Source organism: Rhinolophus sinicus, linkage group LG03, assembly GCF_036562045.2.
Source record: "Rhinolophus sinicus isolate RSC01 linkage group LG03, ASM3656204v1, whole genome shotgun sequence".
Classification (NCBI taxonomy): Eukaryota; Metazoa; Chordata; class Mammalia; order Chiroptera; family Rhinolophidae; genus Rhinolophus; species Rhinolophus sinicus.
The window spans coordinates 110,299,515-110,433,913 of record NC_133753.1 but is presented as its reverse complement, the minus strand read 5'-3'; the positions used below and the strand labels follow the sequence as shown (position 1 = coordinate 110,433,913).

At 47.3% G+C, this 134,399-nt stretch overlaps 7 protein-coding genes across 17 annotated transcripts; 4 read left to right on the top strand and 3 right to left on the bottom strand.

Moving 5' to 3' along the window:
• The first annotated feature begins 6,217 nt into the window (after positions 1-6,217).
• Positions 6,218-37,438, top strand: ARPC1A (actin related protein 2/3 complex subunit 1A). 2 transcript variants are annotated; one of them, XM_019718318.2, is made up of 11 exons: positions 6,240-6,376; positions 6,981-7,105; positions 11,139-11,231; positions 19,566-19,670; positions 25,380-25,602; positions 27,750-27,857; positions 29,939-30,151; positions 32,451-32,526; positions 32,752-32,945; positions 35,066-35,156; positions 37,004-37,438. In XM_019718318.2, the coding sequence occupies exons 3-11, from the start codon at positions 11,168-11,170 to the stop codon at positions 37,040-37,042; spliced, it is 1,113 nt and encodes a 370-aa protein (XP_019573877.1). In that variant the 5' UTR covers positions 6,240-6,376; positions 6,981-7,105; positions 11,139-11,167; the 3' UTR covers positions 37,043-37,438. The 2 variants fall into 2 exon arrangements, with proteins under 2 accessions (XP_019573878.1, XP_019573877.1); XM_019718319.2 differs by lacking the exon at positions 6,981-7,105 and having other exon boundaries at positions 6,218-6,376.
• A 5,948-nt stretch (positions 37,439-43,386) lies between these two features.
• ARPC1B (actin related protein 2/3 complex subunit 1B) lies at positions 43,387-55,746 on the top strand. Of its 2 annotated transcripts, none has more exons than XM_019718321.2 (10): positions 43,387-43,515; positions 49,265-49,348; positions 50,115-50,219; positions 50,663-50,885; positions 51,611-51,718; positions 52,736-52,942; positions 53,024-53,099; positions 54,019-54,212; positions 55,060-55,150; positions 55,449-55,746. In XM_019718321.2, exons 2-10 carry the CDS (start codon positions 49,285-49,287, stop codon positions 55,485-55,487), a joined length of 1,107 nt encoding a protein of 368 aa, XP_019573880.1. In that variant the 5' UTR covers positions 43,387-43,515; positions 49,265-49,284; the 3' UTR covers positions 55,488-55,746. The 2 variants fall into 2 exon arrangements, with proteins under 2 accessions (XP_019573880.1, XP_019573881.1); XM_019718322.2 differs by lacking the exon at positions 43,387-43,515 and adding an exon at positions 44,032-44,317.
• Positions 55,747-56,841: 1,095 nt separating this feature from the next.
• On the bottom strand, positions 56,842-66,854 carry PDAP1 (PDGFA associated protein 1). The gene is made up of 6 exons (XM_019718327.2): positions 66,712-66,854; positions 63,690-63,781; positions 62,302-62,409; positions 60,784-60,905; positions 58,665-58,816; positions 56,842-57,572 (listed from the first exon to the last, which is right to left on the bottom strand). The coding sequence occupies exons 1-6, from the start codon at positions 66,722-66,724 to the stop codon at positions 57,514-57,516; spliced, it is 546 nt and encodes a 181-aa protein (XP_019573886.1). The 5' UTR covers positions 66,725-66,854; the 3' UTR covers positions 56,842-57,513.
• Positions 66,855-67,036: 182 nt separating this feature from the next.
• Positions 67,037-77,113, top strand: BUD31 (BUD31 homolog). Of its 3 annotated transcripts, none has more exons than XM_019718328.2 (6): positions 67,037-67,175; positions 68,191-68,331; positions 68,766-68,890; positions 74,773-74,895; positions 75,123-75,289; positions 76,867-77,113. In XM_019718328.2, exons 3-6 carry the CDS (start codon positions 68,797-68,799, stop codon positions 76,915-76,917), a joined length of 435 nt encoding a protein of 144 aa, XP_019573887.1. In that variant the 5' UTR covers positions 67,037-67,175; positions 68,191-68,331; positions 68,766-68,796; the 3' UTR covers positions 76,918-77,113. The 3 variants fall into 3 exon arrangements, with proteins under 3 accessions (XP_019573887.1, XP_019573890.1, XP_019573889.1); XM_019718330.2 differs by having other exon boundaries at positions 67,169-67,303; XM_019718331.2 differs by lacking the exon at positions 68,191-68,331 and having other exon boundaries at positions 67,051-67,175.
• On the bottom strand, positions 76,587-95,721 carry PTCD1 (pentatricopeptide repeat domain 1). Of its 4 annotated transcripts, none has more exons than XM_074328535.1 (10): positions 95,570-95,696; positions 93,010-93,511; positions 90,811-90,951; positions 86,483-86,701; positions 84,542-84,643; positions 81,950-82,633; positions 81,099-81,281; positions 80,717-80,833; positions 79,839-80,021; positions 77,392-77,715 (listed from the first exon to the last, which is right to left on the bottom strand). In XM_074328535.1, the coding sequence occupies exons 2-10, from the start codon at positions 93,487-93,489 to the stop codon at positions 77,533-77,535; spliced, it is 2,292 nt and encodes a 763-aa protein (XP_074184636.1). In that variant the 5' UTR covers positions 93,490-93,511; positions 95,570-95,696; the 3' UTR covers positions 77,392-77,532. The 4 variants fall into 4 exon arrangements, with proteins under 4 accessions (XP_019573876.2, XP_019573875.2, XP_074184636.1 ...); XM_074328534.1 differs by lacking the exon at positions 95,570-95,696 and adding an exon at positions 95,430-95,560; XM_019718317.2 differs by lacking the exon at positions 81,099-81,281 and having other exon boundaries at positions 76,587-77,715; positions 95,570-95,721.
• Positions 95,722-95,781: 60 nt separating this feature from the next.
• CPSF4 (cleavage and polyadenylation specific factor 4) lies at positions 95,782-110,084 on the top strand. 4 transcript variants are annotated; one of them, XM_019718325.2, is made up of 8 exons: positions 95,783-96,015; positions 97,829-97,879; positions 99,652-99,804; positions 102,103-102,198; positions 102,592-102,685; positions 104,427-104,499; positions 106,134-106,229; positions 109,126-110,084. In XM_019718325.2, exons 1-8 carry the CDS (start codon positions 95,913-95,915, stop codon positions 109,192-109,194), a joined length of 735 nt encoding a protein of 244 aa, XP_019573884.1. In that variant the 5' UTR covers positions 95,783-95,912; the 3' UTR covers positions 109,195-110,084. The 4 variants fall into 4 exon arrangements, with proteins under 4 accessions (XP_074184637.1, XP_019573884.1, XP_019573885.1 ...); XM_019718326.2 differs by having other exon boundaries at positions 106,137-106,229; positions 109,126-109,334; XM_019718324.2 differs by having other exon boundaries at positions 106,059-106,229; positions 109,126-109,334.
• An 810-nt stretch (positions 110,085-110,894) lies between these two features.
• Positions 110,895-118,108, bottom strand: ATP5MF (ATP synthase membrane subunit f). Its single transcript, XM_019718332.2, has 4 exons — positions 117,969-118,108; positions 113,098-113,205; positions 111,803-111,919; positions 110,895-111,030 (listed from the first exon to the last, which is right to left on the bottom strand). Exons 1-4 carry the CDS (start codon positions 117,979-117,981, stop codon positions 111,002-111,004), a joined length of 267 nt encoding a protein of 88 aa, XP_019573891.2. The 5' UTR covers positions 117,982-118,108; the 3' UTR covers positions 110,895-111,001.
• Positions 118,109-134,399: the final 16,291 nt, after the last annotated feature.

Here is a 134,399-nt window from a genome sequence, read left to right as displayed (position 1 = left end):
ACATATGCTGGTTTCACCTAAGGACATGTAATTTCAGAATAGTGTCAAGGCCTTAAATGATATAAGCTACAGCCTTGCAAAAAAAACATTAGTTTGTAGCCACAATAATTGAAATCAGGGTACTGGGACTGTGTTCTACAGTGTAAATGGAGCAAAGGCAGTTTAAATGGTTTTGCTAAATGTTTGGGCTAGCTTCAAGGCTGCTAAACTTTGTATCTCTGATGGTATTACTGTATTTTCTTATTTTCTATATTCTTGATGTCCGGAATCTGGGGCCTCCCTGACTGAGGAGACACACTGCCTCCCCCCGGGGTAGCCAATTCTCCGAGACAGCAAACAGCTTTCAGATACAGACTAACCAATCCGGAGCCCATACTCTAAACCACCTCCTCTCTCTAGCTCTTATACTCCAGGAGGCAACATTCCCCTGCCTTTTCACCCAGAGCCAGGTACCAGACAACGAGGGACAGCCCCTATGCCCCAGAACCCACTGAAATTATTCAAACTAGCCAATCCTAACCTGCTTACCTTGCCTCGCCCATTCCTTCCCACAAAAATCACGCCCATGCTTCCCCACTCCTTCAGCCTCTTAACCAACCCTGTGCTTCCCCACATGGCTCTCATGGCATGCCATGCTGGGCCTCCTGCTTTGAGGGGTGTGTCTGTGAGTATAACAACTTCTTTCTTTGTGACAATAATTTCCAGGTCTTACCACACTCAATTAAAACAAATCCCAAGTATATTTAAAAACACCAATTATCTTCCTCCTCCTTTCATATATGAACCAATCCTGGGGGTCCTTGTAGGGAACCCAGCAGGTTCTGGGTCTTCCCCATAGAGCACACCTTTAAGTGTTTCCAGAAATCACGAAATCATCACAAAGACCCCTGACCCTTCTACCCACAAGCTACCAGGAATTAGGGCTGCAGATATGTCGTGAAAAGGCCAATCTTGAGTTATGGTAGAATCACAAGACTGCAGGGGAACCTACTGGCTATTATAAGGGGCTATTCTTTCCTCTGCTTACTAAACCCTGGCCAGGGTAATGAAAAATGTATCCTGTGGCTTTAGAGCAGTAATTCCATAAAACTTTTCTCTACAGTCACTTAAAAAAGCAATTTTTAAATGTAGGCACAAAATAGTAACCAGACATGTAGACCAAGGGGAAAATTGTCGTGTGGGATGGCCTGCCGGGTCTCTGCTCCTGCTCCCCACATAAGAATGCAGGATGTGGTGAGGCCAAAAAGGAACACCCACGGAGCCATAAGTAGGGGAGTCATATCACTATGGTCTCACTGGAGGCTGGGTTCACACGCCGTGCGACCTGCTGTCCGCTTTGCTGCCAACCTGCCAACCAACCAACTCTCCTCAACTCTCCTCGACTCCCCAACGTAGCTGTGGCAGTTATATTAGTGGCCAATGGCTCAATGGTTACAACTGACGGCCAACTAGCCACAGCTGACGGCCATCTACTACCCGAGCCAGCACCTTTCCACGTGAGGCCGAGAGCCTGGAAACTGCTCTCTGGGGCTCTGTCCCCACAATTGTATTATTAGGTTTAGGGATTAGGAAGGCTACAGTGCAGGGGTGGGGGGGGTGGGGAGGGTAGATACAGGATGCTACAGGAGAGTCACTCAACCCAGTCTTGGGAGATAAAGGAAGGTGTTCCAGAGGAAAACATGTCTTGCTGAAGGCTAAGGATGAGTAGGAGTTAGGCATAAAGGGGAGGGGGAGGGAGAGCATACTGGAACAGAAGATGGGAGTAAGAAGACCAGCTAAGAGCGTGCTTAGTGGCAAGTAGCAGCACATGAGCCAACAGTGGCACAAGCAATACAGATATTTAATGACTTTACACACCAACCCCTTCAGTCACAGATGGTTTCAGAATTAATGCAATGGGAAGGACCCAGGTCTTCACTTTTCCACACTGCTTTACCCTTGGGTCTAGACGTCAAGATAGTTGCCACAGCTGTAACCATATCCTCCCACAATCACGTTCAAGACAGGAAAAAAATAAAGACTTCCTCACCATCCTTTATATCAGGGAGCATGTTTTTTCCCAGAAGCTCCCTAAGAGACTTCTTCTTGAGTCCTGATGGCAGGAATGAGTCACATACCCATCTGTAAACCAATTAGCAGCAAGTGGCAATGGGATTGCCACATAAAACATGGACCAATTGTGGCTCATTTCCTGAACCAGGGAAGGACCTGCTTCCCCAAGGGCCACCTGAACAAAAGTGGAGAAGCCAAGGTGGGAAAGGCAATACATGGATAGCCAGAGTGCATGCAGAGGACACGGTGAGAGACGAAGGTGGCAGAATATGAGACCCTGTTGACTTGTTATGGAGCATGAACTTCATTCAGAGGGTAAGGGAGGTTTGTCATGATTCAATTCAGGTTACGCATTTTGCACTCACTGCATAACACCAGAAGACACATGATGCCAGTCTGTGCCTTTATTTGTGATGTTAACTTTAATCACTCAATTAAGGTGGTGTCCATCCAGTTGAAGACCATTCTATAAAATAATTTGGTGTGAGCTCTTTAAGACTGTCAATATGAAAGGCAAAGAAAAAAAAGACTGAGAAACTATTTCAGATTAGACGAAAGAAACATGACAACTAAATGCAACAAATGGTCTTGGACTGGCTCTGGGATCAAGAAAAAAAGTTGCTATAAAGGACATTATTGGAACAACTGGTGAAATTTGAACACGAACTTATAATAAATGTGTAATTATGTATTCTATAATTAAGTTTTGAAATCCATTATTATAATAGTAAATGATAACATTGACTTAATGTTAAATGTCCTGAATTTGATCATTGTGCTATGGGTATGTAAGAGAAGATCCTTGTTCATCCGAGATACATAGTGAAGTATTTAGGGGTGAAGAGGCATGATGTCTATGACTGTCAAATGGTTCACCAAATAATAATAACCATTGCTATCATTACTTATATATATATATACACATATATGTTACATAACTTATATATATACATATATGTTACATATATGTATATATACATATACATTACGTGTATGTATGCACGTATACGTGTATGTATATATATATATATGAAAGATAAATCAAATGTGACAAAACGTTAACTGGTGAATCTACGTAAATAGGTATATTGATATTCTTTATACTATTCTTGCAACTTTCCTGTAGGTTTGAAAGCTTTTCTGGGTAAAAACAATAAATAGGTGATAGACATGATATGACATGGTTTTTGAACTTCTATTCTTTAAAAGATTAACAGAATGAATGAAGAGAAGCCACAGACTGGGCAAAAAACAACTGGGGAGTACAGGCATACCTCAGAGATATTGCAGGCTTGGTTCTAGACCACCACAATAAAGTGAATATTGCAATAAAGCAATTCACACGATTTTTTTTGGTTTTCCAAGGGCATATAAAAGTTATACTTACACTATACTGTAGTCTATTAAGTATGCAATAGCATTGTCTAAAATATGTGTATACCTTCATTAAAAAATACTTTATTGTTAAAAAAAAAATGCTAACCATTATCTGAGTCTTCAGCATGTCATAATCTTTTTGCTGGTGTTGGGCCTTGCCTCAATGATGATAAAAACGCAGTATCTGGAAAGTGAAATAAAACAAAGTGCAGTAAAATGAGGTATGCCTGTGATAAAGCATAACAATCAACTTGGTACATTTATGTTCAAATAACAATTGCCACAATTTATAGAGTGCTTTTACTGTGCCAAGAACTGTCAAGCACTGTATTTACATTGTCTATTTTAATCTTCAGAACAACCCTAAGAGGCAGGAACTATTATCTTCATTTGACAGATAAACTTAGAGAAGTTAACTGACTTTGCCCAAAATCAGTAAGCTACAGAGTCAGAATTTGAACCCAGTTCTGTTTGTTTCCAAAGTCAATGAACTCTCTTAAGTTCTCTATCACACTACCTTTTTATTAAAATAATCTAAGATTGCATAACAGCACAGAAAAATGTTAGAAACGAAACGTGTAAGAAGTGGCCCTAGCCCCCAGATTTACAGGCTAGTGGACTACAGATTTCACTTATCAAATTAGGAAAACAATACCTGGTACTCATAAGTATGCTTGTGTGCTTGTCTTGTTAGTATGGTGTTTGTGATAATATGCTACTGATACACCATCTAAGACTATCTTATGTCCCTAGATACCCCTAAACTGGTCTCATCCCTGTGTGATGGAAATGAACTGGGTGAGAGGCCTAGAGTGGAAAAATCTGTGTGCATTTTTCAGTCCCTCTGGCACTAAGTACAAGACCTCTCCTACAGGAAACTCCCTCCTTGAAACCATACCACAGCAATTAGGGCAACATCTAAAGCATAATAATTACTAAATATTAATACAGTATGCATTTATGCTTTTGTCTTTTTATTTAATTATAGTTTTTAGGGGCATTGATTCAATATTTCCAACAATTTTTGTGGTGAGTAGGTGGCAGGCATTAACCCATGAAAGAGACAAAAATGAGGACAGATTGGCCGTAAATGTTCACTGTTATTCAGCTGGTGGCACGAACAAGAAATAATCATCTTACTCTTCACATTCCAGATACTAAATCAAAGCTCTTCTAAGCAGAAGGAATTTCTTGGGCTTTTGCAAACGTGTAATCTTTCCAACCTATGATTGGTTATATTCTGATGTGTCTATACAAGACCCCGCCTCCATTTACAACTGGTGGTAACTTCTGTGTTCTTTGAAAGCCCAGACTATTTCTTTCATTCACTCAGTTTCATTCCACAAACATTAACTACGTCCTTCCTGGTTCAAGGCATTGTGCATTCCCTTGTATATAAAATTATTTGTGAACTGATCTTATCCTAGTCTCTAAGTATCTCGAAGACAGAGGGGTTTTACCCAACTCTTTTGTGCACTGCATGAAATGCTTAACACAATACTTGGCACTTGGTGAGTACTAAGTATCTGAGGACTTGAAGCTTGACCAAATTTCAATTCAATCCTATTCCAATTTTAATCAAATCAATAAAACCAACATAATCATTAAATCGTAGTATCCAATGCTTCTCTTCCTCCAATTTCCCATTTCTAAGTACCACCTTCCCTGGAACTAATTTTTTAAAAGGCAGAGTCTTCATTTTGGATACTAGATCAGTGTCATTACACAAGTCTAAAAACAAACACCAAAAATAACTCACCCTCCTTGGGACTCCAATGGCTCTTATACAAGGGCATGATGGGAAAATGGGAAATGCTCTGCCTTAGGCATGAAGAGGCCAGCCCTGCCACTGACTGATATCAAAACCTTTAAGTCTCAAAATCCTCTGGGCCTGTTTCCTCAGTTACAGACTAAGGTGGTTTCACTTAAAGAGCCCCTCTAGAACTAAGGTTCTACCATTGGGATTGACAAGGTAACAATGAAGACAGTTCCGTGGTCTAGAGCTCTGGTCTAGCTCTGTGTGCTTGAGGTTGTGCTTTCTGGGGGTCTGAAAAAGGAAACTAACTCTGACATTTCAAAGGTATGTTATCCCAGATGCATAAGAACAATGGACACGGCTCACTTAAGATAAAGATTGACCTTTGCTAAGGAAGCTATAGGCCTGGAACAACCTACGATCATGTTATGAATTTATGATCAGACTTTCTGTCACTGAGCTGAGGAGGCCTGCCAAGCAGCCTCCTAAGCGTGTCCTGTTTCCTACGTCGCCCCTTTTCATTCATACGTAGAAAATGCATTACACAGCAAGAACTGTCTTCATGTGTGTTTGGAAGGGGGGAGGTATTTGCTTCATTCCCCCAACTCTTCCGTCCCGTGGCACCATTTTGGTAGCAAGGAACAACTGATTCTGACCCGAAGAAGTGTCCAGAAGTTTCCTCAGAGAGGGCCTCAGAGACTTTCCACAGAGGAGACTGGCTATGCGGCGTCTCTCTGAAGGGAGAGAAACAGCCGTTCCCGGGCCCCTGTAGCTGGGAAGGTCCCAATTCTCGAAACGCATTTCCTGACAAAAGCACTTGAGAAACCGCCAAGGCTCCACACTTCGGTCCATAAGTCAGAGGGAATATTCGAGGAAAGGAGTGCGTCGTCAACGCTGCTTCGCCACCACCTTCTAGCCGGTTTATAAAACCGCTTCCGAGGCGCCGCCCCAGCCGCTCGGCAAGACCCCTCCCCCGCCGCGCCCAGCCCGGCCCCGCCGCGCGCCGGAGCTGTGCGCCTGCGCGGACTGCCTGCTCGGCCGCACTGTGCAGGCGCCGCAAGCGTTTCCGGTATCTCAGCCACTCCCTCTGCGCTTTGGTCCGCCTCCCGCGCCCTCGGAGCCTGTTCGCGTCGACTGACCAGAGTCCGCGAATTCTCCGCTCCAAGCCCGTCGGAACTGCCCCGACCCCAGGTAAGGGGCCGCAGGAGCGAGCTTCTGGCCCTGTGGGAGCCTCGCACCGGACTGGAACCCGCGGGGGCAATGAGACGGGGGCTTAGGCCGCGGGGCCCGGAGTCTGAGGGCTGGCGGGTCTCCCTGCCCGGCCTCCGGGAGGGGGCGGGGGATCCCCGTTCTCCGTAGGACCCGCCGAGCTCCTGGATCCCCATACAGATCTTTTCTCTCAAAATTTTCGAGCTCCAAGCCTCTTCCAATGCCAGAATTAACAGCTCCTTCTCCTGCGCTTCCATAGCCCTATTTGCACCTCTATTGTGGCCATTTATCACAGTCTGTAAAACTGGTAAATGGAATAATCTCTCCCTAATCGGGCGTCGTGAGAGACCATTTCTTTCTTTAGCTTCTAGAATAGGTCCCTGCATACGGTGAGCGCTCGTAGAACATTTGGTTTCTGTCTAGGGCAGCCTTCAATCCTTCAGTGATTGGGGCTCTTATGTCCTAGAGGAAAACCTTCCCCCAAGTTCCTTAGGAGTCCGCCTCTCGAGTGCCCCCGTCCCCTAAGTCAAAATTGCACATATTGTGGAACCTTTGATGTAGCACCTTTCACATTTCAACTCTGCAGTGGGACCACCAAAATTCTAATCCCGGCAGCTCCACGTCGTTGGATGCCTGTGGCAAGATTGATTGATTGAGTCTCGCTTTCCTCATCTACAGTAAGAAGATTCTTAGGGCTTTTTAGAGACGCAAGTGAGTTTGTTTGCATAAATTGCTTAGAATAGTTCCTGGCCCAGCGTAGGTGCTCAATAAATATTAGCTATTTTTACTGCTTCTGGACGTTATGTGCATTATCTATCTTCCCTTCCTCTCGGAAGCGCCTCCATTTCTCTCTTGAGGACCAGAAGAGTGTCAGATTGATTTGTTTCTGGCCCCAACCTGGTACTTACTACACTGCTGGAGACATAGTAGGCACTTATTAAATTGTAACTTGGACTCATCTGCTATAGTGCAGCTTTAGAACCTGCTTTTATCTACCTCAACTCATTGCCTGAATTACCTAAATTATCCTGGTTCTGTCCTCTTAATCAATTTCACCTAACCCTTTTGGTTTTATGTAGGCTCTGTATGTTCAGGTATATAAAAACAAAGGAGAGGATATCAGGAGGGTGTTTTTGCTGTTAGAGTGTCAGTGTGACTGGCTGTTTCCTATCAAAGCATTAAGAGAATTTCTGAGTTTAATTCATCTACTTACCACAATTTAAGGAGTGGATCATCTTGGAAAAATTAAAACTATTGCATGGAGGGAGAGTGGCAGTATTTCAATCTAGTTCATTAATCCTATGCTGAAACAAATTCTGCATAAAGAAGTTTAAAATGGTCTATTGATGAGGCTGGTACCTGGAATTGGAACCTGTCTCTGAACATTGTGGAGGGTGTGGTGACTTTGTTGGAGTACCTGGTATCGCTGGGTTGGGTAATGAGAGCAATTAGAAGCTGGATGAATCACAGTCTTGAAAACTGACCCTGAACAGGGAACTGAAATTCTCACTGTAGAAATACTTTCAGGCTCTAGGGCCAAGAATTTAAAGTATATGTAGATGTTTCCAAGTTCAGGGGATGCTAACTGGTATGTACTTTTTGCGATAGTTCAAAAGCCTTGGGTCAAAGGAAAAAAAGGAACTAACTTAACCTCTATTTTGGGCTGTGCTTTGTACTACAACACTTTGATGTTATCTCATTTAATCCTCATACCAACAGCTTTGGGATGGGATGTCAGTAATATATCCATTTTGCAGATGAAAAAAATGAGATTTAGAGATATTGAATGACCTGCCAAGGGTCTCATAGCTAGTATGTGTCAAAGCCAGGTTCCCTTGGGCCCAGAGCCCATAGCTAACCAAACATCAGAATGACTGTACTCAGAGTGATAGGTAAAGAAAGGAGTTTGGGGTAATGGGAGTTCCTGGAATCATGCTCTACTATAAATTATCTCTCTTTCTCAATGCTGGACAATGAAAGGTCATCAGTAGAAACTTGTTAAATTTAATGACACCACCTTTTTTTTGTCCCTTTTTCTCCTCTCTACCTTCATTAAGACAAAAGTTTTCAGATTTCACTTAAATACTAATCACAGTTTAGAAATTATAATTATCACCCTATGACAGAAGGTATCTTTTTCTTGGTACAAAATTCAAGCTTTCACTGATATGTGGCATATAAACCAAAAACAACAAAAGAACAAGACAAACAAATGAGAAACAAAAACTCATAGACACAGACAATAGTTTAGTGGTTACCAGAGGGTAAGGGGGGTGGGGGGTGGGAGATGAGGGTAAGGGGGATCAAATATATGGCGATGGAAAGAGAACTGACTCTGGGTGGTGAACACGCAATGGGATTTATAGATGATGTAATACAGAATTGTACACCTGAAATCTATGTAATTTTACTAACAATTGTCACCCCAATAAATAAAAATTTAAAAAAAGACAAAAGAAAAAAAAATTCAAGCTATTCTTCATTCACTGAGTTTGATGAATACAGGTTGTGTTTACTGGGTGGCTTATAAATTTGACAAATACGAGTCCTCTCTTGGCCTACACACTTAAAATACCCACATGATTGTAAAAGAATTACAGGTCTGAGTGCATATCCAAATATGGAGTTGAATGATAACGAAATTAGAAATGCAATTTTAGAATTATACCATTGTGTAAATGTTTACCTCTTTTGAAGGCTTTGCTACAGTGCTTATAAAACAATTGAAGAATGAGAAAGCCTTTGTCTGCACCTGTTTTTGTTAACTGTGAAATATGTGCTTTTACTGAATATAGATTTCACATTAAATTGTTAATTTGCAGACCAATTTTGTTTCAGTTAACACATGAGCTTATAAAGTGTGGCTTTGAACTAAATTGCTTTTAATTAAGGAGATATTTGTGACACCACATGTTATTTTGAGTAACTGAGTAAAACCTGTTGTGATGGGTAAGCATCTGATATCAGAGATAAAGAGAGAATCATGCATTGAGTGTCTGAAAGTTTATTTAAAAAACAAATTAAGCAGTCTCATTTGAATTTATTTTTAAAATTTTTTAAATTTCCAATTTTTCTTTATTTGTGAGTTGCCATTTGCTTTCTAGAACATGCAAAAGTAAAAAATTTAAGTGACCTAAATGTCTTCACCCTTAGAATAAAATGTGAAACACTGACATTTCACTTCCAGTTCAAGATATCAGGTGTTAAATTAAGGGTGCACTTATCTCTTTTTGACCTTTGGGTTCCTTTACAACAATTAGCAGAGACATTTCTTCTGCTTTCTACTGAGATTGACTTCTGCTTTGTCTGCTGAACTTTCATTGTTCACTTTACAACCTTCTGGTGACCCTTCCATTCATTTCCTACTTACATCAGGATTCCTGTCTCACATGTTAGTCTCAACCTTGTATGTAAGTGTATTGAAATTTCAGAGTGTTGTGAGAGTCCCTCTTAGAAATGATTAAATGGAGTGCTTGTTTGAAAAAATGTCTTATTTCAGGTAATGGTTGCTTCTTTAGTGGATCTAGATTTGGGTGCCTATAAAATAGAGAATTGTATTTGATTTTTAATTTAATGATGTTTCACGGATTCCTGCTTTTCAGTTAATTACAATAAAGAGCTTAAAGAGTAAGAAAACAAACATTTGCATACTCTTTGCCTACATTCACCAGTTGTTAACATTTTGCCACATTTGCTCTTTATCTACTTGTTATACTAAAAGATTGAAAATAAGTTGCAGAAGACATCACATTTCACTCCTTAACACTTCATCATCTTTATCTCCTAAGACTTAGGACATTCTCTTACCTATGGGCAAACTATTATCATAGTTAAAAAATTAAAAATAATTCTGTATTGTTATGTAATATGTAGCCCAAATTCAAATTTTCCCTATTGTATGAAATACACCTTTTATGAATATTTTTAAAATATAGATACAATCAAGTTTCTGTATCAAATTTGATTTTCATAGCTCTTTTAATCTAGAACACTGCCCCCCTCCCATTGCCTTCTTCTAATAGTCCAGGCCAGTTGTTTTGTAGGATAGTACACATTCTGGTTTTAACTGTTATTTTTCCCTTTCATGTTCTTTAATTCCATGCCCCTTTATTCCCTCTACACTGTAAAATTAGTTCTGGATCATGATTGGATTTAGAGTAAAGATGTTTGACATTAATACTTCACAGCTATGTTGGCCATATTACGAGGTTTCTCCAGGATAGTCCTGTGACCTGTTGTCACAGCATAATTATTAATAGTGCCCCTTTTTGTTCTCTTAAAAGCATTCTGGTCTGAATGATAAATTAAGTGGTCACTATTTATAAGTGATGATGTACACCTCATGTTGCCTCCCGTCAGGAGGCCCATCAGATTACATTGTCCCACTATTTATGATACTAAGTTTTACCATTCGGTTAAGGTGGTTACTGCCAGATGTTTTTACTGTAAAGGCATGTTTTTCCCTTTGTAATTAGTAATCTACGGGATGGTCACTTGAGACTGTGTGAATATCCTGTACCCCAGCAATCTTTAACCCATGGTGTTAGAGTCTTTTGATGATCCTTGACAATACATTCATGGTTACTGTACTAGCTGTACTTAAATGATTAAGTTTTAACATTGAGATTGCTTCTTTTTTAGTAGAAGAGTGTTTTATTTATCCCCAAACATTTCAAGATCCCCAGACAACTTAAATATTGGTTTCCTGCCATTTTAAATGCTTTTTTCTGTTTGCTCATTACAGCTTTCTATCCTTTGAAAACACTAAGAATAATGTCCCTGCATCAATTTTTACTAGAGCCAATCACCTGTCATGCCTGGAACAGGGATCGTACCCGTAAGTATGCTGTTAACTTTGCACCTTTATTTTGGTACCTTTGATCCTTTTATTTTTTCTTTTTTTATATAAGATTTTATTGGGAAAGGGGAACAGGACTTTATTGGGGAACAGTGTGTATTACCAGGACTTTATTTTTTTCTAAGTCCAGTTGTTGTCCTTTCAATCTTAGTTGTGGAGGGTGCTGTTCAGCTTCAAGTTGTTGTCCTTTCAGTCTTAGTTGTGGAGGGCGCAGCTCAGCTCCAGGTCCAGTTGCTGTTGCTAGTTGCAGGGGGCGCAGCCCACCATCCCTTGCAGGAGTCGAACCGGCAACCTTGTGGTTGAGAGGGCATGCTCCAACCAACTGAGCCATCCGGGAGGCAGCTCAGCTCAAGGTGCCGTGTTCAATCTTAGTTGCAGGGGGCGCTGCCCACCATCCCTTGCGGGACTCGAGGAATTAAACTGGCAACCTTGTGGTTGAGAGCCCACTGGCCCATGTGGGAATCGAACCGGCAGGCTTCAGAGTTAGGAGCATGGAGCTCTAACCGCCTGATCCACCAGGCCGGCCCAGTCCTTTTAGATTTAAGCACTTTTAGGGGTCACATATTTCACATTGTCACATGTGAAAAGGACAGCCATAGGTTCAGAAGGGAACTGGGTCAGTCCTTTGGTTTACAGATGCAGAAACTGCAGCCTAGTGGTCGCACATCAAGTGTACCTCAGAGCCATTGCTAGCACCCAAGCATTCTGGTTCCTTGTCCACTTCTTTTTCTGCAGTACCACTTGGAAGACAGTTCAAATCAGAGACATCTTTCATTGGCCCTAGGGACCCAGTGTCTGGAATGGTTATGCTGTAACACCACACTTATCCAGCATTTAGTCAGAATTCTAGAACCTACAGATAAGCTGTTTCAGAAAGTTTTTTTCCTGAGGTACTGAGCAGTACTAACGAGTATTCACTATGTTATTCATAACAAGTTTGAGTTTCTGGTTTTCTAGCTCCAACAAACTAGAAAGAAATGGAGAAGACTCTTAGAAGTAGACACAGTACCGCAAACAACGTGGCAGATAATAGGACAGGAGGAAGCAAAAAAAAAATCTAGAAACAGAAGTGTAGTGTTATGTCCATGAGTTACTTTAAAAAGTTGAATTATATTCACTATTTTTTTAAATAAGGTATAATTATATAGAACTAAGATAGTTCACATGACATAAAATTCATCCTTTTAAAGAATACAATTCTTTAGTAGTTTTTAATATATTTACAGAGTTATGCAATAATTATCTACTTTCGCAATATTTTCATCACTCCAAAAGAGAAACTATATCTGTTAGCAGTCACTTCCACTTTTCCTCAAAACTTCCAGCCCTAGGCAACTATCCAGTTTCACAATATTTTCATCACTCCAAAAGAGAAAGTCTATACCTATTAGCAGTCACTTTCAGTTTTCCTCAAAACTTCCAGCCCTAGGCAACTACTATCTACTATCTGTCTCAGTGGGTTTGCCTATTCTGGACATTTTGTATAAATGGAATCATACAATATGTGGCTTCTTGCATCTAGCTTCTTTCACTGAGCATAGTGGTTTCATGGGTCACCCGTGTTGTAACATGTATCAGTGCTTCGTCCCTTTTTGTGACTGAACAACATTGTGTAGAGATACATCGTTTTGTGTATTCCTTAGTTGGTAATCTGTGGCGAGCCAGCCGCCACGAGTCGAACAGTTCCTGACAAGGGGAGTGGGAATGAAAAAAGGCACTCACACATATGCTAATGCGGCCGGTCTTCAGTGGTCCTGAAGCACCAGGTTTATTTTCTCTGCTGAATTTATACCTTTTGAGTACGTGCAAGCTCACAATCACAAAAATGCATTACATCATTAACAGTTGATTTTTTAACTTTTTCACAGAAACTTTACTTAATCACTGAAACTCCCCAAAACGATTGTCCCATGACAGAATCCATCAATTACCCTGATTAGCATCACTATGTCTTGAAACTGGTTGTTCCCACTTCATACCTTAGCAGTTCGTAAGCACCCTCCAGGTGCAGGCAAAGACAATGCCTCAGGAGCACAAACCGGTTATGCATTAGCAGAGCCATTAAGGCTTGCAATTAGCTTTAACCATGGCTCCCCACATCTCCCCCTTTTTTATTTTATATTTTTGAGATCGTGTCTGGCTTAGGTGGTCAGTACAGACATTTTCACTTACCCGTCATTGGATATCAATCATCAAAGCGATCGACTCCTGTCTTAGGTTGTAAAAGCTTACTGATCATTACCCGTCATTGGCTACCGATCTCCTTTGAGGAAAGCCAGAGACAGCAGAGGCTTTTCCCAGGCAGGGGAAGGGAGGCAAGGCCTCTTCCCATATTTTTCTAAGGCAGCTCATTGGGGTCCCCACTCGGTTTTGCCTGGCTTAGGTTGTATCTCCCTTGAGATATCTTACCCGTCTTTGGCTGCAAACCATCTTTTGGGGACCAGACAGAGAGACATAAGGTGTAAAACATAAAGATAAGCAAAGTCCTAAAAAGGCACAGTCTTACTGATTCTTCTTTCCTTAAGGAAAGACATGGGGGGACAGTCGGCTAGGCTGTTGTGTGACTACATCTCCCCCTTTTTTGTTTTTGAAGCATGAGAAACACAGAACATGTAGTTATTTCATTTACAGCCTGTCGGAGGGCTATTTGTCCACATCTGAGGACTATGTAAAACAAACAGAACAATAAACAGAATAGCAATATCCCCAGCAAACCCTCTACCCAAAGTCTTTATCCATTTAACAGGGTCTGAAGTGGAAAGTCCTTCTGCAGCTGTGGAATGTGAGAGCTTTTTCACACCCTAGGGGCGTGGATGGGTATCTATAGATGTCTTCTCTTCTGTGGGCTGTCGTTTATGGTATGGTTTAACACCGACCAGGAATTTACAAAGGTTTTTCTTCCGGACCTGGAGAAATACAAGCAGAGCCTCTTCCCCGTGTTATCTCGCGGGGAGAAGTAGGATCAGTTTCCCCACATAATATTTTAAACAAAGGTTGTAATTCACCAGTTGTCAACCGCAACTGAGGTCTAATCCAATTAATGTCTCCCAGTAGCTTTTGGAAATAATTTAATGTTTTTAAACAATCTGGATTTGTATTTTTGAGGCACAATGGCCTGAGGCATTAAACAATATCCCAGATAAGAGTAAGGAGGCACTTGTTGAATTTTTTCTGGGGCTAGAACTAGCCCATAATTGTGGAGCTTTTTTTGTAAATGAGCAAAAGCAGCAAGCAACTTTGGTTCACAAGAGTGGGCAGAAGTATGTCATCCATGTAGTGGATGATGTGAATATCTGAAAATGCCCTTTGGGTAGGTTTTATTGCAGCTGATACAAATTTTTGACATAATGTAGGGCTACTAGCCATTCTCTGAGGTAGCACTAGCCAATGATATCTCTTAAAAGGTTTTGTAAATTAACAGAAGGAACACTGAAAGCAAATCTAGGGCAGTCATCAGGATTTAAAGGTATAGTATAAAAACAATCTTTTAAGTCCAAAACAATTTTATATGTGTTTTTGGTATAGCTGCAAGACAGGGCAAGCCTGTCTGTAAGGCTCCCATTAATTTTATGGTTTTATTAACCTTTTGTAAATCTTGTAATAATCTCCACTTACCAGATTTTTATTAATAACAAAAATGGGAGAATTCCAGTGGAATTAGAGGAAGCAATGTGTCCCTTTTAAAGTTGCTCCTGTACTAGCATCTTGTAAAATCTTTTGTAGGGGGGACCTTTGATCTTTTACGCCTGATAATTGTCTGATAGTCACAGGGGCTACAACAGGGGCCTCAGGCTGTGGATCCAGCCCTGCTTGTGAGCTTCTTCACAAGCCATTTGAAGAGGGGATCGTACAACAGAGTCCGATCCTGGCTTAACATAACCTGGCGAAGGCTCAGCAGGCATTTCCCAAACCGAAGACTGCAGCGGAGGTCCCCACCTACAGGGCTCCTCAGGAGGAGGTGCAGAGAGATTAACTGTAGGGGGATCTTTACCCCGAGGATTTCATTGATCTCTAAAAGGAATCTGGGGACTCCGAGGACAATTTCCTCCATCCACAGCAACCTTAAGCTCAATCAGCTGTCCCTGAATCTTTTTTAGCTGATCTGCAAAAGAAAGTGCAGTGCCTGCAGGCTGCTTGTCTCCTTGAGCCATAGCCACTAAAGGAGGTTTTGTCCCTATCATAATTGGCTACTTCATCTTCTAATTTTTCTGATCCTGAGGGCTCAAATCTTTCCATATGTCGTCTGGAAACTCTTGAGCAACCGGCTCTTTGTTAACTAAGAACTCCTTCTAAAAACTTTGCGCCTCCTCCTCCGCCGGCTTGTTTTACTTTCTCTAATTTACATTCCTCATTTTAAGGTTCATACAGTCCCGGATTAAAGTCCACAGTCCAAATGTTTCAATCGGAACCTGCTGAGGCCCGTGGACAGTGTAAAAATCCTTTAATTGTTCTCCCACTTTCTGCCAGATTTCCAAGCTGACTGTTTCTTCCTCAGGAAACCACGGACAGACTTCTTTTATAAAGTCTATGAATTTATCTAACTGCTCTCGGCTACGACTACCAAGCAACTTCCTAAGTCCTCTAACATACAGGTCCTTGCTGGTTGCGAGACCCATCCCTTTTCCCTGACTCGGTCCTTCTTTCACACAGAAATCACCCAGGTGCCCGTCTGGCCGTGTCCCTTGCGGGCTAAATCTGTCTTAGCTAGAGGCGCTCGGTATAATTCCCGGAGGTGGGTTGTAAAGCCCAGTCGCCGTTATGCCGTATGACAGAACCGGAACCGCAGATTGGGGCCCAATCAAGCTCCGTAACACAAAGTCGTGGAGCTATCACTCACTCACACACTCATTCGACCGAGGGACAGTGCCGTACTCACCACGCATCTACTGATAAGCTCCAATGAGCCGGGCCCTTCCCGGTGTTCCTCACTATTACCCCTATATTCAGGTCCCTGTTGGCGCCACTTGTGGCGAGCCAGCCGCCACGAGTCGAACAGTTCCTGACAAGGGAGTGGGAATGAAAAAGGCACTCACACATATGCTAATGCGGCCGGTCTTCAGTGGTCCTGAAGCACCAGGTTTATTTTCTCTGCTGAATTTATACCTTTTGAGTACGTGCAAGCTCACAATCACAAAAATGCATTACATCATTAACAGTTGATTTTTTAACTTTTTCACAGAAACTTACTTAATCACTGAAACTCCCCAAAACGATTGTCCCATGACAGAATCCATCAATTACCCTGATTAGCATCACTATGTCTTGAAACTGGTTGTTCCCACTTCATACCTTAGCAGTTCGTAAGCACCCTCCAGGTGCAGGCAAAGACAATGCCTCAGGAGCACAAACCGGTTATGCATTAGCAGAGCCATTAAGGCTTGCAATTAGCTTTAACCATGGCTCCCCACAGTAATCATTTGAGTTGTTTCCACTTTTGGGCTATGTGAAAGCTGTTGCTATGAACATTCACATACAAGTTTTTGTGTGGACATGTTTTCCCTTCTTTTGAGTGTATACCTAGGAGTTGAATTGCTGGGTCATATGGTAACTATGTTGAACATTTTGAGGAACCACCAGACTATTTTCCAAAGTGATCACACTGTTTTACATTCTCACTAGCAATACATGAGTGTTCAGAACTCTCAGCATCCCCATCAACACTTCTTATCTGTGTTTTTGGTTATAGCCGTATATATCCCCACCATTATCCTAGTGGGTATAAAATAGTGTCTCATTATAGTTTTGATTTGCATTTTCCTGATGACTAATGATGCTGAAGATCTTTTTACATGCTTATTGGCTTTTTGTATGCCTTCTTTGGAAAAATGTCTATTCAGATCCTTTGCCCATTTTAAAAAATGGGTTATTTGTCTTTTTATTATTGAGCTGTAAGAGTTCTTTATATATTCTGGATATAAGTCCCGTATCAGATAAATGATTTAGAAAATCTTCTCACATTCTGAGGGATGTCTTTTCACTTTCTTGATAGTGTCCTTTGAAGCACAAAAGTCTTTAATTTTGACCTGAAACTAATAAAATTAAAAACAAAAAAACTAATATTTCTTAGGGGGAAAAAATGTCTTTAATTTTGAAAATGTCCGTTCTATTTATTTTTTCTTTTGTTGCTTATGCATCTGCTGTTGTATCTATGAAACCATTGCCTAATTTGAGGTTACAAAGATGTATACCTATGTTTCTTTCTAAGAGACTTATAGTTTTAGCTCTTATATTTAGGTCTTAGATCCATTTTGGGTTAATTTTTGTATATGGTGTGAGGTAGGGGCCCTACTTCATCTTTTTGCATGTGGATATCCAGTTGTCCCAGCACCATTTGTTGAAGACTCTTCTTTTCCCATTGATTTATCTTGGCACCTGTGTCAATAGTCAATTGAATGTAAATGTGAAGGTTTATTAGACTTTCAATTCTATTCCATTGATCTTTATGTTTCTCTTAGTGCTGGGACCACATGGTCTTGCTAACTGTGGCTTTGTAGTAAGTTTTGAAATTGGGAACTGTAAGTTCCAACTTTACACTTCTTTCTCAAGATTGTTTTGGCTCTTCTGAGTCTCTTCCATTTCCATATGAATTTCAGAATCAGCTTATTAATTTCTTCAAAGAAGCCAGCTGGGATTTTGATAGGGATTTGTTTGAATCTCTAGTCTCACTATTTTTTAAAAGGCAGTTCAGACATGGTTCACTCCTATTTTTAAATAAATACTTGGTACACAAACAGTACCAAGAATTTATTTAAAATTTTTGTTGAATGAAGTGAAAACCTAGATATGAGCCTCTGTATTGGGTATTTGAAAGTATGTGACATGCAAGGTGGTGAATCGAGCTTCATAGTTGAGTTTTCTATATCTTTTGTCTTTACTTTATCCGATCTAAAAATAGGTTTTTGGATTATTTCCAATTACTTTTAATAGAAATGCAAATTATCATTGTCCTCATTTAAACTACTTAAAAACTCAGTGTATTAAGTCAAATTTTTTGTTATGCCACGTTATAATTTAAAATTTATAACGTTTTCCAGGTTTAACTTTGGACTTGGCTTTTGAAATTCCCATATGCATCTTAGAAATTTAGAGAAACAAGTAACTTTTCCAGAAAGCACTGAAAGTCTTAGGATTTTAGAGTTAAATGTTTATCTAGCTCTACAGTTCATCTGTAAAACAGTTGTAGCTCTCTTAAGGAGGGGAGGAAAGGTGATATGATTAGTAGATGGGGAAACTATTAAATGATTGACCAAAAGTTTGAGTCATAGATCCTAATTTTAATTTTAAGAAATCAATTTTTTAAAAAATAGGTGAACCAGAAAGGGAAAAAATATATAAGTTCAAAAAATTCCATCATATATAGATATGTATATTCTTAATATTTTGGATTGGTTCGAGAGATTTCTATTGAATTTTATTTTGTGATTTATATGGGCTTTATTGTAAAGGACACCTTGGACATAGTTTATCAGCAGAATCAAATTTTTTTGATAAACTGTGGTAGTTCCAACCCGGGTCCAGGATAGCAGTAATGAGAGCCTATGAGGTATTTTCAGCATTTCAGAAAGTCTAACTGAAATTAAATATTTATCACTAATGTACAGATGAGCTAAAATGTCAAGTATCTTTACTATGGGTTAAAATTACAGTTGACCCTTGAACAACACAAGGGTTAGGGGTACTGACTCCCTGTGCAGTTGAAAATTCATGTATATCTCTTGACTCCCCAAAAACTTAGCCATAGTCAACCTTCAGTATACAAGGGGGAGTGGTTCCAGAGCCCCCCTCGGGTACCAAAATTCAAGGATGTTCAAGTGCCTTATAGCAAATGGCATAGAACAGTGCATATAGTCAGCCCTCTACATCTGCAGATTGAAAATATTGTTTTCAAGCCACAGTTGGTTGAATCCATGGATGTGAAACCCGTGGATATGGAGGTCGGACTATTTATTGAAAAAAAATCCTCATGTAAGTGGACCTGCGCAGTTCAAACTTGTGTTGTTCAAGGGTCAACTATATATCAGTTAAGTATAGTAATATTGTTTATTTCTTACTGGTTAGAATCTTTCATTGACAGTTGTATGTGTCTCTGAAAATAAATTTTTAAACTTAGTTTTTCTACAAAACATTTTAAAATATGAGGTCCAAGTAGAGGTAAAAATAATAAAAGAAATTCTTCAGGGATGAATATTGAGAACCATTTTTTGAAACAGCTTTTCTATTCTTTCGATCTATTTTAAAACGCCAACTGTAACAGATCCTTTTTTTCAGAGATTGTTTCAAGTTCAACTATTAACTATTGACTTTTTTCTCCAGAGATTGCCCTGAGCCCTAATAATCACGAAGTCCACATCTATAAGAAGAACGGGAGCCAGTGGGTGAAAGTTCATGAACTCAAGGAGCACAATGGACACATCACAGGTAAAGGAAGATACTGAACTGAGTAGTGTTTCCACACTTAGCACCCTTCCATTGAAATAGCCTGATAAAGTAAGTCTGCCATATATTTAAAGTTGTACAGCATTTACTGAGTTTTCTTTAGAAAATAGCCTGATAGAGATCTCAGTTTTTAAGTGCTTCTTTTAGCTCAGTTGGTACACACCACTCTACAAATATTTTGGAAAACACTGAACCTACGAGGACTAAAGAGCTGAGATTAGGAGATGAGATGTGAAAGAGAAAACTGGACAGCATGTTAGCCAAGCTATGTTCCCAATTGCTGAGGGAGCTCAGTGTCTTCTAAAAGCTTTCTGTATGATGTTTTTTGGGGCAAGGAAGACATTTCAAACTACTGAAAAGGACAAAGAGTAATGTAACAAACACCCATATTCCTGCCACCCAGAATTAACAACTACTTATCTTTTTTCCTGTGCCAGAAAACTTAGGACATAAAGAATATTTTAGATAATGATGGTCAAGTCCCCTCTCACCACCAGTCCTGTTCCTCTCCCCCAGATGGCAGTCTATAATTTAGTGTGACACTATCCCCGTCCATTTTTAATAATTTTACAGACGTGTATATATTCATAAGCAATCTTTAATACTATCGGCTAGTATTTTTAAGTGCTTCATAAATGGTATCATATCATACATCTTTTGTGTCTTGCTTTTGCATTCCACATTGTTTCTGGTCTCTACTTATGTTGGTGTATCTAGATCAAGTTTATTCCTTTTAACTGCTGTTGGGCATTTCATACCTCATTCTTTCCTCCATTGAAGGCCATTTATGTTTTTTCCAGTTATTCCATTGAAGTACTAAATCCAGCATTCCTGTGCAGATCTCTTTGTACATGTGTGAATGTTCATATCTGGGAGCATGCTCATTTTCAACTTTGTTAGGAATCATCAGATGGCCTTCATCCCACTAGCCTTATACATGTCTTAACACAGAATTGATATGGTCAGACTGTCTGATGAGTGAAAGGTGGTATCTCTATATGGTGCATTTTCCTGATGAATAGAAAGGTTGAGCATATTTTCAGATGTTTATTAGCCATCTGGGTGGGTGGGTGTGTGACTTTACTATTTATAATTCCTGTCCTTTTTTGAATTTTTATCTTTTTCTTACTGATTTGTAGAAGACTGGATCTTAAAGCATTGGCTCTGAGACAGATTCCTACATGTACATTAACTTTTGTCTTTGGCAAAGACTATCAATGTCTAGATGGATAGAGATGGCAAGCAGAGCAGTGCTGAGTCTTATTAAGTGAGTGTCAAATTATGGAGGAGGAGAAGTGGGAAAAACAGAATTTTTACAATGATTTTCAGAATTTAGTGAACCAAATCGTGATACTAAATTTCAGGAGAATATATTGTTTTGTTAAGTCATATCTTGCTGTTCTTTAAAAAAAACAGTCACTTATTGCTCTGTTTGGAAAGAGCTCTTGTTCTTTTATCCTTACTACTATAGTTTCTTTTTTATCCTATTTTCTAGCAGAGTTGATTCAACCTCTTGCTTTAAATAATTTGGCCAAGCACATAAAAACTTATTCTCCATAACTTTTTTTTTTTATTGGGGTGACAATTGTTAGTAAAATTACATAGATTTCAGGTGTACAATTCTGTCTTACATCATCTATAAATCCCATTGTGTGTTCACCATCCAGAGTCAGTTCTCCTTCCATCACCATATATTTGACATAACTTTTCAATTACAAACTTCTCACTCACTGCAGTCTTGGGTTTCCATTCCCTGCTCCTCACAATGACGTTTGCATTTAGAGGGGCAGCAAAGGGACTAATCCTGATTTTTTTTTCAGTTGAGACCCTGGAATTTTGCTTCTAATCCCCTAACATACTGATTAGCTTAAAGATAGCCTTCCCCCAAATCAGAGAAAAACAGCATGTTTTGACCTTCTGCACCCTTTACATTCTATTCCCCAGCAAAATTTGTGACCATCCCTTCTCACTTTTACCAGGATTTCTGTGTGATGCTAGTGAGTACCCAGAGTCTACTGACTATGTATTACCGAACCAGCACCAGAGATATCATTTCTATTTTTGTTGCTGTTGCTTTCCCACAACCTTATTTCTATTAGATTTGGCCTATTTTAAGTCCACTGCCAGTGGCCTTATGGACTAAAAATAAGAACACTCATATTTTAAATTGGAATTTTAGCATTAGGAAATACTTTTGAATGAGAAAGGGCTAAGTTGGAAGACCAAAGAAATAGTCAAAAGAGTGAAATATTTAGTTGTGTGTTTTTTTCTCCCCTGCTTCTTTTTTGGAATTTTTTGAACTTGGGCCTATTTTCTGTCCAAATGCCCAAAGACTTTTTCTTTTTAGTTCTGAAAAAAAAACAAACTGTTGTTGGAAAAATCTAAATATAACTCTGTGGCAGAAGAACAAGTATCAAACGTATTTTCTCAGAAAGATAGTAAATACGGGGGAAAAAATTATCTTCTGAAGCTTTTCTAGAAGACTAGTCAGTACTGCAGAGAAAAAGAGCATGACAAACATCAAAAGGATATCAGTCAGTCCTGGTGTTTTTTCTGAGTTTATTGTGTTAAATGTTTAATCACTGTCTCTTTTTTAAAGAATATTTTACTATGGACAGTTTTAAACAATAATGAAAATAGACAATAATGTAATGAGCCCCTGTATAGCCATCACCCAGATTCAACAATTTTCAACTCATAGCCAATCTTGTTCTCAACTCACTTCCTTCCTATACTATTTTGAAGCACATCCTAGCAATTGTCTCATTTCATATTTCAGTTAGTATCTCTTAAAAAATAAGGGCTCTTCAATAATAACCAATACAATAGTCTTTCTTAACTGGGATCCTAATAAGGTACACATGTGGTTGTGATTAGTTGATGTATCTCTAAAGTCTTTCATTTATAGGTTCTGTTTCTTCTCTTTCTTTTTCTTTGCAATTTATTTATTAAGAAAATTGAGAAATCGGGTTGTTTGTCCTATAATGTTTTCTGGATTTTACTGATTGCAAGCCCATATTTCTCTGTCCTCTGTATTTCCTGTAAATTGCTAGTTGAAGTTAGGTGATGGTAGGTCCTTTCATTGACGAGGCACATAATGTCTAGTTCTCTCTTTCTGTGATGTTAGCATCTGTTGAAGATCAGTGCCCATATCCATTAACTTAGCAATGGCTACAACATGGTGATATTTTAAATCTATCATTTCTTCTCTATTAGTTGAATATATTTATAAAGATGCTTACCTTCACCTACTGCTTGGTTACACTGAGATATAGTTAGTACAGGAAAGACAAGATAGATTCTTGATTCTCTTCCTTTCCTTTCAAGTCTTCTGATGTCAGGAAAACAGGAAAAAATATGCAAAGCTAAATTAGAAAGAGATGAAAATTTGCCTTTTACTGAATATTTACTCTTCCCATTTCTCTTTTTAAGAAGTATGTGTCTAAAGAGCTAAAAGCTAATGTCATCTGAAATAGTTTGAGGTTATGACTATGGTTTTACAGCTTCATATTCAAATAAAAGATGTAGCTACCAAAGTAGGCTTAGAACTATAAAACCAAGCAGAAGGCAGCTCCTTGTATTTTTCTTGAAGGCTAATGATCTATTGATTTTTTTTTTTTAAGCACCTCATTTAAGCACCTCAAGGATTCTTAAAAAACACATGTATTTGGAGTGGTGATCATATGGAATAAGGGATGAAATTTGAGATTGTCAAAATCATACAAAATCACTGAGCTTTCTCGTTACAAGGCAACATTCTGATGTTAGAGGATATAATAGTTCTCTATTGCAACAAATCCTGTAAACGTAGCAGCTTAAACCAAAACACATGTATCATCTCACAGTTTTTGTGGGTCCAGAGTCTGGGCCTGGCTTATCTGGGACTCTGCTTAGGGTCTCACAAGCTATAAACAATGTGTCATTCAGGGGTGAGTTCTCATCAGAGGCTTGACCAGGGAAGGATCCACGTCCAAGCTCCTTCAGGTTATTGGCAGAAGAATTCATTTCCTTGCAACTGTAAGATTCATGGCAGCTTGCTTTCTCAAAGCTAGCAATGGAGAAAGCATGTGAGTGTCTTTAGGAAGAGAGGTACCATACTCTTATGTAATCTTGTCCAGTAATCATGTACATCTCATCACCTTTCCAGCATTCTATTAGTTCAAATCGAGTCACAGGTCCTGCCCACACCCATAGGGAGGAGACCACACAGAGGCATGAACACCAGCAGGCGGGGTCGCAGGGACTGCCCAGCACAATAATTTCAAAAACTTGCTTCCTATTATTAGTAAGCTTGTAGTCAAGTTAGGAAAACAAGACATTCATAAAAATAACAATATTTTGCATCACAGTTCTGAGAATTTATCAGAGATAATTTTAGCCATAGCAAAAAGATACATCCCTGAATATTTACTCCAATTTTATCTAACAAAATGTTCAACAATAGGATATTTGGGGAAATTATAAGATCAGTATTCTGAAATAATGTATAACCACTACTAACATATAAAAAGCAGGAGAAAACGTTTGCCATAATAATAACTGGGGGGAGCAATGTGTGTGGACATAAAGAACAGAGGCATGACTTTATTGACTTTCTGCGTGTCCCATTGTGATGTTTGTCTCATAACAATGTGTGTATTGCTTTTGTAGTGAAAAATCAAATTTTAAATCTAAATAAAGAGGGCTGCAAAACACACATCACTTAGAATACACTCCCCCATATATTTTTCCCTTCGGTGGTACAAATAATTGAGCTGACATTTCCTGTAGGTGAATGAATGAACTCTTCATACTGCTAAGGCACTGATTTATGACTAATGGAGACTTTCATTTACTCGTATATTCATCTTACTTTTTTTCCATATAAATGTTAAGAATGTTAATTATTAATTTTTAGGGAGATATCTACAATAAAAATTTATTAGTAATATTTCTATATGAAATTGTATTTCTATATGAAAATACCTCATCAATAGCTATAAAATGGTTTGAGTCATAGCAGCTTTTACTCTTGGTATATAACAAACTGACCTTGACTTTGGGGTCCTTCACAGAAGCACCAAATAAGTAAAAGTCTGGTAAAATAGAAAAATAAACCTTACATTTAGATACATATTTAGGTCTCTTCCTAGTTTAGGTACAAAGATACTCAAGGACTCTTTCATAGAACCTGTATCATACCGAAAAGGTATTTAAGTTAGTTTATATGGTAGTGACCTTCAGAAGAATATATAATGAATTACAATTTATATTTTCCCATCTATACACTGAAGATTATTTTTATTTACCCTATATGTTTCATTTGGATGTCATGTAACAGACTTTCAGTTAATATCATTGAATGAGATGTGTTAATAAATGAAGAATACAGGTACTTTCAGACCCCCCAAAAAAAAATCTAAGAGGGAAGAAAAAGGTCTTCAGACCTGGTATCTTTAGAAACCTGTGAACAGGTGGAAAGAATGTCCCCACTTAGTTTTGTAACCTCCACAATTATAAAATAGCTCTGTTCTGCCTGGCCTCACAGAGGATCCTGAGTTACAGAACTTTGTAGAGAAAATCCTTGCCTTTGTGTGTGTGAGGTGGTGATCAGGACCATATCTGTGCCCGCCATGCCAGTACCCACCTGCCTATGCCATGTCAGTTGTCACTGGCCCAGGCAAAGCAGATGATGCCATGTCTCACTTGCAGGTATCGACTGGGCTCCCAAGAGCGACCGCATCGTCACTTGCGGGGCAGACCGCAATGCCTATGTCTGGAGTCAGAAAGATGGTGTCTGGAAGCCAACCCTGGTAATCCTGAGAATTAACCGTGCAGCCACTTTTGTCAAGTGGTCCCCACTAGAGAATAAATTTGCTGTGGGAAGTGGAGCGCGACTCATTTCCGTTTGTTACTTCGAGTCCGAAAATGACTGGTGAGCAACATCTGAGTGATTTATTTCTCTCTATAGACTCATACATTCTGATCACGGTGATCTTGGTGATTTCTTGAGGCACTGGGTGAAGGCTTACCTGTAACTTCAGTTTTTCCTCATCTGGAGATTTTTTCGTTCCCTCTGAGCATTTTTCCTTCTTATGTGTACATTGAGTGAAACCTCACATCTTTCTCACATTACTATAGAGCAGTGGTTTCCGTGTTCTGATCTGCTAACTTGTTTATTCTGTTAGGTGTTAATACTCTTCTGACTCTGCACTGTCCAAATTGCTGTTATTATGATACATATATAAATTATAAACTTGAAAGATTCCCAGTGTCCTGAGGAATAATTTTTTTCCTCACCATCTCTATCCATTTAAAATATGTAGGATTCATACAGATTAACAATGTTCTCCTTTCTTTAGAGTTTGCTAACCAAATATGTGCCTTGATACAATGTTTTACTTGTTTAAACCATTGAAATAAAAATTGACGAGGATCTTGGAAATATAATCAGCCTATTAACTACTCTTTTCATAAATCACTTGTAGCTGAGCCAAACAGAGGTTTATTTTATAGCTAAGTAACTTACTTTAACTACTCCTTCCTGCTTACTTTGATAAGAAAATGACTTTGCTCTATCTGGTACGCATTCAGAAAGGGTGGGAAATACAATTCAACGTGGAAATGTCATTTAGTACAAAACTGGCAGTGTATTTGCACTAAAAAGAAAGTACACATTACTCTTTGTGTTAGTGTACTGTTTGCTTTCTGTTGAAACAGTGAAAGGAAGGGATTGTCATTACATTTTGTAATTTAGTGAAACCTCAAATTTTGATTCTTTGAAGAGAAAGTGAATTTGCAGCAAGATTGAATTATGAATTTAAGATGTACATTTTTCTTTGAAGCATGTGTAAAATTAAAACTAACAAAATGTTGCCAGTTAAAAATCATTTAGAAGGCTTGCTGGAATGGAAAGGTAAGAAACAACCTAGGTAACCCTCAATGTCAGTAATTGTTTACATTTTTGTTCATTAAAATATAGTCTCAAATGTAGGTAAATTGTACTTGACTTTAATACAAAGAATTGTCATTTGAACAAGCTGTGTGTTCAGAGGAATTTCTCAGCTCTGGCTCAATATTTCAATAGTATTTTAAAACAACCTCTAAAAGCCTTTAAATTAGCTACCTTATTAAACAAGGCAGAATATTGTCTATTGAATAGTTTCAAAATATTCAGTATTTTTTCAAAATATTCAAATACATTTTTTAAATACTGAATATTTTCAGAATGAAATTTTTCAGATAGGTTTCTAAGAAAAAGATTCTATAGAAAAAGAATTTAGCATTCGAGGAAGGATATTTGACACAATATTAAGTCTCTCATCATGATTGGTTTTTAAGTAGCAGTTTAGGGGCAGATACTGGTTTAGTTAAGCCAGAATCATGACTGATCTTAGGATAAATACTCTCTAAGTGGAGTTAGGGAATGAGTTAAAGGCGAATCTCCAACAAGAGGTTCTGCTAATTTCTTGGTTGTGATTTCTCTGTGAAAAAAGTTAAAAAGAATTTGCAACTTCTGGAAACTTAGCATTGAAAACTTAGAAAGGAAATTAAGCTATCTTACAACCCAACCTAACCCAAAATGAAATAAATCACTGCATATTTATTAATAAAAATTCAAGTTATTTCAAACCTCAATTTGTATTTCAAAGATTAAAGTCACACGTAATCTGAAATTCCATGGGACAGTACCAGAATTAATCCATAAATACACTTACTAATGAAGGTCCCTGGTAGCCAGGCAAGTTCAGAACCAGTTGCCCTGATGAGAATGTCAAACCCTAAAAGACAGGAAAACAGAAGGGACTGGGTATGATTCTTCCTCTCTTCCTTTAGAAATGTACTTTCTCTCTGGCAGGAGACCTGGTAACCACACAAGAAACATGCATTGGTGTTTTTACCTGACACATTTATAGGTTATTTGGGGGGCTGTTGTGTGGATAAACTAAAATCATGATTGGTTTTTAAGTAGCAGTTTAGGGGCAGATACTGGTTTAGTTAAGCCAGAATCATGACTTATCTTAGGTTTAGTTAAGCCAGAATCATGACTGATAAACTAAAATGGATTTTCTCCTTTTGTAGGTGGGTAAGCAAGCACATTAAAAAGCCAATTCGTTCCACGGTCCTCAGCTTGGATTGGCATCCCAACAATGTTTTGCTGGCAGCAGGATCATGTGATTTCAAATGCAGGTGGGAACAAATGAGAATTTGTGGATAGACTTGAGCTTTTTGTTGTTCGTGTTACAACAAATATTTTTAAGGTTCCTTTTCTTTGCAAGATACTATTCTAGGCACCGTGAGGGACTCAGAGATGAAAGGAGCTTGTGATCTAGAAAAGGAGCTAAGTAAGTACATACTGAGTACATACTTAGGTAGACAGAAGTGGACTTGGAGGTATGGTAGGAGGGAAATGCAGGGGTGGGGACAGAGAGGGTTTCCTTTGGCAGAACATCCGTGGTTTCGAGTGGGGCTATAGTGTTCTCCCCCAAACCCACTACAGTATTATTTCATTACCCAGGCAGCAGACTCAGCAAATTCCAGAGTGAAACTCAGGTTAACAAAGCGTAATTAGCTGAACAGTACACACTGTTGAGTTACTCCTTTTCAGTTAAAGCTTTTTCCTTGTCGTGATCATGAGGCTAGAAGAACACAGCCACGTAGCTAAGAGCTTTAAGGATCATACAGTGTAATTGCTTTTTAAAGTTGTTCTTTATCAGCAGTTGTTCTTTTTTCTCTTAGACGAAAGAAAAGCAAATAAATGTTGCTTCATGCTGACTGTATGGTGGGTTGGGAGATAGCATTCATCTTTCTTTAGTAGGCTACTTGGAAAATTACCAGAAAACCTGCCTATGGTGTTTTTGTTTTTTGAGCCTTGTTTTTTTTGTGTGTATTTTTTTTTAATATACGTGTGGGAATTTGGCAATGGACGGGGATACAGTAGTGTCAAGGCACTTTTTGGGAAAATATTGGTTCTTAAGAACCAATGTAACAGTACAGATAAATAGACATTTTCTAGAGTTTTTCGTATTCAGGAGTTCCGCTGTTTGTGATTTATTACGCGAGTCATTCTGGCTCTCTTAGGAGATGGAAATAGTGGTACTGATCCATACCACCTGGGTCATTAGGCTGTTTCTAAGAATCTGGTTGTGGAAATGGGTTACAATTCTTCTGCTAATAATAATTTCCAGAAATAAACTTTGCTTTGACTGGTAGTCCTGTGGGTATGAGTCTGTTCCGTTTGTACTCTCCAGTTGGCAGCAGAGAATCACCTGTCTTTCCAGGACTCTGAGGACTAAAGCAGTGGCCATTGTGATGCTGATTTAAAGCACAGCTATTCTAAGGTCACATCATCTGCCTTACGGATAACTGCGCTCCATCGGCTAGTGCCCTGCCTCTTCCAGAGCTGCTGCTGCCAGTGTCATTTACCATATCACTTAGGGAGTCTTTAGGTTCAGATGTTTTAGAAGAGAAACTTTACAAAGTAGAAATAACATTGGCGGGCAAAAGCAAATAAAAGGATGGATTCCCAGCTGTTCTTTATCCCTTTTGCGTCCCAACTCTGGTTCAAGGAATTAGAGGAAGAGACAGCAGGCTGGAAAGGACCCACCTTCATCGCAGACTATACCTGCCACAAAGACTGGACAGTGGGCCTGAGGGTAGAGTGAGCCCAGCCCTCTACCTGACTGTGCTAGGGAAAGCCTGCCTGCTTTCCCTCCCCGTGGGAGGGCCACGGCTTCCCTTGGCTTTCTCTTTGGATGTCCTTTCTTTAATTGGGTGCATACCATTGGTTTATTGCAGAGTAGCAAATAATTTTCTTTCAGCCTACCCTACTGTGGGCTTGGAATACTGTGTCGAGAATGATGGTGAAGTAGACAGGAAAGAATGCTGTGCTCATTTAGCCAGATCTTCCATGGGCAAGGGAGGGCAGGGCAGCACGATTCTCCCCTAGAATGTGCACTCCAGAAGGGAAGGGCTTTTGTGTCCATTACTTCTAGAACTGCGCCCCTAGAGCAGTGCCTAACAAATCATAAGTGCTCTATGAATATCCTTTGATTGAGGATTGATTTGCCAAACTTGGATTGGCCTCTAGGGCAGCCTAGAACCATTCTGTGTCTTAAGAGATTCATGTATCTGAACTTGTCTGTCATTTTCTCTTCACGAGTCGCTCTGTTTGCATTCTAGGACACTTGACGGCAGCTGCCTGTGACCTATTTCTATATACATCTATTTTCATTTCCCTTTTCCTTCTCTCCCTGCCCCTTAAACTGCAGAGTGTTTTCTGCATACATTAAAGAAGTGGATGAAAAGCCAGCCAGTACGCCCTGGGGCAGCAAGATGCCTTTTGGTCAGCTGATGTCAGAATTTGGTGGCAGTGGCACTGGTGGCTGGGTGCATGGCGTCAGCTTCTCCGCCAGTGGGAGCCGCCTGGCCTGGGTCAGCCACGACAGCACCGTGTCCGTTGCTGATGCCTCAAAAAGCATGCAGTGAGTGTTTGCCTTTTGTATAGTTAAGGAGTGGGGCGGGATCGCTCGTCAGCTGGGCTAAGGCTGCCCTTCCCTGGGTACAAGTGCAGGAATCAAGCATAAGAATCTGACCCAGACTGAGGACAGCCTTTAAAGTCAGAGACACATGTTGAGATTGTCCATTTGGGGACATTTTAAAGAGTTAGGTCTCACTTCCAGAAGCTCTCCTTAATGGAAGTGCTGATAGTGATTTCTTTGAAGGACCCTCCTGATTTGCTACTGATAAGAGTTCCTTCAAATAGCCAGTTTAGTGACAGCACTCTTGAATTCCTTACAACATGTAAATGTCACCCACCAGCCTTAAATAGGTGGTATGTTCCTGCTCTGTGTCGTCAGGGAACAATGACTCCATTACTTTGGAACTTTGTTCAGTAATACTTGAAACCTAGAAGCCAGTTCCTCTGGTGTATGCTGGAAGAACTCGAATTGCGGTGACTCGTTAGTGTGTGGGGTGCCTGCTCAGCCTTAAGGGAGCATTAGGCATCTTGTCAGATGTCACAGTTCATATTTGTTCATCATCCGTTGGAGGAAGAGAGGTGATTGGAATCCTGTCCTCTTATGAGTCTTCTTTCCTGGTGCAGCTAAAGGTAACCCACCTTTAAAGGTTTCCTGGCTTGTCAATCTGTGTGCCAAGAACCAGTCATTTCAGGTGACTTTGACTCCTCCCGCACGGTGACAACAGAGTGACACTTCAGAGAGGATAGTTGATTCCTAGCGGATTGAATTGCTTTTTTTTTTTTAATTTTGTTTCTTTATAACATCCCCAATGTAAATGATACAGTCTTGTAGATTTCTATACATATGTAGGTACTTATATAGCTTTTAATTTTTAACACAAATGGTATTATGCTGTACATTTTGTACAGTAATTTGCCTTTTGTCATTCAATAATGTTTTGATGTTATAGTTACTTGATTTGTGTACAATTGTAATGCATAATGACCTCCTACCGTGTTTGCCTGAAAAAAAGACCTAGCCGGACCTCAGCGCTAATGCTTTTGGAACAAAAATTAATATGAGACCCAGTCTTATTTTAATATAATGTAAGACCGGGTCTTATATAATAATAATATAATATGATGTGATGTAATTTAATATAATATAATTAATATAATATGTAATACCAGGTCTTATATTAATTTTTGCTCCAAAAGACGCATTAGAGCTGATGGTCCGGCTAGGTCTTATTTTCGGGGAAACACGGTAGCATATGCTTATTACAAGCCCCCGTCTACCCTTGTATTGATTTATGTTTGGCTTCTATGGTCCTTCAAGTCACATTATGTCCTCCATCCTTCCCCTTCTCAAATATAAATATTTCATGTAGTAAAAGCCAGGTAGGCCACAGTAAGTCTTTAAGATGAGGTATTAGGACTTCAGTCCAATACCACTGGTATTGATGGAGGAAGGGGGGGGGGGTGTCTCTTAAGACATAATTTTCAAAATTCATCGTCTTTTACACGAAGTTATTCATCAACCAATGTGTTTGCCTACCTTATCTGTGTAACTGCTTGGCCAGGGGCTGAGGCAGGTAACTACTAAGCTATATACTCAGTATACATGGTGCATCTACATATGTGTGCATACACACACCTACTACGTGTGAGCTCCTGGCTGGCTAAGACTGTGCCTTGTTCATCAGCGGCCCTAGCTCCTAACCCAGTGCCTGGCAGAGGAAAGAGACCAGGCTCTGGTGACTGTCGGTAGCCCCAGCCCTCTAGGAGCCCACAGTGAGCACAGGCGAGGAAAGGATAGCAGAATAAGGGGTTCAGTCGTGATTGATAGTGAAAACTCTAGGAGGTCAGAGAAAGGAGAAGCCACTTTAGGCTGACATGGTCTAAGAAAACGTCACAGAGGTGATCTGATCAGAGCTGAGCTTCAAAGACGGGTGAACTCTGGACAAGCAAGAGGAGCAGAGACAACATGTAGGCAAAGGGGCATGGGAGCAAAGGCAGTGATGGGAAAGGACAAGAGCCTGCTGGGGACCAAGCTGTAGGCCAGTTTGTCATGAGTTGGGGGGCCTCAGAAGGGAGCAGAGTGCAGGCAGAAGAGAGCTGAAGGACTCAGAGTCTGCAGGTTACCTCAGGACTGTCTCCTGCTTGAGATTCCTGAAAGCCTAGGTCGTGGGAATCCTTTTAAACATAAGTAGTCATTTATACTGGTGAAGCCCCTAACAGAATGGTCCTTTGTCATCTTCTGTGTCTGTAAATAAGCTGAGTAGTCCGCTTTATCTCCGTTTGACAAGTATTCTTGTGTTCAGGGTCTCAACTCTGAAAACAGAGTTCCTGCCCCTCCTGAGTGTATCGTTTGTCTCGGAGAACAGCGTTGTCGCTGCTGTAAGTATTTCTCTCCATCTTTACTTGTCATACACTGTCTGTAATTCGCTGGGACAGGGACAGTGTGTGCTCTGCCTTTGTGCGCTAGCACAGAGGAGAACGGCCTTTTAGAAGAAGCAGGACTAGCCTTTGAGAGTAGGAGAGGCCTGTAACGGTGCACGTTCTGCTGAGGGGGCCAGTGGGGAGGCGGCATACCCTACAGGCCTGACTGATCCCTCGTTTCAGGGCCATGACTGCTGCCCAATGCTGTTTAACTACGACGACCGTGGCTACTTGACTTTCGTCTCCAAGCTAGACATTCCAAAGCAGAGCATCCAGCGCAACATGTCTGCCATGGAACGCTTCCGCAACATGGACAAGAGGGCCACGACTGAGGACCGCAACACAGCCTTGGAGACCCTGCACCAGAATAGCATCACGTAGGTGCCCCCCAGCCACCGGGGGCCCTGCACGCCACCTGTAGCCAGGGCCCTGACCATCTGTAGAAAAGTGTTTAGGTGACCAGGATTCCCTTCCTCCCCTCTCTGTTTCCTGACTGTGTCTCTGAGTTCTGTGTACTACAGGTGCAGACATCCTTTTAGGGATGGGCGCACAAAGTTGGTAGTTTCTCAACTGCAGGCTCCTGTTTTCAGCTCATGATAGACAGTGAACCACCCCCATCTAGTCAATCTGTTCATCAAGCTGGAGATGGTGGTATGAGGCATCGCACGTGAGGAGGCCGATCATATCGCTTTCGCAAAACCTTGATTGAGAATGAATGGAGACCTTCCTGAATATCATGTTCCTCTGGTAGTGAACACATGACAGGAAGATTAGTCATATTCTGTTTGGAAAGGTACTTCTAGCTATCATTTCAACCATGGATAGCAAGTAATATATACAAGTAAGATCATTTAATTAGGGAAAAAATTCCTTAGCATTGTGCTGACAAGCTAACGAGTTTCTTTCCTTATTTTTCATCAGGCATGTGTGATTATATAAGAACTGTGTTGTCCAGAAAGCTTGATTTTTTTTTTTAACTATTATTTATTTAAGTGTGTTTTTCCAGGACCCATCAGCTCCAAGTCAAGTTGTTGTTCAATCTAGTTGTGGAGGGTGCAGCTCACAGTGGCCCATGTGGGGATCAAACCGGCAACCTTGTTGTTAAGAGCACCGCGCTCTAACCAACTGAACTAACCAGCCGCCCCTGGAAAGCTTGATTTTTTAAAACCTAGAAGAGAAATGCAATATGTTTTTGATACTTTAAATTACTGTATTCAAAGTTAGATATCATAGGATTTTCTCTTTTTTACTACACCTTGGTGATGATGGCAGGAAGAAGAATAGAAACCTCTTGACTTTCTCTTTGAGAAAATTACTAAATTCAGGTTGTGCTTTTCATCATGTTCAGTGGAAAGGGCCACTGGACTTAAAATAGGCTGAAAATGTGCTCTGTTGAAAAGCAATAACTTGAAGGTATAGCAAGACTTTCCCCACCCTTCTCAAGTTTCTCTGTCTTCAATGACTTTCAGAATTATTTCCTGTGAATTTTTCTTAAGCTCCTCTGCAGAGTATGAACAGCAGACCCTTGCAGGTTGACTTTTATTTGCAGGTGTTAGGTCCTCTTTGCCCAAGAGCAGGGTCAGCAAACTCTCTCTAAGGCAACAGATGGTCAATATTTTAGGCTCTGAGGGGCTGTACTGTCTCCATCGCAAGCTTTGCCGTTGTGGTACAAAGGCTGCCATGGACAGTATGTAAATAAAGGAGCGTGGATATGTTTTATAAAACTTTATGGACACTGAAATTTGAATTTCACATAATTTTCACATGTTATAAAGTAATTTTTTTTCCAACCATTTAAAATTGTAAAAGCCGTTCTGAGCTTACAGGCTATATACAGATACAGGTGGTGCCATGGTTTGCCATCCCCTACCCCAGAGGGAATGTCCTAGACATTTCAGAGGAGAACGGAAAACACTATCTAAGCTACAGAATTGATTTTCTTGAAAGTTTCTCAGATAATTAGGTTGAGACAAGTTGTTTCATTCATCTGTTCCTCTGCTTCGCCTGGTTGGAATCCTGTGGCATGTCTGACTGTTGCTAACATTTATGATGTTAATCTCAGATGCAAGAGATCTCTTGGCTTATATGCCCCGGCTGTTGGAGAGTGATTTGGGAGTTTTCTTTGGAGCCAGTTGGATTCGGCCATGCTTTATCATGCCTGTAGTAAAAAAAGAGTTTCCATTTCAGTTGTGGCTGCGGTCCAGCCCACACCCTGCTCTGGGCGATTGCATGCTGTGTGTCCTGCATTGTCCTGTTTCTCCATGTCACTAATTAATGCAGAGTCTTAACCTTTCTCTCTTTTAAGTCTTGTCTTTTCTGAACATCTGGTAATAAAATGCATCTGCATATTTTCTGAGTCAGATTGCTACAGCCTAATATTGATAAACAGTATTCAGAACTTAATAAACAATTTCCTTAAAATGCCCTTAAACTATGAGGAAGGCAGGGCTCACTTCTACCACATACCTTACAATCTCTCGTTTTTGCTTTTTTTCAGTCAAGTATCTATTTATGAGGTGGACAAGCAAGATTGTCGCAAATTTTGCACTACTGGCATCGATGGAGCCATGACAATTTGGGATTTCAAGGTATTGTCTACCTTTAAGAACAAATCTTGTTTATGTTAAAACATTTCCTGTGAGAAAAATGTTTTCCATTTCTTGGAACAAAATATTGAAGCCAATGCAAATCAGAAATGTGGGACATTAGACTGTAGTTGTCTTTAAAACCTAAAAGTCATTAGCGGGAGGAAACCACACTTTCCCAGTGGGAATATGTACTTCTTTCTAGATGTCCGTCTAGTCACTGAGGAAAAGTTGAGTGCTGTTTCTGTAGTAGGCCCTGTGTTGAGGCTCCAGTCTAAGTTTATAGAGATACATTTTTATGGTTTATGCTAATTAATAAACGTTCACCAAGTGCCTACTGGGTGCCAAGCATGCTGCCAGGCACTGCAGATATTGACATATATTTACGTGAAGGAGCCTTTTAGGGGCTTGTCCAGCAGAAGAGAGGAGGGTGAGGGGATTAAGTGGGGTTCCAGAAGAGAAGCCAGTGCCTCTGTTTTTACATTGAGGAGTTGGGGGGAGGGGAGCAGGGGTGAAAACTGCCAGCACTGCAGGGAAGAGATTAGACCTGAGCTCTATCTCCAGATGCAGGGGGATTTGGGGACACATGGTTGGGGGTGAGGGGTGGGTTGCAAGCATTCAGAGCCAGAGCAGGGAGCCAGAGCAGCACGGAGCTCAGAGAGCACATACTGCATTCAAGGCACTGCTGGTGACTGGGGCTATTGTGTGGGGCCTATAGCAACATAAGGGAACTAGAGAAAAGCTGTGCGTGGTCAGGGAGCGCAAGCTGGGCTTTGTCTGCAGACCACTAGGAGCTGTTCCAGAACCGAGTCGGAAAGCACCAGCTGTAATATGTGGTGGCCTGGGCCACCCAGGGCTCCGGGCAGAGGCTTCTGAGTCCAGTGAACAAGTGAGGATGTGAACCCCAGCTGTGGCGGGGGCTGTGGCCAGGAGATTCTGGAGTGCAGAGAGAGTTAGGAGGCCTGACGGGAGGCAGGGTGTGACAGTGAGGGACAAATCCAGGAGGATGCCAGCTTGAGGATTGGGCAGGTGAGAGGCGAGATACAGAACCAGGGAGGAGGAGCAGGGGTACCTCCTGTGTGTAGCTCTGTGAGTTTGCTTCTGGTTGTTAACCTACAAAGCAGGTAAACATGTACAGAATTTTCCTCTGTGCATGTCCGTGATGTTTGATTTTTTTTTTCCCCTTTCCTTGGGTCAAATACATAGTATAGAAAAGCCTCCAGAATATTCTGGAGAAACAAACTGTCTTCCTCTAAAAGTCTCCCCCCTTTTTACCTTCACATACTTTAAGTCCTGGGTATCGGGGCTCCTGTGTAAGCAGTTACAGCTCTGCCCTTCATTCTTTGATCCCTCGGGCCACCTCCTTTTCTCTCTCTGTACTTGTGTAAGCTAGGAGGTCCCAGTGCAGTTTTCTCTTCAGTCCATTCGCCTTTGAGCACCTGCTGCGTGTTGTGCAGCAGGCTGGCTGCATGGCCTAAAGAAACATGGGAGTGCCTGCCATTAGGGTGTCTAGAGTGTGAAGAGGCAAGGGACGTGTGCATATATGGCCCTCATCTGTCAGGGCCACTGACAGACAGGAGGTATGTGCCCCAGGAACACAGGAGTGTGCCCGGAGCCTGCAGGCGGGTGTGGGGGACAGGGGAGCACAGCCTGAAGGGCCAGCAGTCCTAGAAGGTCTGTGCCAGGCAGAGCCCTGGGAGTGCGTGACTCAGAGATGGTGTAGGGTCAGATTTGGGGGTGCGAGGGCCTCCACCTCAGCTAGGGAAAGGCGGGGTAGTGTAGTGCTGTAGAGGTAACGGCAGGATGGACAGTCTTCAGTAACCACCAGTGTTCTTCCTGCCATTTTCAAGACCTTAGAGTCTTCCATCCAGGGCCTTCGGATAATGTGAAGCTGCGTGAGCCTCCCAGACCCAGCATGACTGACTGACAAACTGCCCCGTCGGCAGCTCCACCATTTGCATGATGGTGCGGAGAGCCAGCCGCAAGGAAACACTGAAGACACGTATCTCGCAAATGTTGTTTGTGTGTTTTTGTTTGAATATAATTGGTGAAAGTGTTGGTTTTTAAAAGCAGCAGTGATTGGATTTTGTTTGTTCTTTTGGTTTTTGTTTTTCTGTTCGTTTTGTTTTTTTGGTTTGGGTTTTGGTTTTTGCTATTTCATTCCATTCTCGACCAAAGCTTCTGTTTTAGTAGTTTATTATGGAAAATTGTCACACTAACTTAAAAGAAAGGGTGGGGAGATATGTAAATTGCTAAAAACAATTAAATAAAAATACTGAAATGTGTTTTTGGTTGTTTCCTTATTTTTTATTTCCAATTTTAGTAGAAAAACTGGGTCAGTTCTTTAGACTAGTTTCTAGGGTAAAATCTTAGATTTTTAGTTTCTTAAATTGAATACAAATGGTTATTCTTCAACCAAAAGAACCATTTATTTAATGCTAAGCCTTTAGCATTGCGGTCCTTCTGCAAAGTAGGTACTCACGCTGTTTCCATATTGCACACAAGGCAGCGGAGACACAGCACCACCGCCACGCAGCCCAGCCCGATGGGAGCCTGCGCCGAGACCCCGAGGTCTGGGCCCTGTGCCCACGCAGGGGCAGCTGCTGCGAGGTGCACCCCCAGAGGCGCACTGCGAGGGAGTGTGCGGTGCGAAGAGGAAAGGGACGTGTTAACATTTTGGTTTATAGATTATTGTCCCCAAAGTGTTATTTTCATCATAATTAAACATGAAGTTTGACATTCCAAGGCTGAGAATCTTGAGAGGGGCAAATATAAATGAACAGCAAAGTAAGTAAACAGAGGAGCCTCGAGCGTGGCAGTATGTTGGTCTCGCTGGCCCAGGAGGAGAGCAGTTATTTGAACACACCTCCAGCGACGACACTGGTAACACTGCTGCTCGGAGGACAGCGTGATACTCGAGAGGAGTCATTTTGCCCTTTGGGCCACATGGAAGCATCACATCCCTCCAGGCAAGAATCCAGCTCCTGCGGCGCCAGCTCGGTGGCCCGGCCTTTTCCTTGTTTGTGGCGTGTCCACTCACCTGATGGCAGGAGGTCCTGTGCATTCTCGTGTTCACACCAGCACATCAGCAAGGCTGTTGTCACAGAGAAAAGGCAAAAGCCTTTAGGCTGAAAACTAGGAATTAGCTAAAAATGTCTTTTAGTTTCATTAAATCACATGGCTTGGCCAGCAAGCCCAGAGATTTTTAGAGAAACAGTGTTTTCCATGAAAAAAAACAACAGCAACAAAAAACAAAATTTACCAACTTTGCCTCCAGGAACTTAATAGCCACAGAGTTGTCTTTTTTCTTTTGTTAACTTGGGCCATTTCTCAGCCATGGAAGAACGCCCCTCCCGGCCCTGGCAGTGCTCTCCTGCAGTGCTGGGGTCTGCGAGATTGTGGAAGCTCCCTCTTCCTCTGGCCCTGCCTTTGAGACTCAGGCCAAGCCTGGGTCCACAATGACCAGCCATCCGGAGGGGTGACCGCCAAAGCCCTTTGATTCAAAGCTTTGGGCTTTGTTTGGTGTCAGATTGTAGTTCCACCAAGTTGTTTGACCTTGAGCAATATAGTGAACATCTCAGCCTCAGTGTCCTCACCTGTAAAATGGGGGTAATACAGGATTAGTAATTCCTGTTAGATATTCAGTAAAACCAGGGTTTGTTTTCAGGCTTGGCACGGGCCCTATAGTAAGCCTGGAGACCCTTAGTAACAGAGCGGGGTAGGGCGGGAAGCAGTGTGGGAAGGATTTTGCTAACCAAGAAAAATTCAGTAGTTCTTTCCAGAATATTATGCTGAGAAAACGGGGGTCAGTCTCAGAACCCAGATTAATTGGATGACTCTAGTTTGCCCAACAATCATCACGCAAGTGTTTTAGTTCCCATGTTCCTCCAAGTCTGGAGGCAATGATGTGAAGGCCCAGAGTTCCCCCAGGTACGTGCAGTAGCTGTGGCAATAAAGCTACCCCTGTGGAATAATCAGTACAGATCCGTATATGAGTTACAAGGTTATGCTGTTTAAGTTGTATGTGTGTAATTTAAATACTGTGTTTCCCCGCAAATAAGACCTAGCCGGACAATCAGCTCTAATGAGTCTTTTGGAGCAAAAAATTAGTACAAGACCCAGTTTTATAAGACCAGGTATAATGTAATATAATATAATGTAAGACTGGGTCTTATATTAATTTTTGCTCCAAAAGACACATTAGAGCTGATGGTCCGGCTAGGTCTTGTTTTCAGGGAAACAGTACTAGGAGTGGTAGGTGGAATAATGCCCCCCACCCCAAAGGTGTCTGTGTCCTAATTCCCAGACCTGTGAACTCTGCAGATAAAATTAAATCAAAGATTCTGAGATCAGAGTATCCTGGGTGAGCCCGGTGGGCCCCTGGGTTGGAGTGTCACAAGGCCATGGAGCCCAGGAACCTGGTAGCCTCTAAAAACTGGGAACGACAAGGAAATGCGTTCTCTCCTGTTGTCCGCCCACTGAGGCTGGTTGTGGACTCCCACCTCCAGACCTGTACGAGAATCCATTTGTGGTGTTTGCAGCCACCCTGTTTGCAGAAATGGCTACAGCAGCACTAGGAAACAATCTGAGGTCAGTTCAGAGATGGGAAGGAAACACGGTCTAGAGCAGTGTTTTGCACTGACAGAGCCCATTAGTGGTTGTAAAAATCAATTTAGGAGGTCATGACTAGCATTTAAAAAGTGAAACAAAATAACAGATTTTGCATTGCATGTAGTAAGAATATTGGGGGTTGTACCAGGTCACAATATATACCATGTTTCCCCAAAAATAAGACCGGGTCTTATATTAATTTTTGCTCCAAAAGACGCGTTCGGGCTTATTTTATATTACGAGCATCCTGAAAAATCATGCTAGTGCTTATTTTCCAGTTAGGACTTATTTTCGGGGAAACACAGTATCACTGGGTCGGAAGCAAAAAGGTGTGAGAAACACTGGGTTCCTGAAGGAAGGGTGCTTTCGCCTTACCTGATACATTACCATAAGAAAAGCTAAGTGCCAGGCATCATAGTAAGCACTCTGCTAGGCCATAACTGCCTGCAGCAACCCTATAGTGTGGGAACTGTTACTGTCACATTTGATGACAAAACGAGTCCAGAGGGGGGTGACAGCGCACGTTGAAACCATGACAATCTCCAGAGCCCAGCAGTTCCTGCTAAGCGTGCTCGTACTGGGCAAGGGCAGGGAGTGGAGATGCTGTAGTGACCGAGCCCAGTTCATTTCGCCCAAGCTCAGGATGTCATTGGAACTGATGGGAGGGGACTCTGTACCTTGTGAGGTTTCATTGTACACCTGAGTTTCTCAATTGAACTGACTCATAAAGCCATGTGGCTTGGAAGGGGATATGCCACAGGTGCCCCCCCAATCAGGAGGCCTGCCCCTGGAGCAGGGCCGGAGTGTGGAATGCTGAGTGTTCTGGGCCTCAGCCACGGTGGACATCTGCCCTCACGGGCTTTGGCTACCTCACATGTATGTGTGGCCTGGAGAAGGAGGTACAAGGTTTCTCCTCTACCTTCCTGCTCCCAGGGATGGGGGTGGGGGCAGTCCCTTGATCTCAGGGAAAAAGCTCTATGGTCCCCATTGCGGGTGGGCCTCCATGCTGAGACAGAAGGAGATCATGCTGAGCTCATTATCAACCCTGGTGTCCACTGCCTTGGCTAGCCCACGGCGTCCTGAGTCCAGATGTCTGGAACTAGGCTGCCCTCTTGTGACCAGGAGACAGTAAGGCCAGTGTGGTGAAGAGAAAGCGGCAGAAAGCCCAAGAACCCTGATGACCTGGAGACATTGCACCAGCCCCCACTGACTGCCCTCCAAGGCGGCCAACTCTGAAGCCTGGGTGTGTGGCTGCATTTCTCGGGTACCTGAGAAGGCGGAAAAGAAAGGAGTGCAGCATCTCCATCCCATGGCACTGCAAGGGGAAGCAGATTCCAGGAAGAAACAGAAAACTCTCAAGTTCTCAGAACTCCAAATGAAATTCTTCCACCCCCAGTCTCCCCTTGCCCAAGGAGTGATTTCACTTAGGCTTAGAAAACTTTGTCCCCCAACAGAACCATTTCAGATAACAGCCCTGTCGGTTCGCAGTTTGAGCTGTGCTTTCCCATCCATTAGGGCTTCCTTCCCATAGTGGACCGCAGGCCTGTGAGGGGACAGCAATGCTTGTCATGAGTCAGCCTCACTTGACAGATGCAGAAACCATCTGTAAAGCACCAAAGGAGAGTGACTTGCCTGAAGCTACACAAGTGAAGCTTGGGTTCAGTTTTCTAATTTGTACACTTATACATTCATCATTCAACAGATGCGCATTCAGTGGCTCCTATGTGCCAGGCGCCGTCCGGACAGGGGAGAGCAGAGTGAGCGATACAAACACGGTTTCTGCTCGCACTAAGCTTATGAGTCATCTTTTCATCAAAGCAGGCTGCTTTAGTGCAGTTTTCACAGTGAGGAAAAGGGAGTCCTCTGGTGTGCGCATTTGTTAGGATGCTTTCAGTGATGAGTATCAGAAAAACTCAAACCAGCTTAAAAGGAGTCTCCTTGGCTCACGTATCGGAAACCTCTAGAGGCAGGTTAAGTGCAGGCTGACCAGTCAGAGATCGACCAGGACTCTGGTTGTTTCTCTGGGATTCTCTCCATCTGAGCTCTAACCGAGTCATCTGGGTTCCCTTGTGGCTGGGCTGTTCAACTTTAGTGTTCAGATTCATGCAACTCGCTCAAGAGGGGCTTCTTTCCCCTCATTGTCATCCAAAGTCCTGGGCTTTGCTTTGACTTGGCCATCTGAGGTCACAAGCCTAGGACAGCACACCAGGAACTGAGTGGGTAGAGCACTCAGGGCCCACACCAGAGGTGGGTTTTTGTCCCACCTGTGCATGTACAAGTAGCTGTGGAGGGATGGAACAGAAGCCATGGACACACAGAAGTCCCCCCACAACTTCAGCTGTCCCCACAGGAAGGGGGTTGCCAGTACAGACCATCTGAAACTTTTCTAGTTAGACTAAAGCCATCACTGAGAGTGTCAAGGCTAGATGGGGGGGGGGACCCCGGTAACAGCCCCTCACTGTCTCCTGAGAGCCAGGAAGGCTCAGGATCATACAAATCTTAGCTAAAGTATACTGAGCACTAAATCAGTGCTCGCTACTGGAGGTGCTCCCTATGTTTGGACACAATCCTCCCAACCACGCTGTAGGGGTGAAATGCAGTGCAATAGGAGCTGGGACCGGGAGCAAAGGATCTTGTGGGGAGTCCAGTGGACACATCTAATGGGAAGGGGGTCAAGGACCAAGTGATCTGAGATACTCAGCTGCGTCCTGCAGGATCAACTGAAGTGGGTGAGGTGAGGACAGGGTGGGAAAAGTGTTCTAGGCAGAAAGAACAGCACCTGTCACCGCCCCTACACCCGATAGGCTGTGAATCTAGCCAGGGACCTCCTGAGCCCCTGAAGCCCTCTCCTTCCCCCCTCCCTGCTGCCTGCTGCTGCCTGGCTGACTTTGGGTGAGATGAGTCAGTCCTAGGAAGAGGGGCCTGACGAATTGAGATGGTGCAGGGTGTTCACCAAGGTCTCTTTTGTGTGCCAGGCCACCTGGCCACGTCTTCATCGATGAGGCAGAGGGTAGAGATGGAAAGACCCCAGGGGACACCTGGGCCAAGACCCAAATTCAGGTGGCGGCATGGCTGACAGATACCAAAGAAGTGAAGCAGTCTACAGTGGAACCAACGGTCATAAAGTCAGCACTGAGAGAACCTGCTGGAACAGCCAGTCAGCTGAGGCGCTGGTGTGCACTCCTGACCAGGGCCAGCACCCCTGTTTTGTAGTGAGGACGGTAAGGGTTGGGAGGGCCGGACTGGCTGCCTTGTCGACACCGTACTGCACTTTTGTCGCCCAGCAGGCATCAGTTCGTGAAGTACCCGTGATGGTACCCGTGAGCTGGGGACCGAGGCCTGCAGAGGTTCCCTAAGTTGCTGGGTCACCAGCACCAGTGTGTGAACGTAGAGCCCATCCTGCTCTCGGTGGGGTGGGGTGGGGTGGGGTGGGGGACATGCACACTGCCAGACTCCGGGTACCCGCCGGCTGTGCTCAGGCTGCGCACCCCTTTCTAAGCCTCAGTTTCCTCGTCCATAAAGCAGTGAGGGGCGGTCGTGGACGATTTCTGGGCGCCCTGGGTCGGTGCAGACCCGAAACCCGGAGGGTTGGGCGGGGCCTGGGGTTTCCGGACGGTCCCTGGTCCCCGCCCCCATCCCCTTGGGGCTGAGGCTGCGAAGCGCCGCCCCACGCCCACGAGGAAGTGGCTGCGAGTCCCAGAGCCGGTTCGGCGCGTCGACTGCCCAGAGTCCGCTGCCGGGGCGCCCCGAGGTGAGGAGGCGCGGGGTTTTGTGGCTCAGAGGTGGAGGGCCGGGGGTCTGCCTAGATGTGAGGGGAGTTTGGGTGGACACGGGGATGAGAGGGGCGCGGGGAGGGGAACCTGAAGGTGAGGGGCGGGGGGGAACCTGCCAGGAGATCTGGGGGCGTCCGGAGGTGAAGGGTTACCCAGTAGTGAGGGGGTACGCGGGACGGAAGCTCTCCAGGAGGTGAGTGGGGTGCGGACGGCAGGCCGGCCCAAGAGTGGGCAGCTCAGGGCTCCCCGCACCCAGCGCCCCCGGGGCGGCGAGATCCCTGGCCCACGATTCCCCCCATCCCCTCCCCTGCTTCCCCACTTCCCTGACTTTTCCCCACGGTCGGTGTCCCCGTTATTTCAGGCAGCGAGGGCCCCACGCCCAGTCACTTCCCCCAGTCCTCCAGCCTTCCGGGTTGCTCCAGCGGGAAATGAGCTGGCGCCCCCGCCCCGCCCCTCTCTCCTCCCGGCCGCCCCCTCCTGGCCCCGGGAGCCAGGTCGGAGGCGTCCTGTACCGGCTGAGCTGGACCCGAGCGGATCCGATCCGAGTGGCCCTCCCCCGCCGGCGGCAGCTGGGAAAACAGCCAGGACACCCAGGCGAGGCAGGGCCGGGACCGCGGGCGGTAACTGTAATACAGTAATGACTAGCGTGAAGCAGCAGGAGAGCTGGAGGCTCTCCCCAGGTTATTCCAGGCTGTCCCCAGGCTCCTCCCGCCGGGCACCCGGCGCGGTGCTGCCCGATGTTTAAGAGCACCCATCACCTGGGAGGCCTCGGGGCCCTAGGTAAGAGTGCCAGCTTCTGCTTTCACTGGCTGATGACCTTAGCAAACCACCTCATCTCTCTGGGCCCCAACTTGCCTTATCTGAAAAATCGGGAACTTTCAAGTTGTGAGACATAAATATGATAATGTGTATAAGGAACTTGGCAATATGCCAGGCACGCACAGTATAAATGTGTGCTGCTATTGTCACTGTCATTATAAGGCTTGCCTGTATTTATCAAAGTGGCTTTCCAGGTGAACCTATCCTCTAAGATTTGGGGTCAGAATCTGCTGTGCTTTTTAAGAGCTGTGTGACTGAGCAAATCTTGGCTTTTGTGTGAGTCTTAGTTTCCTTCTGTACAAAACAAAGGTTAAAAAAGACAAACACCGAAAAACTTCTTAGGCTTGTTTTAGGGGTTAAAGAATGTACGTCGACGTCCTGGGTAAATCCTGGGCATTTAGAGATGCCAAGTAAAGTTAATTACATATGTGTTTGTATGTAATCCACATAGGATTTTTTCTAATAAATAGTATCCCAATGTGTTAATATCACATGTACTCTTTCCATATCTCTAGTCATCTGGATTTTTCTATTCTGTCACCATTATAAAGAGGCTTATTATGGACATGTTTGCTTTTTTAAAAGTCAGTGGCTATTTTCTTAGCACAAAAATGAATTTATGTCCCCATTGTTGACAATCTTAAATTCCTGTTTGTGTTATTCTGTTCTGTTTGTTCCTACCCAGTTGTTGAGCGTTATCACATTGCTCTTCAGAAAGGCTGAACAAATTATTAATAGCAACAAATGAGAATTTCTCTACAGTCCTGCCAGCATTGAGTTTTATGTGGCTTTGGTTTTTGTTTTATTTGGATTACTTTAACTGGAGCTTTATGGTGCCTTGTGATCGTTTTCATTTGTGTTTCTTGACTTTGACTGCTTTTTAAGACCTTAAGAGCAGATTTGGGGAGAAGGGATTGATTGGCTGGTTTTTTGGGGGTGGCAAGGGCTGTTCTACACATAACAGGAAATTGAGTAACTGCTTAGCATGCTGCAAAATGGCTCACTGGCAGCTCCCGCTAGCCAAACTCTGAGCTGGGTGGGGACTTCCCTATATGCCTGTGGAGCTGAAATCCTTGCCTCCAGGCAGAATCTGCCTGGATTAACCTCAAATACAGCCAAACCTCTGGATTCAGGGAAGGCTAGCAAAGCTTGTCTGAAAGTATGAAAAAACCTACAGCCCGTGCCTCATCCAGCCCCAGCCTTTTTTGAACGGAGATGTGAAGAAGCATTGTATGAGGGCACGAGCCAGTACAATGAACGCAGCACTGTAAGGAAGGAGTGCTGAGGCATGAGACCCTCGGCCCGGCAGCCTGAGGCTTCGCCTAGCTTGCTTTGCTTTGGAGAGGAGCTATATTCTTCCTGAATCCTCAGAGGACCCTCTAGATTGCAGGTTTCCAGGATTTTCTAATCATTGACCCTATCAGGAAAATAATTTGAGCACATGCTCCCCAGCAAATATTTACAAATTTCATCCATATGCCACTGAAGTAATATGGCATATCCGTTATAGAACATCCCCTAAGACAGATATGAAAGAAAGGATGTGATTCATTCATTCAACTACATTCAAGAAATATTTATTGAGCATTTACTATGTGCCAGGTACTATAATTGGTGGTGGGGATACATCAGTGAACAAATACCCCTGTCCCCATGGGGCTTACGTTACGTACATACCCCAGGGTGTGGTTTTTGGCACCCCTTGATGGAGACTCACACCCCACTATGGAGAGCTACACCCCCTCCCAACCCTCATGCCACTCTTCTCTGCCCTCAAACCCCCAGCTGTGGATGCTTCCCCGGTCTGGAAAGTGCTGCTGGGACCACAGAGAGATGCTGGCTCCAGTCTAGGGGGATAGGGAATCTGTCAGAGTTTAGCCGATGCTCCCCAGCCTCACTCAGTTTCAGGAGTGATGGGAGGCACTGAGCACTTGATGTGAACCCCAAGTCCCAACGCCATCCTCAGGTCCCCCTCCTGTCGGTCTTCAACGGTCACATGGGCCCACAGGGTGCTGGCTCACAGGGCCACAGTGACAAGTGCATGGGTGCCCCAGAGGCCAGAACCTCAGCCTGCCTTTGTCTCACTACGAACCTTCTCTGACACATTGTATTGTCAACACACTTGGGCACAAAAGCCCTGCCAGCATTTTCCTATGCGGGAGGGTGGCTGGTAGTGAGCACCCCTCCCCCTCTTGGTAGGGTAGAGGTTTTCCTGGGAATGATTAAGTCAGAGTTCCTGAGGCAGGTGGCCCTATGTGAAGGCTGCTTCCCTGGATCTGACCACAGGGACAATCCAAAGATTCCTGAACTAAGGGATTACGCACAGCCCTGAGGCTACCATGGCTGGAAAAGCCCCTCCCCTCTCTGGGCTCCAGCTTCCTCATTTGTAGCATGTGGGGGTTGGGAATCATTGCTGGGGCCCTGCTGGTTTCAGTTGCTTTGCAGAACTTAAAGAAAAAAAGGGAAGTGCATCCTCCACTCTCCCACTCCCTTCGCCCAGACCCCTGCTCCCTTGAAGGTGTTGCTTCAGCGGAGTAAGTAGTCCTGAATTCACGCTAAAATGTGATTGGCTGATAGATGTAGTCTGAACTTCCCCTGTCTGTCCTCCTGTGCCTGTGGCCATCTTTCCCAGCCCCTCCTCCTCCCACTTGAAAACCTTTGGATCCCAGGAAATAGTGGTCAGGGTTCCCCAAGTCCTCTCAGCTGCATCTTTTGCTAGCATGGGGGCTGTCCTCGGCCATCCCAGCCTTTCCATCTTCACAGCCTGGAATTCTGGAACATTATGCTGGACAGGCTTTTACAGCCTGGCCCAAGTGTCTGGATGCTGTTCCTGAGACCTTGCAAGAGGCAGAGATGTTGGCCCCACCGCGAATCTGTGACAGTTGGAGCTGGGAAGTTGGTTCTTCCTGCTGACCAGCTCTGAGCCTGAGCCTGGGGGCCAAGAACCCCGCTGCCCTTGGCTGCGGCCACAGGGTTTCTTCCTTCTGGATCTCCTCGGACTGAAGGAGTCAGGAGTGGTTGGCCTCAGCTGGAGTCCAGGGCTTTGGAAGTAGGCTCTGGCCTTAACGCTGCCATTGCCCTATTGGTGACCTTTGAAAATGGGGCTGAGCAGAGTAGCATAGCTTAGCAGTCAGACGGGCCTGGTGCTACCACTCCTGAGTCTTGTCTTCTGTGGTGTAGACCCTGCTTCAGCAGAACGGATGCAGCACTGGCCCAGGCACTGGCCCAGCCCACATGCACCGGAAGCTTGGGGGAAATCCCCATCAGGCCTGCTAACCTGAGTCCACAGCTCGGGGGCCACTTCCTGGGCCTTTGCCCTACACAGAGAGGCCTTATAAGGAAAGAGGCTGGGGAGGCAGCGGTGGTGGGAGCAGTGTGCTTGTGTGCCTGCAAGGCTGAACACGTACCATTGTGTGCATATGGGAGCAGTGTACACACGTGCATGTGCACGTGCAAGGCTGACCACGTACCATTGTGTGCATATGGGAGCAGTGTGCACACATGTGCTTGTGCGCGTGCAAGGCTGACCGTGTACCATTGTGTGCATATGGGAGCAGTGTGCACACATGTGCACGTGTGCGTGCAAGGCTAAACGCGTACCATTGTGTGCATATGGGAGCAGTGTGCACACATGTGCACGTGCGCCTGCAAGGCTGAACACGTACCATTGTGTGCATATGGGAGCAGTGTGCACACATGTGCACATGCGCGTGCAAAGCTGAAGACACATGAGCATGTGTGGCCTAAGCCTGGGCTGCTGAGGAAGTGATGTCACTTTGGTCTTTATGGATGAGTAGGACTTTGCTGAATAGAACGGGTGGGTACTAGGTGGCGTGGACAGAATAGCACACAGGTGTGAAATGTGGGCAGAAATGGCCTTGAAGACACATCCACAAGGAAGCAGCCTTCCCTGCAGAGGGAATAGCATGCACAAAGGCCAGGAGTTCCGCGTTCTCCAGGCACAGAGATGGCTGAGGGCAGCAAGCTCAGCTTGAAGAACAGCCTGGAGGGAGGGGGTGGCCTGAGAGGGTAGTTGCTGGGAGAAGTCAGCCAGTCCAGGGCAGAAATGAGCAGAGCTGTGTGGGGAGGGGTGAGGGCAAAGGGAGGCTGTGTGTGGACCCACCTAGGTGTGGACCCCACCCCTCCTCAGGCCCAGCAGGCTCCCCTGCAGCTCTGCCAGCACTGCTGGGCTGGAGGAGGGGGATGGGGACGTGCCAGCCCCTCTCCAGGGGGGAGACCTGCCACTGCCAGGGCTGTACCTTCTGTGCTGGGCCCAGTCTCCCTCCTCCAGGCACCGGCTACCCTCTGGATCCTCATTCACCCCAAAGCCAGGCCACCTTGGGGCCCCAAAGACCCCACTACCCACTCCAGGCGCAGTCTTGCCCATTCTCTAAGCCGCAGGAGCAGCAAATGAGTTTCTTTGATGAGCACGAGTTCTGTCTGTCTGTCCGCCTGTGCCCTGGCCCACAGGCGCCTGCAGACCCACCCAAGAAGAGGGGGGAAGACCAGGGCTCTGGGTGTGGAGGGCACTGCTCTGGGTTCATGACATTGTTTCATTTCATCCTCACCCTGTCCTTCTGGCGGGGGCATCCCACCTATGAGAAAACGAAGGTACATATGATGAGTGATGGCCGATGTGGCTCAGGGTCCCAGCACACCTCACTCACGGCAGGGCCTTCACCCCGCCCCCCACACCCCTCACCCACTGCCCCACCCTTTGTTCCCTGGAGCCTCAGAGATATCCCATGACAGTTGTCATTTTATGAGGAGGGAACCTGAGGCCCCAGGAGGGAAGCAGGGCACCAAGCCAGAGTCAGGAGGCAAAGTGGCCCCCACTTCCTTCTCATGCAGTGGGCTGAGGCCTGATTCTGGGACAGGGGCAGCACTGACTTGGGTTCTCCCCTCTAGGCCACAGAAGCTGAGAAGCCATGGCCTACCACAGCTTCCTGGTGGAGCCCATCAGCTGCCACGCCTGGAACAAGGACCGCACGCGTGAGTACCGCTGGCCCCCAGAGCACGCGCACATGGGCGTTAAAGCCGCCAAGCACCCTGGGCTTGGACTCTGAGGGCCGCTGTCCCCCTCCTGCAGCCTTGGTCCTGAGTACTTAGGAGGGAAGGGATGCACAGCTCAGAGATAAGCAGGGGCAGCAGGGAGAATGGGCGTTGAGGGGTGGAGGTGAGAGCAGAGCCTGGCGCAGGCTGGGCCTTAGGTACAGGGGCTCCCAGGCTGGGGATGACAACCAAAGATATACCCTGCAATGGCTGGTAGTGAGATGAGCTGTGCAGACCAACACACAGGGTAAGAGAAAGCAGTGGAGGCAGAGGCGCTGATTTTGAAAAGATGGCCAGAGAAGGCCTTTTGGAGGAAGTGATATTTGTACAGAGACTCAACGGCGGGGAGGCAGGCAGGGGCAGGTGCAGAGACCCTGAGTTGGGCAGCAGGCGGACTAGCTGGAGTTGGGAGCAGAGGGCAGTAGTGAGGGACAGGGAGAAGCTCCCAGAGGTCATGAGACTGCTTTGGAGACATCCAGGTACAGGTGGTACAGGTGAGGGGTGGCCAGTCCCTGGGGAGGTATCACAAGGGGGGCCCGAGGGCCTTCAGGGAGTCCTTACGAAGCAGAGGAGAGTCCAAGTATCGAAGGACAAGGCATTGCGCAGGTGGCCTGTGAAGGGCGTTCCAGGCAGAGAGGGATCGTGAGGGCAAGGGGGAACCTGGGCATGCTTGCATCCTCCCACTTCCCACCCGTCTCTCCTGCAGAGATTGCCATCTGCCCCAACAACCACGAGGTGCACATCTATGAGAAGAGCGGGGCCAAATGGGTCAAGGTACACGAGCTCAAGGAGCACAACGGGCAGGTGACAGGTGGGTCAGGCTGGCTCGGATCACCCTCCTGACAGGAGGCAGGGGGAGGGCAGGCCCAGCCAGGGCATCCACCCACTCACTTGTTGGTAGGATAGTTTGGGTTGTAAGTAACACAGCCCTCATTCGAAGTGGCTTATGTTATAAAGGGATTATATAGGTTTGCGTTACTGTAAAACTCAGAGATTTGGGGGGCTTCAGGAAAGGCTTGATCCAGCAGCTCAGCATTACCAAGGACCTATTTCTTTTCTGTCTCTTGGCTTGGCCTTCCAGCATGTTTGGTGATAGCTGGGGGAGCTATAACCTCCCCAGTAAGCTCTAGGAGCACTGCCTGGAGCAGCTTTCCTCCAGATCATGGCTTCTGAGCCCCTCCTACACAGACGCTTCTAGAACTAGCCATTTCTGCTTGGGTGGCTTCAACCTAGTGTCCCATCCCCACACCATAGGCATTGACTGGGCCCCTGAGAGTAACCGCATCGTGACGTGCGGCACAGACCGGAATGCCTACGTGTGGACGCTGAAGGGCCGCACGTGGAAGCCCACGCTCGTCATCCTGCGGATCAACAGAGCCGCTCGCTGTGTGCGCTGGGCCCCCAATGAGAACAAGTTTGCAGTGGGCAGTGGCTCCCGTGTCATCTCCATCTGCTATTTTGAGCAGGAAAATGACTGGTGGGTGCCTGGGCAGGGCCCGAGTGGGTTGGGAGGGCCCCGGGCTGCAGACCAACAGGCGGTGGGCCTAGAGTGCCCCCGAAAGCATCAGATGGGGTGTTGGAACCCCTGTTCACATGACACTGAGGAAGTGAGTCCTCTGGATCTTGTGGGTGAGGTAAGGGGCTCCCTGCACAGTACTTGGTGCTCCCACAGCCCTGTCTCAGTAACAAGGTTACAGACCACACCAGGGGCACCTCTGTGGTCACTGCATCAAGCCCTGCACACAATACTGGCATTGACCCCCACAGCCCGCTGGACTGGGCGCCTGTTTTGCCCACTTCACAGATGAGCAAATTAAGGCCCTGAGGCAAAGTCACTTGCCCAAGGCACCCAGCCTGTCACATTCCAGGACCAACTCAAGCTCCCAGTCACATTATAATCTCCCCTGGGTCCCTGAGGACAGAGGCCAGGCAGAAACTCAGGTTGGAGTCTGGGAGACCCAAGTTCAAATCCCGACAGGGTTGTGAGGTTTAAAGGAAATCGGGGGTAGAGTTCCCACACATTATTGGCCTGAGTGGTGGCCCTGACAGGCCTGTGGGCTGGCAATGCCCAGGCCCCTCCTTCCTGGGATCTCGGTGGTCTGCAGGGCCCAGCTGGAGCCTGGGGCACTAAGACCCCAGGTGAAGTAGGGGGTTTGCTCACCTGTCTGTCTCTCTCTGCCCCTACCTGACTGCTGTGTCCAGGTGGGTGTGCAAGCACATCAAGAAGCCCATTCGTTCCACCGTCCTCAGCCTGGACTGGCACCCCAACAACGTGCTTCTGGCCGCGGGCTCCTGTGACTTCAAGTGCCGGTGAGAGGGTGGGGCCCTGACATAAACACAGGAACAGGGATTAGAGAGTTGAGGGGAGCCCCATCCTGGGAGTCCCACACTTTGCCTTCCAGACCAGCTCTGCTGCCAGCAGGGTGACCTGGGCCTCAGTCGAGCATCTGAGGTTTTGCTCTTTGAAGGCTCATCATTGGGTCCTGTGTTCAGCCCATGGACGTCTTAGCAGGATGTGCCCCTTCCCACGACTAACGTCAGCAAGGTTTCCTAGGCCTCTCCCACTTCCTAGGACCCCCCACCCCTTCAGTTTCTTGGCTTCTGTCTGAAGGAAAATGAGTGGGTGTACTTTTCAAACTGAGGTATGAATGACTGGGTCAAGCCCTGCCTCATTATCCTAAGGCCTGGAATGTAGAGTCTCTAGTAGCCATTGGCTGTTTTTTGCTTCTGGGCTTAGCACCCCAGAGTCTCCTAAGGCCTCTTGCTCCCAGCCCCAGGCAGACAGCCTGGGTGTCTGAATGTATGGGAGGCCCAGGAGGCCCCTTTGGAGGCCCTGGGCACAGGGAAGGTGACGTCCGGATGAGGCTCTGTTGGTGGGTGGGGAGCTGGTTGGTTGCATTCTGATCTGTCAGCTGAGCTTTTGCTGGCCCTGGATGGAGAGAAGCAGGTAACTGAGTGTGAAAGCAGCAGTGTGCAGTAGCGCTGGCGGGCTGAGGGCAGGGTTAGTTCAAGGTGCAGAGCAGAGGAAGGAGGGGCGTGCTCAGGGCTGGCTGTGGGGTGTAGTGGTCGGCACGATGAGGACCAGAACGCCCCTGGGGTCTCTCACCTGTGGATGGTCAGTCTGCAGGTGAGGGTGCCAAGTACCCGGGAGTGCACAGGACTCTGAGCTGGGGGACCTCCTGGTCCCACTCCACTGCACAAAGAGGGCTCTGAGGCCCAGACTTTTCTGAGCGAGAAGATGCAGGTCATGAAAAGCTGGCTGTGGTACCATGAGCCTGGCGCTCTGACCCTCAGTGACTTTCTTTTTTTTTTTGCGTCCATGGACAGGATCTTCTCAGCCTACATCAAGGAGGTGGAAGAACGACCGGCACCCACCCCGTGGGGCTCCAAGATGCCCTTTGGGGAGCTGATGTTTGAGTCCAGCAGTAGCTGTGGCTGGGTACATGGCGTCTGCTTTTCAGCCAGCGGTAGCCGCGTGGCCTGGGTCAGCCACGACAGTACTGTGTGCCTGGCCGACGCCGACAAGAAGATGGCGTGAGTACAGGCCACCTGAAGGGGGGCAACCACGGCACAGCAGGAGGGGGCCAGTGTGGCTGACATCTCTGTCTCTCGCAGCGTTGCGACTCTGGCCTCTGAAACGCTGCCGCTGCTGGCCCTGACCTTCATCACAGAAAACAGTCTGGTGGCTGCGGTAAGGAGGGAGGGAAGGTGGGGAGCAGTGGCCCGTTAGAGCAGGTCTCCCAGCGAGCCCAGAGTTGCCCAGGGAGCTCCCCACTTGGTCCCCCACCACCCCCTTTCCCTCTATATTGATCAGAAAAAGTTGGATTATGCTGCAACAACAACAAAACTCCCCAACTGCAGCGGCTTAACACAGTACAGATTTTTTTCTCGCTCATTTTACATGTCCAGCACGGGTGCTGTGAAGGGACTCTGCTCAGTGCAGGTGGAGGCTTTGTCATCAACATGCTCCCCAGCTGCCCTGGAGGGAGAAGGGGGACGTGGAAAATCAGGCCCTGGATCCTGACATCCCTGCTTGTTACTGGCCAGTGGAGATGACAGGGCCACAGCTACCTCAGAGTGGGTGTGTGGGGGGCGTGCAGTTCTACCAAGTGTCCAGAAGGCACTCCTGCTCTCTGTCCCTCCCTCCTGCCCTCCTGTCTGTCAAGTCTCTTTTCACCCCTCAACAAACATAACGGGGAGCCCAGAGAAAGATCAGGCCTGCTTGGCCTAGAGAAGCTACAGCTGTGGGCTGTCTCCCAGGGCAGGTGTAACCGCTGAGCAGGACAGAAGGCCCCGGGCTCCCGGAGGAGTCCCAGACAAGCTTTCCCATCTAGCAGCTGACCATGCTGGGGTCGGGGCCGCCCTGTGTGCTCACTTCCAGCATCTGGTCCCCATACCTGGGGTCGGGCCTGGATGTGTCTGCAAGCTGGTACCAGCTTCCTGATAGCTCCACCCGAATCCTGCATCCAGCCTCCCGGGAACCAGACTCGTGGCCGAATGCCCCTCTGCCTCACAACTTGCCTCCAACCTCAGTTTCCCCCTGTGCAAAATAGGGGCACTGCGCCTGCCCTCAGCCAGTGCACTTAAATAGCACCCCCTTCTCATCTCAGGGCCATGACTGCTTCCCAGTGCTTTTCATCTACGATGGTGCCGCGGGGACGCTGAGCTTCGGTGGGCGGCTGGATGTGCCCAAGCAAAGCTCGCAGCGTGGCCTGACGGCCCGTGAGCGCTTCCAAAACCTCGACAAGAAGGCGAGCTCCGAGACTGGGACAGGCCTAGACTCGCTGCACAAGAACAGCGTCAGGTGAGGGGGGCCTGGGGCGGGGCCTGGGCTCCGCAAGAAAGACAGGTGAGGGTGTGGCCAGAGGGGCCGGCCTGGGCCTGGCAGCTGGGCGGATCTGGACTCATCCCAGCAGCCTCAGGAGGTGCGAGCCCTGATTTAGGGAACCAGGTAGATCACTGTAGGTTGCACAAAAATAGTATCAGGTGGGGGCAGAGCAGTCAGCCACGCTCGGTCGGCATTTTTAGGACAGAGCTGTGTGGCCCTGTCGTAGGGGTGGGGCCTGCAGTTGTCTGGAGTGGCTAGGCCGTGACTGCTGGCTTCTCATGGGCAGAGCCATAGCTGAAGCAGGTCTAGTGCTAGAAACTAGTGAGGTGGTGGCAGAACTACGGGTCCCGCTGCAGCCTCCTTGAGAAACTAGGGTGGGACTAGGGGGAGACCCTTCAAAACTCCCAAATCCTACCAGCCCCAGGTGTCTGCTCCACAGCAAATAGAAGAAATGTGGCAAGACTTTCTGACCCAGCCAGCTAAACCTTCTTGTCGTTTAGGGACCAAAGACCTTTGTCCATCTTTCAACGTTCTTCAGAAGCAGCCATGCACCCTCCCAGCCCGATCTTTTCTTTCCCATCCTGCCATCTACTGTCACTACACACCTTCCCCAGACACACGTGTCCTTAATGCCCTGCCCAGGCCGTTGTGTGTCCTGTTCCAGTTGCCTGGGCCGCCCTTGGCACCTCGCACACTACTGCTGTCCCTAAAGCAGACCCGTGAGCCCGGTCCTGTACTCCTGCCTTCTGGAGCGCACAGTGGGCTGGAGTCCAGCACAGGAACAGGCTGGGATCCATCCGTAAAGCCTTCCTCCTCTTTGCAGCCAGATCTCGGTGCTCAGCGGGGGCAAGGCCAAGTGCTCGCAGTTCTGCACTACCGGCATGGACGGCGGCATGAGCATCTGGGATGTGAAGGTGAGCTCGCCCCCACCCCGGCTTCCCCCCAGACTCCTTGGCCCCATACTTCATTCCTGCAGGAAAAAGTACTTGGAATGAGGGGAGAGATGAGAGGCAGCCCCTTGACATCTGGGCCTCAACACACTTTGCGGGCACCTCCTTTTTAGGGCTGGGATTCAAACTCAGGTCCACTCGACCCCAAAGACCAAGTTCTCTGTCCTCTGCCCCGCGGGGGCTGAGGTGGGTGTGGGCCAGGTCCTTGCAGATGGGATGTTTGCAGGACCCCTGAGAACCAGCCGTTCTGCTCATCTTCCAGAGCTTGGAGTCAGCCTTGAAGGACCTCAAGATCAAATGACCTGTGAGGAGAACGGTGGCCTCATCCCAGCTGCTGGGGAAGGAAGGGGTCAAGGAGGCTAAGGCTTGCTTTGCTGAATGTTTCTAGGGCACCCATTTGGGTCCCCACAGTGGGGAAAAAGGGGTGGGGGTAGGAAGCTTTTCTTAATCTATTTGAAGGAACACGTGCCTTTTTCTTAAATATTTAAAAAAAAAAAAATTCCCCAAGCACTCTGCTGGTCATGAACTGCTTTGAAATTTGGAATAAAAATACAACTGTAGACACGCTCACCTGTTTGGAAGAAGAGGTTAGGTTTTGCACGGGCATAGGTAGCTTTAGTTTGCCAGCCAAATGATCCATCAATCCAAGGGCCTTCCCCCCACATGGTTCCTTCCCCACTGCAGTCCTGCCTAGGGGCTGCCAGGACCAGGCGCCTTTCCTGTCATTCATTTAGTAGTTAGGTTCCTGGACAAGTGGTTGTACATCCCAGGCTGGTTCTGGGCTTTAACTGAAATTTAGTATTTCTCTATTTGATGTTTGCAGTTGGTTTCTGATAAATGCTCATTTTTAAAGACAATTTCCCCCCATTTCTTTTACTCAGAGGGTTATTTTTGTTTGTTTAATCATATACTTTTTAGTTATCTACTTAAGGGCTTTTAGTCTAGGAATGAGGGGTTCTCTGCAGGCCAGGGTGCGCTAGATGCTGGCAGCTGTGGTATCCCTCTCTGGGGCGCCCAGAGCTGTTGACCTTCAGCACAGTCAAGCCCAGGGGTGGGAGCAGTCACTGGAGTCAGGGGCCTGAGTCCATCTCTGCCACTAAATCCGTCTGACCTCAGGCCCAATCTCTTACGTGGCACCCCGTCACTGACCTCTCAGGACTGTGTGCAAAGGATGCTACTGTTCACGAGGCAGAGCCCCACAGTGGGGGTGAGGGGCGTGAGGTGCCGTGGCCAAGCCTGCAGGCAGCCCTTGCAATTGTGCTGAGCCCCAGCGTCCCAGCTGCGAGCCCCACCACACTGGATGGTAAGGTCTAAACCAGGCAATGCGTGGCAGTCATGGTGGGTATCCATTTTGGGGATACTTCCTTCTAGCACTGAAATCCTGAAGCTGTTAACACCAGGGGGCACCTGGAGGGCAGGACAGGGAGGCCTGGTGCTGCTGCCAGCTTGCTTGGACGTGGGAGGGTCCCTGGCTATTCCAGCCTAAAATCCCTACTTGTTGAAAGGGGAGTGGAGGGGGCCGGCTCTCGTATCCCGCACTCTCGTTTGGATGTGCCCCTGGACCTTGTGGGGTAGGCCTGCTCTGAGGGACACAACGCCCTGCTGGGTGGAAACAGCCCGGGCAGAGGGACCCAAGATGGATCACAGAACAAGGATTACGATAATGTCAAGTTTAATCTGCCAAATATACAAGTTGGAATTGTGGAGCGCGTTTTGCCTGGGTGCTGAACAGTAAACAGGTTCCTTGAAATGACTGATGGGAAGGGTTAAGAACGGGCCCTGGCCAGACGGGTAGGAATGGGGCAGGGAAGGGCAGAGGAGAGGCCTCAGTCGGAGGGAACTGGCCAGGGATGAGCCATGACCCTTCAGGGACCCAGGGGCAGGGGCTCCCAGATGACAGCCTCTCTGTGTAAGCACCCAGGCAACAGACAGGCTGGTTGTTGCAAACTCGCCAGCAGCTGCCCCCAGCACACCGCCCCCCACCGTGCAATCTACTGGACAAACCGAAGCTCTTCTTACCCCACCTCCCAGGCACCCCCAACAAGGGTTCTGAATTCTAAAAACAGGAAAAACATTCAAATGGTTACATGTGAAATGCTATCCTGCATCTTTCTGTCAGCAAAGATAGCAGCTGCCCCTCCCCCTAGCCCCCCTCCCACCATCCCCCCAACAATTTCTGTGCCAAGATGAAGAGGAGGCCCCAGGCTGTGGGGGGCTCCTTGTCTTGAGGGGCTGCTGCAGTGGTGCCAGGGCACAGGGTGGGCGAGCCATGGCAGCAGTGCTGGACGCATGGCCCAGTCCCCTGGTATCTCCTCCCTCCAGCCACGCTACTTATTCAGGGAGAGCGACTGCATACGTCTTCCTGACAAAGTCGCGTCATCTTTTGCTGAAGGTAGAAAGGGAAGGAAAAGGTAGAGTTAGAACAACCCCTCCACACACACAGCCGCATCCCCAGAATCGCAGACCTGTAGGTCTGAAAGGCCTCAGAAAACATTGTGTGCAACTGGCTCAGCGGGCAGGTGAAGAGAAAGAGCCAAGGAGAAGGGCCCACCTCACGCCGTCCCAAGGGAGGTTCCTGCTGAAGCCACTGGACCCAGGTATCCAACATTCTTGCCGAGTCTGGGGCCCACTCCATAAAGGCCACCAACACACACTCCATGGGGAAACAGAAACTCTTCTTACCTGCCCTCCACCCCCAGGAAAAACCCCTTAATTCCAACCGCTTCCCCGTGAAGTCTACAATCAGCAACAATGTTCCAACAGTCACACAGGAAGTCCTTTCCTGCTTGGGGTCTGTGAAGCAGGAGCTGCAGCAGGGAGTTGGGCTAACCAGGTATCTCCAGTGGTGAGAATGCCCCTAGGCAATTGGTTTCCCATTTCTAGGCCTCAGTTTCCTTGCTATTTGGTGAGGAGGCAGGATCCCTAAGGGCTCTTGTCCCACAAGGGACCGTGCATGAGACCAGGACACAGAAGGACATGAGTCAGAACACTCTTGTAAAGCAGGCCAACTCCCCACAGCCAACCTGGCCTAGAGGAGCCCGTGCCACCTTTGGTCCCACTGGAGACGTGGGGGAAGAGACACGTGGGCCACACCTCCTCTAAGTCTGCCCCTTGTCCCCCTTCCCAAGCTGCTAGGACACAATGGTGACCCCAGGCAGCTGTCTCAGCCACACAAGGCAACTGAGACCCTGGTGGGACCTGCCAGACGCGAAGATCACACCTAAACACCCCTGAGGCCTCCCTGACCCGGTGGACAGTGCTCTGCCAGGGCTGAAACCCATACTGACTCCGTGCTGCTGCTAGGGCCTCACAACACCTGGGGCAGGGGGGGCACAGGAAGAGCCACCTGCAAGTGCCACCGACACACACACACACATACACACTCAGGGCCTCCAATCTCACCGCTCCCCATTTCACAAGGCCAGTGAAGTGTAGGGTCGGTGCCCAGAATCAAGCGCTCCAGAGGCTCAGCACTTACCTTTCCGCTCTTCCTCTTTCTTCCTGGCAGCCTCCTCCCGCTGTTTCCGGATGATCGCCAGCCGGGCAAGGTCGGCCTTGGCTTGCTCTGTCTTCCCAGCTAAATGCATTTTCATGTAACGCTCTTTTGCTTTCTGCTTCTCAATTTCTTCTCTGTTTGGATAAAATGGTGTCACAAGGGACATCTTCCCCACTGTTATCAGCTGAGCTGGATGTGGGAGCCAGAATTAAGGCCAAGTACTCAGGCTGGGGCCCAAGCGGAAGGGGGCACCCTGGCTGAGGGAGGGGCCCTGGCTCTGTGTGCCCCCTCCCTGATGGACACTCACCCAACAAGCACGCAGAGGACAGGCCTGGACCTCTGCACGACAGGCTCAAGGGGCTGGGGAAAGTTCAAGTGGTCCACTCAGCTTCCTCAGATGGAAAACACAGGATGGGGGTGAGCTCAGCATCTGTGACCTTTGGAAAGCCTTAGCACAGAGTGGACCATACCTGGCTGGGGCGGTGGGGGTGGGGGGTGCAGGATGTGGCTGACTAGGGGCTGGTGTCCACATGAGAAAGAGGGACCAAAACCAAGTGAACTGTGTGTCCAGAGAAGACGACCAAGAGGAGGAAGGCACTACAAACCACACTTTGTAAGGAGTGGAGAAAGGAGTGGACCAAGTGGCCTTGAATGGGAACAGACCCAATCTCAGATCGACACAATAGCACTTTCTCAGTTAGAGAAGCTCATGTGTGTGTGAGGCTGCTCCCAAGGGGGAGCCCCCATGGATAGGGGTGTGGGAATAAGAGCTGGACTCCCATGGGACAAAGGTGACAGCCACCAACTTTCTAAGTAGAGAGAGGTGAGGGCAATTTGTTTCCCATTGAGGATCTCCTTCCCAAGCCTGAGATTCTGAACTGGGGGGTCCCATTTATACCAGGTTCTTGGAAGAGCCAGGTTTTGGAGGGAACAGGGTAGCCCTGCATGGCAGGAGGCTGGGGGAGGGACTTGGCATCTCAGAGGCCTCACAGCACACAGGGCTGAGGAATAATGAGGAGGCATGGAGCCTGACCGGGGGTGGGTTGGGGGAGAGGGGTGAAACCCAGCAAGCAAGTCAGATGAGCAGATATCTTGCCCAGAAGACTCTGGACAAGACACTTGCTAGAGATGAGATGGGAACACCTGCCAGCCCAGCAGATCCTACCCTGGGAGGGAGGAGGGGGCACGGAGGCATCTAGAATAAGCAAGGCTGCATGAAGGCTCTGCAGGGCCTCCTCAGTGAAAGCTAAGTGCAGGCAGGGTGCGGGCCTTTATGGCTTTCACTCCTCAACCCCAAAAGGCGGGAGTAGCAACAGGATGCACTTTTCACTGTGAGAAGGAAGCTACTGGAGGGAAGAGTCTTCTACAGCCTCCATTCATGGGCCTTTCCAATGGGTTCTTCCTAGACCCCTTAGCTGTCATGGGGCCAACACAGGAAGCCCACAACCTCTTGTAAGGCCCTTGATGTCACCTGGTGGCCATCAAAAGTCAGGGCACTACTTGTGGAAAACGGGCCATGTGCAGGGCACTTTGGTACTCGATTGTGATCCTCGCACAACCTCTGAGGAAGCTATTACCTGCAGCAACATTTTCACCTGGGACTTGGTGAGGGCTGGGGAGAGCCAGGGGCCCTCCCTGCACTGTGCTGCCTTCTGGATACCACAGTCCCTAAGTCCCCTCCCAAGCTCCACGGCCATGACATTACAGGTGGATGAGGGCCAGAATGGTGAGATCAGGCTGGGTAAGGTGGCGGCCCTGGAGGGGGGGTGCTCTACAGGAAGGGAATGTAGCGGAACCCTCTGCATTCCGGGATTACTTCAAGTGCAACACTCAGGTCTGAATCGATTCTATGTATTTTCCCTGCTACATTTCTATTGGTGAATAAAATATTCTTTTGTTCTGTTTTTTGGAGAAGCTCCTACAGTGGCTTTTGGGGAATGAGAAAAAACAGAAATCAACACCATAGCTGGAGCCCCCACACAGTCACTGGGGACCTGAGCCGGAAAAGCGAGGGCCTCAGAGGAGGTGGGTGCCTCAGCCCCCCACAGGTCAGCCCCCGGCCCATGTGCCCAGGTCACCAGGCCCAGAAGCAGAAAGTTACCGTTCTCTCCTTGAGAGCTCCTTGGGCCCGTCCAGGTCCAGTTGTGTGACCTTTTTGGTTGTCTGTGCCACCCGGTTGGGGTTCTCGATGTCGATAAGCCCTTCCACACCTTTGCGCTTTTGCTAAGATAGAACGAGAAGCTGGCCATTGGAGTTTCGGTCCTGCAGAGCCCCTGAAGGCACTCCCACCATCTCCCAACAGCCCATCTGGATACAGGACACCACAAACATAATGTGTCTAACACAGAACTCGAGCTTCACCCTCACCCACCCAGCTCCTCCCCACAATCCTAAGCATGGCCTTATTCCTCTCTCCCCCGGCCCCCTCCTAACCCTCAGCAAACCCCAATAAATCTACCTAGAAAATATGGCTTAAATCTACCCACTGTTCTGCACTGCCACTATCCCAATATAAGCCACAATTTCTTATCTGAGTACTAGCCACCATCTCCCTGCTTCTACCCTGAACACCCTACAATTCACTCTTTGCAGAGAAGCCAAAACAATCTTTTTTTTAACTTTTATTAGTTGTACTATTCAATTTCTCTCCTTTTTTTAGTTTCTACGTCTGTCGCCTCTTCTTTATATCCTAAGTTACAGAGGTCCTGCTCAGTTAGTCTTCAGCTGATTCTCAAGGTTGATTGTTCTAATTTAGCTATAATTTTAATGTGCTCTGGGAGGCAGCAGGCATAGCGTTTCTCTCTTCTGCCACGTTGGACCTTCGCCCAAAACAATCTTTTAAAGCAAGTCTGGTCATGTCTCCCTCCAACTCAAGACCTCCACCAACTGCCCTCTACAGTGAAACCCAAACCCCTTCAACACGCATGCCCTGCTCCTTACAGCCTTTCCTCCCTCATCCCTAAGCTCTCCACCCCGTACCCGCCAAGTCACAGCCCAACCCCTCCTGTTCCCTGAACATGCTCAGGCCGTGCCCACTCCAGGGTCTTTGCACTGGTTAATCTGGCTGCCGGGACACCTCCTCACCACACACTACTCTAAGTACCTTCAATCACCGTCTATTTTATCTGTAATACTTCTCACTACTTGAAATTATACTGTTCATTTACTTCCTTATTGTCTATCCAATCACAGGCCCCTCAGCGAAGGGGAGATGTTCTAAGCTATGCCTCATTAGGCACGTGTGTTGTTGTTCGAACATCAGAGTGCACTTACAAAGCTAGAGGGCGTAGCCCACTGCTGTGACTGGATGCGCTACACCCTTACAGGACTGGCATTTACACCAGCATCACCGCGAACATTGCAGAGTAACGTGTTGCCCCACCACAGTATACAGCTACAGCGTCACTAGGTGATAGGAATTTTTCAGCTTCGTTATAACCTTATGGGACCACCGTCATATATGTGGTCCATCGTTAACTGAAACATCGTTATACAACACGTAACTATCTCCCTATTAGAATGTAAACTCCTACAAGCTGGGAGTTTGTGATAATCAATATGCACGCGATAAATGCTGAGTGAGTGAGTCTGCGTCCCAGGCCCCCACCAAACTCAGTACCTGGTAATCATCTTCTTCATCCTCACTTTCATCTGAGTCTAGTGATTTCTTCTCCTTTTTGGGGTCACCTGCAGCCCCATCTCCACCTTCTTCTTGTTCCTCTTCTTCCTGTTTCAGAAATGGACAACCTGCAGAATCAAAAACGCAAAACAAACCCCCAACACTGTGACCCCGGCCCCCACGTCCCCCATACGGTGGACCTTGAGAAATTCAGCCCGCAGAAGGCTGGGACCAAGATGACAAGGGTCTCACTCTGAGACCCTGGCTCCCAGTGGGAGACCTGTCAGAGGAAGCCTATCCACTTGACTCTGCAGCCTGGAAGCCATTCCCACAATCCAGCAAGCCCATCACACAGCCATAAATGCCGTTCCCCTTCTCAGCCCAGGTACCTCATCTCCCAGGATCAGACTCAGCCATGGGGCTAGAAACCACAGTCCTGCTCAGCTGCCCTCCTGCTCCCCCAGCTGCCAAACTGTGCTCGCATTCCCAGGCGAGTCCTCCCCTGCTTTCCACTCCAGGGTCAGTGGCAGGCCAGCCACTCTAACCTGCCCATGCAGATGTCCTGCTACACTGGCTTCCCACGACAACACCCCAGCACGCCCCTTCCCTCCACCTTTCTTACCTCCCCACCAAAGAGATCCTTTACAAAAACTGTACGTCCTTCCCCGCTTAGTACTTGCCTACACATTCTCCGAGGTCCTGCTCAACTGCCAGCCCCTCCACTAGGCAGGCCCTCCTCCACCCTCCCTTCTCGGGGCTCCAAGGTACTATACAACTGTGTCCCTCCTCTGGCCTGACTGTGCCCCCTCCGGCCCTTACGCAGGTGAGGATCTAATTCTGACACCACCAGTGACAGAAACACATTTTGTTCCTGACAGTGGGCTGGAAAAAGCACTGCAGAAACAGAGTAGAGGGAACTACTAAGCTTGGACTGGAGTCAGAGAAGAGGTGAAGTGAAGCAAGGTCTGGGGGAATGAACGGCTATGCCTGCTGGGGGTGTGGAAGGCAGGCCATCAGGTTACGATGGGTTTGGCAAGCAGTCCTCAGGGCTGGAGCCAACAAGCACTGGTGCTGGGAGCTCACCCTGGGGATGGGCAGAGCCTGGCAGAGGGAGAACCCCGAGAAGGCAGGAACACAGGACCAAGAACAGATACCCACTAAGGCAATCGTTGCTGAGTGAACAAAGCTCTAGTTGATCCAGAGGATGGCTCCCCTCTTGAGTGCCATCAGTTGTTCTGAGACTCCCACCTGCTTCTTGCTGCCCCCCCCAAACCTCAGGTGTAGGCCTTTCCCTGAGAATGGGTGGTCCTTGCCTGGCCTCTCTGGGTACCAAAGAGGCAGGGCACCACCCTGGGACACTGGCGTGGCCTGGACAGGCATGTACTCACCCTGGCCTTCTGCTTTTCAGCCTGGAGCTGTGCATCGATCTCCTCGGGGCTCGTGTACTGCCGGGCCCGGCCTTTGTGGCCTCCCTTTCTCCCTGCATGAGGAGGTGAAGTTGAGGAGGGCGGAAGGGAAGCAGTTCCTTGACTACCCAGCCCGAGGGCTGTCATGCTTGCGGCGTTCTCATTGGAGGCTGCAGACCTCACCTATCCCTCACCAAGCACCCTCCAAACCCATACTCCCCTCCTCGTGTTCAAAAGACAAAAGAGGCAGCACATGACCACTTGATGGGGCACTGAACTGTGTGCTGGATGTAGGTTCCCACAAACAGGACCTGAGGGGAGGATATGGGGGAGGGCATACCGCATACAGTGACTGGCAAAATCCCCTGGTCCCTTAGAATCCAAACATAGCAGACTCAGACGCAATCATGAGAACGTGTAACACTTACACCTCTGCTGTCACTACCGTTCTTTTTACTTGCAATGTTCTGTCACAGCCATGGGCTCTTTTGATCCTCAGAACAAACCTACGGTGTAAGAATTACAGCTGGTCCCATTTTATAGACAAGGAGACTTAAGATCAAAGAAGAGTGAAGAGCACAAATGCTAGAGTCCAACTCTGGGGTTCAGATCTCAGCTCTACCACTTACTCGCTTTGTGACTTTGAGCAGGTACTTAACCTCTCAGAGTCTCAGCTTCTTCATCTATGTCCCTACTTCATAGGGTTGCCACGAAGATGGAGTTGTTAACACATGTAAAGCTGTTGGGACAGTGCGTGGCACAGGGATAAGCACCACAAAAATGTTTGTTATGATTCTTCCTTTTCTCTCTAATAATAGTATTTGGTGTAGGGGGAAAGCCACTGGCCACATCCGTGATTTACTACAAATGTGAGCGAATGTAAAACACTCATGTTCACCTAAATGGTATGGAAGAAAGAGAAAATTTAATACCTATAGATAGGAGAAAACTTTATTTTGCTTAGAGTAAGAAACATAGCTGGCAAACAAAGTGAAGACTGAAAATAAACCTAACTACCATCTAAGAGTTAAAAATATGACTAGCAATTTTAAGTTCATCTAAGTGTATCAGTTTTATAGTCTGACCCTGTTGAGCCAGGACACTATAGAGACCCCTGCTGAAGCCATCAGCCAGTTTCATAGCAGGGTGGCATCCCCTCCGCTTGTCCTAGAAGAAACTGGGTGGCTGTGGCCTCGACCCATCCCCAACCTTTCCTGAAAGCTGTGGCCCACCTAATTTCAAGTGAGTCTCTCACTGAGGGCAGAGAATCTGTGAGACAGCCAGAGTTAGTCTGGACTCCAGAGACACTAAGAGCTACTGGCCTCCCCTGAGTTCCTAGACAGCAGCTGGAGAGCCATAATTGGGCTGCTACAAAATACACCACCCATTTTTAATGACTACCTCGGTTCCCAGGAGTGTCTCAGTCTATGCTCATGAAAAACCTATTATGAGATCAAGCTTGCCATTATAACCAACACCCTTTCTTGCACTCTTAAAAGTCCACGCAATAGTAACAACTCAAAATTGGCTACTACAGGCTCCCACCCTGCACACTTGGCTATGAGATACTGACCTTAACTTGGTCTACAGTAACTTTCATCTGCTCTTCGTGTCTTCAAAAACGCTTCCCAGTTACGTAACGCAAGCAAGAGTTGGTCCTTTGTTCATGGGGAATTTGATATTTTAACATACCCGTGTTTTGTTTGGCTTTTGAAGCAAATTAATGCAAGCAAGAAATATAAAACTTGTCTACACATAAAGCTTTTCACAAGCCAAAAGGCCAAATCATTTAACCAAGAATTGATATTTAGGACTTTCTAATTGTAACATCCAACCTTGGCTCAAAGTACCTTTGAAGTCGGACTCCTAGAGCCAGAATTCTGGAGTTGGAAAGGCTCCTTTTGCCAAACAGGAGACTTAGGAACAGAGGTAACATGGCCCTTCTTACCACAGAATAAATTAGTAGATAGCAAAGTATAAATGAATTCTGCTCTGTAAAACCCAGTATCTCTGGGAGCAGAGTCAGGAAGTCATTTAGGTTTGAAAAAGCTCCAAGTAGATTTTCCTGTGGGCTGATGCATCTCAACCAGCACGACACATGAGCTACCAATATTACCAGAACCACCATCTGTTCTGTGCCAGAGGCTAGGCAGGCACTTCCAGCGCTCTCTCATTTTATGACCCCCAACTCTCCAGGCTAAGGATTAGCAGCCAGGTGTTCCAGATGAGGAAAACAGGCTGGAAGTTAAATAACTTCTTCAAAGTCACGTGTTGGGCTTCAAACTGAGAACTACCGAAGCTTAGGGAAAGCGGCTGGAGGACGACAACGCACTGGGAAGCCGTGGATCCTTTACCTTCTTGGCCAAGGAACTGACAAAGTCTTACAAATAACAGCAGTTAATCCTTACTGGGCACTTAAGGGCCGCCCGGCACTGTATTGTGCACTCCACCTAGTGTAAGGCTCTCGTCAGTACTATGAGGTAGGGACAATCGTAACCCCGTTTCCAAATGAGAAAACCGACACACAGGGAGCTTAAGCGACGGGCTCAAAGGCACACATCGAGCCGCTGCTGAATGGGGCAGTCAAAGCTAGGTCGGCCAGGCTCAAGAGCATTAAACTATGTCTCACTACGCAGGCCTGGCTCGACCAGAGCCCAAGGCCCACATTTCACACGCGAGCCAGGCAGGCCCTGCACAAGGCGCGGGACAAAGTGACTCAGTCACCGGCGAACCTAGAAGGGCAGAAGCTTCAGACCCTCCAGGCCAGGAGAAGCGCACCCTAAAACTGGCCTTCTGTGTCCGATCCGAGGGAGTGGCTCGAGGCCACTGTGGTCCTCAGTTTCCCCATCTGGACAATTGGGCGTCGAGGCCCAGGCTTGGACCTCAGCCGGCGCGGACGTCCCCCCTTTGCGCCTCTCTCCGAGGCTCCCACGGGTTGAGTGGACAGCGGGAACCGGACTCGAACGGCCCCTCGAGGCCCGCGGGCCACGCGCCCGGCCCTCACCTCCTTTAGGCATCGCGGCTCCGGCGGCTGCGGCGGCGGCGCCTCGAACTGACACCGGAACCGGAAATACTTCTGGCTCGACTTCTTCCGCCCAGCCCAGTACCCTCAGCGCGGCGCCGCCGCCGCTGTCGTCGCAAGAACCGGGGACCTCAGGGAAGCCGGCGCACGAAGCCGGACTGTCCCGCGCGCTGCCTGAGTCCAGGCTCTCACGTGCGCAGCCGGGCAACAGCACCCTCAGTCTTCCCCACCCCGGGAGACACGTGAGTCTGCCGGCCACCCCTCCCGGGAAGTGAGGACAAAAAGCAACAGCGACCCTGGAATTCTATACAGGCAGAGCATCGGACACCTAAGATTACGCGCTCTCTGCGCAAGGTAGGGCGGGGCTCCCGAGGACCTCATCCTAAAGCGATCACCGGGGAAGCGGAAGAGTAGGGAAACGAGGGCCGACAGCAACAGAGGTTCCGGTAGGTGTTTTTTTCTCTGTTCTCCGGTACCTGGGTAATGGCTGGGGCCAGGGATCGAAGGTCTGCACTAGCCCGGAGGGTGATGTGAACGCCTGGACTGGGACGGGTTCGGTCCTCTGGACTCGGAGGTCAGAGTGAGTTTCCGAGAGGAGGCGGCGCCTCGCTCGTTCTGCTGAGGGAAGGAGAGATTAGGGGATTCTCTTGTTCCTAGCCCCGCCCCCATGCTGTTTTCTGTGCCGAGAGCGTTTTTTGTTTAAAAACTGCTTGTTCTTGTAAGCCCGGTTCAGGTGCCGTCCTCTGTATGAGGCTCTCCTACAATTCTGGCTGTAACGTTCTTTATTCTTTTCCTCCGACGCCTTTTCACTCGCCGCTTCTCTCGAGCGCAACTACCCCTCTTACACCGCCAGACACCTTGATCTTGTTTACCTCCTACCTGTTATCTCCCTTGGGAGGCTTCCTCTGACTCCCAGGCTGGGCCAGGGCCTTCACATTTCCCTGGTTGATAACAGAGCGGTCATTCCCGTGTCTTTGTCCTCCCAGCCCGTGCGCGCTGGGGCAGGGACCAGATTCCAGCGTAGGGGACACAAGTACAAAGACCACTGATTTGGAAGTCAGGACCCCCCAATCAGAGTCAGACTCTGCTAGTTCCCAGCTGTGTGACCCTGACTTGAGCTTTTGAAGTTTGATTCCTCATCTGTAAGGTTGTTAAGGAGAATTCATGGAAGGAGGTTTAAGGGTGGGGAGGACTTTGTAAACCATCAGACACCCTACAGAAGGGAGAGACTGAGTGAATTTGGGGGAGAGGAGTCAGCTATGCTTAAAGGTAAGAAATAACCTGAGTTCTCTTTGCCAACTAGACAATGGTATAAGACTTGAAAAAAGTGCTTTGCTGTTTACATTTGAGTTGGACTACTGTATGGGCTTTACATGACTTGTCTCTATATAGTATGTTTGTTGGGTTTAAAAGAGAACTTGGCAATCTGGCTACTCATATTCCACTGCCCTTATTTTACAGATGAGACTGAGGACCAGGAAGGGAATGTGACCCTCTCCCCCAAAAGTCACAGAGTAACTGGTAGAGCTGGACAAGAACCTAAGCCTCTAACTGAAGAGACCAGAGATTTTTCTGTTACACTCTTGGGAAGCAGACCCTAAGGTACTTTGGTTTTATACTGTCTTTTTCCCTCATGAGAGCACTCATTCTCTCAGCTCCCCTAATCATAATTCTTTTCATACTGTATTGTAATTGTCTTTTTACTTTCTATCTCTTTGCTAGAATGTCACCTTATTGAGGACAGAGGTTGTGTCTTATTCATTGTTCTATGTTCCCAATATCCAGTAACAGGGCAGGCTCATAGTTGATATCCGTTAATGATAATAACAAAAATCGATTAAGCACACATTAAATGCCATGTATGTTATACACAATTATAATTAAATCTTTACAATGACCCTGTAGTGTAGGTTCTATTATCCCCATTTTACAGATGAGATAACATGGAAGTGAATATGAACCAGAATGGTAGCTGGTGAAGAGCTCCTTTGGGTATCTGAGGTTCAGAAACCAATTCATTTAATTTTCCCCTCCAGATCTTCGCAAAGTATCTTGTGGGAGAATAAAATGCCTAAAGTCAAAAGAAGCCGGAAAGCTCCTCCTGATGGCTGGGAGTTGATTGAGCCAACACTGGATGAATTAGATCAAAAGATGAGAGAAGGTGAGTGGAGGAGTTCCTGTTTTGGTGGGGTGCATCCAAGGGTCACAGGCTTAAATGCCTCCAGGGGACAGACATAAATGCAAGTATAAATGCAAAGAGTGCAACACTGTGACCTCCTGACACTGACATGTTTTGTTTACGTATTAACTAGGGGAATACAGTAAGTGTTGGAAAGTAAGATAACACTAATGAAAAGGTCCTCAAAAATATTTTTGGACAAATTTGAATATAAAAGCTTTAGGGAATATAAAGCAAATAGTCTACCTGTAATTATTTACTGCTTTGGCTGGATGTATATTTAAAATCATACTGAATATATTTACTTGGGAAAATCCTGTTTTTTCACTTTTTTCTGAAACATTTTATTCAGATTTTTCTTGTCTCTGACACTGTTTTCATCATCTTTGTTTTTGCATCATCTACCAGTTTTCCAGAATGCGCCATCTTCATTTCCCTCTAAATGCTGTGTGATCCTGTACTTTGTGAATTCAGTGTAGTTTGGTTTTTGGAAATCTTATTTGAATACCCAAGCTTCTGTTTGCCTTATTTGATCACAGTGTTACCACTTACTAAATTACTTTTTTTTAAAACATTTTTTTTATTGATTTACTAAATTACTTTCTAAAGTAATCGTTTTTTTAAAGCTTTTAGGTAATTAACCCGTGTTATGAAGTCATACCTCCAGCAATAAGTACTAATTAAATCAGTGTTAAATTACTTTGCCTCCTTCTTTCAAAACCTCTATTAAATACCTAGAACTTAGTTATCAAGATCATTTTGAGCTGAAAGATTTCGTCCCCACACAGATCTTTATTCAAAATAAAGAAACTGGAGAATGCTGTAATAAATCAGATTTTGTAAATCCTTGAAAATAAATCTACTTCCTCTTTTTTTTTTTAATTTATTGGGGTGACAGTTGTTAGTAAAATTACATAGATTTCAGGTGTACAATTCTGTATTACATCATCTATAAATCCTATTGTGTGTTCACCACCCAGAGTCAATTCTCCTTCCATCACCATATATTTGATCCCCTTACCCTCATCTCCAACCCCCCACCCCCCTTACCCTCTGGTAACCACTAAACTATCGTCTGTGTCTATGAGTTTCTGTTTCTCATTTGTTTGTCTTGTTCTTTTGTTGTTTTTGTTTTATATACCACATATCAGTGAAATCACATGGTTCTCTGCTTTTTCTGTCTGACTTATTTCGCTCAGCATCATACTCTCAAGATCCATCCATGTTGTCACAAATGTTACTTCCTCTTTTAAGGGATGACTTTTGGGTATTTAGATGTATATGATACTCTTAACTCCAAAACAAGTCTTTTCTCTCCCATTTTTATTAACCAGATAGCCTGTTAGCATTTCTTTGCTTTCCCATTTTGCTCTTCCTACCACTACAAAGAAAACAGTGGATGGCAGCTGGGACCAGACTTGGCTTCAGTGTTGGGAACAGTGGGGAGCTCTGGGGATGTGGAAGCCTGGAGAGGGGCAGAAACTGCTACTTACCTCAAACCCATTTTACCATTGGAATGCAGGCTCAGCATAACCAAATTTGCTACCTTTTTTTTCCCCAAGAGAAGCCAAAAATCTAGCTGTTTTATGTGAACTCTTCTAATTTAAAATTCAAACTTAAAAAAAAAATAGTTTTTATGGGAAGAACCAAACAAAGCGTGCCTTCAGGCTGGCTGGGACTGCCAGCTTCTAGTTTGGAGCCTCCAGCACAAGTTTGGCCTGTGGAATCTGTGGCTGTACTCCTAGGCCATGGGGGACCTTTGTGTGGCCTTTGGCACAGAAAGTCCCAAAGCCAGTGGCATTAGCAGGCCCTTACTTCTTCCTGATCTGAGGGCCATGTACAGGACAACTCACTTATTGAAGCAGTTGGCATTGTTATCTTAGGAAGGAAAATTTGTTTTCTTTTTTAGTTCCCCAGTATTTCCTAGCTCAGATCTTCATATGTCTCTGAGCTCATCACGCAAGTTTTTGTATAGGCACTGTCACCCTGTAAGTCACCAAAACCAAAAGACTGGTGTAGGGATAAGGGGCAGAGACGGGAATCGTGTGGCAGAGGTTCTGTGGAGGTTGGCAAAGGACTGTCTCTGCACTGTGACCAGGACTTGTGAAGACCTTTGTTTTTATAAGGACTTTTTAAAACTAATTGAAAATCAAGCATAGTCAACACTTGCGTAATAAACATTTCATTAGACTTTTAAAGACTAGTACCTTAAAAGGACTGTTACCCAGGTTTTGAAGTTAATGGGGCAGTGTTTGGCATTAGCAAAGAGGCAGAAACCGAAGTCTAGTTTATGCTGTGGTATCTCCTGCCTCTGGCCTCTTTTCATATCCTCAGAGTAGCAGGACGCATCACCCATTGAAAGCTGCCTTCCACTTTGTGTGTGGACCTGCACAAAGTGATAGCCAAGACTGTCCAAGGGGCTCAGAACCGCAACAATCCTTTCCTTTCACTACCTTTTTTTGGGGTTGGGGGAGAGTAGATGGAAGGGACTGAAGTTGTGGGGGAGGTACATGCTCACCCCCGCCCTTCCATCAGTGGTCTCATCCAGTCACGTGACTTTCGACATTCTTTACCCAGGTGACCAAATGTCTTCTCCAGCCTTGACTCCAGATTAAACACCAACTGCCTATTGGGTGGCTCCATTTGGGTATCTAAAAACATCTCAAACTTAACATGACCAGAATTGAATCCTCATTCACACCCCAAAGCTGCTTCCCTTCTTAGGCCACAAACTGTGGAGCTGTCCTTGACTCCCCTCTTTCTTTTATTCCTCCTATCCAAGCATCCAAGACATCCAGATTCCTAAAAAGGGTGGCAGAACAGAGGGAAAATTGTCACAGATAAATCAGACTTGAGACAAGTCAATCAAAGACAACATCTGGACATTGTTTGAATCTTAGTTCAGACACATCAGGTGTCAACAGGTATTTTTGAGGCAATCTGAAAATTGAACATGGACTGATTATGGGATGCTAATAAGGAAATGGTTGATTGTGTTGGGTGGGATATTGACATACGTAGGTATTTTTTAAAGTCATTAGTATGTTAGAGATACATATGTATTTACAAATGTGATGCTTGATGTTTGAGATTCCTTTTTAAAATACTTCCAATTCCTTCACTCCCCAAAGTGGGCAGAACTAGATAAAATAAAGCTAGCTGTTATTGTTGAAGCTGAGTGATAGGTACTTGGGAGTTCAGTAAACTGTTTTCTTTTCTGTATATTTGAAATTATGCATAGTGAAATCTTAGAAAATTCATGAATCTAAAATCTTGACTCCTTTATCCCATCTACCCCCACCACCTGGTCCAGCTACCCTTACCTCTCATCTGGATTACCGCAATAGCCTCTTGCGTCTCCTCTCCCTAGAGTCTTCTCCAGGGTGAGGGTTTTAAGTCATATACCACTGACCCTTTAGTGGTTCACCTCCCCATCAGAGCAAAACCAAAGTCCTGGGGCCTCCCAGGCCAGACATACACTCACCCCAGCTCCCTCGAGCTCTATCCCCTACCTCCCCCCCTCATTCACCTCCCCCAGCTCTGTTTTTCCTTGATCCACACGTAGTCCCACCTCAGCATCTTAGCGTTGCTGTTTGCTCTGCCTCTTGAGCATGTTTGTCCCTCATTTTTCTTTTTTAAATTGAGATATAATTGACAGAACATTGTATTAGTTTTAGGTGTGCAACATGATTTGATATAAGTGTATATTGCAAAATGATTATAGTAAGTTTAGTAAACATCCATCACCTCAGTTACAATTTTTTTTTCTTGTGATAAGAACTTTGAGATCTACTCTCAGCAACTTTCAGATCTACAAAATGGTATTGTTAACTATAGTCACCATGCTGGACATTACATCCCCAGGACTTACAACTGGAAATGTGTACCTTTTGACCACCTTCACTCATTGCACCCACCTCCCAGCCCACCAATACCCCTTGTTTCTTAAGGTCTCCTCTGATCAGATGTCTCCTGTGTGACTTTGATCACCTATATAAAATGGCAGTCCCCCCTTTCCCCACTTGCCATCTCCTTCCATGTTTTCTTTTTCCCTATGCCATTACCACTTAGCACCAGGTGGTAATCAGCTTCCCTCTCCTGGAACTCAGCTGCAGGCCTTGTCTGTCCTCCCCGCGGCTGTGTCTTGGGCACCCAGAGCACAGCCTCGCCCCTGGCAGGTACGCAGTGTGCATTTGCTGTGTCCTTGACACCCGCAATGGATCAGAATCCTGTTTGTTGGGCTGAATTATAAGTCCTAGGTAATAAAATGGCCTCAAAGTTGGAGAAAGGGAGATACAGGTTTTTTACCATTCCTCACCTTTCCCCTCTGCCCTAAAAACCAAGAGGTGGTGGTAGACAAAGACGAATTTGTGACAGCTGAGAGAAAGACTTGCCTCGTGGCAGGTGTGAGCTGCTGCCTGACCCCCTATATACTGATAGAGCAGTTATTTCCTGAAGGCCCGCTGCTATGAACTTTCAGACTTGTCCTTTTTTTTCCTCTCTCTTATCCCTAACGGACTTCAGGAAATGAAATTAGATGTCCATCTATAGGCCCAGAATTACCTTGAGAAATTATTATGCTGTAGAAATAGGTCTAGAAGGATGAAGACCAGGGTGTTACCAGAGGTTATCTTTGAATGATTTCTTAAACTCTTTGGTTTCTAATTTATTAAAACTATTTTAAATTTAAAACAATTATGTTTAAATCATGTGGCTTATGTTTTTGCTTTAATTTTAAAAAACAGCTCTATTAAGATATAAATCATATGTAAAACTTGCCCTTTTAAAGTATTCAGCTAAGGGGTGTGTGTTCAGTATATTCAGAGTTGGGCAACAACCATCACCCCAATCAATTTTACATTTCATCACCCCAAAATGAAATCCCATACCCTTTAGTGGTCATTCTCCCCACTTCTTTTCCCCGTATCTCCCAGTTAGTTCTAAGCAACAGTAATTTACTTTGTCTGTAAAGACAGACTCATACAATAGGTGGCCTTTGGGGACTAGTTTCTTTCACTTAGTGTAATGTTTTCAAGGTTCCTCCAGGTTGTGGTATGTCAGTACTTCTTTCCTTTTTATGGCTGAATAATATTCCATTGTGTGGCTAGGTCACATTTTATCTGTGCATCAGTTGATGGACACAGGGGTTATTCCTTTTAGCTGTTGTGAATAATGGTGCTGTGGACACTTACATACAGGTAATCCCCATAGAATACATCGTTGTGTTCCTAAAAACCTGTGTTATACAAATCTGTATTATACAAAACAAAGAACTAGTATAAAAAAGGGGGGTTAGGTTCCAAAAATTAAGAAAACAGACTATTATATTTTTATAATTAAGGGAAATATCTTCATTAAAGCAATTTTCACCAAAACTATAACATGTTAATATGTATTAAATGTTTTCTTCGTCATCACTACTAAGTTTTTATTATGTTCCGTGTTGTTCAGGGATTTCTCTAATTCTCAAACTGTTAGAGTGAAACCATGTTCTAGGATGCCGGGTTGTACGAAGGGTTTCCCCAATTCTCGAACCGTGTTATAGAAGTGCTGTGTTATACGGGGGTTACCTGTACAAGCTTTTGTGTACATGTGTACATCCAGTTCCCCCGCCAGACTGTTTTCACAGCAGCTGCACCATTTTACCTTCCCACCAGCAGCGTATGAAAATTCCTATTGGTCCACATCCTCAATACCTGTCAGTCTCATTTTGACTATAGCCACTCTGGTGGGTATAAAATAGAATTGATTCTTTATTCCTAGTTATTTTAAAAAATAAAACAAAACAAAAAAAACACCACAAAATCAGATGTGCAGATTAACCCTCCCTGCTAAAACAAAACACAACGCCCCCTTCTCCCCAGCTGAGACGGAGCCACACGAGGGGAAGAGGAAAGTGGAGTCTCTATGGCCCATCTTCAGAATCCATCACCAGAAAACCCGCTATATCTTTGACCTCTTCTACAAGCGGAAAGCCATCAGCAGAGGTAAGGGGCTGAATGCACTCTTGGCCTTTCTTGCCTGAGTGGCTTTCAGATTTATTTAAGTAATGGATCTAACAGCCTCAGCAAGTTTCATGATTCTTTTTAACCACTAAAAAAGGTGGGGAGGGGACACTGTTGGCTAAATAGTCTTTTTTAATGAGGTAGTGATGGGCCAGGGGAGGGGCCAGCTGACACCATGGACTGATGCCCTTTCCCCATCTTTTTGACAGAACTATATGAATATTGTATTAAAGAAGGCTACGCAGACAAAAACCTGATCGCAAAATGGAAAAAGCAGGGGTACGAGAACTTATGCTGCCTGCGGTGCATTCAGACACGGGACACCAATTTTGGGACAAATTGCATTTGCCGAGTCCCCAAAAGCAAGCTGGAAGTGGTAATGTCTCTATTCCTATACAATGTCTGATGATTGAGTTTGATGTTACATTCAGTTCAGATTTCTGTCCTAGTTGACGCCAAAGGATTTTACACTCTTTGGGGGCTGGAATATAGTTTGGTCTCTGGATGTGCTGCTGGCCATTCCACCTGGGAGTAAATTCCTCTCTCCAGGAATCCATGCTAGGTAGTTTGGCAGTAATCATGTTTGCTAGGTCTGGGGCCACTCCATCTTTGGGCAAGTGATTGAACTTCATGCCTCACTTACGACACGGGAGTAACGACACCCACCCTCACAGTGGTTGGGACTAAGTTAGGGAAGGGTGGCTGGTCAGCAGTGCTCACCCTTCAGCCATCTTTTTCTCCAGGCCTCCTTTTCTTCACTATGATGCTTTAATTACACTGCATTTCATCTGTCAGAACATACTTTTCCAAACTAGGCTGGGCAGCTCAGGAATGGGCAGCTCGGGAATGGTGCTGGGTGTGCAGTAGCTGAGCTCAGGACGCGAGCGAGCCCCTCTGAAATGGAGCTGCAGGAGGAGGCCGGGAAGTTACTGCCTGGCCATTAGCCATTCATGCCTTTTGAGTGTAGCCTCTTAGCTGACTATTGTTAGCCCAGCTGGGAGGTCAGGCCCCATTGCCCATCTTCTGGGTCAGCCTTTCACACCTGGGTCAGGTGTCGCATCACAGTCCCCTGACTCTGCATACTACTTACAACTTATAGAGCTTCAGCTCCAGTAGGCAGCTATCTCCCTGAATCGTCTGGAAGGTCAAGGACAGGCATTCTGAGCAGTGGAAAGTGAGCAAGGGCTGCCTCCCCAAGGGAAGGCCCTGGGTGTTAGTTTTCGGGGTGGGGGAGGGGGGCAGGCAGAGACAGATGGCAGAGTGGCAGAAGCCCCCCTCATCTGAGAACACCAGGATTCCATGGCAGTGCCTGGTAGGGGTGCTGCCCCAGCCTGCCCTGGGGCCAAAACAGCCTGCTTTAGATTTAGTTGGTTGGGTTTCACCTAACTTATCAGATCTTGTTTGCTTAGACAAGTCCTACTCCAAAAAAGAGGAAAAAGGAAAATAAATAGAAACCACTGCTCTGGGGTCTTCTGCCTGCTGGGCAGGCAGGCCCCTGGCCAAGGTGGGCGAAGACTGTCCCCCTGGGGGATTCAAGTGCACACCCTTCTTTCTCGGGGCCTCACTAGAAAGTTCCACTGCCCAGGCGAGGCCCTGAGACCCCGGCAGTAGCATATCCGCCTCCAGCTTACTGCACAGTATGTCATGCTCACTTCACAGGGTAACAAGAGGCATTCACAGATTTCCCCCCCTTTTTTGGAGAGGAAAAAGTGTTTATGTTGAATTGCGTAAATTAAATGCACACAGAGATGTAACTTTAGTATGAACAACAGCTGTTTCCATCTTCATGAGGGAACCAAGTTACCAAGTTTTCCCCATGCAGAACTGGCACGGAGTTTCTGAGGTGTCCTATATGGAGTGACTGTCCCATTGCCAGCCTTCTTGGCGAGAGCATTACTGGGGGTGGGGGTGGCACATGAAGGGGTGCAGTGTCTCAGCCGTCCTCTGTTGCAGGGCCGGATCATTGAGTGCACGCACTGCGGCTGCCGGGGCTGTTCCGGCTGAGGCAGGCCCTCGGGCCTGGACCCCTCTCCACCCAGGACTTCAGATTTGCAGGTTTCTGCCTATCATGCCGCCCCCTTTCCTGGGAGCAGCTCTTCTTGCAGAGTGGTACCCCAGGCCTGAGTTGGAACATGGTCTCTACATGTGAAGGCTTTGGTGTTCATCAGCTATGATTTATAAAAATAAATCTTGAAACCTTTGGGCCCTGCATTCATTCTTTCAGAGCCAGGAGTCTATGGGGCCCTGGAGACCAGTCGCCCTTGGGGCATGATACTGACTCCACCTCATCCATGCCGTGAGACCCTGATCAAGTTCATTTTTCTCATCAGTGATTACAACCTGTCAGGCGAGGATAGCCTAAGATGACGTGCCAAGGTGGCCCAAGCTGCACTGTGACCTACTATGAACTTGTCAGGCACCCTACGCCCAGCATTTGTCCTCATTCCAATGCCGGCAAAATGCTGCAGCTCTTCCTCTGGCCGGACCTTTCTCATGCTTGAGGCTACAGCAATGTTCGTGTGTCTTTAGCATGAAAGGGACTCCTGGGACTCCCACAGAGCACTACGTAGGCTGTGCACTTTGTTCCAGCTCTGCTGGAGGTCCCCCAGGGCCTCCCCATCATCTGCCCCCATGGCTTCCGTCCATAGCAGCCTCGGGAACGCTGTCTTGGTCCCCCTTAGGCTTGGTCCGGAACTTCTGCCACGGATGGGGGGTTTCTTCTGCTGGCATCACTTTCAGCCACTGCTTATAATAAGCTCTAAAGCCATCAATCTTCTCCAAGTAGGTGTTTTTCCCTTTGTACTGTAATTAGAAAAGCATGGGATTCAGGGGTTCAAGGAGCACAATTAGAATCACTACACACTACCTACTGCTAATCCCAAACCACAGCAGATGGCCTAGCCTCAGGGAAACTGTTCCCTCTTCCAGGTGGTTAAGAGGAAAGGGCACAAAAGCTACTCAATACCTGAGTAGTGTACTGTAGAGAAGCAAAGTTGCTGGACGAGGCAGACCCAGACTTCCACTGCAGACAGTCCTTCCTAACTGTGCTGGCCCTGCTCCTAAACCCAGCAGGGGTGTCACCCCTGGCCCCCAGGCTACAACCGCTGGGTCCCACCAACTGCCTCCACAGTCTGACGAGTGGCGCCCCTCGCCACAGCCACTGTCTCCCTTCTTACCCTCATCTCAGCACTGCTGCAGCGGTCTCTACAGAGAGGTGGAAAGAAAAGGAGCAAACAAAATGTCCTAGGCAGATACCAAAGGAAGCTGGTAGAGGATAGATGGAAGAAACAGACAAAGCATCAGAGAGAAAGGCTTACCACATGATGAAACGGTTGATTCAAAAGATTTAACAATTCTAAACTTGCATGTACCTAATAGAGCCTGAAAGTACATAAAGTAAAAACCTGATGTGGGGACACAGCCAGGAGTGAAGTTTCCAGGCCCTCGGCCTCACATGGAAAGGTGCTGGCTCAGGTAGTAAATGGCCATCAACTGTGATTGGATGGCCATCAGCTGTGACTAGTTGGCCGTCAGCTGTGGCTAGTTGGCCATCAGCTGTAACCAGTGAGCCATTGGCCACTAATATAACGGCTGGGGCTACGCTAGCAAAAAATGGGGGCTAGCAAGAGGATGGTGGCTGAGCTAGCAAGAGCGGATTGCAGTTAGCAAGTGAGGTTGGTTGGCAGAGAGAAGTGGACGGCAGGTTGCAGATAGTGTGGCTCCTGCCTCCTGTGTCTCCAACGCAGCCGCCAGCGAGACTACAGTGGTATAACTCCCCTATCTATGGCTCCGTGGGTGTTCCTTTTTGGCCTCACCATGTCCTGTGTTCTTATATGGGGAGCGGGACCAGAGACCCCGCAGGCCGCCTCGCACGACACCTGACTATCAGAAATCCGTCCACCACCATAAGGGAGTATGAATATGATTGGAATACAATAAGCTCTAAGGCCAGTGGTAGTCTGGTGACTGCTGCCTGAACCTGAGAAGACCTTAGTGGGCCCTATACCACACAGGGAAGAGACAGTCGGCTAACTCGATTTTTGTCATACACAACCAACAAAAGACTAGTATCCAGAATACATAAAGAACCCTTAAGAGTCAGTAAGACAAGCCTAAGTGCCCAGCTGTGCCCTCTGCCTGGCATACTCTCCACGGCTGGCTAATTCTTACTAAGCCTTCCTCAAGCATCAGCTGCACAGCTGTCCCTGACCCCATGTCCCCACGGCTTGGCGTGTCCTTGCCAACTTAGCTCCCTCCCCATCGGGCTCATGCTCCTCCAGGCCACAGCTGCTCTGGAGTTGATCAGCACAGGATCTGACTCAGTGGACCTAAAAACAACCCCCAGAGCCTGACAGCCACAGAGCAGCAAGGAGAGAAGTGGCCATTGCAGAGCAATGTGTCACTGCCCTAGTGTCACCCCCATTCACTTGACAACAGTCTCTACTGGTTATCAGGTAATGGGCAGGCACCAGGGATCCAGGTGAGCAAGGCAGACCGTCTCCGCCTCTAGGAGCAAGAGTCACGTGTGTGCACATGTAATCACAGGCTGTAAAGCATGGTGACAAGGGAAGGGAGGCAGCCCGCAGGGCATCTCTGAGAAAGCCATTTAGCTGAGACCTCCTGGATGAGAAGGAGCCAGTTGTGTGAAAAGCAGGGGGATACAGAAAACAAAAAGCCTAAGGCAGGAAACTGGCTGGTGTTATCTAGAAAGGATGAAAGTTTTGTGGGACTGAAGAGTAAACAAAAGGAAGAGTGGCCTGACATGAAGGAGCCACAGGGACCGGGTCCAAGGAGTTTGTCATTGCTCCTAAGGGAAGCCACTGACAGTTTAAAGCAAGGGCATACCAACCCCAGAAGGCCAGAACCGGGGTGAGGATGGCATTGGTTAAGGAGACCATGGGCCCATTAGAGCTCGGTGCACATACCCGGTCATAGGTGGGTGGGTACTGGGCGGCAAACTCCAGTTGGCGGATGACCACTTCATTCACCGGGACTCGGTTCTGCCTCATGTCCTTCAGGATACTGATGAGATAGGTGTAGTCCAGCTTCTTGAGAGCCGCGTTGATGAGAGTGCTGTAGATGTGGGTGTTGGGGACCATCTGGGATTTCTGGAACATCACACAATCAGCGAGATGACAGTGACCCTTGCGGCTAAGCCACTGCGGCATGTCTGGCTTGGGGAGTTACTCTGCCCGTCAGGTCTGCTCTGCAGACCAGCGACCAGGGACAAGAAGGGCAGAACCTCGGAGCAACAAAAGGAAAGCACGCATGCCCGCTCTGCAGATCCACCCCACACGGCTAAGTCCCTTCCCCTCTCAGCCCTGAGAACTGAGAGAGAAGAATGCTGCTCTCAGAGATTAACAGACTCAGGCAGTAAACCACGGGCAGGAGACCTCTTCCCCAGCTCTTGGCTGTGGATTTACAGCACCCCTGCCCCCCAACAATTCTGATACATTCCTGCTCCAGTCTACCCTCTATCCCTCCAGTGTTGGGGCCCAGACCTGTCCCCACGCCTCACTCTCACCCACTGCCATCTTCAAGACTGTAACATCCTTGCTCTGCACGCCCATTCCTGCAGCAGCTCACCAGGTCCTTTCTCCCAAATTGGGCCAATGATCATTCTACACTTGAAGGTAGTACAATCCCCCTGCCCCTTGCCCCCTCCCACAGTTATCCTGTCTGGGTACAGAGACCTGGGGGATTTGGGAGGGCCCCCACTCCTTCCCCCACTCAGCTTTCTTCCTAAGCACCGCCCGAGTGCCCCTCAGCACCACAGGTCCTACCCAGGCCTGGGCCCACTCACCTTCATGTCTGCCAGCAGCTGCAGACCGTCCCCTGGTCTGTGACACGCAATGGCCAAATTACAGAATGTCTGCAGGTTGGGGACAATTCCCCTCTTTGCCAGGACTGGCAGCAGCGCCTGTGGGGACAAACATGGCACCCAGTAAGCTGTAACCCACCAGCCCTGGCTAGAGCCTTCTCTGTCAAAGCGAGGGGATGAATGCTGGAGACTCCAGGGGCATGGCACAGCTCTGCTCCCAGGCCTCAGGCGCCCCCTGCTGGCCTCAGCCGGGCATCCAAAGGCCCAGGCTCCTGTCCAGCCACTTCTCAGAGCCCACCCCCCCCCCCCCCCCCCCCCCCCCGAGTTTAGCTGCGCTCCACATCCAACCTGGCTCCTAGCTTGCCTGTCTCCAACATGCTGTCCCTTCTCCCGGAATGCCCTTAATATTCCTGCTCCTCTGTTTGCCATCCATCCCCACACTTGGGCCTTCAGTGTTCCTGGAACAGCAGGGGCCTCGAGGGCTCACGGTCCCACGGTCCCGGGTGGCAGACAACACCAACAGTGTGGGAAGTGCTGGCTGAGAGGCCTGAGCAGGGGCGAGGGAGAGAACAGGACACCTGTCAGCCTGGCTGGGTCAGGGAGGGCCCCATCACATTTAGCTTATGTAGGGAAAGGTACCCTCTGCGCTGTGCGCCTGAACGCAGAGGCTATGTCTTTGTCGTATTTGATGCTCACAAGTGCCCAGGTCAGTGCCCTGGCAAAAAAGACACCACATAGACACATGTCGTATGAATGAACAAAATCCTGTGAGAACCCCGGCGTCCCCACATGTGAAACAGGGAAAGCCAGATACCAGCGTGCCTCCTGGGGTGGTCAGGAAAGGAAGAAATGGAGGGGAAGCTCTTAGAACACTGTCTAGCACAAAGTGCGATGTCAGAGAGACTGAAGCGTAGGGACACGCAGGAGCCACCAGCCTCAGGCCACCACGGCCCCCTTCCCTTGTCAGTGGGCGAATGTGTTTGGTGTCTGCCTCCCACCCATCGGTGCGCTCCTTGAGGAGGGCAGGGAGTGCAGCTGGCTGGTTCATCACTCAGTTCCCAGTTTCTCAGCAGAGCCCGGAACGGGCTCGGGACAGTCTGCCCAACGGCAGGAATGGACGACACCTGGCAGGGAGCCAGGTCCGGCAGTCGGACTGGTCAGAGCAGAGAAGGGGGGCCCAGCCCAGAGACCGGTGCCTGCCTCCACACCCCTCACCTTCGCCCCCTCCAGATTGCCCAGCTTGCTCTTCTTCCTCATCAGAGTGTTGAAGAACGTCACGTCAGCCTCCACCTGGTGTGAGTCCAGGACAGTCAGCAGCGAGGACTCTGCAGGGCTCCCCGGCTCCACCACCTCGGCCAGCAACGTGAGGGTTTTGATGTCAGGCCGAAGCCCGTGCTCTGCCATCTTGCCCAGGAAGCCCTCCAGGCCCCCCATCAAGGCCAGCCTGTCAGCTGGGGTGGTCACAGTTCCAAAGGAGACCACAGCCGGGGGGACGGCCCCCAAGGTCAGTAAGTTGGCCTCCAGCCCCCAGGAGGCAAGGGCCGTGTCAGGAGGGTCCACCTTGGTTTCCACTTCAGGCTGGGCCTCGCTGGAGACGCTGGCCTCCCGAGGCTCTTGAGGCCTTTCAAGTGCCTGAGAAGGTTCCAGAAACAGCTGCTTCTCCAGAGTCTCCACATGCAGACTGGCTGACACGCCGTCAATCATCCCGGCCCGGGCTGCCCTCCTTGCCCGCCGCCTGCCTTCCGGGGGCTGGAGCAACACCATTTCCTCCCGGGGCCTCAGGAGCAGCATGGAGGCCACGTCTGGGTCCCCCAGGCCACAGTCCCGAGCTGCCCCCAACAGCAGGTTGTAGATGTGCCGGCTTGGTTGGAGCCCTAAACTCAGCATCTGCCTCCACACCTGCCAGGGAGAGACAGCCTCAGCTCTGTGCTCCATCTCCGGAGGGAGCAGGTACCGGGCTCAGCAAACAGCCAGCAAACACCAAGGGCGAGGGACAAACGCGGAGAGCATCTGACCTCACACCAGGCCCTGGGCAACTAAGAATCTGAAGTGTCTGGGAACTCTCTGGGAGATTTCATGGGGGTGCCACTCCTTTCCTCCCTTTAGCTCCCTAAAACTGGGTCCTGGATCTCTGCCCACTTTGGTACTTCCCTGGGGATGGACAGCCAGGAGGCTAGGTTCTGGAAGAGTCTAAGACAACTTAGGGATTGGATTCAGCTGCACGTCCTGAGTGCAGACTGTGTGCTCTGCCCCATGCAGCCTTCTCAGACGTCCTCGGGAGCAGAGGGCAGAGGAAGACTGCGCCAGGCAAGAGCCTCACTAGCTGTGGGCTTAGCCCTGTTTGCTCTGAGATGAGACCATTTTCATCCCCACAGCACAGTGTTCTGTGTTCTCCAAAAAGGGCTGCTCTGATCATGCCTGGGTGACCAAGACAGCGCCACAGGGGTTCAAGGTCTCGCTTGCTCCTCTGTCTCCAGACTCAACGGGAGGCCACATTCAGTGGGCCCAGAGCGCGCATCTGACTTCCTGCCCTCAGGGACCAGTGTGCAGGTGAGGTGGGGGCAGGTCAGGCCCAGGTGGGCATACCTGGCAAGAGGGTGGCTGTCCACCAGACAGGGTCTTGAGGAGGGCTAGGGTCTTGGCAGGCACCTTCACAGGTGACGAACTGAGTTTTTGCAGAGATACACATGCTATCCCAGGGTGGCAGGGATTCTGACTCTAGAGCCAGTCGGATCTTGGTTCAAATCCCAGCTCTGCCGCTTAGTGACTGGGAACTTAGGTAAGTTACGTAGCCTCTGGGAGCCTCAGTTTTCTTCTCTGTAAAGCAGGGCTAATGGTGCCTAGCTCAGGAAGTTTAGTAAGTGCATGACACTGTGCACGGCTGCTAGTCTTACAGACCTTTTATAACTAGAACAGATCTAGACCAAGGAGAGGAAAGAATTAGGTCTCGGCTGGTTTGCACTATAAAGAAGCTTGCTGATGGCCAGGGAATGGCCGGCGGCCCCTGCTTCCAGGGAGTCTGCAGAGGGGAGGCAAGCGTTTGGTCCAGGGCTGTCCCAGATCACTGGGGCTTGAACTCTGTGCAGACCAACCACCTGTGGATCCCGCTGAAATCCTGATGTGGACACAGTGGGGAGGCAGGGTCTGAGACCCTGCCTTTCTGGTACATTCCAGGTAAGGCTGCGGCTGCTGCTCTGTGCCACCCCCTGAAGCTGGAGGGCTCTAGGTGAGCTGTGGCTGACAAGCAGGAGAGCACCCACCACCACTAGTACTGTACCCCACTTGATGAGGGGGTTGGTTCTCTCTGGGGGTCTGAGGTGGGATTAGAGCAGCATGTCTCAACTCTGATGTCCGTGATACTCTCCCAGGATTACATGCAACTCCTGGGGTTCCCTACAGAGATGCTGAGCTGGGGGCCGATAGAGGATGGTTGAGCGAGCACCCCAGGTAGGTGTGCTGCCGGCGGCATGCAGGAACCGTAGCTTAGTAAATGCGGGCTGGCTGCACAAAGGCCGCCAAGCAGAGTAGAAGAGCATGGGCTGGCTGCACCCTCCCTCTCAGGGCGGCCATGCCGCCACCTCCTCTGAGGGCCTGCTCTCCCTGTCGGCTGTAAAACGAGGCTGGTCAGGGGTGGGGGGAGCACTATGCTCTGCAAAAGCCAAAAGATCACCAATATAAAACACCCAGCCCAGGGCAGGGGGAGGAGCTCAAGACATGCATACACGGACATCATGTGCACCCCACACGGGCATACGGGAGAAGCGGGGCAGCAGGAGAGGCAGGCAGGCAGAGCCAGAAGGGACATACCTGCAGGGCATATCGAAAACCTGTCTTCTTGTCCTGGATGCAGCCCATGAGCAGGAAACTGAAGGTCTCCTCTGTGACCGCATGTCCTTTATGAACCATTTCCTGGGGGAGGGAATGAGGTGGTCCTGTTGGGAACCTGCAGCAGAGCCCAGCCCCGCCCGAAGGGTCTGACTCATGACAGACACTCCTGGGGCAGGCCCACATCTGCGTGTCTAGGAGGGCCCTGACCCCGGCTCTGGGGCCAGCTCAGAACCAGCTCCTGAGCGGAGTTGTCCCACTGCTGCCTGCATTTCCTCCTCCCCTTTCCCAGCCCTCTCTTCCAGCTGCTCCTATCATTTCTGTGCAACCCTCTGCAAAGACCACCCCAGTGGTCACTTTTAGCACCTGGACTCAAGGCTTTGGAATTGCAGAGCTGGATTCAAGTCCCAGCTTCACCACTGGCCAGCTGCAGGAGTGCAGGCAAGACTCCCCAGTCTCAGTTTCCTCATCTGTGGCAGGATTTGTCCTGGAGCATCTTGGGACCGACCACACGAGGTGGTGTGGTGCCTGCACACAGCAAGTGCTCAGGGCACTAGTTACTACTGGCTTCTCTTGGGCCCGTCGGGGTTGGCCATTGCCTACTTGAGACACTCCTGCCCCCTCTCAGCACTTCAGGGTCTCTTCCTCAAGCCCATTCTCCTCTGCCCCTTGTCAGCATGGGTGCTCCCACCCCACCACTGCCATTCCCCCGCCTCCCCGTTGCCGACCCTTCCACTTCAGTGAAGTTTTAGTCTGTGTTCTCTCTCCTGCATCATCACAGCTAGTATCTTATCTGATCCCTCTCCCTCACCAGGCAGAGTGACCTGTCTAAAACACAAATCTGACATCTCTGGACAGGTCAGGCCAGAGGCCTGTCAGCCACACTTCCGGAAGCTTACGGTACTGGCCTCGCGCACAGCACCCTCTGCAGGGATGCGTCCCTCACAGGAAGGTCTCCAGGCTCGAGACCATGATCCTGCCTTTCGAGCAGGGCAGGCCACTCAAGGCAGCCAACCCAGGGACTGGCCACAGGCCGCCCTGCACCGCGAGCTGCCGGACAGCCCATCAGGTCCTCTCTCTTGGGATGGGCAGGAGGGACCTTGCTATGTGCAGTGAGGAAAAGCGTCTGTCAGTGACGTACTGAGGGAGACAGCAAGCAGCCACGTCTCTGGGTAACACTAAGAATAAAGAGTGTGACATGCCTGAGGGGAGAGTACGACGACAAGGCTGCCCAGGGCCTTGCTGAGCCTTGACACTACCCTGCTTCTCCTGAGGTTCAGTTGTGGGGACCTAGAGCCTTCCCTGCTTCCTACAAGCCTTCATTTCGGTGTTAACTCCATGTCTTACATCCTTGCAACCCGAGAAAGCAGAACCACCACCCTGCTCTTGGTCCGCCCTTCTCAAACCCCCTCCTGGTCACCTCCGTAAACGGGATAAAAACCCTTCTTACGAGGCCGCTGAGGAGTAGGAGAGGATACAGGCCAAAGCTCTACGCACACAGGCCTCTGCTGTGCTCCCATACTTCCACTCGCCTGCTTCCCTCAAACCCAACACAAGGACCGGTCAGAATCCACAGCTCCCTGGACACTGGGGCTTTTGTTCCTGCTGTTCCTTTGAAGCAGGAGGCCCTCCCTGCTGAGCACCGACTCATCTTTAGCACCGTGAGGCTGCCCTCCTCGTGACACCACCGAGTCTCACACAGCAGGACACAGCACACAGCAGCGCACAAAACCCACCACCCCCGTGGGGCTGGGAGCCTCTGAGAGCAATCTCATCGGATTCCTCTGTGAACCCCAGGGCCCAGCTCCAGGCCATCTCACTGGACCCTGAACCTTCCTGCGTGAGGGGCACACATGGCCACAGCCTCACATCGCTACACAGCACAGGTCCCGAGTGGGAGGCAGGAAGGGAGGGCGTCCCCACCTTGAGCACATCGAAGCACATCCTGAGGTCTGCACACATAGCCGTCATCTTCAGCAGGGCATGGTAGGTTTTCAAGTTGAGTTGGAAGTTTCTGGCCTGGAGCTGCTGCCGTAGCTTCAGGGCACTCTGTAGGGCTGAGTCCTTCCAGGGGGACTCAGCGCAGACATTGAACAGGGCTGTATAGGTGGCATCTGAGGGCTCCAGGTCCCGCTTTTTCATCTGTGGAGATGGGGAGAAACTTGGAGGTGGCTCCAGGATCAGCTGGACACACAGGTGACAGATATCCCAAGAGGAAGCTAGAGAGGATTCCGTCACATTGCATTACACAGGCCTGGAATTGGGGCCTGCACTGACGCAGAGCTGAGTGACACATCAGAGCTTGGTTTTCCAAACCTGACTCAGGCAGAGGGACTCTGAAAACTGACCCTGCACCCCAGATGCACCAAACAAGAAACTATCCTGGAAAGGCATTCCATGTTCATGGATTAGAAGACTCAACATACTTGAAATGGCCATATTACCCAAAGCAATATACAGATTAATGCAATCCCCATCAAAATCCTAATGGCATTTTTTAAAGAAATAGAACAAAAAGTTATCAGATAATCACAAAAGACCCCCGAATAACCAAAGCAATCCTAAGAAAAAAGAATAATGCTGGAGGTATCACATTCCCTGATTTCAGCTTATAATACAGAACAACAATAATCAAAACAGGATGGTATTGGCAGAAAAACAGACACACAGACAAATGGAATAGAAATGAAAACCCAGGAATAAACATAAATATGGATTGATAATTTTCAACAAAGGAGCCAAAAACATACAATGGAAGAAAGACAGCCTCTTCAATACATGGTGATGGGAGAACTGGATAGCCATGTGCAAAAGAACGAAACTGGACTGCTATCTGTCACCATGTACCAGAATTAATTCAAAATGGATAAAATACCTAAGTATAAGACCTGAAACAATAAACTACATAGAAGAAAACATACGTACTAAACTTATGGACCTTGGGTTCAAAGAGGATTTTATGAATTTGACTTCAAAGGCAAGGGAAGTAAAAATTAAAATAAACGAATGGGACTATATCAAAGTTAAAAGCCTCTGCACAACAAAAGAAACCATCGACAAAATAGGCAACCAACCGAATGGGAAAAGATTTTCAAAACAACGCTTCCCGGGCTAATATCCAAAATATAGAAGGAACTCATATAATTCAACAACAAAAAAAACAAATAATCCAATTAAAAAATGGGCAGAGGACCTGATTTCTCCCAAGAGAACATACAGATGGGCAATAGACATGCGAAAAGATGCTCAACATCACTAATCATCAGAGAAATGCAAATAAAAACCACAATGAGATATCACCTCACCCCAGTCAGAATGGCTATCATCAACAAGACAAATAATAACAAGTGTTGGAGAGGCTGTGGAGAAAAAGGAACCCTCATACACTGTTGGTTCAGCCATTATGGAAGGCAATGTGGAGGTTCCTCAAAAAATTAAGAATAGCATTACCATATGACCCAGCAATCCCTCTCCTGGGTATCTACCCCAAAAATCTGAAAATATCCGTTAAGATATATGTGCTCCAATGTTCACTGCAGCTTTATACACAGCGGCCAAAATATGGAAACAACCAAAGTGTCCTTCAATAGATGATTGGATAAAGAAGATGTGGTATATATACACAATGGAATACTATTCTGCCATAAGAAAAAATGAAATAGTGCCATTTGTGACAACATGAATAGATCTTGAGATTATTATGCTAAGTGAAATAAATCAGACAGAAAAAGTCGAGAACCAAAATACGTGGGATATAAAACTGAAAGCAACAAAAGAACAAGAGAAACAAATGAAGAAACAAAAACTCATAGACACAGACAATAGTTTAGTGGTTACCAGAGGGTAAGGGGGCAGGGGGGTGGGAGATGAGGGTAAAGTGGATCCAATATATGGTAATGGAAAGAGAACTGACTCTGTGTGGTGAACAATGTGATATATAGATGATGTGATATATAGAATTGTATACCTGAAACCTATGTAACTTTACTAACCATTGTCACCCCCAATAAACTTTAATTAAAAAAAAGAGAAGAAAAGAAAGAAACCATCATCCCCATGGCACTCATCAGCCCCCAGGGCCTGAGGTGCTTGAAGCAGAGTCCTCCCAATGCTCCCACATCTGGCCACCAGGTCGCCCTGACTGTTAAGGAGACCTGGGGCGAATCTGGTCTGGGAAAGAGCTGGGTGGGGCCAATCAAAGCCCAGCTCCAATGTTTACTAACTGAAGGGTCACCGGCAAGTTAGCTCCTCATTGAAAAAATAGGGATGATACTGTCACCTTGAAAAGTTGTTGCAAGGTCAGGTAGGAGAGTGCCCCCAGACCAGCAGCAGCCACATGCATGCTACTGCAACACATCTCAGGTCCCCCCACCCCGTGGAGTCACAGACCCCAGGCTGCAGCCGACTCTGTGCTTATCAAGCCCTCTGGGTAATGGAGCTCCTGGTAAAGCCGAGCACTCAGTGTTTCCCAGAGAAGGGCCACCTGACCCAGGGCAGGCAACAAGCTGCTGAGGAGGGATGTGAAGAGCCCTTCTCTTGGAGTCAGTCAGGCCCTTTTGGGCTCAGCCCCCAACTCTACCAGTAACTCTGGACAAGGCAATGCAGCATCTCTCCGGAAACTTTCAGGCAAGTTTCCTTATCTGAAAAGTGAAGATGGTGATTCCGACTTCGAATGTATTCACACGTTCAACAGATGTGTACTAAGGACACACTACAAGCCAGGCACTGGCCACCAGTGGCTACCAGGACAGACACATCTAGGGGGGGAGGCACACAGCAGAGATATAGGTAACCAACAACTGTAATAAGTGCTGCAAAGGACACCCACAGAACAGAGGCTGGAAAGGGGAAAACAGCACCTTCACGGTGAGAAACCTGGCAAACACCACTTAACCAAGTGACCAAGATAAATGTTACCTGTGCTAGGTCATGCTGATGTGTTGCGAACCCCTTGTACAAGGAGGGCACTTCAGCTCTGTGATACTCTTTCCCCACACCCGTAACTCCAGTCTCATCATGAAAAAGTATAAATTCTCAAATAAGGGGCATTCTACAAAATCCCTGACAAGTACTCGTCAAAACTGTCAAGGTCATAAAAAATAAGGAACCTCAGAAAATGTGACAGATTGGAGGAGCCAGTAAGGGAATCCGGATCAGATATACAGGAATACAAAGAGGGTATCAATGGAAAAACTGGTGAAATCCAAATACAGTCTGAAGTTTAGTTAACAATAATGAACTAATGGTGGTTTCTTAACTTTTGACAAATGTACCATCGTGACATAAAATGCTGACATAGGAGAAGGGGGATGGGGCATTTGTGAACTTTCTACACTATCTTTATAACTTTTCTACAAATCTAAAAACTATTCCAAAATAAGGTTTGTTGGGGGGTGGGGGGAAGCAGCAAATGGAGAATAACTAAGGTTAAATAGAGTGGCCCAGTGTGTAGGAAGTCTCTTAAGGATCTCCAAAGGTAAGGAAGTGCTGCTAAGGACTCTTAACCAAGAGCCACAAGAAATGCCCCTCCCCCTTTCACTTAGCACCTAAAATGTGTTTCTGCTGGCTAGGTGATCAGGGCAGACTCTTGTTTTTCTATGCCATGATATTTAATTAGCTCTTTTAAAGCATGTGTTACTTTATCATTTGTAAACACAATTCTTCCCCCTGCTTCCAGCTACAGATTATCAGGCCTGGAGTAGGAATATCCCAAATGACAAGACTAGGGCTCCCAAGAAATTTTGTTGGAGTAAAGGATGTCCCAGTTTCAGGCCACAGGAGAAGATGGGATCACTTGTGCTAGAATTCAGCTCTTTCCCAACTCACAAAGGAAACAGCTTCCTGGCTCTGAGAATAACAAATACACCATACCCCAGAGGTGGGTGAATGTAAAGCAACACCACTTTCCAAGAGAAATCAGAGCCCTTTTTCAAAGGACCAGCTTTGGAAGAAAGGAGCAGGTGTGGGGGGGTGAGGATAGGGATGAGAAAAAAGGAACACAAACAAAGTGGGAATAGCAGGAGAAAAAGAAGGGGACGGGTGGGGCCTGCCATGGTCCAGGCAGATGCTGGAGGACTTCACGTGCCATCTCCATTTTACAGATGATGAAACTGAGGCTAGGGAGGTTAAACCATCTGCCCAGGGTCATGCACTAGCAGGTGACACATTTGTGATCTGCATCCAGCTCTTTCTGACCCCCAAACCCATGCTTTTTGGAGCCTTGTCCCTGCCACCCCCTGCCCCCCACTCACATCGTTGTAGAGCTTGAATGCCTTCTTCAGGTAGCCGGCCCGCCCGCAGCCCCCAATCAGCACCGTGTAGTTGCACTCAAGGGGCTGGAGTCGCTCCTCCTTCAGCATCTGCCTCTCAAACAGGTCCAGGGCCTCGGCTAGCTGGGGGAGGAAGGAGGAAACAAGGGAGGGGGCTCAGGGTGGCCTCAGAGACCCTCAACAGAGGGAGGGAGGCTGAGACTGACAGATCCCCCCTCAGCCCAAGACCAGGCCTGCCCAGGAGCCACATACACACCCGGGGCCTGTGCCACTGGTCTCCTGGTCCCTGTGCTACAGCAAGGAGCTTTGCAGTAGCCAGGAAGGAAAGCCCACTCGTTTCCCACCATCTATGGGAACTCTCAACTCCACTGCTGTGGGCTACCTTCCCTCCAGCCCGACGGTGAACTCTTTGAGGGCAAGGGCCAAAGAAGTCTTTGCCTCTCTGTGGGCCTATTGTGAAGCCAGGCCTGGCACTCAGTAGGTCCTCAGAAAATGTTAGTTCTGTGAATCTCAGGACCCGTGCTTCCCTTGATGACCCCATCCATAGGCCTGTCCCCTGGGTGTGAGCTGGACGGGAGGCTGGGTTCTGGGCAGTGTGGTTGGTGAGCAGGCTCAATACCAGGGGGCCATTCACAGCAACAGCCTCTTGAGATGCTGTAGGATGGCAGCTCTGGGCGACTAGCTTCCTCCAACTGCAAACACCCTTGGCCCACGGCTGTCTTTGCCCCATCCCCACCCCTAAACCATCCCCCTTCAAATCCCTGCTTCACTCCTTTGTTTTTTTTTCATCCATGCATTCAACCAGTAGTTACTGAGTCCTACTATGTGCCAGGCAAGATCTATCTGCTGAGGCTATAGCTGAGATCAAGATGGTGCTCCCTCAAAGAGCTTATCCTCTGGTACAGAAAGACAGACATCAAATGAGATGACCAAGAAAAATATATAGCATGTGAAATGTGCTATGAACAAAAATGAAGCAGTAAGTGCCAGAAGGATATAGGAGATTCAGTTTTAGATATGACAGCCAAGCAGGGCCTCATCTACAGGGTGACGGGTGACCAAAGATCTGAAGGAGGTGAGGGAAGAAGCCCCCTTGCTATCTGATGGTACGGCCAGAGCAAAGGCCCTGAGGCAGGAGGATGCCTGGGAGTTGGAGGAGCAGAGAAGAGATGGGGGTGGCTGCAGCAGAGTACATGGGGGGATGAGGCCAGCAAGGGGTGAAGAGTGGTGGTAGCAGACCTTGCTGGCTTCGTAAGCCATTGTGAGGACTCTGGCTTCTCTTTGTTTATTTCTCAACTTTTCATTATGGAAAATTTCAAATATACACAAAAGTGGAGAGAAGAGCTAACTACAGTGATTATTAATATTTAGCCAGTCTTGTTTCATCTATACCCTGCACTTCTCCTCCAAACAGAATTTTTTAAAGCAAATTCCAGACATCATTTCATTCATAAAATCTTCAACATGTACCTCTAAGAGAATTTTAAACAAACGAATGTCATTATCAATACTTAATAAAGTGAACACCTTCAATGTCACTGACTACACTGGAAATTTTGGAGAAGAATTAATGCTATCTGCTTTCTGCTTTAACTGGAAAGTTCTATGCTGTAAGCTGACATCAAGGCAGAAGGTGGCAAGAGCAGTGGGGAGCCCAGTAACCAGGGTAACAGCTGTGAGGGCAAGGAGCAGGCTAAGCCTGGGGGGGCATTCAGGCATGGGATTGTGAGAAGTGTTAGGACTGACATTTTGAAGTTGATGAGAGAAAGAGAAGAGTTAGGAATGACCTGAAAGCATTTGGCCTGGGCAGATGGAATAATGGGGTTGCCAATTAGTGAGATGAAGAAAGTGTAGGGAAAATAAGGTTGGCAACAAAAATTTCAGGTCCATGTGGGTAAGTGTAAGGGAGATGGTGAGGAGGTAACTGGATTCACAGATCGGGAGTCCCCGGGAAGTCCAAGCTGGAGATACGAATACAAGAGCTGCAGTGAGGAGTGGGCACTGAAAGCCAGGAGGCTGGCGGGTCACCTGGTACAGCACCCAGGTGAGGAAAGACAGAGGAGAGGAGAGCCGTGAGCATCCCAACCTTTAGAGATTGAGAAAGCAAGGTGGCCCCTCACAAAGTACTGGACTACCATCAATGGAGGAGCCAGGAGCAGCAGAATCCAAAAGTTCCCTCACCTTCCCTTCTTTGATCAGGCATTTGCACTGAAAGAAGTACCAGTAAGGGGTGTTTCTCCGGCCTTGCCATGATTTTGGATCCAGTTCATTTTCTTCGTCTTCTTTAACACTCTGTTCCCTGAGCCGTAGGTTATACAACTCGGCCGTTGATTTGCGGAACATTCTCCGAGAAGAGTATTTATCAGAAAGGGTCCCAAAACTCTCCTCCTCTTCTTCCTCCTGGTTGGCCATGGGGCTGGGCTGGCTCAGGTCAGAGCTGCGGTTGTGCATGTTCTTCTGGCTCCCCTGGCGGAGGGGCAACTGAGAGGGCGAGCTGCTGAAGGCTGCTGATGTTGGCCCAGTCGGCCCCATGGCCCTCAGCCAAGCAGGCCACCCCCTAGCTCCTGCCCACCTGGCTCGTAGAGGGTCAAGGCATTGCAGGACAGACAGTCCCATGGGGCGGGGGCTGGAAAAGAGCCGGGAGAGTCTCACAAGGTCCATCTCTGGCTTTTACCTCCAGGGCCTGGCACAGGTCAGAAAAATATTGAAGTTAACTCAGGTTCATAGTCCAAAAAGGCAGAAAGACAGAGAAGTGGTTACAAGCATGAGCCCTGAGGTTAGAAAGCCTACGCTCTGACTTCAGTTCTGCCAAACAACCATCCATGAGTCCCTAGGCACTCAATGCTCTAGTCTCAGTCTCCTCGCCTGTAAATTGGGGCTAACTATAATGTCACCCACACAACACTGTAGCAATGACTGAGGTCTCAGATATACAGTGTGCAGCACAGTGCTGGCATATTAGGCACTCAACAGATATAAGCTATGGATATTACCAAACCATGATAAAAGAGCACAGTGCTGAAATCAGAGCTGAGTTTGAGTCCTAGCCAGAGCTGTGTGACTATGCCTATTACATGATATCCCTGTGCCTCAATTTCTTCAGCAGCAAGGTATGGATAACCCCACTTGCCTCACCACGAGATTATAAGGACTAATGAGATGTTTTTAACACAATGCCTGACAGTTAATAGGTGTTCAAAAAATTGCAGCTATTAATCATTTATTATTAGGAAAAAAATTGTTGGCATTTTGGGCCTCTGCACAGGAAAGCTAACTCAAGCACTTCTTTTCTGCAAAAGTCGTAGACAAATGGGCTAGAGCTGTGCTGTCCAATATGGTAGCCACTGGCCACATGTGGCTGCTGAGCACATGAATACAGCTAATCTGGAGATATGCTGTAAGTACAAAATACACATCAGATTACAAAGACTTTGCACACAAAAAACCAAAACCAATGTAAAACACACAATTATTTTACATGTTGAAATGATAACATTTTGGATACACTGGGCTAAAGAAAATTTAACATTAGTTTCACAATTTTTTTACTTTATTTAATGTGGCTACTTAAAAATTTTAAATTACATAGTGGACACATTATATTACTATTGGACAGTGCTAGGCCAGAGGTCCTGCTTTGTATACTTAAAATTCTTTCATAAAAAGTATCAGAATAACCATTATGAAAATATTTGAAGGTCTGGTTATATCAGATCACCACTGGGAAGACCTCAGAGGTGACGGCAGACTAATAACTGAGGCCCAAGTAGGGAGTGACATGCTGGGGGCCCTGCAGCAGTGCTGTGGGCAAGGCTGGCCAGCGGTGGAACTGGGGTGGCTTTGAGCCCAGGTCAAGGACAGCCTCTCTTGACTAGCGCCCTAGAGACACTAGTGCAGAGGGCCTTCACCATTCCATGGCTGGTGAGGCCTGCGACTCCAATAGAAAGACTCCAAGAGAAACAATGCTAGCATATATGTAATCTTAAAATTTCAATTAGCCACATTAAATAAAGTGTTTACATGCATTAAATGAAATACATAGGATAACAAAAAAAAATCGAGATAGGTATCAGATGTCTTAAAAACAAACTTAATGCTATACTAGGTATATATGCTTCTTTTCAACACACTAAAACAAGATCCTATCTATCAACATGTTAAAGTATTAATGAGTGGAAATGATAGCTTGTAGTAGTTGCACATACTCTATCTCCAACTATCATTTACACTCATCACCACTTGAAATCACGACTTCGTCTTGGAGTTTGGGGCACTGCTAACGCTATTCGTTAGTCGGGAAAGGAAATGCTCAATTTCACAGAGACAATAAAGGTGTAATTTTCCTACCCAAGTTCATTAATCTACCTAGGCTAATAACCACTGAATTAGAGATACGCTGCCTCTGTTCTCCCTTGGGGGGCCAGCCCCTCCCCAGACATCTCCTGGAGCCTCAGGCCAACCCAACCCCTCCACACTGATCTTTAGAATCTCGGTTTCCTCTCGGGACGCCCCGGGCTCAACGCCGGCTGTGACACTCGCTGCCCCTCTGGCCTGTCCCCGCCCAGGTTTCATGCTCCGGTGAGGATAAAATAGGAACTCACTCCGAGTCCAGCGCAGTGAATACGGCCCCGATGTCCGCGCCGCGTCGCCCCACTCCGGCTCCGCGTCCCCAACCCGCCCCTCCGTGCTTCTGACTCTCCCTCCCCGCCACCCTCTCCGAGGCGCACAGGCCCAGCCAAACCTCGCGCAGGCGCAGTCTACGTTGCGAACTCCCTGTTGCGAACTCCCTGCGCCTATATGTTATTCTCGACCGCGAGGCGAGGCGCGCGTTTGGCTGGCGGCTGGAGGTGCCTAGCGGAGCTGCCCGTACTCCGCGCTCGATTGGTCCGGTCTGAACAGGCGAGAGGCTGGCGCGGGCTCTGGGCGCTCCCGGCATTCCGCGGGCGGCGGCGGCGGTGGCGGCGGCGGCGGCGGCGGCGAGGCGAGGCGGAGGAGGACCGTGTGCGGTGGCGGGTGGCAGGTAGAGGTGTGAGAGCGGCGAGGTACTGAGGGGGAGCCGGGCCGGTGGGGCCGCCGCCGCCGCCATGCAGGAAATCATCGCCAGCGTGGACCACATCAAGTTCGACTTGGAGATCGCGGTGGAGCAGCAGCTCGGGGCGCAGCCGCTACCCTTCCCCGGCATGGACAGTGAGCGTGGGGCCGGGGCGGGCAGGCGAAGGGTGCGACCGACTCGGACCTGGAACCCGATCCCCTCGGACCTGGGACCCCCTCCCCCTTGGACTCACGACCCCACCCCCTCGGTCCTGGGACTTGGACTCGGATCTTTGATCCCCTGGGACTAGTTTAAGACAAACTTCAGGAGGGCAAGACCTAGTCTGGCTGTTCAAATAATTCTTGAATGAAGGCGGGTATCCTGGGTTGAAAATCCTTCCCCCACCCCCACACACACCCCAACTACAGGAAAGTACCGTATAACTCTCTTCCCCACCTCCAGCCCCCTACTGTGATCTCCCTCTTCTTGCTTTCGTCAAAGCTGAGTCTGGAGGAGTCTGGCTGAGGGAAGGAACACCTCTGTAGGATATCCTCAATTAGACTCGCAAGCTCTTTTCTCCTAGGACTCACACTCCTGCGAGCCTGTCTCTCTTTCTCTGGACCCCAATTCGGAGTCATTCATCACACCCTGGCAGCTGCCTGAGCTCCCTTCACTGTTGATAGCACGAGCTTGAGGCTATGGAACCATCCATGCAGGACAGCTCTTTCCATCCCACCTGTCTCTAGCCTGGGACCGCAGATACTTGAGTCTCTGAGGGCAGGCGCAGTGGTGAGGGGCCCACAGACCTGTTTCTAGGGAGGGTCAAGGACATAACTAGCCATGGGTGCTGCCCTGACTGGCCTCAGACTTGGTAGCTGCCCTCAGCACACTGCCTGCCAGTGATCAAGTTCAGTGTGTTAATGCCCAGGGAGGCCACAGCCCCTGTCCTTGAACTTCATTTCTTAGTTTGGGGAAGAATTGTCTGTTCTGCCCTGGAGGCATATTCTTTTATTCTGTCTGCCTGAGACCCAGTCCCCAGGATAGTGGACTGCTGGCTTTAAGGAATGAAGGAAGCAATCCTAACTCTTTTTTGTGAGACTTTTTGAAATGCAAATGAGTGACAGCCCAGGACTCCCAGTTCCAGAGCCTTAAGTCTCTCCCAGCAAAATAGGGCTGCTCCTGAAAAACCAAGGAATCTCTTGCAAGTTAGCAAGAGGCATGAAAGTGGCCTTCAGAGATGCTGTCTGTAGGTTTTCAGCAATTCTGAAATGCCCTCTGAGAGAGAAAACTGTTTATGACACCAGAAGGTTTATTCTGATAGCAGTGGAAGTCCTGGGCTCGTTGGAACAGCCTGTCCCCTGAGCCCACTGACTGCCATTGCGCTCACTCAGCCTGTGTCTCTTGCTCCCCTCATCTGAACTAGCTGCATCTGTGGCAGCAAAAGACTGCTCCTTTAACAATTGTGTGTTGCTGTTGCATATTAAGAGCAGTCCTACTTCTGTGTCTTCAATTATGCTCTTCCCACCCAAATAGCATCTCTCTGGAGCCTGTCTGTCCTCAGTCCACATTTGCTTGTGTTTCCTGTGAGATCATTCCCTCCCTCTGCCTCATGTTAAATTAGCCCTCTGGAATGTCCAAGCACAGTGTAATTAATTTCTGTGATCTTGTGCTCCATCCTTCCTTCCCCCACACACACTTAACTCCGTGAAAGCATCTTTATAATAGGAAGCTCTCAGCCCTGAATAATGATTACTCTCAACAATGTCTCATTTTACGGGGAGTGACTGAAATAAGCAACTTTCTTCTTGCTTGGTTTGGCTTTGCATTCTTTGTGCCAGTCTGTTACCTATACCATGAACCCTTCGTGGGTTAAAGGCCAGAACAGTTCCTTCCCCCATCTTCAGATGTTACCAGTAGTAATCTTACGTTGCTTTGATTGACGCCTCTCCTATTCTCTCCTTTCTACAGAGTCAGGGGCTGCTGTCTGCGAATTCTTTTTGAAAGCAGCCTGTGGCAAAGGTAAGAGACCCCTGGCTCCCTGGGGGATATTCCTTCCACCACCCTAGCCCTTAGCAGACTTGCAGGCCATCAGGTCTCTAGCTTACATTGCTTTCTGCAGACAAACAGTGTCCCTAGATGAAATTGTGGTTTGGGTAAGCTAGGAACATGATGGGGTGTTCTGCCTGAAACCTAAAACACAGGATGGAACCTGGCTCTGAATTGGCCTTCTCATCTCACTTTCCCTGTGGCCACAAGCTGACCTATGACATGAACAGAAGCCCCTAGCACTGAGATGCTCAGGAACTTTCTCCCGGTCACAGAGTTAGTGAGTGACTGAGCCCAGTGTTTGAATCCAGGCCTTTCTGGTTCTACGGAGTCTACACGGACTCACTGTCCTCTGTGTCCTCTCATCAAAAAACCCCATGATATGTGCTCGTTTCGGCAGCACATATACTAAAAAACCCCATGATAGTCCGTCTCGTAGAGTCATGTTCATACTAACCAGGGCCCAACAGAGGCTGCATGAGCCAGACTACCTATCCATTAGTTCATAAGAAGTATCGCAGGGCAGGACCTTACATACCATATAGAGGTCTGGGCATTTTTCTTCCTCTAAGCAATTTTAATCACAAGCTTAAATAGGGAGCACAGAATTAGAGCAAGTTTGTTTTTTATGGCTGATTTTGGCAACTTTGGGTTCTATAACTCAGTCATTTACAACTAAAGCAATAGACTTATCAGGTTGGTCCACCCGGTTGACCTCTGGTGTCTAATTGGAACATCATCGCCCCTGGGCTGGTTTCATGGCCACGTCCTTGCTTGGTAATTTTGCCTTTCTGACCTGCCACCATCTGTCCTTAACACAGGCAATATGCCAGTCTCTTTGTTAACTAATATAGTAGCCACTAGTTACATGTGGCTATTAAAATATAAATTAGTTAAAATTAAATAAAAATGCAGTTCTTCAATCACACTAGTCACATTTTAAGTGTTTTATAGCCACGTGTGGCTACTGGCTGCCATACTTGACAGCATAAATATAGAATATTGCCATCATTACAGAAAGTTGGCAGTGGGTGGGTCTCGTTCTTCTCCAGTCACAACCTCATTCTAGTCAGGCCTTCCCAGTAGTCCTGCCAGGCCACTGTTTAGAAATATGACCTCCGCAGGGTATGGCTCGGTCACATCTGGATGGATGATCGCTTAGGTCCGGCTACAGAAGGCAGACCTCCCCCAATTTGTATACAATGCATTTCTTTAATTCTATACTTGATCTTCTTAGTTCTTGAAGGCTAAGTGGGCACTTTTAACTAAAGATGGAGCCCGCATGGAGTCCAAGCTTCTGGTGGTCCTCTCTACCTTCTCTCTTTTAGGGCTGGGTTTCCAAACCCCCACTCCCCGCAACCCACCCTTCCCCCTGTAATTTTGACCATGTCTGTGTACTGCTGGACCTATTCTTTAAATTAAGAAATAAACTCAACCCCACCTCACCCCCATACCACCCTTCGGCTTGTTAAGCCTCTATCTTATAGTAATATCTGTGAAAACATTATTTGATTTTAGTTAGATTACCAAAATACATTAAAATACATACCTATTTAAACTTAAAATGCCCATGTCCTGCCTAAAATCACATTGCCGTCTGCCAGGGACAGCCGCCACCGGCTAGGACGTGCTGCTTCCAGGGGCTTCGGGGAGGAAGGAGGTGAAGGCACCTTGGCTCCCCCAGGCCCAGTGCCCCTGGGCTCAGGGCCACATCTCTCCTCACACCCACATGTCTTCCTTGGCAGGGGGCATGTGCCCATTCCGCCACATTAGTGGCGAGAAGACAGTGGTTTGCAAACACTGGCTGCGGGGGCTGTGCAAGAAAGGGGACCAGTGCGAATTCCTACACGAGTATGACATGACCAAGATGCCTGAGTGCTATTTCTACTCAAAGTTCGGTAAGGCAGTTGGTAAGGTGTGTGGCCAGGCCTCTCCCTCCACCCAGACCCTCAGCAGCAGTAGCCCTGGGGGGCTGTACCAAGAATCAAGACCCAGCGGAGTTCAGCACTGCTCAGAACCCACAGTGTCTGTCATCTCCCGTCTTTCCAGCTTCAGATGAGAACCTTGGGCATTGCTTTGCAGTCTCAGCTGGAAGGAGATTGGACTGTGGGGAGAGCAGCCCCGCTGTCCAGATGGATCTGTGTGCTCATAAGTCCTTTCCATGGGGCAGTGGTCACCACCTGCCTCCTCTTTGGGTCCTCTTAGTTATGGGGAGTTACAGTTATCCTCTAATAATCCCTACATCTTTGTAGTGCTTCAGGTTTTTGAGTACTTTCAGGTTCTTTGGGAAGTTGAGACTAATGAAGGTCTCCCAGTGGGTGAGTGAGCCGTGCCGAAGCAACCTCCCTTAAATCAGCTTCTTCTTTCAGCGTGGCGACTGATTGTCCCCCGGGCCGAGTTGGTTCCTTCTCTCTGGGAGTGTCATCCCAGGTAGTAGCTTTGTCTATCCTAAATACACCTTAAGAATAGCAGGTCTTGGGGCTGTCTTCTGGTGGCAAAGAGCCGTTTTTCACCTTGAAACAGATTGCCTTGATCCCTGCTTAGTGAACACGTGGCCTCAGCTGTCCTGAGTGAACTGCATTGAGAAGTGGGGATGGGCTGAGAGCGGTGGGTTAGCACAGGGCTTAGCTGAGCTGTTGTGCTCCCTGGTGGAATTAGAACCCCCCGGCGTTCTGCTCTGGGTGAGGTTACCCAGGAATTAGCCCTGGTGGTCAGGACAAGGGCAGGCTCTGGCCCCAGGACTGCCATCCCCAGCCCTGTGCATGGCCTGGCGGAAGGTTGGACGCCTCCGTACTCTGTGTGGGCCGAGGTGTGCTGGGCCTGCCACAAACTTCCAAAGCTCTATTGTCAGAGGAGATGTTCATTATTTCAGCAGTCCAACAGGCTTGGCCTGCTGGCTTGTTAATGATCGTTGTGGCTTTTCTTATAGAGGCAGCACAAGCTGAGAAGTCAAAGCACAGTCAGAAATAAGATTCAGACTTCCCAGCTCCCCACCCTCTCTTCTCCATCCACAGCAGCCCTGGAGCCAGCACTGGAAGGAAGCAGGGGCTTCTCCATGGGAGCCTTCTCCCAGCTGGCCTGAAGGTGGGCGTGAGCCCTCATGGGCACCTCTGCAGACTGGCCTGGGTTCCCTTCTTGCCCTGTAGAGCCTGTGCTGGTGCACACACACTGTCTGCAGCTCCTGTCACCTGTGCTACAGGTGACGCAGGGGAGGGCTCCCCTTCTAGGCAGTGAAGAGGACAGATCCAGGCCCTGCCCCATGGTGCTTTTGCTCTAGTGGCCCAGGGAGAGGCAGCTAATTTGCCAGCGAGGTGAAGAAGAGAATTGTTCACGATACGTGCTCTGAAGGAAAGAAACAGTAATGGAACCACATAAGGAAATCACCATTAGGCAGAATGGTTGGGAAGGCCTCTGAGGAGTTGAGACCTAAGCTGGGATCTGAAGGCTAAATAGGGGACGGTCTTGGAAGAGCTGGGGGGCCAGTGTGGCTGGAGGGGAGGAAGAGACTGGGGAGGGTAGGCTGGACCATGTAGGGACTTGGGGGTCTGGGAAGGAGTTTGCATTTTCTCAGATTGGTCTTTCATGTGTAATGAGGATGGGAAGGGCAAGCATGGAGGTGGCAGAACCGTAGTTGGGTGAAAGATGCTGGTGGCCAGCTGGGCCAATTGCTCCTGAGAGGAGCTGTCGTAAAGACTTTACTTGCGTTCTACCACGTGCCCCAGCCTGGAATTCCCAAATCTTCCCTACTTTTGTCCTGAAAGGTAGACTCTTCAGACCTTTCCCCTGTCCCAGCTAGTAGATGTGAAGAGCTCATCACTGTGGAACAGTAATGTCATGGCCTTAACTGGTGCGTTTGCCTCCCTGGGCATGTGGTGCCTGGGACACCCCCTGCGGGTAAGGGACGGAGCCGTAAGTTACTTGATGAGTATATACCCTGTGCCTGGCTGTCAGTGTCATTGACTCGCGTGGCAGCATGGACACATGTGAGGGGAGGACCTTCACAGCCACGTACAGGTCAGGAAACAAGCTCAGTCCTGTGCCCTGAGTCTCAGGGTCTGCCAGGCCAGCTCCAGAAGCCAGCACCACCTGGCCCTCTGCTGCACAGCAGGCCCCAGCCCTGGGGCAAGCTGAGGTGGGTCTGGGTCCAGCTCTCCCGGAGCTGTCCCCAGTGGACGCGTGTCTGGGTTTCCCTGCAGGGGAGTGCAGCAACAAGGAGTGCCCCTTCCTGCACATCGACCCCGAGTCCAAGATCAAGGACTGCCCTTGGTACGACCGTGGCTTCTGCAAGCACGGTAGGTGTGGTGGTGGCGGGGCCCCCTGCAAGAGGCCCGTCCTCCCTGCCCCTGCCCACATGACCCTCTGCCTGTCCTGCCTGTTCCAGCAAAACCTGTTAGGCATTTGGGGGCTCGTGAGGCCTTTTCACACCCTCAGCTCGCTTGAGTCTCCCAAGACTCCTGTGTGGGCTGCATTCTCACCTGCATTTTTGATAAGGAAACTAGCATTTTAGAGATTGTGTGTCCTGCCCACTGTCCCCTATGAGTAAGAAGCAAACCCAGCATTTGAAGCCCTCCTGTTGCTCTCTGCACCCCAGACGGTGGTCTGGGCATGGCTCTGACTGGCAGAGGGGCACAAGGTTGTCCACTGAAGAGGGGATGGTCTGAGTGACCTGATGCTTGGCTCCACAGGTCCCCTGTGCAGGCACCGGCACACGCGGAGAGTCATCTGCGTGAATTACCTGGTGGGATTCTGCCCAGAGGGGCCCTCGTGTAAATTCATGCAGTGAGTAGCCAGCCCCTACGACCCCCACCCCTCCCCCACCACTCCTGCCCCAGCCCCTGCTGCTCTTTACACCTTTCCTGGGTCTCCTTGGCACAGGTCCTAAGACGGGTAGGCATGTGTGTGTGTGGGGGGGGGGGGAACACTTGCTGCTTCCTGAGCCCAGAGGTGGCTCTGCCTAGACCAGCACTTAACCGTTATTGGGTCACAGCTGTCAGGGAATCATGAAAGCTATGGGCCCTGTGCTCCAGTGAAACTCATGCCCACACAGCCTTACCTATCACTTAGGGGCCTCAGATTAAGAACCTGTGCCCTACAGGACGGAACTACAGTTTCAAGGCCTCCTGTACGGAGGTGCTGAGCGTGGGGTTTCCCACATGCTACTTGATGTAATTCACAGGTGTGAGAGAGAATGTCCTCTTTCACACGAGAACAGCTGGCCTGAAGGTGGGCTCACGCCCACCTTCCGCCCAGAGCTTAGCCACTGGTGGTAGGTGGTGGTACCTGCTCAGAGGCAAGTCTGTGGGCCTCTGAAGCTGGGTTCTTGCTCAGCAGGGCTCAGCATTCCTCTCCTCGGCCTCAGGGCATGTGTCACTTTGGGCAGTTGAGGGGACAGGGTGGCACTGGGTGGGACCAGTGCAGTCTCCCCCTCCTGTGCTACCTCCATCTGTACTGCCAACCCCTGTACAGGAGCAGTGCCCTGGTTGTTGCCACACAGTGGGCAGGTGGCTGCTGAGCTGGTCTTGCTCCCTAGATGAGAGCCCAGGAGCCCGCAGGTGGCCCAAGAGGTCCTGTTTGTAAGGCAGGCAGGCGTGTCCCCTGGGAATCTGTGTTGTCGGAGGAGGCTTGGCACTTTGGGACCCTGCAGGGAAGGGTGTGTATTGGAAGGGGCTCCCATGTGCAAAGCCCTGATGGAACAAGCTCGTGCTTTCTGACAGTACCAACTCTTTCTCACTATTTGCATTATTTCCTGTAGGATCTGTGATTTTTTGTCTTCCATTTCTAACCTGAAAGCTGCTTAGTGAGGGAATCAGGGAAGCAAAATGAAAGAATTCATGTGTGCACTGTGGCAAAACTATTATTTTTATGGATTTCACAGCTCAGCTAACAGTGTTACCTTTTCAAGATTTATATATACTCTTAAGAAAAACCATGAAAGCTTTGTTGTTATGTTGTTATTTGGTCCTAATAGTGATTCACTTTTCTATAGCTTACTTTTAGAGGGTAGGTAGATGGTTAATTATTTAACATGATATTAAACTTTCTATATCCTGAATTATAAACTGAAGAAAATCATACAATTTTTGAGGAAATGTATTGATTTATTTAAACTACTTGTGAAGTTGCATTTCAAAGTATGACCTCACAATCTTAATTTATCCATAGCAAACCTGTCTATATATGGTTGCCAATGCTTGGTTTATAATTTAAATATTAAAAATTTTAAATTAAAAATTTTTTCATTCATTTCTCTGAGAAGCACTCTCCCCAGGCCTCAGCCAGGTGTGGGCAGAGCTGGGTCTGAGCCCAGGTGTGTCAGTTCTGTTCTCCCCACTGTCCTATGGCCTCGGGCAGAGGTGAGCCAACAGCTACCCCATGTCCAGGTGGTTCATGTTGCTCTGTGCTTAGGGACTAGACTGGCTGTGATTTTCCCGGGGCCATAATTTGAGAACACGGCCCAGCCTAGCTCCTCTTTCATCTCTTCTTCTTTTGTTCTCATCCTTTCTGGCTGCTGGGTGTCCAGCCCTCGATTTGAACTGCCGATGGGAACCACCGAGCAGCCTCCACTGCCGCAGCAGACGCAGCCTCCGACAAAGGTACTGTGTCCTGGCCCCTCCTCGGCCCCATGGCATTGCTGGTCCTGGCAGTGCCCTTGCACAAGAACTCAATGCCTGCATCAGTGCGCGGTCTGTCATACACCCAGCTGGATACCCTGGGAGGGCTCGGGAAGAGGTGCGACAGGAGGGGAATCACCCTGAGTTCCAGCAGAAAATGTATGGAGCAAAACAGTTTGCATCTCCCTCTAGAGATGGAGAGTTGTCTGCTGGAGCCGAATGCCGACTTGGCTTCTCTTCCCTTGACTGGCGTGTGCCTTGGCAGCTCAGCAGTGCCTGCCTTGGGAGCCAGAGTGGGAGACAGCATGGGTGCCACGTGTCTGCTGCCTGCTCTTGCTTCTGGTTCAGACCCTTCCCTTTACAAACAGGGAAACTGACACTTTTAGAGGGAGGGGCTTGCCTGAGGGGCCACACTGGGCAGGAGCAGATCTGGTAACAGAACCAAGGCTGGCTGGTTCTCTGGCCAGTGCTGTGAGCGCTCTGTGTGGATGTTCTCTACTGTAGGGAAGGCTGGGAACAGGGCTAAAGGACCAGCTGGCTCCAGTCTAGGGAGTCCTATAACCCAGCAGGCGGCTGATTCTCTCAAGCAGGGGAAAGAGGAAAATGCCATAGACAAATGGGCATCTGCAGCAGCCCCCACCCCCCAAACCAAGGGTATCCTGGATATTTGGTTAAGGGGGTGGGGAGTTGCGGACCCAGAGGAAGGGCTGGGCAGTGCGCTAGGGAGGGTCTCAATAGGCTGAGTAAATCCGCCTACTGACCTTAAAGCCTTACCTCTTGCCTGGCTGGACTCTGAGCCCGTTGCCGTAGCCCCGTCCAGCCCTCCCCAGTGCTAGAGGCTGAAGAGCCAGGTGGAGATGTGCCGCACTTGCTGCACTGACCCCTCCCTCAGGAGGTTGTGGGGCAGATCACACAGAATTCCTTATCAGCAAATCTGGGAATTCCTGGGTGTGGGTGCAGCCATGACAACCTGGGCGTTTCTAGCTCTGGGTTCCTGCGTTAATGGAAGCCAGAGCCAGGAACCACTTGGTTGGGAGATGGCCTTGCTGTCCACTCCCGACCCCAGGAACCCCTGTCCTCCTTGCTCACATGACTCCGTAGTGGAGGGCCCTCTCAGCCCCTAGACCACAGGTCAGCGTGTCAGCCTCCAGCTGTTTTTCTGTGACTGTTGCTCGCCGTGTAGGCTGTTAAACATCTGGCTGAACCAAGCGTTCATCCTCACCTGAAGCTAGAACCTCAGAAACAAAAGTAAGGCCTGCTCATGCCCTCGCCCTGCTGCCCAGAGACCTCGTCTCTTTGGTGTTTTGTTTTCTTTTATTTTTTATTTCTGTGTGTCTGCATGGTATTTTTCGGGCAGCAGCTCCTGCCATTATCACCAGATGTTTCTTTTCTGCCTGCTCTCCTGAGTGGGGCGCCACGGAAGCCCTTCTTCCTGCTGGCCATGCGGGAGCAGTCCTGCCCTCTTTTTTTTCCCCGGCCCCATTGGTAGTCTGCGTGCACGTGTTTTCCGCAGTAAAACCGTGTTGTGTAACTCTTTCCAGCAAAGTAACAATCCGCCATTACAAAGGTCGTCCTCCTTGATCCAGTTAACGAGTCAGAACTCTTCTCCCAATCAGCAGAGAACCCCGCAGGTCATTGGGGTCATGCAGAGTCAAAACAGCAGTGCAGGCAACCGGGGACCCCGGCCGTTGGAGCAGGTCACCTGTTACAAGGTGAGTCTTGGGTCTGGGGAGCAGGGAGGGGTCCTTACAGTCAGTGGCCTTCGTTCCCCAGATAGTTAATTTTGGAGAATGAAAAATCTTTGCTTTTGCTGATTATAAAAGTGGGCCACTCTGGTGGGCTAGAGACCATCCTACTTCCTTTCACAGCACACCAAGGCCAGGTGAACGATTAAACATGCCCTGTTGAAGGAATGGAGTGTACTTGCAAGAAAGGGAGGGAAATCTTTCAGAGGCTAGGGACAAAGTGGAAGCACAAATCCAGAGACAAGAAGGAACGCTAAGGCCTCTGGTTGTCCTTAGACCTCACGTGGGCACACTCCAGGGAAATAGAGAAAGCTTTAGGCCTACACACAGAGGAATCAGAATACCTTTCTCACCCCCTATTCACACACACATACATAAAATAGGACACTCGGGGAAAGGGTAAACTTTTAAAAACCCACTAGGAAACATGTGTCATTCTTGGCTCTGGAGGGGAAGGGGGAGGGTCCCTTGAGAGTTTATAGTCACTATTAGGCCCTTCCAAGAGTTGGGGCCTGTATCTTGCCCTTGGTGAGCACTAAAAAGCTAGTTTTCTAATCTAAAACAGTCCCAAAGGGTGGGCTTCTGGCACCTGGCTCTTTGAGAAATTTATTCTCAACTCAGGTCCCACAAAATTCCCAGCTAGAATTCCAAAGAATGAGTTCATAATTAAAAATCACAAAACATAGAAGGAAACAAGCACCACCAAGTGAGTCAGCATAAACAACTTTACAAAGACTAGACTCACGAAGACTTCAGATTGGCAGTTGTTAGACCAAATGCAAAGTTAGTACATGCTTTTTGTAAAACTTTTTGATGGTATAGACGTGTTTAGGATATAAAGTGAGTGTTGCCTTACTCTCCCCTTTCCTAAAACAGCCACTTCATTCAGTGTGTTCTGTTCTCATGCTCTTTGGTTTTGGTACCCCTTTACCCGCCCAAACCCCCACAGGCAATCCCACTGTGGACCCCTGGACCCCTCTTGGAGAACTGCTCTTCTAAACTTATATTCACATACGCACAACATAGTATATATTTTAATATAAATAGGGCCCTAGTATGTATAAGTCTATACTCTTTTCTTTACAATATATCATAGATCTGTGTATCAGTGTATGTAAATCTAATCTTTTCTTTTCAGTGACTGCATAGTATAACCACAATTTATTTTACAAGTTCTCGTTGGTAGACAATTAGTTTTTGCTGCTGAAAACAATGCTGCATGTGGCACTGAGACCTTTGTGAGTTCTTGTCTGATGTTGGTAGCATCCATGCCTACAAGTAGAGGTCTGAGCCCAAAGGCATATTAATACTTCAATGTCCATAGAAAAGCCAGGCTACGGGGCACTTCCCATGGCCCACAGCCATCAGATGATCAGCGAGCACCTTCAGTGCCAGCTCTGCTGAGCAAATAGGCTGCTGCTGTTATCAGGGGAGGGGAAGGTAGGTGCCCAAAGACGCTGAATTTAAAAGTGTGCATGGATTCAGGGAAGACCTCAGATTTCAGAGTCTGAGCCCAACAGGTGAGGCAAGTACAGAGAGGAGGCTGTGAAGGTGAGGTGAATGGGGGTGCGTGCACTGTGCATGGCAGACAGCTTCTGAGCAGTGTTCTCAGTACAGTGAGCAAACTTAGGTGTCCTGTGGGGAGCGTAGTTGTCATCTTGCCCCCCTGCAGGACTCTTCAACAGGGTTTCTGTGACGCAAACTCGCCTACGTCCTGGACTTTAGAAAGCTGGGGCAGGGGCTTGCCAATCTTCTTACCAGGGGTGCTTCACAGTTAATATTAAGACGCCTTGTGGGAATCCTGGATTTCTCAAGAAAGGCTACGGAGGCTGATGGACATGCCAAGTGCCATGAACGGGCCCACGTAGTCATTCCCTCTGGTCATCACATCAGCCAGAGGACTAACTGGCCGCTCTGTAGGCCACTCGTCCACACAAAGGTCACACAGATCAGACATGGGGATGGCAGGGTCAGGGGAAAAGAGCAGCCAAGAGTTCTGGGCAATGACCAAGAAGAGCCCCACGTTCCCGCCTGGAGACTGGGAGAGCGCTGAGTGGGTTAGTGCAGAGTGGGTGCCCCTACTGCCTCTGGACCCCTCGTTCAGTACTTGAGGCTGCCATTCGCTCCTTTTCTGAGAATTCTGCGTTTTGAGGAGCAAGAAGAAAGAATGAAGGGGAGCTAAGGCAGGGACTGGGTAGTCAGGGCCAGCGCTCGATTTCTGAGAGGTGATTTTACCAGGTCTGTTCACCCAAATCTAACCATTGTCCCGTCTCTCTGATCCTGTGACTGAAACCTGTCCCCAGGGGTAGCTTAGGCAGGTGTGCAAGAGCCAGGAGGGAGAACCCTGGGTGCAGCCTACCCTCAGTGTCCACAGCAATGAATCCCCACGTTGGGGGAGGAGCCTCGTAGCTTCTCTCTTTGTTTCCTCAAGTCTCCGAGGAGTCCCAGAATGGTGCCTCAGAGGTAAGTGACCGGCCAGCCATGCAGAGGGGCTTGGTCCCCAGGCAGGTGGGGGAGCTCTGGTGCCATGGGCTTGTCTTCAACCTGCCACCCACTGAGAGCCCACGTTGGTGGGCCCTGGTGCTGCCAGGCCAGAGGCGCTCCCTGCTGTGTGCTCAGATCAGCCTGTGGCCGCAGAGGAAAAACTTCTCTTCCATTTGTCAAGTTGTCGGCTGCAGTTTTTGTGCCACCATACCTTCTGGAGCTCCCTTTCTCTCATGTTTGAATGAAAATCTGTACCACTGAGGATTTCAGAGTCCCCATTCTCTACCTGTTGTTTGGTGGGTGCTGCCTTAGTTGAAAACTGCATTTGAAAACGGTGTTTTTTGTGTTTGTTTTGTCTCCTCCTCCTTGCTGTTCCCAGTGTGGTGAAAAAGGACACTACGCCAACAGATGCACCAAAGGGCACTTGGCCTTTCTCAGTGGACAGTGACAGCAGCTGGAGCCAGCTCGGAGCAGCCCAAGGGGCCCTGTCGTTGGGGCCTACTCCAGGCCATCCTCGGGAGCGTGCATTGAACTGTGTAATGCCAGTGTTGGTGCAACTCTGGCTGGGGCTGGCAGGCAGGCACACTGGGGTTTATCATTCTGTGGGGCTGTGTCTGCCAGTTTCCCTATCATTTTGCTGTAATTTTTTTTTTTTTAATGGGACATGTACTCCAGTTGCCCCAAGTCAGCATCATGTTTGTCTAGGCATCAACACTTCCTGTCTGGGATTCCCTGCACACCACCCTCTGGGGAGGGGAGGAATTTGTGGGGAAGGGCTTATGCTAAGCAGTTGTGTGTGAAAGACAGCCCTTCCCCTGGGGCCTCATTAAACACCAGTTCTCCGTGACCCCAGGGGCTGGTGGATCATTAAAACTGGCCAGGTCATGCCTGCTTCCTCCACGTCCTGCTGAATTCAGAAGCTGTGCCTATCAATGTGATTTGCACGAGGCAGCCCTTCAGGGCAAATCCAAGGGAGCTTGTTGCTTAGCCTGGCCCTGCTCCAAAGTGGCAGCAACTGAGAGGAGGGGTGTAGGGCTCTCAACTGTGAGGGTCTTTTTCCTCTGGGCTTACTTTCTTGGGGCACTCACTTGACAGTGTTTAAGGTATACCTTCAGCTGGAGCTGCAGACCACCCTTTAAATAGATGACACAGTCCATCTGTGCACCTACCTCCTGCCCCATCAAGTGTCTGTACTACCAGACAGCTTTGGCCTAAGGAGACCACCCTGCCGAGCCTGGAAATGTGAAACCATCACCTGGAACCTGCTGGGCAAGTGGGCCTATCCAAGTTCAATTACAAGGACAATTTTTATGAAGTTGATTAAAGCTTGTTTTTTAAGCTATGTCTCATTACTTCAAGGATTCCATGCCAAAGAGGGGGTCTTGCTATTGGCTGCACTAGATGCCTGGCACGAAGCTTTGATATTGGTGCCCACTTGTCCCCTTTCAACAAATGTGCATTTCAGGAAGGCAAGTGATGCTGTCAGTGAAGAAAGGCCTTTTCACTGGCAGCTGGAAAGGTCTGGAAGCTTGGCCTTTGGAACAGCCACCTGGCAGGACTCCTTACTTTGCATTTCATGTTGGATGGTATGTCAGGTCTTCTGGGAGGTAATTAGCCACAGCCTCTCACCCTCTTAAACACTCCACACAGTTTAGAGGCTCACCATGCACCCCTTAACAAGTTCTGGCCTTCATGTCACTTTACCAAAGACCTCTGACGAAAGGTAAGGAAGAGTGCTGGATACAGGGGCAGTTGTGAGCTATCAGGGCTGGTGCTTTCCCTCCCCAGGATCATGCTACTGAGTTTCCTGGAGACGATAATGCAGAAAGATGGGGGAGGGGAAGGCATTCTTAGGAACACAGGGCTTCTGCTTTATACTGTGTGTGTGTCAGCTGACAAGGCCAAAGTGTTTAGGACACTCTAGGCCAAGAGCAAGGAAACACTTGACAGGGTAGCGCTAAGTGACACCCACCCTGCTAACAAACTGGGACAAGATCCCAAAGTGGTGTAGGGAGCCCATCAAGGCCTCATGGCTCAGCCCTGGGCTGACAGCCCCCCTTTGGGAATGGTAGCGCAATCTCATCCCACCTCGAACAGGGGAGCTCCTCGAAGTGCAGGGAAATGGCTAAACCAGTGAAGCAGCCCAGAAGCAGTCAGGTCATCTTTTATTAGGTGTCAATTACGATACGAAAGGATTCAGGGGTGCTGGGCAAAGGCCATGGTCAGGAATGCAGTGTGTGTCCACACAGCCCTCTTCAGTGGTACTTGCGTCGCCGCTCATGCTCTGAAGTTAGAAAGGCAAAATGGTAAATTTCTTAAGAGGTACAGTGAAAGCACACAATGACAGGGAGGGCAGCAGGCTAAATCACATAAAGCCATCCTGAGGATTCCTTTCAGGAAGTGACCCAGAACCTGCTTGCCAGCATCTCAGCAGAACCAGCAGAGCTGGGGACACGAAGGCACCTCAGGTGCTCATCTGCCACCTGGCCAGCCTCGTCCTTTCCAAAAGGAACATCCACTCAAACAGCCCCGGAGAACCTGTCCAGTCCTTCAGAGCCAGCGTTGCCACAGACTGGCAGGGGGCTGGACACTGTTGGAAACAGTGCATGAAACCAGTCGGTGGCCACCAATGACACTGTTCCAGCATCTCCCACCAGACAAGCTCCTCTCAGGTCTCAGGACCATGAACAGCTACGCTTTTCCAGAGCACTGCACGATACTGGCTTGTACCACTCCACCTATTTTCCTCTGCCCTGGCTGCTAAAAAGATGAAGCCAAAATTTCCACCAACCTCTCACAGAGCCTGCAGTATCTTACAGAATGCTTCCTAAGTATTAACCTTTGTCCCAGCTTCAACTTCTTTTTTCTGTCTTCATTTTCTCTTTGCCACAATTTTCTCACTTAAAATAATATCCTATATACTGTATGAGTATTCTGACAAGTCCCTCCAATTCTTCAGCTATCAGTATAATGACGGACTTCTAAATCTGACAGTGAACCAATGCCACCCTCACAGGAAACCCCACCGGAGGCAAGGCAACCCAAGAGACACTCACTGAGTTCCTTGTAGGAACGGCAGTAGTTGAAAAGCACATAAGCTGCCAGCACCATGGAAACCCCAGCAACATTCCCTTTCTTCACATTGACGTACTTGTTGTAATACCGGTAATAACCTGTGAACGAGAGGAAGTCACTGCCCTGCTCTGCTGGGGATGCTTCACACAGCGCAAAGCAAAGTCTGACTGGAATCCAGGGACCCACGCACCCTACATTCACTGGTTGATAAAGGGAAAAGCACAAATGCCCCACGAGCCCAGGACAAGCTCCAGCTAGGCCCCCTGCTCCTACCCTTTGACCTTGGTCGTGTGTTAATAGATTGGCCCAGCCTGTTGGCCTTTGATCATACTTCACCCAGGGGATCCCCTGACCCTAATTCTGACCCAGAATCCAACCCCCAATAAAGGCCACGTGACTGTGGCCAGCTGAGTCAGCCTGGCCCTCAGGGAAGAAGAAGGCTTCATGCATCTGTCTACTGGGTGCCCCCACCAGTGAAGAAACAAACAGTATCTGCCCTCCTGGGGCTCAGGGCTTAGTAGACAGAAAGAGAATGAAATGATCATAGAAGCCACAGTTTACAACCGTGAGGAATCCCAGGAAGGAGTACGGCACTGAGCTGTGAGCACGAGCAGGCCACATTCACCTCCACTGAACACCACTGTTCTAACTCAAGTGTGGGCAAAAGGCCGAGTATTCTAATCTGAGGGCAAAGCTGAGGAAAGGCCTCAGGGCAGGAGGAAACGTGACACAAAAGACAGCCACAGGGTGGCCAGAATTAGAAAAACAGGAGGGGGGCCCCTGAAGAGGCTGGAGATCCCACAGGCCCCCATGGGGTTATCTAGGTCTTTATTCCTAGAATGACGACACAGGTTCCACAGGACTGAGCTGAGTAGTCATGCACTTTAAAATGCACAGACCCGAGGACAGACCATTTGGAATATTCATCTTGGAAGTTTTCCCTGGCAGGGAGATAAGCACTGCATTATAGATTGATGTCTACTATGTTTCAAACTCATTTTCCTCTTAAAGAAGTCTCATGATGTAAAAACGCTCATAGACATTTCTTTAAGATGAAGGCAGTGGTACCGGTTCCAAGCAATAGAAAACATTTTCTTGGCTGAAATATCTCAGAGCCAGGATTTGACAGGACCAATCAAACATGGAATTCAAGGGCTAACAACCCTTGTCCTCTACATAAAGACAAGGCCTTTACTACCCAAATTAATTCAGGGCAAAAAGAGGCCTGAATCCCCAGAAGTTTGCTTTTGTTTACACATGTCCATAAGGCTCTGACCTCTTTGAAACGCTCCAGCAATGCCTTTAGGGGTGAAATCCCGCATCAGTATCCACTTTGGCAGCTCCCCTATTTTGACATCCATGAGTTTCTTGTCCTTCATTGGTACTGAAAAGCAAAAACACACACACTGAAAAATCTCCCAATAACAAATAGCATCCTTTTGTGTCACTTATTTCAATAATTTACTAAAGGGGCATTTGATAACATCACTACATAGAGGCTGAACATAAGTAGTGATAAGAATAAGACAGCAAATTCACTATTTTAAGTCATAGACTATATAATGGCAGAGCTGCTGCAGTGACAGCTTTACTAATAAACAGGATTTTGAATACAAAGCTTACTGGGAATAACTGTAAAAAGAGAACTAAGGACCATGAAGAAGAAAGCGATCAAGTGGAGGACAGAAGAAATATGACTGCAAAGCTAATATTTACATTACATATATTAGCTCACTTAATCTTCAAAGCGAGTAGTTGATGCCTTTATTTGGAAGGTGGCAGGGGGCGGGTTGACTTAAAGAAGATGGGCAACTTGGCCAAGGTCACAGAGTAGGCAGGCAGTGGAGTCAGGACTCGGTCCTCATGCTCCTGAAGCTGATCTGATTTCTACCTCTAGCATCCTACCTGGCACCACAGATGCCAAATGACAGTAAAAACGACTCCAAATGATTCAATGGGCCCCAGACTGTATTTCAATGAGTCGGGACAGGCCAGTAAGAGCTCCTGGTCGAGGCGATACTATAGTCATCTTGGGCTTCAGAGTAAAATAGGAAGGGACCAGGGAGGGCCTGAGAGGAGGAAGACCTGTGAGTGTCAGATGCTCCTAAGGAGGGACGGCTCCCCTCCCGCCCTCCCCCAGAGGCCAACTTTTAAAAGCAGATTAGCAGGTGTCCTCTTCAGGGCAAAGAGTCAAGGACTACTGTCCCTTCTTTAAGACCAACCACAGGAGGAATCAGACTAAATCACTCTAAGGTTTTTGTCTCCATTTTGGGGATCCAAGGAAAGACTCGCTCCTTAAGGACCAGCCTCAAGAGTCCACTGAGGGGAACCCCCACGTTTCCTGACACCTCCCAACCCTTCACAAGGGCGAGGGCGGTCAGGCCATAAAGAGAAATACAAAGCGTAACAGCAGCTTCTAATCTGCTGCAGGTCGTCTGGAGCAGCAGACGCTTGGTCTTGATGGACCAGACTGAGTGTTTGTCAAGAGACCACAAGTGACCGGTAGAGGCATAAGCCTGACTTGCATACATGGCTTTAGGGTCGTGGTTTAGGCTGCCTATCTCAAACAAACTGCCCCAACCTTCCATCTAGATTCATCCAACAAATATGGAGCACCTACCATTTGCCAGGCAGCGCCCCAAGCACTGTGGACACAACACTGACAGCAGACAAGAGCCTTGCTCTCAGGAGCCAACAATCTATGGGGGAAGACCACCGTCTCATATCCACTCATCTTCCCCGGCTTCCCACACTCCAGCCAAACCCTTGTTGCTCATAGGCGACAGGACTGTTTTCACCTGAGTGCCTTTGCGTTTGCAATGCTCCTGGTTCATCACAAGGCCGTCTCAATTTAAACCTCATCTCCTAAAAGGCCTCCTTCCCTGCCCACCTTATCTCAAGTGCCAGCACTTCCTTTCTATAGAACCTCTGAGCTCCAGTTTCCTCGTCTGTAAAATGGTTTATTCCAAGGATTGAATGGGAATCTATGTAACAGCATTTAGAACAGTGCTCAGAACTGTAAACTATTATTATTATTGTTGAAATATCATTAAGGTCTATGTGAAACATTAGAAAAAAAAGGAAAAGGGTGGAGAAATGGCACATAAACCAAGCTTTAGGACATTTTAAACATAGGAGTTCAAGGATTAATCTCACCCTTTAGTTCTTTTACAAACAGAAAACTATAATTAGCTTGGTAATATTTTTGAAATGTGAGATAGTCTCAAGTGAATTTTAGGATATGTTCCATATCTCTGTTGGAGAGTTTAATGTCAATAATATTAAGCTCAACACCAAACAATGTCATATGAAAATGACCTACACCTTTCTCTGTCACCTTGTCTGTGCTATTTTTAGAAAAGTTGAACAAGTACACATCTTACATCCCAGGTTTGTCATCATTTGCAAGATCAGCAGGCTTTTAGTCCAAAGATTACTATACTATTTTCTTCTTGAGTAAGAACAAAGTTAACACCGTTGCTACACACTCAAAGCCTCCTTGCATGCAGCGAGGAGTACAAACACGCCCTGCTAACACCAACTCTGGCTTTAAACATGGCATGTGGTGGGGAGTGGATGACGAAGGTGTAGATGGGACTAGAAGGGCAGCATATTGCAAACTGTTGACACTGTGTAACGAATACAAAACACTTGTTACCTTATTTTGTTTCCTTTTTATTTGAAATCTTCCATAATAAAAAGTTTAAAAGTGATTTTGAAAAAGAACTATGTTGGGGGAAATGTGCAAAAGAAAAACAGTATTTTTAAATCAAAGTATTTTTGACTGGTATAAGGCTGGTGACTCCAAAACTAAAAATCAGGCCACTTCGGGGCCCACTGAAGCTAGTTTTTTCACATGCACACAAACTATGAAAATACATTCTGCATTCTCATGACCATATTCAGGGACTGGCATGGTGCTTTGGCATCACAGGAGGGAAAAAGCCAACAATTTAAAATTTCTTTCCTGTACTATGAAGACACCATATTTATATCTCTGTACTATAAAGACAAGAGTGTTTCCTTAACCACAATTAAGAAACTTATAAGCGCGCGCGCGCGCACGCACACACACACACAATCCCATTAGCCTTAAGGAGAGCAAGTACAGCACCATCGCAAAACTCCAAGGGGCAATCAGGTTCAACAGAAACATATCTATACTTACTCCATGAATTTCTCTTTTAGTGAAAGATAAAGGCCTCAGTCCTTGGCAGCCATACTGGAACCCTGTTCCCTCAACTCTCCTCTGCAGTCACTGGTTCACACCAGTAGTGTGGTGGTAACAGAGCAGATTCTAGAGTCAAGTATTCTGGGTTTTGTGCCATTTCGTAGCAAGGTGTCTGTGGACAAGTTACTGCCCTCTCTGTGCCTCAGTTTCCTCCTTTGTAAAATAAGGGTAAGAACAGTACCCACCTTGGTACTTGGTCCTGTGTAAATGGGAATTATTTTTCTTTCTGCCTGACTGAACTATCTGAAGGTGGGAGCACCCACACACACAGTTACTGGTCATGACAGGCTTTCAGTGGAGACTGTAGAAGGACCACAGGTCTGGCCTGATTTTATGACTTCAAGAAGCAGTTACATGAAGTCCACTTATATGAAGCAGCATGGAAATGCCATGTGTCTTCTAGGTGCTAAATCCACCCAAGGGGTTGGCCAGAGAGTAAGAGTTTAGGCTTTGCAGGTCACACAAGGCCTCTGCAACAAAGTCTTTTTCTTTCTAACAAATTTTGTAAAAACAAAGAAACCACCCTTAGTTCACAGGCCATACAAAAACAGGCCGCAGGAAATCCAGCGTGTTGGCCATAGTTTGCCAATGCCTGATCTCATCTGTTTCTATTAATTCCTATTCCCATCCTTTATTTGCTAATGAACTAGTGGCTTTATGCTCTGGCAATAGACACCATCTAAAAGATCATCAGTACTTAAAAGACTTGGACTCCAATTCATTCTCCTACGGTGGTGCTGAATGGGCCAGATGTGACATGACCACACCCAAAGGTCAGAGTGATGGTTGGGATGCCGGGCACTCATCTGTAGGCCAGGCAGTGTTCCAAGTACCTTCCATGTACTAAGTTATTAAATCTTTAGTCCACGGTGCTCTTCACGCAACCCTCTGCTGAAACAAGATGCCAAGTCTCAATGCTTCCTTTTTTTATTTAAATAATACAACCATCTTTGAATAAATATTCTCATGCCCATTTTTTACAGACAGGAAAAACAGCATCATCCTCATCTTTTCTGATCCCCTCTTCAGTTCTCAGGGCTGAGTTTAAGAATACAGAAACTGGGGTAAGACACGTAGATTAATCAAAACTCTGCCACTGTCGTGTTGTGTGACCTCAGGCAGGCCACACATCTTTGATGTTATTTTCCTCATCTTTAAAATGGTATCAACATTCCCAGTACTGACTTCCTGACAAGGCTACTGTGAGGATCTAGGACCAGTACATGGTTTCCGTATTAATACAAAAAGAAAGAAAAAGTGTGCACAGTCCAATGTGTAGAGATTTATACATACATGTCACCAAAAAGCCCTCTGGTCTTAAGGTCATCCTTGTGATTCAAGCTCAGTTTACCACAGGGCCCCAAACTCCTAGGTTTGCATTCAAGCTCAGGTCTCTCATTAGTGACCTTGAATAGGTCACTTCAGCTCTTAAAGCCTCTTCAGCTCATAGTCGACATACATGCGTCGAACCTTTTGTGGTGTCAGGCACTGTCCTAGGCATTAGCTTCTCCTGGAACTTAATTTGAGCTTCAGCTTTGGGAAGAAGGCTAATATCTGCGAGTAGGGTTCAAGTGCAAAGCGCCTGGGTCGCGGTGGGGGCGAGAGCCCCTATTCCTTAATGGGCAGCGTGAGAGTCACGAGGCGGCGTACTCCCAAGCCCCCGAGGCGCGTCGCTCGACTGCCCTCACTCTCCCCGCCGCAGCCCGGTGGCGTGGCCCAGGGAGCACAGAAGGGATGGACGGCGTAGGACCCTGGGCAAAGGGTCTAGTGCGCCTCCGGTAAGGTCGCGGCCAAGACCCTGTGCAAAAGGCAGGTGACTCCGCAGCTCCCTCGCCTCCCAGTGCACCTCTGAGCCCCGACCCCGGACCCCGGCTTCTGCTTCCAACCTGGCTGTCCTAACCGGGTCAGGTACTTACCGACTGACGCCATCTTGGAGTCCTGGACGTCCGCTCTGCCGAGCCGCGCGACGACTGCTGGGTAGGGAGCAAGAGCCCCGGTGTCGCGGAGAGCAGAGGCTCACGGGAAGCAGGTCGCGATCGGTATTCAGCTGGAGCTGCAAGTGCGCCATGGGGTGAAGGGCGAAGTCTCCTGAGGGCCAAGCCCCGGGACCCCGCAGTTGTGGGCGGGGGCGAGGGGTGTAGGGCTCAGACTGGGTTCCCCATCCGAGGAGGGAGGAGGCTGGAAGGGACCAAAAATTGGGAAGTGAGGGAAGAAGAGCATCCTGGCTTTCTTAGTCTGTCACCTTAAATTTCTTGTAAAAAAGTGACAGACATATCAAGATCTTTCCTCCCAACTGTGTTGAATGGGAGGTAAACTCACCAGGAAAAGCTGTGTCCAGGCTTAGGCTCCGAATAGGTTTGATACAAGAGTACTTAGGTGTCCAGAACTGTGCTGGACTCTTAACTGCAGAGATGCAAGATCCTAGGGGTTCACAGCAGCTCCAGCCCTTCTTTTCCAGGCATAGGGATGCCTGACCACCATCTTGTTTTTTGTGGAAAGGCTACATTAACCATTTCTGGTTAAGCAATTCTGACTCCAGGGAGACACTGATTCTCTGAATCTTAGTTTCCTTCTCTGAAAATAGGGATGTAATGCTTGCTTGGCATCCTTGTTGTAGGAATTAAATGAAACAATGTTTGTGAAAATAAAGGATTAAGAACTGAGTGCATAGAAGGAATTGAACCAGTGAAAGTGATAGCTTTATTAGGAAAGTGACTTGGGGGAGTTATCAAACTCATCTTTTATCAGCCATTTTATTCGTTCACTAAACACACACTGGTATATACTGGGCACTAGGGACATAAAGATCAGTAAGACATGGTCTCTGAGTTCTAAGATCTCTGGTATTGTGCAGGACACAAGTGTGTAGACAGATGTGAGCACAGCAATAAATGCATGCACAGCAGGGGGCCATGGACTCCTTAGTGAGGGAGAGGTCTGGGAGGACTTCAGAGAAGAGGAGCTTATCTGGATTGGCTTTTGAAAAATTAAGAGGTGGTTGTTAAGTGAACAAAGGAACTGCAAAGGTATAGAGGGATAGAGCTACTTGACAGATTTGGGTTAGAATGGTGGCCGGTGGGGAGTTAGTGTTTAATGGGTTCAGAGTTTCTGTTTGGGATAATGAAAACGTTCTGGAAATGGATAGTGGTGATCGTTGCACACAACATGAATGTATTTAATGTCACTGTTTGTACACCTAAAATGGTAAATTTTATGTTATGTAAATTTACCACAATGAGAAAACAAAAAGTGATGGAGATAACAGATGTCTGGAGAGGTAAGCAAGGGTCAGAACACATATGCTGTGAAGTTAGGTGAAGAGTAGGGCTATCCTAAGGGCACTGGAGAGCTATCAGGGTTTAAGAAAGAGTGACTTTATCAGATTTACACACTAGAACAATAACCCCGGCTGCTGGGTAGGGAATGGATGTGGGAGGGAGAGGCCTGGAAGAGACAGGCCAGCTAAGCAGGGGTCACAGTTCTGTCAGATTCTCCTGTCAGCAAGTGTCGAGTGCTACTCTGTGCCAGGCACTGAAGATCCTGGGAAAACAAAGCAAATAAAAATCGCTGCCATTGTGGAGGATTCGTTCCTGAGGAGAGAGGGACAATAAACACACAAGTGATCTATAATCAGGATGGGCTAAGTTTGGCTACAGTAGAAAAACACCTCCAAGTCCCAGGGACTTTAAAAAAATTTTTTTTAAATTATTTTTTACTGACCCTACAAGCCCATCACAAGTAGTCAAAGGACTGTACTTGTACTTACTCAGGGATTCAAGTTGACCAGCAGCCACCATCTCAACAGTTTAACTCATTTTAGAGACTCATCCTGCCTGTCAACATCCTGGCCTAGAGGTGCACAGGAACTTCTGCACATACTCATTGGCCAAAATTGGTCACATGACTTCATCTCTAGAAGTGCCTGAAGTGCAAACCCATCTTCTGCTCCAAAGAAGGTAATCTGAGAGATATATCGGAAATGGCCATGTCCTTTCCATTATATCTGATGGTGATGAGTGGAGAAAACTAAAGCTGGGAAGGCTAGGGAGTGCCAGAGGTTTTAAACAGGGTCACTGAGCAGGTCTTCCTATAGGTGACACATGGCAAAGGCCGGTGGCACTGTGGTGGAGGTGCGGAGTGAGCCAAGTGGGTGTCAGGAGAGGTGTCAGGTAGACGGGGCATGTTGGCTTGTTTGCAGAAGGGAAGCAATGGACAGCAGTGGACATACATTCAGGGGCAGCAGATCCTCAGGGCTTGGGGACAGACTGTGTTTGATAGGCGGTGGTGGGAAGCGGTAAAGCAGAGCACCAGTTTTCTGGCCTGGGAGAAAATGGGGATGGGGTAAAACCCTCTCTGAGATGGGAGCAACTAGACTGGCACTGTCCCATACAAAGTTCTGCGGTGATGGATATGGTTTATGTCTGCACTGTCCAGTTCAATAGCCACCAGCCACATATGGCTTGTGAGTACTATTTATTTAATTTTAATTAGTTAAGGTGGCTAGTGACTACCTATTAGCTATTCCATGTTTTAAAATGTAAGTTTTATTATTTTTCAGGTATGGTGAAGTTAACAGATCAGGAATTGATTGCCATTGAAAAGGCAGAAAACATGGGAAGCACCAGGTTCAGAACGCGAGGGAGGGGGAGGAAAATGTGGACAAGAACCTTTATTGTGGTTTCCTTGGGACAGAATGGGTGAGGCAGCATAAACAAGTTTAGGATTGGCAAATTTGAATAATTTCAGGGGGCTCTAGTGCATAGGCACTAGAGTGATTAGAGAAGGGGGCCTGGAGTACAAGAGACTATAAGGCAGGTGGTTGGAGGTCTGGGCTCTGGAGTTGTTGGTTTGCATTCGAAAGGTGCATTCGGCTCACACGCACATTGTTAGAACAACATTTGGGGATTTATTCACAGGGACAACTGCTGGCCCCTTTGAGGCCACCATGGAGGGTGGTCACAGCCAGCAGGCACCAGCAGACAGCAGCAGAGGCAGGCTTGGTTAGAGCTGCCTGCCTCTGAGCAATTTGAAGAGTATAATTTTCTTCCTTCGTCAAGAAAGAGCCCAAATGTGAAAACCAGAAGGAGTTATGGCTATGTGAAAACCAAGAGTCCAAGCAAATCCCAGGCTCACCATGTATGGGTGTCCCCAAGACCCATGGTTTCTAAGCCCTAGCCACCAGTCCTCAGAAGGAAGCAGGGACAATGGAGGGGTAATTACACCCCCGGTCTTGAGGCTCAGTGTTAGGATAACAGGAACTCTCATACATTGCTAGTGGGAATGAAAAATCGTACAGCAATTTGGAAGACAGTTGGGTTGTTACTTACAAAACTAAAATCCTTGGATCCATATGATCCAGTCACGCTCCTTGGTATTTACCCAAAGGAGATGAAAACTTATATCCACACAAAAATCTGCACTAATTGCCAAAACTTATGGAAGCAACTACGATATCCTTCAGTAGGTGAATAGATAGCTAAAATGTGGTACATCCAGACAATGGAATATTATTCAGCACTAAAAAGAAATGAGTTTTCAAGCCATGAAAAGACATACAGGAACCTTAAGTGCATATTACTAAGTGAAAGAAGCCAATCTGAAAAGGCTACATACTGTGATTCCAACTATATGAAATTCTGGAAAAGGCAAAACTATGGGAACATAAAAAGATCAGTGATTGCCAGGGGTGTGGGCAGAGCACAGAGAATTTTAAGGGCAGAGAAATTACTCTGTATGATATAATAAAGATGGATGTATGTCATTATACATTTGTCCAAACCCATAGAATACACACCAATTGTGAACTCAAAGGTAAACTATGACCTTGATTATGATGTGTCATTGTAGATTTAATCTTGGTAACAAATGTTCCACTCCGGTGAATGCTGTTGATAATGGTGGGGGCTGTGCATATGTGGGGGGACAGGGGGCATATTGGAAATCTCTGTACCTTCCTCTCAATTTTGTTCTAAACCTAAAACTGTTCTAGAAGTGCCTTTCTAAAAAAAAATGCATCAAGTACCAGCCACAGGTTGCAGTTTATATCAACTCTCTAGAAAGAACTTGAGCTGCAAGTTAGTTAGTAGCCATGGTTTTCTTACTGAGTTACCTGTCTGGGTTTTGTAGGAGCACTCTGTTCTCTGTTTTTTCCTCTTCCTAGTCTTAAATTATTTCTTTATACAACATCACCACATTTGATTGTCTTTGCTCATTTCCCTTCCATTCTTCATTATCTGGAATAACTTCCTTTGAAGGGCCTTTTGTGCATTTTTTAAAAATAAATTTATTTGCTTTGACTTTCATTAATATTCTGACAATATTGTAAGTACTTCTTGCCTGTTTATCGTGGTATTTTTAACCACTGCTGGCTCCAATGTTCAGTTAATTGATACTTTGCTGGAGAGGAAAGTTCCTAAGAATAAAATAGTAATAATTAGAGAGTCCTGGAAAACTTGAAGAAATTCTGGCACAGGATAAATTCACCTCTTCCTAGCAGAGCCATTAACTATTGAATCCGTTTTACCAGGTTCCCTTAACAGAAAAATCTGCACTCTCCACAACTCTAATATCTGAGGCTCTCTTCTAAGCTATAATCTGAAATTTTGGTGATTCTTAATCCACATTGCGTCTAAAAGGCTGCCTCATGGCACCTGTCAAAGTTACCTCTGGATACTCCTATTCAAGACCTAATTTCTCATTCTTTTTGTTTTCAATTTCTTTCTTTTTTTTTGCTGGGCGGGGGGTGGGAGGGAGTGGGGAACAGTGTGTACTTCTAGGACTTTTTTCAAGTCAATTTGTTGTCCTTTCAATCTTAGTTGTGGAGGGTGCAGTTCAGCTCCAGGTCCAGTTGCCATGGTTAGTTGCAGGGGGCGCAGCCCACCATCCCTTGTAGGAGTTGAGGAATCCAACCGGCAACCTTGTGGTTAAGAGCCCCTGCTGGAACCAACTGAGCCATCTGGCACTAGCCCATGTGGGAATCCAACCGGCAGCCTTTGGCGTTAGGAGCACAAGCTCCAACCGCCTGAGCCACTGGGCAGGCCCTAATTTCTCATTCTTTATTCTAGTCTTGCTCTGGAGAGGATGACCCTCATTTACTTCACTCAGTTAACTACAATACTGAAAATACTGGATATTCTTTTTTACGTGGCACAATATCATGCACTTTCTATAAAAATGATTGCATGAAACAGTACACGTTTGCATAAACTGTAAAAACAGAATGATTGTCAATACTGAATGAATTCTGGGCTCAGTTTTTGTTGTTCATTTAATCTCAAACACTGAGTATTCTCCAGTAGCTCAGAAGTCGCCATTGGGACACCTTACTCTCCTGAAAAGGGGATTGTCCGTTACCTTCAGGACTTCACGTGGAGGCACTGAGACACTCTACAGCGTGGATTAGCTCCCATTCCCAACCAGGTTTCCAGCACTCAGCAGCTCCCCTGGTTGCCTCAGACGGATATGAATAGGGGGCCCGGAGTAGCAGGTGTTAGCTGGACGGGTAGCCTCGTACTGAGTCAGGGCTGGACCCTGGAGAGTCGAGTGCGGGACGCAGCAACCCCAGCCCTGGACAGAATTTGGGGACAAGGGAGCGGGAGGCGGGGGAACGGTGGTCGCGGGAAACCCAAGACCGGAGTCTGTGCCTGTGGAACGGGCAGGGGGCCAGGGTAGGGGCGGATTCCTCAACAGAGTTAGTTCCAGCTCCAGAGCTGGAGACCCCTCTCTCTGTGTCCAGACCATCTCTGTCCAGTATCTGGCCTGGCATCCAGACTTTTATCGTTGCCTTTCACAAGCCTGGCCAATCGGCGGTCGAGGTTCCAGGCGCATCACAATGGGACCCTCCCGGTCCCCGTCCCCCATCTTGACTCCATCCGTTGAAGACCCTCTAGAACTCCCCTGTCTTGCCTCTGCCCCTGAGCGACCTATTTCGCCACAATCCTTCCCCTTCCAGTTCCAGCCTCCGTGTCCCCGCCCTGCCTGCTCTCTCCCGTGCAGAATCGGTAGATGTCCCACATTTCCCGGAGAAGTTGCAGCGGCTCGGTGACTGGCAACTGTCACGACGTCAGGTGGAAGAGGAAACCTCCAGATCCGGGGTCCCGATAGCAGCGCTTCCTCCCGGGGCCGGCTGATTTAGAGAGGCTGGGGCGCAAGGTCGAGCCTGAGTAGGGAAGCCAAGCAGAAGCGCATCCTGGAATCGCCATTAGGCCTGGGAGACCCCTCCAGGTCCCAGGACTCTGACCGGCCGGTTCCCAAGCTCCGCCCCGGGGGCAAAAGCGGTTTCCATGGTGACGGTAAACAAGCCTCCGTTCAGCCCGGCCCCTCCACGCTCCCCACCTCATTCGCGTTAATGAAGTGACTCAGAAGGACAACTCAGATGCCCAGATGGGAGGAACTGAACCATCGAGAAAGGGACCGCCTGGGGTTCAGAACTCCGAGACCCGAGGCTCTGTTGGGAGGGACAACAGACAGCCGGAATGGGAAGCAGGTCCTGGGAGAACAGGAATCGGGCTCCAAGGACCAGGCAGATGGAGCCCAGTGCACGTGGCTCCACGCGGCAGAGCTGGCGAAGGCGCCAGGGCCTCAAGCCAAGCAAGGCGTCTTGGTCATAGCGTTTTCCTAGAAAGAAGTAGGGGCCTGGCCAGGAAGGGCGTTCCTGCCGGAAGAGGAGTGTGAACAGGGGGCAGAGAACTCCTGAGTGGAACAAGGTCACGGAGACTCAAGCACTGCAGAGGGTCGTCAGAAAGCGCTGTTAAGTGTTTCACTGTTAAATGTTAACTTTGAAATTAAGTTACACATTCACATCGTTTAAAACGTTAAATCTTCTAGAATTTTTACTTTTTTTTTTTTTTTAAATAAAACTGCACTTCCATACCGTTCAGCTCATTTCTTTTCCTACATGCAGAACACCCTTTTCATGGTACTTGTTTTTTATTTAATTTTTTCTCTGAGTACTGCTACTTATATTTCATCTCCTCTGCCGTCTTGTCCTCTTTGGGGCCCTGGGATCTGGACATTTGTCTCATATTGTAGAAATGATGGCTTCCTTAAGTTCAGTAAGTGTTTCCCATTTTTAATCATGTTCTTAGGTAAACTTTTATTTTCCTTTTCCTTTCTTTTTAAAATCATAGTTTGTTAGACCTTGTTGCTTTTTAAAAAATAATTCCTCTTTATATTAGGTGAGTTCTCTTGTAACAGCTTCTTTGCAGGAGATAGTTATATTATCCCTATCCCGAGGAAAAAATAAATTATCTGACACAGTAACACTGTGTTGTTCAATATGGTAACCACGAGTTACTTTTCGTGGCTATTTAAATTTAGATATGAATTAAGTGATATTTAAAATGTAGTAACTTATTCACATTAAGTTTCGTTTCATGATAATATGTAAAGTTATCATTTATATAATATATTTTATTATACATAATAAGTTGTGTGTAATAATAAGACAAAAACAATTTGTAGACCAACTCACGTAGAATAATAACATTATCTTTGATGCTTTCTCTGTACCCTCACTCATCACAACTCTTCTCTCACCCCCAGACATAATCAATGTTCCTAATTTTGTGAGTATCAATTGCTTGCTCTTCTTGAGATGTTTATCACATTTTAAAATCACCAAACAATATATTGTATTTTTTTTATCCCTTCAACTTCCTCTGCCTCCTTCCTGTTTCAGCAGTCCAGATTTAACTCATTCTCCTCTGATCTTAGAATAACTTTGTACGAAATGTGTATTTGGTCCTTAAACAAATAAATCTTATCTCCCTCTTCTTCATATAAGTCATTTCTCAGAGTCACTAGCAGAGCTGTATTCCTTTGAATCTCCAGCCGATGTCCCAGTATAGTCGCAGTTTACTGGTCGAACTTTTGGGCAGGTTACTTCAGAATTCGGGAATATCAGTGTTCAGTAGCAGGGCTGGGGGGATGAGGTTTATTCGGGTGGGAAGGAACATCCAAAACATGGATAGGAAAGGAAACATCTGGAGAGGCAGGACCAGCTAGAGGTGAACGTTAGGCATTCGTAAATTAGAGCATCACCACGTGGTGAGCAAACAGGGAGTAAGAACATGGACCTCAACAATGATGAGAAAGAACAGTGAACACGAGTATTGGCCTCAAACTTTCCCTTCCCCCGCAATACCTTTTTCTCTCTCCTAAACTTCTAAAATTACATTTCTCCTTCAACTTGAGCTCAAATGACGTCTTTAGGAAGGCTCCCCTCATTGCATGATTGATATCCAGTCCCCTACCTTGTCCCCGGCTCCACCCCCCCGTCTTTGCTAATACCTATCCTTACTATAATTTGTCTCAGTTATAGGCAACCGCTTGTGGTCTGTCTCATGAAATAAATAGCAACTCCATTAGGACAAGAACTTATCTTTAAAAACATTTTCCCCCCATAGCTCTTAACATGGGGAAAGTCATTAATAAACGTTCACAGAATGACCTCATTAGGAGAGAGAGTGCCGTGTGCAGAGTGGGGACTTGAATCACTGTTATTTGACAAGCGCTTAGTGACCATCTGTTGTACACTGGTATGCACAGGTATATGGGCACTGGGATCACAGCCCTGAACAAAAGAGACAAAAACATTCAATCTCAGGAACGTACACTGAAGTTGTATATTAGTTTTCTGAATGTGTGTACTTGGGGAATTCCCCAGCTATGCTCGAGCGAGAAGTTTCCCAAGAAGAACCTTGCATGATCCTTAATCTTCATGACATCATGTCTTATATTCAAACATTAAGGGTGATTTTTATCCAATTAGCCACCAGGGGACGCACAATCAATATCCCACAATATTGATTACTTTGAATTAAAGTTATTTGACCAGCAGTTGGTGCCAGAAGGTACCCTCTCTTATCTCCTTGAACGCAGGAAATAAATCTCCCAGGTGAAATGTGTCACTAATACCCAAACCTTGCTTAGATTCCTTTCTAATGAGTACTGCCTTTCTTTGTCTCATCAACTTCTGACAAATTTATTGTTTCTTTGTCTAAAAAGCATGAAAAGGTGCCTGATTCAATCATTTCTTTGAGCCGCATTTTGTGATCTGAGCATCATATTGAGGTTCTCCCGTGTGCATGTATTAAATTGGTTTGTTCCTGTTACTCTAACCTTATGTCAATTTTATTATTTTATTACTAGTCTAGCCCTAAGAACTAAAGAAGAGTAGAAGGGGGTGGAATCCCCCTTCCCAACAACATGAAAGTTATTGGCTGAGAATACATACACACACACACACACACACACACACACACACACACACACACAGTCCCTTATACAAACACACAAAAAACTTCTTTCTCTCTGAAGCCTTAGGGAGTCACTTCTGTGTCTCAGGAGCTACTTCTATCTAAAAGCTGGTGAGATGGAGCAGGACATCAGAGAAGTATCCTCCCAGAAGGCCATGTTGCAAATGACCTCCTTGCCCAGGCATCCTGCCCTCTGTGACTGTGATGGACTATTTGGAGCTGGACCTGGTGGGGTGGGGGAGTGGAGGGCATGCAGGATCCCGTCTGGAGCTTCAACAGAGGATGACTCGGGGTCTCCAAGCATCTACACTGGAACTGGAGAGAGGGGAGGGAGGAAGGGATATACCATCTTCACTTCAGCCATTACAGCCCTGATTCACTGGGAAGGCCTACACACTGGAATTAATCCCTTCATTTACACATGGGGAAAATGAAGGGCTGTACCATGTTCATCCTGGGAGTCAGAAATTTGATCCGGTTCCCCTCTCAGTCCTGCTCAGAGTCTGTGTCCAAGCTAACAGTAAAAGAAGAAAATCAGTCCCTTTTCTCCACCCCTGGGAGCTTGCTGTCAAATGGGTCCGGGAACCTGAGGAGATGGAGTAAGAAAGTCCAACAGCCCAGGCTCCCTCCAAGCTGTGGCCAGGAGTAAGACATCATGTGGGCACAAAATATTGATGGTGGCTGCTTTTCTGCATGCGCTGGGACTTGTGTGGCCAAGGACAAGTCCCCCGCTTTGGTCTTAGATTCCCAATACATGATTCCAATTCTGACACCAATTACAATGTGTTGGGGTTTTTCTTCACACCAACAAGCATGCTCTGACACCAGCTGGGTGTCCTACAATTCAACTCAATTCTGACACTATCTACCTAGAGACAGCATCAGATCCCACAGGTTAGGGCTCAGTCCTACAAGACTGACACCCCTCCCCTACACACACACACACACACACACACACACACACACACACACACTTCAGATGCCAATCCCAAGTCCAGGTTGTCACCAAGCAGCTATAGATAGGAGGTTCCAACCGCCCCTTCCTCAGGTTCGATTAATTTGCTAGAACTGCTCACAGAACTCAAAAACATTTTATGTTCTAGATTATAAAAGGATATGACTCTGGAACAGCCCGAATGAAGAGATGCACAGAGCAAGGTGTGGAGAAAGGGCTCAGAGCTTCTGTGTTCTCACTGAGTGGGCCCCTCTCCTAGCACTTGCAAGTGTTCACCAACCAGTTAGCTCTCCAAACCTTATCCTTTTAGGTTTTTATGGAGACTTAGTTACGTCGGCTTGGTTGGGAGAATACTGTGACCTCGGGACCTACAAGCATCTCCAAATCAAACAGGAAAAGGGTTTTCTTTTACAGGGAGGGGTAAGCAAGGCTAGCAAGAACTTTGTGAGGGAGTAGGGCAATCAGTCTGGTGAGCAGACAGCATGGAGGGCAGAGATTAACAGGAAATGAACTGTTTAGGGGGGTGTTCTGCGCCTGGCTGCTATAGGGCTTGTGCAAGCAAAGTTCAAGGGCATGTGGGGAGGAGAGCAGCCTGACTAGTGTGGTAAAGCCAAAGTTCAGGGGTAAGTAGTGGGCAATCTTGAACACTGGGTCACCAGAAATCAATCAGTTAATATTTCTCTAAAGAAATTATCCACTTCTCTTACTTGATGATCTTGCCTAACAATTCACTGAGAAGTAGATCCCATTAGGCAGGACTTGAATCATCTTCCTACCACCCAATAAAATGATATGCACAGCTCTGTACCCTTCTTTGCCATATTATATTAAAAATACGTTCATCCCCTTGGTAGAAATGCCACACCCGAAACAAAAGATCCATATTGCATCGAGTCTCACTTTTAAAGGGATTTACTCTGTTGGTTTCATCTTTCTTTCCAGAATCCTCAAATTCTACCTTTTCATATAATCATTTCTGCAGTACGCTAACATACTCTTATCTATCACTTTAAACATTCTATTAATGCCACATTGTCCTTTTCAAGACTCTGATTTCTCTGGGTCACTTCAGAGTTAAACTTCTAAAAGTACTCATCAACACAGAATTCTTACCTAACATTCGCTATTCACTCGTTATTCTACACTTTTACTTCTCGCACGAAATCATTACCAAAAAAATTGCTCTTGCCATGGCCACCATTGATGTCCGTGATGAAAATCCACTGGACACTGTCTAGTTACCATCTTACTGGCTATTCTAGCAGCAGTCCAGGTAAATGCTCACTTTGTTTCTTAGAACACTCTACTTTCTGAGCTCATTTTATTCCTACCTCTCAATGCTCCTTCACAGTATGTTTTTTTGTTTTGTTTTGTTTTGTTTTGTTTGCTAGCAAATTGTCCCCTACCTGAGTTTTAAATTTTGAAGTACATCATAGTTCAATCCTGGGCCCTATTCTTTTTTCTCTACACATTCTTTTTCACACTGAATGATCTCATCACTTTCTAAGGTTTTGAATATCAACTCTGTGATAATAAGCCTCAAATTTTTCCCTCTAGCCAGAATTATGTATACAACTACCTACCTGATTTTCTGACTTGGGTGCCTCACATGTTAAAAAATAATCCAACATTAAATTATTGTTCTTTCCCCCCAATCATACCTTTGTCTCAAGCTTTTCTATCTTGCCTGATGGTGGAGCAAATGTGTACTGGCCAATGTGATGAGAAGGTATCTTAAGACTGACAAACAAAGCAGGCAACTCCATAGACTGTAACAGAATTTATTACAGGAAGATTGGGTGGGAGTAGAAGAGACAACACAGATAATCATCAACTAGAAATATTTGATATGCTTCCTACGGACAGTGAGGTTGGTCAAAGGTCACAGCATGAAAGTTAAAAAATGAAATGAAATCTGGGACACAGAGATGGAGTTGGTTTTGTTCATATCTACATCTATAAACATCTAAATAAAGTGTATCATTGCTCACCTGTTATAGTTATTCCATTCCAAACGCTGGAGGAATTTCTTCACCGTTTATCTCCTTGCATCATTAACAACCCATTATATGTCTTGTGCATTGTTCCTCCAACATGTAACTCCAAACAGCGCATTTCTTTCCTTTACACACTACTACCATAACAGTGTTAATCAGCCTTCTTTCTCCCCTGGACTATTCCAATAACCTGTTTCTGGAGATGATCTGATTTCTTAATGAAGCTTTTGACTTTTATGTAATACCGTGCTTCCCTGAAAATAAGACCTAGGCGAACAATAAGCTCTAATGCATCTTTTGGAGTAAAATTAATATAAGACCAGGTCTTATTTTAATATAAGACTGGGTATAATATAATATAACATAATATAATACCCGGTCTTATATAAGACCATGTCTTATATTAATTTTTGCTCCAAAAGATGCATTGGAGCTGATTGTCCAGCTGGGTCTTATTTTCGGGGAAACATGGTATTGCCATTTTATTATAAAGGATACAATTTATTAGGTTGGTGCAAAAGTAATTGTGGTTTAAAAGGTTAAAAATGATTGCAAAAACCGCAATTACTTTTGCACCAACCTAATAGAAACAGCCAAATGGAAGATATACGCGGGGCAAGTTATGGGGAGGAGAGAGGGGTTGCTCAGAGCTTCCATCCCTCTCTGGGCAAGCCACTCTGCCAGTATTTCAATGAGTTCACCAATGTGGAAGTACTCTAAAACCCCTTCAGTTAAGGATTTTTTATTTTAAACGGAGGCTTCATTACATAGGCATGATTGATTAAATTATTGGTCATTGGTGATTCACTCAATCTCCAACTCCTCTCCCCTTCCTGGAGATGTGTGGGAGAGGGGTGGGGGCGGTGGGGAGTGAAGCTTAAAGTTACAATGATATAATCTTGCCTTGGTCTTTCTGGTGACCAACCCCCATCCTGAAGCTATATAGGGGATCACCAAGAGTGGCTTTATTAGAACAAAAGACACTCCTGTCACCTAGCAAATTCTATCACAACATGTTACATAAATAGGTTAAAGTCAGCCCTTCTGCTGTTTAGTTTTTCACAGTAGCCTGCGACTGCTGGCTGAAACCCACTGGCACCAAACTCAAATTTTTACAAAGCCAATTGCTTTAAATATAGTCCAGATAAGCATATTTTTAAACCATTGCAGCATGCCTGCTTTGCATACCCCAGGAAACTGCATCGAACATCTGCTAGCCATAGATAAGGCAAACCCTGGGGCTATGACCAGGCCGCTGCTGCCATTGTAGCTCTCTGACTCAGAGGCTCCCCACCGCGCTGCTGAGGGCCATCACCTACACCCTTAAAGCCCCCCCTCCCATTCCTCTCCGCCCTGGGAGTTCCCTTGTCCTATTCCCCCTCTAGGTGGCGCTGCGGCACTGCTATCACTGGAGGGTCTCCTGCTGTGAGAGACTTTTTTTTTCCCCATCAAGCAATCTGTCAAATCACTGCCCAAATAAAGTTCAGCGTGTGCTTTTGCCACCTTGTGGTCATCTCTTTTTCTTTGACCAACCCCCAAATCCTCAAATTTACCTCATTAAGACAAATCTAATTGTCAGTGCCCAAATTCGGCAAATTTTCCCAGATGTGGAAATGTCTGGCTTTCTCACCTCACCTAATAAGGTCTCTTCCTTCTCTGGAAACTTAGTGCTTCTAGTCCTCTGTTTCTACAAGCTTTAGGTGTTTTAAAGCATAATATTTTTCCTTTAAAAGTGTGTATTTTTATTTTACTTTTTTATTGTAGTAAAATATACATAACATAAAATTTACCGTTTTTAAGTATACAGTTCAGTAGCGGTAAGTACACACTCACCCTGTCCCCAGGGTGAGCTGAAAGCCTACTGGGCAGAGGTGGGGAGAGCTTAAGACCCCACCACTGCGCTTCATCGCCCTGAGCTCTTTGTCTGACGCTGGAATATCTACAAACTCCAGGGCTAGCATCGCGCCGTTCCTATTCCGAGTTGGGAAGCCAAGGTCTAGAGGACTCTCCACTCCTTGGGCGTCTGGGTCAAGTCTGAGTTCAAGGGGGCGGACGAAGGTTCAGCTACGGATCTGGCGGTCTCTGCTTCAACGACATTTTGGGTCAGAGTGTACACTTCAAATCTGAGCGATATTCGGGTTGCTTCATTTTTATCTTGACAAACCTCCCCAAAACTTCCCGAAAGGCGCGGGTGCGAAGCTGTTCGATTACCCGCGGAGCACTACCTCTCCAGGGAAGATGTGCCGGAGGAAGGATTTTGGTTTTGTTGGAATAAAAATGGGGTTTCTAAGACATCAAGTGTAGCAGTTTTCCATTTTGATTGGTGACATAGAATTTCTGATTTCAGCACATTTACTTTTTTCTTTTCCTTTTAATGAGAGAGACTATTGGAGAACAAAGAGAAACGCGTCTCTACCACCGAGACCCAAAAAGCCCTCTGCGCCCGCGAAGAGCGGTCCACTTAGGCGCGCAGCCGCTGACCCGGATGACAAACACTTCCCACTAGCCGATTCCACCCTGCGGGGACATCAGTATTAGGGGTCTTCTTGGGGGAATAGAAATCGGGTGTTCTCTTCAGCCCTCCCCGTCCATATGCCTCAGTTGAACTTTGGGAGAATTCCTCGTTTTTCTTGTTTCGGGAGTGGAAACGATCTCCAAGTCTGTGTCCTGGATGTGCTTATTTTATTGCTGTGTTATATTAAAATCGACTCTCACTAAAAAATATATATATATATATATATATATATATATATATATATATATATCCTTTACATCCCAAATTGCCAACATAAAGAAAAACTAGCATCACTTCTATATTTGAAAAATAAAATACATTATTGAAACAACAAAAAAAGTACATTAGTTCGTGTTGCAACTTTGTGGCGCTGTCCAAACTCTGCGAAATGCCGGAGAGAGCGCAGGCTGGTTCTTCAGTCGCTGCGGCAAATTCACTGAACCTCTCCGGAGGGGAAGGTTTGCTGTAGATGCCTTTTTATAAACGGGACCTTCTAAATGTCTTCCAGGAGGCCTGGAGATAGAAAGAAAAGTAATGCCCGTGCGAAACCCAGTATAGAACCTGATACCTTCAAGTCTTCAATCTGAAGCGTTCTTAACCCGGCTAGCCTCCCTGCGTAAGGCTGTGACACAAATGCAGACATAGCTAACCTAGTCTTTGTTCCCAACTCAAAATCAGGGTTCTGCTTTGCGTGTTCCAAACTCAAGAATGGAAGGTTTTTCGGTTACACCAGCAAGGACAGGGACAAATCAGCCTCGGTACTTCACCCAAGAGGCCTTTATGATGTCCAGTCCAGGACAACTGGCTGTGTCACCTGACTCCCTGTGTCCAAAAACTCCTGCGTGCCAGCTCCTTCCTCCTCATTCAATCAGCGCAAGGAACAGATCGCTGCTACTGAAATTGTATAATCCATGGTCACGCTCGCTCCACTAATCCCTGTTCTTTGATCTAAAAGATCACATCAGGTGGCACATCAGGTGTCTCCTTATTGTAGTGTTTGTTTTATTGTATCTGATGAGATTTCTACAATAAATATGTGTTATTTTTTCAGGTAAACAAACAACAAAAAAAGGAACTACTAAGTGCTCTTTTTGATAAAAGGAAATATCTTCCTCTAGATTGACCCACGTGCAAATAAATCCTCCTGGTGCTCCACGTGCAGAAAAGCTAGGAGAAGAGAAGTCTGGGCCCTGACGATCCCCCAGCCTTCCCTGTGAGTTGCGCTTCGCACTTTCCACTGTCGCTTCGCAAACAACGCTCGGGAAGAGTCCATAGCCCCTGGAGGTGGATTTCCCGAATCACCTGGGCGAGTATTCCTAGAGCCCGGTTTCTCCCCTCCTCCATTTCCATTTACAGTTGGCTTTGAATAGCCCCGTTATAAACGGGACGAGGGGCTCATCATCAATCCCAAGTCAAAATAAGGGCAGTAAAAGAAACAAATACTGGACGCTGCATCTGACAACCGCTGAAATTAACGTCCTTCCAAAACACACAAAAAATAATGCGGTGTCCAGGACCTCGTAGCGCCTCTGACCCCGGAGCAGAAGCTTGCACATTCAAATCATGTAGGGGTCAGGAATTAAAATCGTGATTTTTCTTTGTCTACGGTGATATAAAGTCGG

Bases quoted from the DNA above. Each gene is read 5' to 3' on its own strand.
- BUD31 (XM_019718328.2), top strand. From the start codon at position 68,797: ATGCCTAAAGTCAAAAGAAGCCGGAAAGCTCCTCCTGATGGCTGGGAG. The intron at 74,896-75,122 runs GTAAGGGGCTGA...TCTTTTTGACAG, and splicing joins GCGGAAAGCCATCAGCAGAG to AACTATATGAATATTGTATT. The intron at 75,290-76,866 runs GTAATGTCTCTA...CCTCTGTTGCAG, and splicing joins CCAAAAGCAAGCTGGAAGTG to GGCCGGATCATTGAGTGCAC.
- PTCD1 (XM_074328535.1), bottom strand. From the start codon at position 93,489: ATGGACCTTGTGAGACTCTCCCGGCTCTTTTCCAGCCCCCGCCCCATG. The intron at 84,644-86,482 runs GTGGGGACGCCC...TCCCTCCCCCAG, and splicing joins TGTGCTTCGATGTGCTCAAG to GAAATGGTTCATAAAGGACA. The intron at 77,716-79,838 runs GTATGTGCACCG...TTCTAATTACAG, and splicing joins ACCCACCCACCTATGACCGG to TACAAAGGGAAAAACACCTA.
- ARPC1B (XM_019718321.2), top strand. From the start codon at position 49,285: ATGGCCTACCACAGCTTCCTGGTGGAGCCCATCAGCTGCCACGCCTGG. The intron at 50,220-50,662 runs GTGGGTCAGGCT...CCCACACCATAG, and splicing joins GCACAACGGGCAGGTGACAG to GCATTGACTGGGCCCCTGAG. The intron at 54,213-55,059 runs GTGAGGGGGGCC...TCCTCTTTGCAG, and splicing joins CTGCACAAGAACAGCGTCAG to CCAGATCTCGGTGCTCAGCG.
- ARPC1A (XM_019718319.2), top strand. From the start codon at position 11,168: ATGTCCCTGCATCAATTTTTACTAGAGCCAATCACCTGTCATGCCTGG. The intron at 25,603-27,749 runs GTGAGCAACATC...CTCCTTTTGTAG, and splicing joins TTCGAGTCCGAAAATGACTG to GTGGGTAAGCAAGCACATTA. The intron at 32,946-35,065 runs GTAGGTGCCCCC...GCTTTTTTTCAG, and splicing joins CTGCACCAGAATAGCATCAC to TCAAGTATCTATTTATGAGG.
- CPSF4 (XM_019718324.2), top strand. From the start codon at position 95,913: ATGCAGGAAATCATCGCCAGCGTGGACCACATCAAGTTCGACTTGGAG. The intron at 99,805-102,102 runs GTAAGGCAGTTG...GTTTCCCTGCAG, and splicing joins CTATTTCTACTCAAAGTTCG to GGGAGTGCAGCAACAAGGAG. The intron at 102,686-104,426 runs GTGAGTAGCCAG...CTGGGTGTCCAG, and splicing joins CCCTCGTGTAAATTCATGCA to CCCTCGATTTGAACTGCCGA.
- PDAP1 (XM_019718327.2), bottom strand. The intron at 62,410-63,689 runs GTGAGTACATGC...TTTCTGAAACAG, and splicing joins CTGAAAAGCAGAAGGCCAGG to GAAGAAGAGGAACAAGAAGA. The intron at 60,906-62,301 runs GTACTGAGTTTG...GTTCTATCTTAG, and splicing joins ATGAAGAAGATGATTACCAG to CAAAAGCGCAAAGGTGTGGA.
- ATP5MF (XM_019718332.2), bottom strand. The intron at 111,920-113,097 runs GTCAGAGCCTTA...TCTCGTTCACAG, and splicing joins TGCTGGAGCGTTTCAAAGAG to GTTATTACCGGTATTACAAC. The intron at 111,031-111,802 runs GTGAGTGTCTCT...TTCTAACTTCAG, and splicing joins CCGTTCCTACAAGGAACTCA to AGCATGAGCGGCGACGCAAG.